At 40.9% G+C, this 144,179-nt stretch overlaps 1 long non-coding RNA gene across 1 annotated transcript; it reads right to left on the reverse strand.

Moving 5' to 3' along the window:
• Positions 1 to 59,661: 59,661 nt before the first annotated feature.
• On the reverse strand, positions 59,662 to 121,443 carry LOC127030400 (uncharacterized). Its single transcript, XR_007768384.1, has 4 exons — positions 121,243 to 121,443; positions 83,218 to 83,321; positions 74,309 to 74,508; positions 59,662 to 61,992 (listed from the first exon to the last, which is right to left on the reverse strand). It is a non-coding gene; the product is annotated as an uncharacterized LOC127030400 (long non-coding RNA).
• Positions 121,444 to 144,179: the final 22,736 nt, after the last annotated feature.

Raw genomic sequence — 144,179 nt, forward strand, 5'->3', positions numbered from 1 at the left:
ATACTTTGGGCTGCTGAATTTTGGACTGCAAACATGTTTTGTTTTATTCCTTTAAAAGTTTTCTGGGAACACAGCTTTTATAACTTCTTTCCTTCAAGGTCTTCTAGACATTTTCACCATATAGAAAGGATTAGAAACCTATATTGATAATAGCTGATGTCTTTCTTCATTATTAACTGCCCAAGCAACAACAAGAAGGCTGGAGAATGTTTGAATAGTGAGAAAAAAAATAAAGTAAAGGGATTTGGAATAGTAAATGACTCAAAAAATAAATGCCAATTCATCTAACAGGTTCACACAGGTTTATTTAGATTGCGGTTTCTTAGAGATGTGGACTTTGCCATTTAATGTATGTGTAAAGTAGCCACCAAGGTGTTAAAGCTGTACGTTAAGGGCCAGATTCTGATGCCCATGTCACAGTTCAAGATTAGTTGTACCTTTATATATCTCGGAAGTGTCCCTGTCTGCACTCATCTCAGGTGATAGGCCCCACGCCTTCACTTCTCTCAGGATGGAATCCTGCAATTCTCCCACCTCTCTCAGACAGGGTCCTGGGGTGCATTACCCTGTGTACTGTCTGTGGTTCCTCGGCCAGCCTGACTGGATTTGAGCCCTATAAGTCTTCCTTTCAGGAGCTGTGACCAGTGTGGGAATACCATAATATTGTTTAATCTCAACAGTAAAAACAGAACAAAGCATCATAAGAGCAGAGGGTTTTTAATACAATAAACAGCCCACGTGTCTGTCAGTCTTACCTAATGCTTAGGTAGGCTTTTCCAGATACCATCACTTCTGGGTTCAGTTTGCTTGCCCACTGTCTCTGTGTCTCTTTTCTGAGCTTCAAGGGCTGCCAATTTATCAGTTCCAAAGCTCTTGTGTCTCTGTATCTCTTGAATCTGGCCAAAATGGTTTATGCAACCCCTCAGGGGAGATTGGGGATAGACTTCCAAGCAGGTAGTTCTCTGCATTAAAATGGGTGACTAGCAGAAGTTTGCCTGCTTTACTGTGTATGTAGAAACTAACCCATGTCTGAATTAACCCTTGTAATGATACAGCAAACAACATAAAAACAATCATGCAAACAGAGGTATATATAATATACACAAAATATTATAGGCATCTTCCAAGTCCTTCACAGCTCGTATTCATGCTGAGTAGTACTTTATTCTGGAAGCAGTTCCATTGAAAACAATAGCTCTGCTAGCAGAGTATTTAGAGCAGAGCAGATTTCCCCACTGTTATCTCTCTTGTTGCTCCTATGATCTTATTGTAATTTTCTGTTTTCCCTCCTCCCCCCCACCCCAACATGTTACAGTCACCTTTTTAATCTGCCTGTGGGCTTTTGTCACCTGCCCTCTTTGAACCTAATTTAAAGCCCGCCTCACTTATGCCTTTTTCTCTGTCATCATCTTCTCTCTCCCACATGAAAAACTAGTTACATCATGGAGGTGAACTCTATTTTACCAATCTTTGCAACCCCAAAACATTACATTTACCTGATGGCAAACTTCCCTAAGCTATCATTTGCTTTGCAAGCGAAAATCCATTATACACAAAGTCAAGGTGGGGAGCAAGAGACTGGAACAAAAGAGGAAGAAGTTATTGATGTGACTTGGTGACATTCAGACTGCTGCTATGCATTTGTCTTTATAACAGGAAATCATTTATCTGAACTGGGAAGCTTATTTTGCACACTGAGTAAGGGTGCCATCAGGACCTGAAAGGTCAGCAGCACACCTGCCTCTGAACCACTTCACATGCAGTCAATAGATAGAAAACCAAAATGCTTAGTTCACTAGCCCTGCAATCCAATATTACACGCCCTAAATGTACTATACCATTCTTCTCCAGTCCGTGAACATTTTAGTCAACTTACATAAGTGTGGTAAATATTGACTACCTTGTATTACAAAATTTTCCATCAAGTTTATCTAAGTCCAGCAGCTTCTGTGTGAGTGATAAGATACCTAAGCTTTGAAACTGGATACTTCTGCCCTAAAGGAGAAAGATTCATTTCTCTCCAGAGAACTGTGACATGGGGGGTTAAGGAAAAGGTGAAATTATCCTGACTGTCCTATCCCTAATATGAGCATGACTGCAGAGTGGGGTAATGTTTTCAAAACACCTAAGTAACTTAGGAACCTTTCAGAACATTTTCAGAAGATATTTAAGCACTTAGGATCCTAAGTTTCACTAAAGTCAACGGGTCTAAGGCAGGCGGGCCTGAGATCTGCATCAGGTTTCATAAATTGTATGGAGGGACAGTAAGGGGAGGGGGTCATGGCCTGGCCCCCACCTCCTATTTGCCCCCCACCGGGACTCCTGCCCCATCCAACTCCCCCTGTTCCCTGACAGCCCCTCTGGGACCCCTGCCCCATGCAACCACCCCTTCTTCCTGTCCTCTGACTGCCCCCGGAACCCTTGCCCCTGACTGCCCCCTGCTGCCCCCTCCAACCACCCCTCCTTCCTGACTGCCCTCCCTGGACCCCTGCCCCCATTGAACCCCCTGTTCCTCCACCAACCACCCAGACCCCTATCCACACCCCTGCCCCTTTGACCACCACCCCAAACTCCCCTGCCCTCTATCCAACCTCCCCCCTACTAACTGCCCCCTTACTGCGCTGCCTCGAGCACCACTGCCGCCACCATGCAGCACAGAGCAGGGCTGGCTCTACTATTTTTGCTGCCCCAAGCAGCACGCCGAATTGCTGCCGTGAACGGCGGGGGCAGTCCGTGAGCTGTTAGGGTGGCACACGCATTTCCGCCGCGGCGGCAATTCGGTGGCAGCTTCTGTCTTCAGCCAGAAGACAGAAGCTGCGCTGCCACAGACAGCTGAACATTGACGCTGCCACTGAATTGCTGCCACTGCAGAAATGTGCATGCCGCCCTAATGGCACACGGACTGCCCCCGCCATCCATGGCAGCAATTCAGTGCGCTGCTTGGGGGCAAAAACACATGGACTGCCACCCCTTGCAGATTGCTGCCCCAAGCACCTGCTTGTGCTGGTGCCTGGAGCTGGCCCTGACACAGAGCACTGGGTCAGGCTGGGCTCTGCAGCTGTGCTGCCCAGGAGCTCACAGCCCCACCACCCAGAGCATTGTGCTGGCGGCGGAGCGAACAAGCTGAGGCTGCGGGGGATAGGGGACAGTGAGGGAGGGGCCGGGGGCTAGCCTCCCAGGCCAGGAGCTCAGGGGGCTGGGCAGGACAGTCCCTCGGGCCATAGTTTGCCCACCTCTGGTTTAATTTCTAGCCTTTATTGCTTCGTGATTCGATAGCAAGACCAAGGCCTACTAAAGTTATAAGGAGGCTTTACACTGAAGAGACGCTGTCTGGTACTTTAGGCTTCAATTAAATATATATATATATATTGCTTAATTATTTTAGAAAATTAACGGACTAGTAAGATGATTATTTGTGTGGATATTGCTGTTTTCGATGAGACACCACCAACATAATGTTCAGCAAGTTTTAAAAAAAGGAGGTAGGAGTAGTTTCCAGAATTGCAGCAACCCTGCAACTCCTACTAGCGTTTATTGTTTTACAATCACACTTTCTTATTTTTTTTAAATAAGAATTTTCAAAGCGCTCAGCACTGGCCTAACTCTGTTCCCATTAAAGCCAATGATAAAACTCCCATTCACTTAAATAGAAGCAGCACTGGACCCTAAGTCAGAATACTGTCATCATTCCATTCCCCTATTTATGAGATACAGCCAGGTTTGTTAAGGCACTTTGAAAGAGAGAATTCTTTGGCCTGACAGAATGTGCAAGCTGAAGTTAAACTCTGAATGTGCGAACTTTACAGAAATAAATAGATAATGGAGAACAATGTGAATTTAACTGTAGAAAACATAGGCTGTATTTGTTACTTGATGACATACTAAATACATAGCTAATTTGGAGGATAGGATTAAAATTCAAAATGATCTGGAGAAACTGGAGAAATGGTCTTTCAGAATATTCTTTCAGAATAGGATGAAATTCAATAATGACAAATGCAAAGTACTCCACTATGAAGGAATCAGTTGCACACATACAAAATGGGTAATGACTGCCCTAGGAAGGATTACTGCGGAAAGGAATCTGGGGGTTATGAGTCAACAGTGTAACACTGTTGCAAAAAAAGCAAACATCATTCTGAGATGTATTAGCAGGATTGTTGTAAGCAAGACACAAGAAGTAATTCTTCCACTCTACTCCACACTGATTAGGCCTCAACTGGAGTAATGTGTCCAGTTCTGGGTACCACGTTTTAGGAAAGATGTGGACAAATTGGAGAAAGTCCAGAGAAAAACAACAAAAATGATTGTAGATCTAGAAAACATGACGTATGAGGGAAGTTTGAAAAAATTGTGTTAGTTTAGTTTAGAGAAGAGAAGACAGAGGGGGGGAAATGATAGCAGTTTTCAAGTCCATAAAAGGTTGTTACATGGAGGAGGGAGAAAAATTATTCTCCCTAACCTTTTGAGGATAGGGCAAAAAGCAGTGTAAATTGCAGCAAGGATAGTTTAGGTTGGACATTAAGAAAAATATCCCGTCAGGGTAGTTAAGCACTGGAATAAGTTGCCTAAGGAAGCTGTGGAATCTCCATCACTGGAGATTTTTAAGAGGAGGTTAGACAAACACCTGTCAGGGATGGTCTAGATAATACTTAGTTATGCCATGAGTTCCAGGGACTGGACTAGATGACCTCTTGAGGTCCCTTCCAGTTCTATGATTCTATGATTCTGTTTTATTATTTTAATTGTTACCTTATGACATACTTCCTACAGTGAAAGAGAGACCGGAGAAAACAAGCCTCTTATCTATCTGGCAGTTGGAGATTGGCTCAGGCATAGAACACTCACAAAAGTTTGATGCTATTTGGAATCTGAACTTGGCTCTAGATCCAGATCTTGCACCTAGTCCCTGTATCTAAAATGGGATGAACCAAAAACAGACTCCAAACAACTCTGAGCTTTGGGGTGTTTAAAATCTGGATCTGAAGTTTAGATCTCCAGTCCAAATCTAGGAGTAATATTTCCAGCCAGTTCACCTATCCATATGGTTTTCCAAGAGCGCAAACCAAGACATATTAAGCAGCCTATCTCATGTTACTTGGAACCAGATAGATGGGCTGCCAAGATAGTATAGGTGAAAATAAAAGATGTTGAATTTTCCATTAGTCAAGTTACTGGAATAGTTAAAAACTTCTTCCCAGGTTATAAGGGGGATTGACCTCTACCAAGCAGTGATGGTGAATGTGACAGTGTTGGGAAGTTTTTGATACAGCTATGTTGGAGTTGCTGGAACTGCTCAGTAAATATTGCTTTAATTGCATGACTTTCCAGAGGGCTATCTGATTATTCAAATACAGGATAATTACTCTTCTCTGTGTATATTTCTTGTATGTGTCTGGCATAATGAATGAGCACTTTCAAGGTGCCAAAAAGGATTTTCTGGTTTTGGTCAAGGGAGGGATAAAAACTGAGTTATAACAGCTGGCGTAACAGGCAGGCTCTGCATTGTGGCCTGTCCTGATGATGTATTTCAGTTGCATGAAAAGGGCTAGAAGTCATAATCCCAATGTCACTTTGACTTACCCTTTGGCCACTGGGCTTGGGTTTTGATTAGTGTTTTCTCTTATCTATCTAGGATTCTCAGCTGTTTTTTCTCCGAGAAAGAGTCCTGCTTCGTATGTCTTCTTTCTCAGTACCTCACTTGCAATAGAAAATGTACTGTAGAGCCATAGCGACATCACCTCTGGAAGATGATTTCTTTGAAGCTGAAGAAGAGAGTATGTGCCTGGGAAGGAGGATTTAGGAAAAGGTGTTTTTTCAGTTTTTCCTGTTTTCCATTTTCATGCTGGCTATGCTAACACCAGGCTTTATTTGCCCATCCCTTTCCCAGTCTCTGCTACCATGGCATCATGCTCTCCCATCCCATCACTGAGACTTCCACACATTCTGATGACACTCTTCTTCTTTTTTTACATACCTGGTACCAGTCCCTGCTGTTAGGTCTGTGGGTGGGGCCCTCCCTTACTGCTGCAGTTGTTGAATGATATATAACAAGCTGTGTGTATATATGTGCATAAATTAACAAAGACACAGAGCTATTTTTTCCTCCCATCAGCAACTGTTTCAGTGGTAAAAAAAAGAAATGAGTTAAACAAAAGTGAAGGAATCAAGGTGATGCTGTTCTGCATACAGGAAGCTCAGCCGTTAGAGCTTCACTCCTCCTTCTCACAAGCTCTTTCCTGGGTAGGTTTGGGAAATAAAGTGAGTCCTGTCCTAAACCAGAAAATGTTCCTGAGCTTTACTAACGCTGAGAAAAAATGCTCATGATGGCCCGATTCAGGATGCATCCCTATTCAGAACAGGGCTTATGCCATTTGATTGTCTAAATAGTTTGTCTAACATGGTCACTAGACAGACAACAGGGTGATTTTTTAAAAATAAATGTTGGTTCATTTTAAATACATTGTCTGGAAGGAGCATCTGTAAATCTCTTCAGAATCCTCCTGGATCAAAGAACTAACATCCTTACTATTTCCCAACAACATTGTACCCTGAAGCCATCATTTTGACTATGAAAGTCCTTCCCCTGCCAGTTACACCAACCCCAAGGCAGCTGTCAAATTGACCCCATCCCCCCGCATAATGTAATTTAAACTACATGGGCATTCCCAAAAGATGAAAACTTGAGTTCTTATTGAGATTTGAATTCAAAGCAAACACAGAGGCAATAATCCCTAAGGCTTGAGGTGGTGCTGTTAAGTACAGTACATAATGCAAAGAATTTCATCTCTTTGCTGCTCCTTCCATTTAGAAGCACCAAAACATTTTGCTCAAAGCAATAAATGCCATTTAAAGAATTATTAGGATTTTAGATGTTCCGTTTGGCAAAGAGGATTAATTCTTCTTCCTGCTCAGTTTCGACTCAGCCAATAAAGCAAGTGACATTAAGCAAGTTTTGCTCTTCACTGTTCAATTTAAAGGGAAGAAAACCTCTCTATTTTAAAAATATGCTACCTAGATGATTCATGTAAAAATAATTTAAAACAATTGTAAATTAAATATTTCATTTGTTATTGTACAATTAAAATGACCCTGTAGTGCCTGGCAATTACCATCTGATAGGTTTTTAGTTTCCCACAATATGCCTCATTTATTTTTTGACTCAATTTACAAAAAGTAAATTCATAAGCTTCTCTGGGGGTATGTATCCTTTATTAAAACCCAGGAGTGCCAATTGAATTCGTGGTTTCATCTGGATTTGCAGCTAATGAACAAGTGTCCTCATCATATAACTCAATATCGTGGTCCTCACCACTACTGACTGTGAGGTCAAGGACCAAATGAGCATGGAGACTGAACTAGTGTCTTACTTATATACATGATCCCCGTGGAGGCTTATTGGAAGGACATGCCTTCAGTCTCCAGCGTTTTGAGGGGCTAATCTAATGCCCACGGCAATCAATGGGAGTCTCCCAGAACTTTACTCTGGCACTTTTCATGACCATTTTCTTAAAAACAAAACAGGATGAAGTTTAAGACTTGCACTGCAACTTTAACTCTATATTTCTTAGCTTTGTGGATTGGATTTAGCAAAGGATGACATTGAAAAGTTTCCTTTTAGTTACCACCCAAAAGTTTGCATACTCTACTGGGCTTCTACTACTACCTGAGTCATGGTACTTTGAAACTACTTCTTCCATTCCCAGGCAGGATAAGGAGAAACATGCAAAAAGGAAAAAGGAAAGGGCCAAAGGAATGGCACAGGAAGGAAGGTATCTCACCTTTCACAAATCTCAAAAATTATTCAGTTTGAGGTCAGTTTAAATTCTGAGACTGTGGTATGTTAACTGTGTAATAGGTTATCCTTTCATTTTTTAAGTATTCTGTCTTTAAAACTCTAAGAATTCTGCTATCTAAAGATATAGGCAGCCATTTTGTGAAACCGAGTTGCTGTACCCTGCACAGAGTAAAACCACACACTGTGCTTTCCCAGGGGGACTTTGTCTTTTCTTGTTGTTTTCCTTAACAAATTTCATTCAGACTGAAAGTATGTGGTTGATCTCTGGGAAGGGAAAACAGAGGTTATAGTAGCTCATCATGCAGTTCATCCACGCCTAGTTAAATTCAGTCCCTCTAAGAGGTTTTGCTAGTTTAATTTGTTTCTTATCCCAACTGGTCTTCAAAATAGCAAAATCCCAACAATATATCTTACTTGAGCCTTTCAAGTGATCACTGTGAACTATTTTCATTTGCAATGTAATGGGAATTAGCAGGTATTATTGTTAAGGACTGCTTCAGTCTTTAGCTGGACACCAAATCAATTCACTGAGTTTGAAGAATAGCATATTGCACTCTACAACGTTTGTTCCTACAGTTCTTGAAATATTTTTTCTCTTCTCTCTTTTTGGTTAGCTAGGAAAATTGACATTGGAAAGGCTCCTTTCGTGAAATAAGTAGTTCCTAAAGTGATGAGAGACAGAGCATGTGTTTTAAGATGAATATTGACAAAATTTTCTGGTGATCCAGACTTGGATAGACTATAATGTAGGTCTATTTGAGCAGCGCTAAAATTGCTGAAATCCCCTCTGATCTTATTGATGGTAGGCTATGCAGACTGTAGTGTAATATCGAAATAGATGTTACATATTTTGCAAAGCAAACACTTAAGTCACTTAACCTCTCTGTGTCTCATTTTCTCCCTCTGAAAATCAGGGAAATTATTAAGTCACTGAACCTCTCCGAGTCTTAATTTCCCCAGTTATAAAAAGGAGATAATGATAGTTGTATTTTTTGGCGGTGTGGCAGGAGATATTAGTAATGGTTTGATTCAGTCGCAGGCTACAGTGGGTCTGCAGTCAATAACCCAGTGTCCCTAGCATTGGAAATAACACACAAAGGAGAACTGTGGCAACAGAAGTTGCCCATAACTTCTCACTACACCATGTCAACCCTACCTGGCCGGCATTGCCATAAAAGTGGGAAGTAATGACCAGAAAGACTATATAGCCAGGCACACAGGTGATACAAGCTGAAGTTGCCCTTTCCTGGCAAGTTCCCCATTAAAATGTATCAATGCAGATACCAGCTGCTGTTCCCCACAAATCATATCGCTTCAGGTGCAGTGGTCCTAGCTGGTGCAGAAGGGTGCGATAAGGAGGGGGTGAATTGAGCCCAACATGTGAAAAGTGCTGTCTGTGGGCAAACTACTGTTATGATATCTCACTGGAAGAACGAAGTCTAGAACTCAGGACCACTATTTATGGTTAGACCCCTTGGCCAATGACGATGTGATGTTATTACCAACCTCTCTTCCTCCTTCAGCAGATTTTTCAAAATTCGGAGGTGCTTCCTCCCTCCTCTCCCCTGCAAAGGTGGTGCGTTGATTTTTTAACAACTGTGTTACTACCTAAAAAAAAGTAGGCCTGAAATTTCATACAGTAATTTAAAAATGTAAAAATGCTCCAAATTCCACTTCACACACCTGAAGCAAACGTATTTTGCTGAAGAAAACTTTCATTATGGAAACTTTGCCCAGCTCTAACACCGCTGTGTATAAGTGCCCATTTGTTCATGATGTCTGTATCTGTGAGTGCCCATTAGTATGTGCAAATGCTGGAGTTTTGTAGTGTAGTAGGTTCCTGTGCACTTTTAGCAGGCATACATGTTGAACCTAGCTTAGAAACTATTTAGACCTCCATTTGTAATGCAAATATTGACTGGGTTTGAGACCAGTGGTAGTAAAATGTAGTGTTAAATTAGTCCTTGAAATTGTGCTTCATTACCCCAAACTAAAAAGATTTAATTAACCCAGACCACCGTGGTCTTCATAAAGCTTTAGCCTTACTCTAATGAGCGTCTGTCTTTTGAGAAGAAGGGTTGCTTTGACTCTCTCTATAAACAAATTTTCCATTATAAAACATTTTTGCAGTCCTGAAGTTTTCAGAATTAAAACAGAAAACTGAAGTTTCAGAGAGCCTTATAGGTGTCTTTAAATGTCCTTTCTCTCTGCCCCAACCTTATGAAGTTGTACAGTCAGTGCTCCTTTATCTACTGCCAGCTGATGAGTCTATTGCACTGGAGTTGGTGTTTACATTCTGCCAGTGATCACATCATCTAATTCCCTTTAACGGTAGCCATCCTTATCTACTGAGTCCACTATACAGCCTGGCTCATTGTTTATACAGCTCCTGATAGATTCAAAATACTTACCCTGACCATCAAGCTTGTGATCTCACACTCATCCTTAAAAGGCTCAACATCAATATTTGCACTGAGTATATGCAATTAAATATTCATTGGACCAGTGGGAGAGAGGATTACTCAAGACCCAGTGGTTAGGACATTTTTCTGGGAGGTGGGATCCATGTTCCATTTCCCCTGCTCCAATGAGTTCCTTAATTATTTATATATGGGGGAACAGCTTTAACACAAAAGATTGAAAGCCATCCCAGAATACCCAATAGCCTGGAAGTTGGGGCATTCTCCTGGGAGGTGAGAGAGTTGGGATCAAGTCCCTGCTCCATATCAGGGAGAGTGGGGACTTGAAACTGCATTTCCCACATCCCAGGTGAGTGCTGTAGCCAATGGGACATTTGGCATAAGGAAAGCGGCACCACCACCACCACCATCACCTGGGGCCCCAAAGCAAGATAGGCAGGGGGAGGTCTAGTTTTTTGTGAATCTTGCTAGGCATGAGTTAGGTACTGAGCTGCTGGGTGGTGTCCAGACACAGGCAGCTGTGCACCTTAGGGACTTTAATGGTGGAAACATAGACATCTAGGTGTCTAAGGTCCCTATGGGGTTCGGCTGCAACTGAGTGGTGATTTTGTGAATGCCAGAGGCAACTAAATGTTGGACTTATGTTTACCTTATAATCTAGCCCAATATCTCTATCCTGTAGACACACTAAATATTCTTTGTGTGTTTTATTACTGCTGTACACTTAGGCATCTCTTTCATAGCCCCATCACTGTAGCAATTGGATGTTTTCTTAAGCAAATCTTGCCCTCGGTTGTAATATTCACTCAGGCTCTCTTCTCTCTTTCCAAAATTCACAATAAGTGATCCTTCTTGTGAAATAAATACATGCTTATCTCTCCTACCTTGCATTCTTCTCAACCTAAGAACAAGCTCTTCTCTTTTGCCCATTCTAATAGCTCAGGCTATCATGAAAGCTTCTGTTCCTTCAAGCTTGATATCATTTGAAGTACCGTGGCTTAATCCCATTCCCCCAAAGATTTAAGGGATTTTTTTTCTTGAATATGAAAACATATTCTTTATTTAGTAATAATTTGGCATTAATACCTTGCTAAAATTTTGCTGTGCTATTTCTCCTCTTTAATGCTGGGGGATAAGAAGAAGCACTCACTCACTGAAAGAAAATAAGTATGCCAGTAGCCAAACATTGCCATTTTGTTAAATGCAATTTAAATTGTTTTGTTAGCATTAAAATCTTAGGAAAACTAGAAGAATTATCTACAGCTAAGCAAATTAGTCATTACAGTGCATCTGATTAGTAACACTGAAGATGTAAGTGGGTAGAGGTTAAAGATAGAAATAAAAAAGCTGTCAAATAATTTAACCAAAAGGTCAAACAGGTTAATTACTAATAGATAATAATGTCAATTAGCCATCCTCATACAATCTACCATACGTCTGCGTTTATAAAACCTTTTCTGGCTCCTTTGCCTGAAAACCAGTCATGCTTTTTAAACATCTCCAGTGCAACTTTCCCCTTGAAGTCTGCACCTGTTTCTTCTATGGCTATTCTTCATTGCACATGGAAATGGCTTTTAAAATGTAATAGGGATGGAATTAAACAGCGTTCTATAAGGATAGTTCTAGAAATCAGTGTAACTTAACAAGAATGCTGTCTTTCCAGAGATATTTTTAAATAGGCTATAAAATTCTATAGCAGGTATATAATTATCTATTCAATTCTACGGAATGGCTCAAAAAGTTTATACACAATTTTCTGTTAAATTCTGTAGGACTTCTGTAAAGTATCCTTTACATTTTACATCTATCTTCCCTTTAATTCCCATTTTAAAAATGGAGTGGGAAAGTGTAACAGCAATGGCCTTTTACTGCTGAAAACTTGTGCAGCACATGACCTTCTGATCACCAATACGGTCTTCCGCCTCCCTACCCGTAACAGGACTTCATGGATGCATCCTCGTTCCAAGCACTGGTATCTGATCGACTATGTCATCATCAAGAGAAGGGACAGACAAGATGTCAGGGTTACAAAAGCTATGTGCGGCGCTGACTGTTGGATGGATCATAGGCTCATAGTATCCAAAATGAAGCTCCATATCATGCCGAAGAGACGACCACAAGGCTGTAAGACTCTCAAAAGGATCAACATGTCGAAGCTGAAGAACAGCCGCATCACTGAAAATCTAGCGGAAGACCTAGAGAATGAGCTTGCTGATCTTCGTATTGAGGATGACGTTGAGAAAGATTGGGAGTGATTCCGCAACACTGTCCATACAGCTGCATCGAGGTATTAGGGCCCTCCACACACAGGCAGCAAGACTGGTTTGACGAAAATGATGCAGAAATCCAGGCCTTACTTGCTGAGAAGCACTGCCTGCATTGTGCATATCAAAACGATCCATCCTCAGTGGCAAAGAAGACCGCCTTTATCAATGCTCGCAGAACAGTACAGAACCGACTGCGCAAAATGAGGGACTTGTGGCTGAGCGCCAAAGCAGATGAAATACAGGTATATGCAGATAGGAACGACTATAAGCAGTTCTATGAAGCCCTCAACACACTCTATGGTCCACAGTCTTCTGGGAGCTTTCCCCTCCTGAACTCTGATGGCATTGTGCTTCTTACAGAGAAGATGCAGATTCTCCAGAGATGGGCTGAACATTTTGAAGCAGTTCTCAACTGCCCCTCAGTCATCAATGATGAGGCCATTGACAAGATGCCTCAGGTTGCAGTCAATGACTCCATGGATGCTTCACCAGAAGAGGACGAAGTGAAGAAAGCCATCAACCAGCTGTCAAGTGGCAGAGCCCCAGGGTCAGATGCCATACCAGCAGAAGTGTACAAAGTCAGTGGACCCGTGCTGCTACGGAAACTCACTGAGCTGTTTCAGTCCTTCTGGAAGCAGGGATCCATTCCATAGGAATTTAGAGACACGTTCATCGTGCACCTCTATAAGAGGAAGGGCAATCGCCAGGTATGCAACAATCACCATGGAATCTCGCTGCTCTCTACAGAGGGGAAAGTTCTTGCATGGGTTCTGTTGAACCAATTGATCACTCACCTGGAGCAGGGCTTACTGCCAGAATCACAGTGCGGCTTTCGCAAGGGACGTGGGACTATTGACATGATCTTCGCTGCGCGTCAGCTACAGGAGAAATGTCAAGAACAGAATCGTGAATTCTACACAACTTTTGTGGACCTCACGAAAGCGTTTGACTCTGTCAGTCGCCAGGGCCTGTCGAGGATCATGTCGAAATTCAGCTGTCCAGACTGATTCATACGAATAGTACGTCAATTTCATCACGGTATGATGGCTCGTGTCCTGGATGACGGTGAAACATCTGAGGCCTTCCCAGTCACCAACGGTGTCAAGCAAGGGTGTGTTTTAGCACCCACTTTGTTCAGCATGATATTCTCTGCCACTCTGACTGATGCCTTTCAAGACTGCACTGAAGGAGTAGGCCTGAAGTACAGAACTGACGGGAAACTATTCAATCTGAGGCGACTGCCTGCCATCACCAAGGTGAAGGAAACTGTACTTCGAGACTTTCTCTTTGCCAATGATTGTGCTCTGAATGCTAGTACAGAGCCAGAAATGCAAGCCTGTATGGACAAGTTTTCATCTGCATGCAACAACTTCGGTCTCACCATTAACATCAAGAAGACTGAGGTCATGCACCAGCCAGCTCCCCACGCTCCGTACTCAGAACTGTCCATCACTGTAAATGGACAGAGACTTCAGGCAGTGGACCACTTTACGTACCTGGGCAGTACCCTTTCCCGACCAGTGTCAATCGATGATGAAGTAAACTGCCGAATTGCTAAAGCCAGCTCTGCATTTGGCCGATTGCACTCCAACGTCTGGGAACGTTGAGGGATCAGCCTACCAACGAAGGTGAAGGTCTACCGAGCAGTGGTGCTTCCAACTCTGCTGTACGCCTGTGAGACATGGACTCTCTATCGGAGTCATGCACGAAGGCTCAATCACTTCCACATTTCCTGTCTGCGAAAGCTTCTAAAAATCAGATAGCAGGACAAAGTGCCCAATACTGAAGTCCTTACCAGAGCCAGTCTGCCATCAGTTAACACACTGCTGATGGGAGCCCAGACCAGATGGGCCTGACATGTCTTGAGAATGTCAGACGAGCGCATTCCAAAACAGCTCTTCTACGGAGAACTCACCCAGGGAAAGTGCTCCCATGGAGGACAAAAGAAGCAGTTCAAGGACACGCTGAAGACCTCTCTGAAGTCCCTCGAGACCAACACCACCACATGGGAAACCCTCGCGCTGAACCGTCCAGCATGGCGCAGCCTCATTCACACAGGCAGTAATATCTCTGAGGCGAGGCGTACTGCTGAGGCTGAAAGAAAGCGTGAGTTATGCAAGTCCAGGGCTGCCCGCACATCATCGACAGTGCCATCACATGTCTGCCCGACGTGTGACAGGACATTCCACGACCGAATCAGACTGATCGGTCATCGTCGGATGCACAGAGCCCGGTCATCGAACGAATGAGTTGTTGAGGTCTTCATCGACAACGATGGACGAACATCAATTTTATATAGAGAATTAGGTTTATATGCTGCTTCCACTTTGGGATTTAACAATAAAATGTTTCACCTATTTTTTGAAATATCATTTAACAAAAAAGAACGCAAAATGCCTCATTTTTAGAGGTGTTGCTGAACATCCATTACACTAGTTACTGTCAGTGAGAACTGAAAGAGCTCAACACCTCTTAATCTGGCCCCAAAAGCTTTGATGCTCTTTGCTAAAAAAAATGGCATTTAGACAGCAGCACAAATAGTATATAGCACAAACCTGTAGACACAACCCAGGGTTCATGAGCAGTTCTACATCAGCAGGCCAGAGGGGAGATGAATCAGTGGATGAAAGTTTGCATGACCGTGATCCTGCAAACACTTAAACATGTTTCATATGAGTAATCCCACTGAAGCCCTAATGGGATTATATATGTTCTTAAACTTACTCAGGTACTTAAGCTTAAAGTTAAAAACATGTTTATGCAGAGACCTGATAAGGAATCAGACTTCACTTTCAAGCTTCCAAGGAATTATAGAGTGAAGATTTTTTTACAATTAAAAAACAAACAAACAAATAAACAAAAGACCTTATTTAAACTAAGCTAACCATTGCTTAGATGATGGATGCTAGGGGAGAATACTGGATAAATACAAATATGATATTTAAATAAAACCCCTCTATTAAAGAAGCAATAAAGTAAATGTTAAAATCTATTTTAAAAACCTAGGAAACTAAGTGAGTTAAAAAACCTAAAATTTTAATGAGATGAAAGAAATACATGTTTTATTTTCACAGACTGAGTTTTGCAGAAGAAATTGCCCTTAATCACTGTGACCTCCAGAGAAAAATTCTAGTAGATTGACTTTGGAAATATAGTAGCAGCTGGTTTTATCTGCTCACAGATAACTAGAATTATTATGAGTTTGTTTTTAAAAAGATTGTTGCTGACCCAATAAGCACCAAAGCCCTTATGAGAAAATATGCTTTACATATATTAAAACATCTGCGACTTTCCACTTCCTTCATTCTTATTTGCCTGTTTACTTGCTAAATATGGTACTGCTATTGATTCAGCCATCATTTTTATGTCTTTTTGGTATCACGAGTGATCCCTGCATTTAAGGCCTTCTGACCCATTGCACACATGGCTCTATTATTTTGTACCAATATTTTGACTGTCAATGAAGCCTTCACCACGCTCCCACTGTATAAATTATTCCTAGTAACCCAATCTGCGGGGCAGTAGTGTACCCTTTACTAGATACCATTACTCTGCTGAGGAAAGCTATTCTACAATTCCTGTTGTGGATGGCCTATGTAGCAGCCTCTCTGGTTATTAGGGGAGCCATAATTAGGGTAGAAAACTTCTGTTCCTTATTCCCGCTCTGCCTGTGAGTTTTCAGGCAAGAATCTGTGTGTGTTGTCATCCAACAGTAGTGTTTACGGTTTATCTGAATTGGGTGCTCATGACAGAAAGCGAACAGCTGATAGCACTCTATTGGAGCTGAGGAGTCCTCTGGCAAGCATTGTTCAAGTTTCCTCTCACAGCTCTGTCAATGCACTTCAGTCATGATCTGCAACACCGTTGCTATTGTGGGATATAATCCTGCAAACTTCTAGTCACACAAGGCCCATTGATTGCAACAGTCTATCACGACGTAATCTTATTTCTCCAGTAAATCAAACACACGTAAACTTTCTTTTTTGGCCTTTGTCCCAAGAGAAAAGATATCCAATATCCTATTTCTGACCAGTTAGACTTACAGCTGATGACTCAGCACCTGGTATGGTACAACCTCTTCCATAAACTCTGTTAGATTCCATTCTTTGTCGCTCATTTTGTCCCCTGGCAGTGTTTCCTAGCATAGGCTGGCTTCACACATAGAAGAAATGCTTTCCTGTTATATACACTTCCATCCCAAAAATATTCATGGGTTTCCCAGGCACCTGCTGTAATATAATCTGTCTTGGCAGCAGCCAGAAGCATCCATGAGCTCAGTGTTATTTAGCACACAATTGCGAACAGGTGTTAAAGTATAAAGAAGCATGTGTTCCATCAATCAGATCACACTTATACAGTCCCCTTCATGTGAATAACTGAGCACTCTAGAAAACATTAAATTAAAATCAAACCACGTTATGGAAAAGTAATGCTGAGCAAAGGAGTGTTGAGACTTGATTTAGCTCAGTTATTGAAACAGATGTAAGTTTTGTAATTAAGGAGGAGAAATAAATAATGTTTGTTCCAAAGTCCTGTTATGAGCAGAAGTCAGCACTCCATCATCTAGAGTGAAGGAGAAGCCACAAGGAATATGAACACAGCAAATTTCACCCATGTGATGGGGTAAGACTGCACAAAACTTTAAAATTGATCCACTACTGTATTGCAAGCAAATTAACTTCTGTCAGTGCAGAATATAAACTGAGATCTTGGTTTCAGTTAACATATTGGCAGCAGAGTTCTGCACAAGCTGCAAATGTCTCTAGAGTAATAGCAGAAAGCTCCCCCCTAGCCCCCAAAAGTATGAAATTAGTTACACAGCTGGGGCCTAATATAGGCTATATGAGCATCTAGATATCCAGGCAAGAGAATGAGTCATAGCTTGGAGATATTCCTAAAATTGTTGTGTGGCAGCTTTCTAGTCTGAGTCCTCCAATCTTCAAAAGATAGTTCAGGGGCAGCTTTGATTCCAAGACAGTGAATTTTCAAAGGAGAAGGGAAAAAAGAGAAAGATACCTTTGCAGGAAACGACAAGTAAAGACAGAAAAGACATCAGAAGGGAAGTCTGTCCCCATTAATGCTTCTCTTTTGTCTACATCCTCAATATCCTGCCCTTAATAATAGAAAAGCAGTCATACGTTTCAGCACAGGGTCTCCAGGGAGAGGCACGTCTCTGTGCTATCTGTGTATGGAGGACAATAAAAATCATAGGAACACATTATATTGGTCAGAGGAGACATACATTTGCAGGATAGAACACTATGGTGATACGCAGTAAATGCAGTCATTGGGAGAGCTACTACAGGACTTTATGAACAAAGATTTATAATATCTAATAAATTGTTCTGTGTTTGTACATCACCTAGTACAATGGGGTCCTGGTCCATGACTGGAGCTCCTAGGCACTACAGTAATACAAATAATAAAACACAGTGCGAAAAAATATTAACATAAGTCATCCAGAGATTTCAAATTAAACCTCACAATTCTTGCAGGGAGCCACCCAATTAGCTTGTGACAACACTGGATTCCACAAGATGTCAGGGTAGATTAGGGTGACTGCAGGAACGTGAGGCCCCAAAGCAATAAACTTTATCTGTTAAGAAAGCTGGACTTTAAACCAAGACAGGCTTCTGCTATAAAATTCAACAGAGGAGTTTAATTGCTGACAGAAAATCTAATAGATATCTGTTTTAAACACCAAAAAGAGCTGCACCTTAGTTTATCGAATGCATTTTATTACAGATCCCCACAATGACAGCCTCAGTGCTCTAGGTTAAACAAAAATCAGACTGCTGCAAGTATCTGTCACAGAAATCATAAGAATATAAGTCTTCTTCAAGAAGAGCTGGAATGACCTGGTTAATAACTTCTGATGGGTAAAGCAATATTGGAGAGAAATCAATGATTAGGAAGACAGTTGTATAAAATCAGGGCCAATTATGCCATCATAAAACAGGCTGCCATCATTAGAGAGAATGAGATACTGATAATGTAACTAATACCAAAGCTTCAAGTGTCCAAATGCACTTCAGAGCTCCCCAACCAATAGCCCCTGATCCTGTAGACACTTTGCATGTGAGTAGTTCTATTGAGCTCAGTGTGACTACTCACAGACATGGAATTACTCACATGTGTAAGTATTTGTGGTTCTTCCGTGAAAGTGATAGGACATGCATATACAACAATGGCTGATAATTAAGGCACACGATGGCATGTGGAACAGGAGTACTTGTGGCACTTTAGAGACTAATAAATTTATTTGAGCATAAGCTTTCATGGGCTACAGCCCACTTCTTCGGATACATAGAACGGAACATATATTGAGGAGATATATATACACATACAGAGAGCATGAAAAGGTGGAAGTTGTCTCACTAACTCTGAGAGGCCAATTAAATAAGAAAAAAAAACTTTTGCAGTGATAATCAAGATAGCCCAGTACAGACAGTTTGATAAGAAGTGTGAGAATACTTACAAGGGGAGATAGATTCAATGTTTGTAATGGCATGTGGAGACTGTTGATCATCTTATCCACAAGCATATCACTCAATTCTGTGGACAAACCACATTAGTTCTCCACTGTTTTTAGGATTTAAATGATAGCCAAGGCAGAATGTTTACTGGCTTCACCACAGTAAATAGGCATTGCATTCTGTAAAACAAATCTGTATCCTTGTCTAAATGTGTTTGAAATTTAGTCATGGATAGGGAAATCATAGAATCATAGACTATTAGGGTTGGAAGGGACCTCAGGAGGTCATCTAGTCCAACCCCCTGCTCCAAGCAGGACCAATCCCCAGATTTTTACCCCAGTTCCCTTAATGGCCCCCTCAGGGATTGAACTCACAACCCTGGGTTTAGTAGGCCAATGCTCAAACCCCTGAGCTATCCCTCCCTTCCAGCCCTCTTCACTTTTCTCTCTCTAAACTGCGCCATGTATTACAGACCTCGTGTACATGCTTCGGTGCTGGCACACAGAAGGAACCTCCTGCAGAGGATATGTCACTTGCAGTGTTTTGCTGTCTGGCCTATAAACACATCATTGCCAGGCACCTGTGCTCTAGGGCAAGAGTCCAAACAACTTGAGAGCAGTCACCATTCCATCCTGACAGATGGGGATGAATGTACTCAGCTAAGAGACCATGTACTGTACATGTATCAAGTATGAGTATTTAAGACAGGATTCCCAGCTGGGATCATCTTAGCTGAGGTCCATACTGAGTTTCTGCTTCTGTGATTAAGGGAATATGTCATCTCTAATCGAGTTCCAAATTGGATTACTTTTAAAGGAAACAAAAGCTTTCAACAAGCATGGGTATGTGGCACGTTTGTAGCCTGAGCTAATAGAATGGAATGGTGTTCAGAGAAATAAATATTATAGCTGGTTCTGTACCCAGGAAGAAAAATTCATCAGCTGATGGAATAAGAACTCAGACCTACAGTTTCTGTCTGGCATTACAGTCCAGAGCAGCTGGGGTTCACTTCCTGGTTGTCAAACACAGCTCTTCAGGGGCAAGCTAAGAACAAAAACACATTTACCCTAATAAATAAATAGGCAGGACATTTGATCAATTGGCAAAAATACTATTTTCATTTTAACCTTAACACACACAAGATTTCACCCATTTCACCCATTCCATAAATGTCTGTTTACAGTCTAAGCCGCCTCCTCCATCCTAGTAAGTGTGGCCTATTGGGGCGTAGCGGTGGAGAATCCCATCTGCCCATGGGCCTTAGCAGTATGAGATGGTTCATTGTAAGGCAAAACTAGAATTGTAAGAGCAAATATTCTAGGTAGTGCACTTAATACACTAGTCATCATATTAAAAGCTATGCTTGGGCATTACATCCATTAACAGTTAATGATATTGGTACCTTCCAAGACACTGTGACAACTGCGCAGTATCGCAAAGCAGATCATTTACTTAAAGTCTTATGTAAAGTGTAAACAACATAGCTAAACACTGTACAACTCAGATTTTGTTCCCTTTTGTTCATGATAGCTAGAGGAGCTTTATACATAAACCAGACTTTCAGAGATAACATTTCTAGACACCATTAATGACTGCTTCTTGGATGAGCTAGTCCTGGAACCCACACAGAGAGAAGTTATTCTTGATTTAGTCCTCAGTGGAGCACAGGATTTTGTCCAGGAGCTAATTATAGCTGAATTGCTTGGTAATAGCAACCACAGTGTAATTACATTTAAAATCCCTATTGGAGAAAATGCCAAAGATATCCACCAAATTAGCATTTAACCGCAAAAAGGAGAAGTACACAAAAGTGAAGAGGCTAGTTAAACAGAAATTAAAAGGGGCAGTCACAAGTTGAAATGCCTACAGACTGCTTGGAAATTTTAAAAAACACCATAACACTGGCTCAAACTAAATTAATACCCTCACATTTATTTTTTTTTAAAAGTAAGAAGACCAAAAAAGTGCCACCGTGGCTAAACAGCAAAGTCAAAGAAGCAATTAGAGGCAGAAAGACATCCTTTAAAAATTGGAAGTCAAATTCTACTGAGGAAAATAGAACAGAGCATTAATTCTGGCAAGTCAAGTATAAAAGTATAAAAAGACAGGCCAAGAAAGACTTTGAAGAGCAAGTAGCTAAATACACAAAAGCTAACAGAAAAAAAAATTGAGTACATCAGAAGCAAGAAGCCTGACGAATAGTCAGTGGGGCCACTGGACACTTAAAGTGCTAAAGGAGCACTCAAAGAAGACAAGGCCTTAGCAGAGAAGTTAAATGAATTCTTTACATAAGTCTTCACTGCAGCCAATATGGGGGAGATCCTCACACGCAAGTCATTCTTTTAAGATGACAGATCTGAGGAATTGTCCCAAACTGAGTTATTAATAGAGGTGGTTTTGGAACAATTTGATAAATTAAACAATAAATCACAAGACCAGACAGTATTCATCCAAGATTTCTGAAGGGATTCATATATGAAATTTCACAACTGTTAACTGTTGTATGTAACATATCACTTAAGTCAGCCCCTGGAGGGTAGCTAAGGCAATGTCAATTTTTAAAAAAGGCTCAAGAAGTGCTCCTGGCAGTTATAAGCCAGTAAGCCTAACTTCAGTTTTAGGGAAATTGGTTGAAACTGTACTAAAGAATTATCAGATACATAGATAAATACTATAGGTTGGGGAAAAGTCAGCACCACTTTTGTAAAGGGCAATTATGCGTCACCAATTATGCCTCACCAGTATTTTTGAAGGCGTCAACAAGCATATGAACAAGGATGATCCAATGGATATAGTATACTTACACTTTCAGACAGCTTCGGACAAAGTCCCTTAGCAAAGGCTCTTAAGCAAAGTAAGTTGTCATGGAATAAGTGGGAATGTCCTCTCATGGATCAGTAACTGGTTAAAAGATGGGAAACAAAGAGTAGGAATAAATGATCAGTTTTCACAATGGAAAGAGAAAAATAGCAGAGTCCCCCACGAATCTGTACTGGGACCAGTACTGTTCAACAAATTCATAAATGATCTGGAAAAGGGGGTAAACAGTGTGGTGGCAAAATTTGCAGACAATACAAAATCACTCAAGATAATTAAGTCCAAAGCTGATGGAGGAGAATTACAAAGGGATCTCACTAAATTGGGTGATTGGATAACAAAATCGTGGATGACATTCAATGCTGATAAATGCAAAGTAAGGCACATTGTGGAGAAAAAACTCAACATACAAAATGATGGGATCTAAATGAGCTGTTAGCCAATCAAGAAAGAGATCTTGGAGTCATTGTGGATGGTTCTTTGAAAACATCTGCTCAATGTGCAGCATCAATCAAAAAGGCTAACAATGTTGGGAATCACTAGGAAAGGGATACAAAAATGATTGGGGTATGAAATAGCTTTGATATAAGGAGAGATTAAAAAGATTGGGACTGTTCATCTTAGGAAAGGGATGAATACAGGAAGATATGATCGAGGTCTATAAAATCATGAATGGTGTGTAGAAAGTGAATCGAGAAGTGTGATTTACCCCTTCACATAACATAGGAATTAGGGATCACCTAATGAAATTAATAGGCAGCAGGTTTACAACCAACAAAAGGAAATACTTCTTCACACAATGCACTGTCAGCTTGTGGAACTCATTATCATGGTATGTTGTGAAGGCCAAAATTATAACTGGGTTCAAAAAAGTATTAGAGACGTTCCTGGAGGATAAGTCCATCAATGGCTATTATCCTAGTGCAGGCCTGCACAACTCGCAAAGTGGCGAGGGCCACATTACTCCAAAGAAAACAGCTGAGGGCCGAAACCCCCCGGCCCCACGGAAACACACACCCCCAGCACCTCCTGGCCCCACGAAAACACCCCGCCCCAGCACCGCTCAACCCTGCAGAAACAAACAAACCCTCCTTTTCCAGCGCCACCCCACCAAAACAGCTGTGGGCCAAAAAGGAAGGTTGGGGGTGGGGAGGTGATACTTGATTTTAAATCAACCAGGTGCTCCCAGCTGAAGAAGTGGCTGGGAGCCCTCAGGGTCAAATTAAAGGGCCCGGGGCTCCGGCAGCTGGGGGAACTCGGAACTTTGTGGGGCTGGGGCAGGGATTTAAAGGGTCGAGAGCTCCTGCTGCTGAGGGGAGCTGGAGCCCTTGAAATCCCAGCCCCAGCCCATCCACTGGAGCCGCAGCCGGGATTCAAAGGGCTCTGGGCTGCCTGCAGCCGTAGGGAGCCCTGAGCCCTTTAAATCTCAGCTGCCCCCGGGATTCAAAGGGCTCTGGGCTGCCCTCAGCGGCGAGGAACCCAGAGCCCTTTTAATCCCAGCCATGGCCGGGAATCTCTGCGGGCAGCCCAGAGCCCTTTGAATCCGGGACACGGCTGGGATTTAAAGGGCTCTGGGCTCCCTGCCGCTGCCAGCAGCCCAGATTCCTATGAATCCCGGCCGCGGCTGAGATTCAAAGAGCTCTGAGCTCCCCGCCGCTACGGGCAGCCCAGAGGCTCTTGAACCCCGGCCGCGGCTGGGATTTAAAGAGCTCTGGGCTCCCTGCGGCTGCAGGCAGCGCAAAGCCTTTGGAATCCCAGCCGCGGCTAAGATTTAAAGAGCTCTCAGCTCCCTGCCGCTGCGGGCAGCCCAGAGCCCTATGAATCCCGGCCGCGGCTGAGATTTAAACAGCTCTGTGCTCCCCATGGCTGCCAGCAGTCCGGAGCCCTATGTAACCCAGCCGTGGCTGAGATTTAAAGAGCTCTCAGCTCCTCGCTGCTGCGGGCAGCCCAAAGCCCTATGAATCCCGGCCGCGGCTGAGATTTAAACAGCTCTGGGCTCCCCGCGGCTGCGGGCAGCTCAGAGCCTTTTGAATCCCGGCCGCGGGCCGCACAGTGAGCCTTCGTGGGCTACATGCAGCCCGTGAGCTGTAGGTTGTGCAGGCCTGTCCTAGAGGGTCAAGGATGCAACCCCATGCTCCAGGTTTCCCTAGGACTCCAGAAGCCAGGACTGGAAGACAGGGGATGGATCACTCAAAATTGCCCTGTTCTGTTCACTCCCTCAGAAGCATCTGGCCCTCGCCACTCTTAGAACACCTAATACTGGGCTAGATGGTTGGTTTGGTTTGGCCTACTAGAGCTATTTTTATGTTCTTATGCTGTTTTGTAGAAAGAGAAAATGAGAGAGTTAATATATTTCTCTACCTCAGTTATCATGTTGTACACATGACATCTGTAAGATGATGTGTATTATGTACGTACCATAGAGTTATGATTTAAAACCTTATCTGTCCCATGAACAATGATGAGAGTTGGCATCAATAGCAGCAGGATCAAGTCTTTAAATATCTTAAATACTTGCAATGATTCATTGTTAAGATTTTGCAGGTCAGGTAGCTTTTTAAAGAGACCTTTTTGTATGGTATGCAGATCTTCTATTTACAGTATAGTGACACATTTTAAAGATCTGATTGTCATATCTGGCACATGTATATAAAAAGAGGACCTCTTGTGTAATTCCTCCTCCTGCTAGCGGTTCTCTGTTATGAGGGAGAAGGCAGCATATACACCTCCCTCCATCCCAGGGTGTATCCCAGTTGGAGAGGGAAGCAGTACGCAACCCTACAATATAGGGCTTCTGGTCCCAGACTCTTAAAGAGACAGTTGTTTGTGTAACCCAGTGGTTTGCAACCCGCAGCCCCCAGCCCAATCAGCACACAGCTGTGACATTCTCAGGGCCATACAGGTGTATATGTATTGTGTGGATGTAGCCCACATAACACACACAAATCTGCAAATGCGCCCCACAATGGTAAATAGGCTGAGAACCACTGGTCTAACCACTAATTTCCCAGGACCACTTCTCTTCCTGCTCCAGCATTAGCCATTACCTAGGCCTTCATTCATTCCAGTGTTCCTGGAACGGGGTCTTCTGGCCCTCGCTGGGCTTAAAGGTCCCAGTATACCCTGTTACATGCCACATATCTTAGGTGCCTAAGATATGTCTACACAGTAGCCGGACACCCACGGCTGGTCCCTACCTGCCAACTCGGTCTCACAGGACGTGGGCTGTGGGCTCAGACTAGAGATTGGCCTCTAGGTCTCTGTGGGGTGGGAGCATCCCAGAGATCAGACTACAGCCTGAGCTCAGAAGTCTACACAGCAGTGAAACAGCCCCACAGCCCAGCCCTGTGAGCCTGACTCAGTTGGCACAGACCAGCCCCAGGCTTTTCTTTGCTGTGTAGACATACCCTAAGTCTCATTAACTTTGATTGGCTTATGCAATCGGCAGTTTTCAAAGGAAAAAATATAAAATGTTTAATCATCATTATTTGAAAACAATCACTGAGAAAAGAGAAAACTGACTGAGAAAAGAGAAGGCATAAAAATATAGGTCATGATTTTTGGTGCTTTGATTTTAGAATGTCCCGACTGAGTTACCTTAAAGGGGCCTGATTTTAGGAGAGTGGATGCTCAGCACTTTCTGTATATTAGGAATCTAGAAGGTGTCCCAGTAATTGAGGCAGCTAAAAATTCAGGTCACTCTTTTAAATCTTGGCCATATCCTTCAATGACCCCTGTCGCAAGCAAAGCAAAATGCTGGTGTTGTGTATAGCTTTTCCAGGGTACTCGTATTGACAAGTGCTTTCCACAGCCCTTACAAACACACTGAGTAGAGCTGGTCAAAAATTTTTGAGGGAACGCTTAACTGTTGGAAAAGGCTGATTAGTCAAAGGTGAAATGGTCCATGTGAATGTGTTGATTTCTAATAATTTTTCGATGAAAACCAGACAAGTGCTGGATGGAAACCTATCAGCTTTCTTGCCAGCTTGTCCACCTCTCCGGTTCCCAGGCTCCTTGCCATTCCCCATGATGGGCCTCCAGAGAGCCAGGGCTCCCAAGCTCCCTGGCAGCCCACCAAGTGGATTGTCATAGAGCTGGGGCTCTCAAGGCTTCCAGATTACTGGCTTCTCTGCAGATTGCCAGGTGGTCTGCCAGGGAAACAGGATCCTTTGAGCCTTGGGAGCCCCAGCTTCCTAGCTCCCTAATTTCCCTGCAGCTCACCTGGTAGGCTGCTATTGAGCTGGGAGTCCCCAGGCTTCCAGACTTTCTGGCTCCTTGAGAGCCCAGGGAGCATATTTTGTGTCAGAAATATCAAGACTTTCCCACAGTACACAACTCCAGAACTAGCATATTTTTCCCCCCAAAGCTTTGACATTTTTTTGTGAAAGTGAAATACAGTTTCCCAGTCAGCTCTAATACTGGATGATGTATTGCTTGTAGACAGAGCAGTTTCCCTCACAGATTAATTCACGATAATTACACAGTTGCTAAGAAAATATGGAGATTTTTAGCTTTGCCTGCACTGTGCACTTCTGTACCCCGTTCCATTTATTTAAAAATTTAAAATGTTCAAACCTGGAAAAAACCCAAAGCAAAAATTTGTTTAAGAAAATGTGTTAAGTTTGCTAAGTGACACCGAATATTTACCTAATTCATCATGTACAGAACCCAGTCACTTAAAGGAAGAAAAAAAAGTTAAAGACATAAATCTTGTACTCCCTTACACATATTGTTTTTATCAAGCATAAATAAATATATATTTCATAACAATACAATAGCCTTAACTCTGACTCTAACTCGCACGCAAAATAAATACTATTCTTTCACCAGTAATCTCAAAATAAAAACACAATACGAAACCTTTTGGAAAAAGAAATATAGGACTGGAAGGGACCTTGAGAGGTCCTCTAGTCCAGCCCCCTGCAGTGAGGTAGGACCAAGTAGACCACCCTAACAAATATTTGTCTAACATGTTCTTAAAAACCTCCTATGATGGGGATGCCACAACCTCCCTTTGGAAGCCTATTCCAGTTCTTAACTATCCTTATAGTTAGAAAGCTTTTCTTAAAATTTAATCTAAATCTCTATGGCTGCAGATTAAGCCCATTACTTCTTCTCCAGCTTCAGTAAACATGAAGAATAATTGATTACCATCCTCTTTATAACAGCCCTTGACGTATTTGAAGACATTTATCAGGGCCCTCCTCAGTCTTCTTTTCTCTATTCTAAACATTATCCATTTTTTTTATCCTTTCCTCATAGGTCAGGTTTTCTAAACCTTTTATTTTTGTTGTTGCTGTCCTCTCCAATTTGTCCACATCTTTCTTAAAGTTTGGCACCCAGTACACCAGCAGAAACTGCACCAATGCTAATTAGAGCGGGAAAATTAACGATCATATCTTACATACGACACTCTTGTTAATACACCCTAAAATTTTGTAAGCCTTTTTGCAACTGCATCACATTGTTGACTCACTGTCAATTTACAATCAAGAATAATCCCCAAATCTTTTTCAGCTGTCCTACTGCCTAGCCAGTTATGTCCATTTGTAGTTATGCATTTGCTTTTTCCTTCCTCAGTATAGTACTTTGCCCTTTTCTTTACTGAATTTCATCCTGTTGAATTCAGACCAATTCTCCAATGTGTCAAAGTCATTTTGAATTCTAATCCTGTCTTCCAAAGAGCTTGCAACTCTTCCCAGGCCAGTTTCATCCACAAATTTTATAAGCATACTCTCCACTCCATTATCCAAGTCATTAATGAAAATATTGAAAAGTTCTGGACCCAGATCTGGGGTCAGCAGGACCCCATTAGATACATCCTCCCAGTTTAACAGCACACCATTGTTAACTACTCTTTAAGTACAGTCTTTCAAACAGTTTTGCACCCACTTTATGGTAATTTACTCTAGACCACATTTCCCTGATTTGCCTATAAGAATGTCATGTGGAACTGCATCAAAAACTTTACTAAAATCAAAATATACCTCTACCCCAATATAACGCTGTTCTCAGGAGCCAAAAAATCTTACCGTGTTATAGGTGAAACCATGTTATATTGAACTTGCTTTGATCTGCCGGAGCACTGCTTTACCGCGATATATCCGAATTCGTGTTATCTCGGGTCGCGTTATATCGGAATAGAGGTGTATATCAATTCTACTGTTTCTCCCCCTATATACTAGGCCAGTAATCCTGTCAAAGAAGGAAATGAGGTTGATTTGGCATGATTTGTTCTTGACAAATCCATTTTGGCTATTACTTATAAACCTATTATCCTTTACATGCTTACGAACTGATTATTTAATGATTTGTAAGCACCTAGAGTTATTGTATACACAGATGGATGATGCTGACCTGCAAATCTGGGTATGTACTTAATTTTGACATAAATTGATATTATGTATTTTCTTAATCAACTAGTCATACAACATCATTCCTAAGAAATAAGAATATGGGCCCCTGACTATTAATTAGCAGAGTCATTTGGATGTACAACATAAAGTGGTGGCAACTAGGAAATCAACTACATTTTTATGTTCTTCTAAATACAGGAAAAGTATCTGTCTCTCAGATACTTACAACCCAGTAACTCTTGCTAAATATTTCCTTTTCAGTGGTAACCACTGTCTGTCAGAAGAAATAGGAGTTTGTACATCATGCTTAAAATAGTGCGTAAAACAGGAGACAACTAAATAGGGTACTTCTCTGGATAATTAAATTACCTGTTCTGTAGGATATCTTTGCCATTGGAAGAACTGACCATATTCAGAATATGATGGCATCACCCCACAAAATTAAGAGCCTAGTTTATGCCCTCTTCCCTATTATAAATGCACAGTTTTAAAGCCTGTCCATTATGTCTGCAATGCCTTTGAATGGTAGCAAAGGCGAACCATTATTGCATTTTATAAAGTGGACTTAGTGCCAGTTTGAAGACATCCTTACAGACTTAAGTTTTCTCCCCACAGAGTAGATAGATACTGCTTGAGCCAAGGCAGTGCTAGGTTCCTGACACTGCTCTGCCAATGTTTCTTAAACCTCAACTCAAGAACTGCTTTTAGGGATGCCTGTGTATTTCTATCATCATGCTCTTTTCAGCCTTACTAAGTAGGATGCCAATTAGCACCAAGTGTGATGGATTTTTTTAATATAGACACATGTCCACTGGGACCACATAATTCGAATGAGATCACCGTCAGGTTTCAGATAGGTTGCTGATCAGCCATTAACAGGCAATGACTTTTGGTCACTGCCAACTTGGCCTGAATCTTAGCCAGTAAGCTACAGTCCTGTCTCCCCCAACCCAGGGCCAGTGCAAGGAAGTTTAGTGCCCTAGGTGAAACTTCCACCTTGCACCTCCCACCCAGCTAACCCCGCCCCTCCCATGGCAGCTAACTCAGCCCCGCACCTGGGAGCTCCCCTGCAGCAGCTACCCCCTCCCACCGCGACAGCTAATCCCTCTCCCCCCCGTCTCCCCACGGCAACTAACCCTGCCCAGGGAGACTCCCCCTGTCCCCCCACGGTAGTTAACCCTACCTGGGGAGACTTCCCCCCTCTTCCCTCCCTGCCACGGCAGCTAACCCTGCCTGGGGAGACCTCCCCCTGTGGAAGCTAACCCTGCCTGGGTAGACCACCCCAGCTCACCTTGGTTCCGCCTCCTCCACTGAGCACGCCGGCACTGCTCTAATTCTCCTCCCCGCCCAGGCTTGTGGCGCTGATTGGAGGAGACTTAGAGCAGAGGCTGTGTGCTTAGCAAAGGAGGCAGAGTGGAGGTAAGCTGGGGCGGGGAGCTGTTCCCCTGTGCACTCCCCCGTTACTGCGGGCAGCCCTCCCCACGCGCCCCCCCACCCAGCTCACTTCCACTCCATCTCCTCGCCTGAGGGGATTTTAGGCACCCCCAACCACTAGATGCCCTAGGCGGCCGCCTAGTTTGCCTAAATGGTTGCACCGGTCCTGCCCCAACCCGAGCTATCCAGTCCTCTGATACATTCTATGAAAATAGTCATCGTCATCCAGTGGTTTGTAACAGCCCTTTTTCAACAGGTATTCTAATTATGGTGGTTAACTGCTGTGCATTATTTATAACTTCTGTGGTGCACAGCTTCATTAGAGAGACATGCTAACAAACATCAGTGGACAGTACGTTTAGAATTCATTGGAGTTCTTTAGAGATGGAAAACTTTTTATCATTTTATTTTATTAAAACTTATTCAGTAGGACAAATACAAATGTTGCCATTCTCAAGTTTAAATACAAATGAAAATATTTCCGTTATCAGTACAAAGATGGTTTATTTAACAGAATCTACATATGTAGCAGTGGACTTAGCCTGGAAAGTCTAGAAAATCAATCTGAATAAGAATCCAGACTATTCAGATTCATACCCAAAGGTTTTTGCACATAGAAACCAGGCTAAAAATCCGTCAAGACCACGTATTTGTGAGAGCTGTCTTGTTTCAACTGGATAGAAATAAAGCAGGAACAGCTTTTCTGACAATACTTCTGTACAGCTGTTCCCAGCCAAAATCAGAAAGTTAAAAGATGCATAGAAATGGAAACAAAAAGTACAAACTCAAAACTGTTAATTGAACTTTTCTCACAGCAAAACATTCAGTAACTACTTAGGTGGTTGAGTAAAGATGATAGATGCAAATATTTATTGCGCTGTCTAGGGCAGCAGAACCAGTATTGCTCTCCCTGGAACTGGCCTTTGTGGAAGGCTCAGATTTGCTCTGATTTTATCAAAATCAGTTCACCCCTTTATCATAGAATTAAGAGACTTGTTTTACATAGAGTATTTGGGGAATTAGCTTTGTTCTCAGAGGACAGTTTTGAAAAACACAACCAAGAGGCTTGGCAGTGTTAGGTCACTGCGAAGAATTCCATATTTTATGTTCTGTTTGTATAGGCCCCAGACCTGCAAGTGACTCCTCATGGGAAAGACCCTGCACCCAGTGGAGCCATGACCTCAGCAGAGCTCTGTGCAGGTGCAAGGAGGGTTATGCCTAGACAGACTCACTCGCAGAATAGGGCCCTTAGTTTGCAATACAGTAATGCATATTTTGCATCCTATTGGTGCAGGTGATCTGAAACTTATTTTGTAAGGAACTCAGTGGAACATCATGGAATTTAGAGAGCATGATGGTGAGTATGGTATAATTACCTAAATAGACGGATGACAAACCAACACCTGGTAGTGCTCATATCTGTCTCCAGTCAGGAAATCTGATGTGAGATCTTGTGCGCGCATTCCAGAGACATCTTGAGGAATCTATGAGAACCTCTTAAACTATATATGTTTATTCCACTCTATTCTCCTCAATGATGGGTGCATTTCAATGCCAAATTGAGAAATGTTAAATGCTAACATTATCAGTCTTCAGTTAATTTGTTTTTTCTTTCCCTCTTAAGAAAAAAGAAGGGAAATTAAGTGCTATAAACTGTTAAGGAAACATTGAAGTTGCAAAATAGAAATTAAAAAGTTAGGAAGGGCACACAGTAAAGTTCCAAAGCAATTATTCCGTAACCACATATTAAAAATTCTGCATATTATGTATACATTTAACATAAATAGAATACTGTGACCAAATGCACCCCTGTATTCATAGCCTATGCACCATTGTAATAATCTTTGTACAAAATATGCCTTGTGAGGTATCATTTGAAAACTAATAACTTGCTGGTCAATAATATCATAGTAAAATGTGTGTAGCCACACTGTATGTAAAATTATGAATTCCCACGAGTGATGTTGGTGGCACATGTTCAAACCCAAACCTCTGATTAAGCAGGACTGGTCAAGCAGGACTTAAACAAAGGAATGTGTGTTTACCTCAATTTACATATTAGTTGTAAACAGGATCCTCAGACAACAAGGTGGGGGAGACAGGAGACCAGGAAAATCTTCATTTCAGTGAACAGAGGCAAGAAGAAACAGCATGCATCCTCCTTCACCACCAGACACCATGTTGCCTTCTCTACTGTTTGAATGAGCTTTAACTAGGGGTAACCCTAAGGAAAATCAGCAAAGAATCCTGTGGCACCTTATAGACTAACAGATGTTTTGGAGCATGAGCTTTCGCGGGTGAATACCCACTTCCACGAAAGCTCATGCTCCAAAACGTCTGTTAGTCTATAAGGTGCCACAGGATTCTTTGCTGCTTTTACAGATCCAGACTAACACGGCTACCCCTCTGATACCTAAGGAAAATGCATTTCAAAAAGATAACTGAACTATACAAGTGAGGAGCAAAAACACTCCAGGTTATTTCTTCCTATACATTTCTTGTCACCTAAGAAGACAACAAAACAGCCATTAGACTTGAAGCAGATCCTGATCTGAGAATTTGGTCAGCAATATAACTGGAAACCTACGGTAAGAACTTCACCTTAAACCAAGTCTAGTTTGTTAAGTTTAAAAAGAATTTTATCCTGTAACCATTTCTGACTTTAATGGCTCATTAGTTGTGTTCACTTAAGAAGGATCTCTTTGTAGTTAAAGAAACTTATGTTTTTTAAATGAAACTACTCCGGCATTGTGAATTGTTTGGATAACTTCAATGAAGGTAGCAGACTGTTGTATGTGGATTCCCCTAGAAGGGCAATGAACCTAATATATCTGGACTGTCCAGGAGAGGGCTGGACAGTGCAAAACACACATTTTTGTGGGAAAATCCAGAACTGGGAGTGTGTTGGGTTCACCCTTCATGTAGTAACCAAGACTGCCGGAAACCAGAATGTGGCTGGTGTTTGCTAACAGGTTGCTGGGCTCAGAGTTGTTGGACCAGGGCTGTGGCTTTACACAGACACTTATGGTGTGACCTGCTTGCTGTTTGTGAGGAGCCCGGCTTGGAAGCTACAACAGCAAAGCATTTCGAGTAACCCAGGTTGCAGGGCAAGGGTGACACAGCCCCTCACTGGTCTGGATTGCACCCCGGAATGTCATAAATAGTAAGATAGATATTTAACAAAACATAAATAGAAAATTATACTTTATGTGCAACCTGCCCAAGTTAAAGTTGCTAAAGGAAACTTAACATTACAATGTATTAAGTCTTAAAAAACATCACTTTAAGCTGAACGTTGAGTTAGTAGAGTCTTGCATTTCATTTTAAAGACTCAATATTTCTATGAAAAAAAATCTATGTATATATGAAAGCATCTCTGTCCTGTTTAGAATACAAAGTGTCCTTGAAATGCTCCTGACACAAATTTTGCTGATTCAGTAAGTTCTGTGCTGTATCTCCCTAATTGGAATGAGGTCTCATTATCAGTACTTTCCACTTAATTACACAGATTCCTACTCTGGACACAGTGTTGTGCTGCTGCTGCTAAATGAAATCACTAATAGGAGGCAGCAGCCATTAAGAGAAATAACAAACTGCCGAAGATACTAGCTAGTGGCCCCTTCTTTGAAATACGCATGTTAGAGTTGTTTTGACTAAGGAAAGTCTATGAACTGGTGGATTTTAAATCTCATTTCACTAGCCCTGAAAAAACAATTTTGCTAAAACAAAAATGTTGTTTGCATGAAAAATATTCAGCTTCAATTTCTGAGCAGCACATACAGGGACCTCACTTTGTACCCTTGGAAGAAAAAATATCTCAAAAACAGGTATGGCTTCAACTCACTTATTTCCAAGTCAGATCAGTGATTTCTGTACCTTTGCAAATGGTGACAAATAGCTGCAGGAACCAAACTACACTGAACCTATTGAGATGTATATTGAAGGAGTCCTGCCAACAACAGGAAGAAAGTCAGGTCAAACCTGAAATAAAAACAAAAACCTCTGTTCGATAATAAAGAGGGCTCTTACTTAATATTTCCCAGGGAAAACTTTCATATTTGAAAATACATATCAAGTGCCTTGTGTTGTTGCCAGGTCTTTTTTTCAGATCATGGAAAATTCAGATTTTAACAGGAAATGAAACATGTATTAAACAAAATGAAACAAATATTAGGTGGCATCTAAATCAGCCCCATGGCACTGCTTCTACTTTTTTATCCAGTGTCCATCAAAATTACACTTTAGAAATAACAGCCGTCAATACTGGCTGTGGCTACCAAAGTGAAAAACAATCATTTCATTCAGCAGCATCAGCGGGGTGAGCAGATGTCTTCATCTTCATCCTTTGCTACTGAACAAGATGTTTACAAGGGATGTCAGGATATGTCAAAAGTCATTTTAGTGAGAGAACTAGCATCAACATACAGTGTGTTATCAGTCTTCATGAGCCAGATCGTCAGCTGATATAAATAGGAACAGCCCCATTTTCACCAGCTGAGGATCTAGTCCCACACCTCTCTTGCTGTCAACTGTTCTTTTATATTTTTAATCTAACTCAAATCATCACAACATGACTAACTTTTCACAGGGCATGAACCAAATCCTACTGAAGTCAATGGGAGTCTTTCCAATGACTTCAGTTGGGCTTTGGATGAGACCCATAGACTAGATATTTTTGACTAATTGAATTCTGTTGGCGCCACATTCTGCCCTTATTTTCACCTCACAGAATGTAACTCAGGACACAATTTAGTCAATACTTTAGGGAAGTATTAGGATATAATTAAAAACACTTCATATTTAACACATGCTGTAAGCACACTGGTCAAAATGCATGCAAGCATCATGTTCCTCAGAAGGCAGTGTAATTTATATGTCACTCCATATTTGTGTAAACTGGAATATGATCTGCTTCCCTGTGAACTTTATACATTGCCTGAAGTGTGGAGCATTTCTGGCATTTATGAACATCTGACCTGAAACAAGGTCAGTGCCAAAGGAATTCTAAAATTCTACCTGCAAATTATTAACAGCCAGATTCTGATGTTCTTGCTGAGTAGCACCTTGCTCTTCAAACAGCTCCAGTGAAATCAGCGAGACTACTTTTAGAGTGAGGGCTAGTCTATACTGGCAGTGCTGCCGTGGTAACGCTGTAACATGGCTTGTGTAGTCATGACAGAGCTCTAAAAAACCCACCTACACGAGCTACCAGCACTGTAAATTGCCAATGTAGACAAGCCCTGAGATACTACATAGTGTAGGAATATCAGAATCTGGTCCTAAACTGGTAAGAAATTCTCAAATTGCTGCAGTACTTCCTCCATTACATCATATTGGAATTTCATTAATAGTACCATAGTTAGATACATTTTTAAAATAAATTCAGTTACAAATCAAGATGGTTTTAGTTCATACTTGGACTATGCACCTAGAATGATCTATTTTACTTCTGGTTGTAGCAATTTTTCCTTTTTGCTCCTTTCACACTAGCATGGTGCTACAGAATTTGGATTTCCCAAACTTCTGGAGACTGTTTAAAACCCAGACTAAACAGGTGTTCAATGATCTTTTTTTATTGAGGAAAGTATTTCTATTCACATTAGGTTTACTTAACCTCTTCTTTGTTTTCGTTTATAAAACAGACATTTGTGGCAAATTGATTGAAAATTTTGAAGAGATGCTTGTCAGGCATGAGCATTGTGTCTGATGAATCAAATGTTTTCCTTCAGATTTTCTGTGTCTTGGTTCAACAGTATATTGTAAATTGCCTCCAATCCTCTTAGATAACCTCAACTTTATGAAAACTGTCGTGACAGGGTTCACTCAAAGAAATGTCAGACAGATTGACTGAAGTGCAGGGGGAATCACAAAAGAGAAGCTACTGACACTCTTACAAGTCCCAGTCTTTCTGGTTCTGCAGCTACTTGTGGTTTATCAGCTAAAGGGACATGATATTGCTTTTCCAACTGGGGGCTGTACAGAAATTAGGTGACACATTCTGTGGTGCTTCTTAAGACCCATAATCATCTCATAAAACTTCGTAACACTGAAACAAACATGCAAAATTAAGGACCCCCTTTAACCCACCAAACTCATTAGATACTTTCTGGACAGCCCCCTGGCATTGCTTCTACTTTTCTATCCAGTGTCCATCAAAATTACACTTTAGAAATAACAGCCGTCAATACTGGCTGTGGCTACCAAAGTGAAAAGCAATCATTTCATTCAGCAGCATCAGCAGAGTGAGCAGATGTCTTCATTTTCATTTTCATTCTTTGCTACTGAACAAGATGTTTACAAAAGAAGTCAGGATATGCCAAAAGTCATTTTAGTGAGAGAACTAGCGTCAATATACAGTGTGTTATGCTATAGCGTGAACAGCAGGAGCTCAGCTGAAAATCTAAGATCAAGCTGTAAATCTCCAAAATATATTCCCAGTTCTGTCTCAGCAAAGTTAATATAATGTTATAGCAAGAATATGTTGCTGGTGCTACAAGAAAATGGGGAAGATAATGTTTTTATGATAATGTACAGCTGGTGATAAACCAGAATCAAAATATGCTTCTAGTTCATTTTAAAAAGTACTTGAACCTTGTTTATGTTTTACCTAACCAGTCTCTGTTTTTGGAATAAAACAAGAACAAATGTAGAACTTTGCTCAGCCCTAATGTAGATACTTTGTCCACTCCAATATGCTCCTGCACTTAGTTTTTGAAAGCGAACATAGATTGCTGGCAGCCGTAGTAGCTACTGGGAGGTATCGTTCATTGGAGTTGCATTTTGGGCACATTGTCAGCCAGCAGGATGCCCTGGATAGGCTGCTTGCCTTTTCCAGGAGTGAAGGGGTAAGAGACAGTAAGATCAGAGGTGCTGAATACTGAAGAATCGTTATTTTCTGTCTCGGGTTGCCTTAGAGATCTGATCGGCTTGGGATCTATACCACCAGCAAGTCCTATAGTGTTCCTCCACAAAGAAGAGTAGTATTGTGATTTCTTTATTTAATCTCTTTGACCACAAAAAGAGGCAAAATATTATAATAATAAGGCTTTTTTGACCAAGGAAATTGTGAGAAATTCAGCGGAGGAATATGAGATACTTCTTCTGACGTCACTCTCTTTTTTTCTCCACAGCTCAGTTAAGTTTGTTTTCTCACTGACCTTTCCTCTCCTTTCTATTTTTTGCTCTCCTTTGTGCTATTGGTAATGATTCTGAATGTTCCAGGCAGTCACGCTTAAGGAAGTGTCTTCAATTTCCAAACACTTGATCTGAAAATGTAGGTCACTGGCTGTTTGATTTTTCACCCACTAGCCTTCAGGTATTTGAGTGGCATTTGCTCCAAAGGAGATGGTATAATTGAGTACTTGACCAAATGTAGGAACAGTTCAGAACTGACAGTTCTGACATGTGAGATAGGACACTTCAGGCAGCGTGTACTCCAGGGAGAGGACAGAAAAATTCTTGGTAGCCAATTCAAAACTGATTGGCTGCAATTATCAGATGAGGGGGCCTTCACACCAACCCTACTGATTTTCAGATGAGCATGTTGACTTACACAGTCCCTCAATAACATTGTATGAGAGAGTTCACACAAACAGGGACGGTGTTTTGCTCAAAGACAGAGCTGGAAAAAGGCTTTCAAGGAAAAAAATCTTAATTAGATTATGTGCGATAAACATTTTGTTAAGACTTCCTTCTCCTACATTTGAAGATAAAATGTTAAGACTTCCTTCTCCTACATTTTGTTCAGTAAAAATAATCAAAAATGCATGAAAAGTAAATTATATAGGCCTACTTTTAGAGCGGCTATTTTCTACTGTGATAGACCACAAGCATTCACCATTTCCATCTAAAATGTCTAGATTCTTGTTTTCAAGAGTTATAAATAGGCTGTAAAAGTGTCTTTCATTGCAAAGCTGAAATAGTCTCATGATAGAATCAGCAGAGGGGAGTTTTAGTTTTGTTATTTTAATGATCAAAAATTACAAGTCAGATTAGATTCTAAAATATATGAGTAGTTTTGATGCTGTTATTGTACTTCCATAAATTGAGAATACATTTATTTTTACATGAAGGTTTTCTGGCAAACCATCTCATGTGCACTAACTGCTATTTTTAATTTCTTCAAGAGAACATATGATACTGTACATTCAGAGTTTTCTCATCTGAAATTTCCCATAAACTTTTAGTACTCAATCTTATTGCTCTGTCTGGCAGTAGCATTGACCTAACAGATTGTAACGGTCTTGATGAAGCCTCTTCCAATGCATTGGGTCAATGATCCATAAACTTGAAAGATTGCAAGTATGTCATAAAATGACAATGCATTGCCATCAATCACAAACAGAATCTGCATCAAAACTCCTCCATAATTGTTCATGTATTTAATTTGGGTCAGTCAGTATCACTCATTTGTAATTGTGTGTTTACCGAACCATCCAGGACCGCCCAGAGGGTTCAGGGGGCATGGGGTCTTCAGCGGCAGGGGGCCCCCGCCGCCGAATTTGCCACTGAAGACCTGGCACTTTGGTGGCGGGTCCCGGGGTGGAAGGACCCTCCGCCGCAGGTCTTCGGGGCACTTCGGTGGGGGGTCCCAGAATGGAAGGATCCCCTGCCACCGAATTGCACCGAAGACCCGGAATGGAAGAAGCTCCGGGGGCCCAGGCCCCACAAGAGTTTTCCAGGGCCCCTAGAGTGAGTGAAGGACCCCACTCCAGGGGCCCTGAAAAACTCTTGTGGGGGCCCCTGCGGGGCTCGGGGCCTGGGGAAAATTGCCCCACTTGCCCACGCCCCCAGGGTGACCCTGTAACCATCTAAAATTCCAGAAGCATTTTTAACACCAGAATCCTAAACCACTATGGGTAATGAAACTACATAATGAAAAAATTCTCAGCATACATTTGAAAATACACTCATAAAAACACACAACCCGCCCACACCCCTGAAAATAAAGGTACTACATTTAAGTGCCACATTGATTTAAACCCACAGCATTTCTAATCACTTGGCTTAATTTGCTCTGTTGTGCCAAGACACTAGCAAATAAGATTAGATATCAGTATACACAAACAAGCTGGGATTTTCAAAATTGCCTACAGGAGTGAGATGCCCAAATCCCTTAGGCTCCTTTGACAATCCCACCCAGGATCTCAGAGATTGGTGATACTTGTAAATGTCAACAGATGATACCATTTATCATGAGATATTACTGCAAATTATTTCCAGTCTTCCTTTTTTTCTCTTTACCTTCTGTTCAAAATCGCCTGGGCCGAAATGCCACTGACTTCAATGTGTGCAGAATTACAATATTTGATTGTCTTGAGTTGTTGGGGAAAGTATTGCACCTTCATACACATACATGTTCAGTAAAGTGCTCCAACCACTACTGTGGACCAAGTCTATTAAATAAAGTGTCAGTCACATGTTCAGATTTTATGGGATTTCTTTGTTTCTCTGAGTATGTATGTGTATGATTGAGTGTGTTAAAAAGGACTTTGGCAATGTTCATAGAATTATTAAATACATATAAAATATTGATAACACTAATTATTGCTTAAGGGATTTATTACCCAAATTAGTTACTCTGCTTGGGCATTCTGAATCTGAAAGTTCAGACTGGTTAAGAGCTGACAAATCTTGCTTGCACATAAACCTCAAGGGTTATGAAATCTTATTAAACAGGAAAATGTTAAACACAGTTAAGCCATGAACTTAACTAAGATGTTTCTAGTAAGACTCTTGGAAGACAGGTCTGTGCATATCAACCAGCCTGGAAACCTTAAATATTGAGTCATATTCTGAGTGATTAACATTTTATTTGTGTTGCTGGGCCTCTTCAATCAACAAACACAAGTGCAATGAGATCCTGGAACAAATGCATTTATCAAGATCATGAGCAGACCTATAATTTTCCAAATCACATTCAGTTCAAGACACATATACTGGAAAAGCTATACCATATGTCAAGACTCAAGACATCTACCAGGCTTCTTAGCACCGTGACAGCTTGGCTTTAGAGGTGTTCATAAATTCAAGTGAACACCTGTCAGCTTGCAGGTGTGATAGTCTGCTATTTTGTAACATGAACTATGATTCCCAGGTATAGCAGTGCTAGCAGCACTATCATCATTTAAGTATAATCATGTGCATTTCTCTGTTTCATGACTAATGAAATCTATGTGATCACACTGAAAATCTTCACATCTTGGCAGGTCTGCTACTGGCATTCATCACATTGGGATTATTTTAGATTGGCTAGCATAAGTATGTTATTTTCCATTTGTTAAATCATGGGGAGTCATATCACAACTGAGAAAAATACATTCATTTATATGTTGATTATTCTTGTGGTCTCAGTCATAATTTCAAAGCACCATTTCCTCTCTTTCCCTTACCTTTCCACATACCTAAAATCAGAAACAATTTCAGCACTAATTATACTGTGTTTTCCTAAGCAGCAGGAAGGACAACTCAATAGACTTTTCAACTACAGTACATTCCAGATGTGATAGTCTATTTCCCTTCAACAAAACAGAAAGACAGCATCATGACAGCAAAGCACACTTTAAAAAAAAATTCTACTTTGGTCAGTGTAGCAGAGCAGTCACCCTGCTCCAGTTAGGAAGGGGTTAAAAGCAGCCAGGGGAGGCTGGTTGGGTAAACAGCCATAGGTGTGGCCACACCCAGTTAGGGTCCAGCTGGCCCTGATAAAAGGGCAGACTGAGGGAGTGAGAGAAGGCCCTTACTCCCGCTGAGAAGACCAGGCTGCCTGGGAGAGAAAGTAGGGGACCTGAGGTGGAGTGGAAGAGCTCTTGCCTGGTGAGTCCCCAGTCTGAGGCCTTGCTAAAGGCTAGGGGAGGTACTAGGGCTGCAGGGAGGCAGCTGGGGCTGGAAAGACAGCAGGTCCAAACCCCCTTGCCAATGATGCAGACTTCAGACTGCAGTTTGTCTCTGAGGGAAAGGGCTAGATGAGGACTGGCGGTGGGTCACTGAGGCAAAGTGGGCTTAGGGGATTGGAGTTCTCTGGAGAGGGGAGACCCAGAGTGTGGGGGCACTGCTGTGGAGCAGCACCCCAAGATAAGGGGCATTGGGTTCCAGGAGGGATGCAGAACCTGCTATAAGAAGTGGAGATCAGGAGAAAGCAGGCACCAATAGGAAGACACCGGCCAGCAGGAGGTGCTCTGAGGCTGGAACTAAGCTAATTCACGGATGACCAGCAGGTGGTGCCATGGCAGTGAGTGTCCGCCATGCTACAGTCAGACACTGAAGTATTTCAGTACTAGTTTAGGCTCAGATACTTTTGTCAAAGGATTGTACCTCAGGCCATGTCTACACTACCACTTTTGTCAATATCACTTGTGTCGCTCAGGGATGTAAAAAGAAAAACCACCCTGAGCAACATAAGTTACACTGACAGAAGCTCCAGTGTGGACAATGTTATGTCAGTGGGAGACCTTCTCCTGCAGACATATCTACCTCTGCTCATGGAGGTGATTTTATTACATTGCTGGGAGAGCTCTCTCCCATGGGCATAGACCGGCTATACGAGTGAACTTACAGCAGCACAGCTGCATCGGTAGAGCTGTGCCGCTTTAAGCTCTCTAGTGTAGACATGGCCTATCTAACTGTTGGGGCTGACCACAAGTTACCTTGGCCTGTCGTTACAGAATGGTTCAGCGGGAGCTAGTAGTGAACTGGCTTTGACCGGCTGGGGTGGCTTGCAGCCACTCAACTAAATAAACAAGTAAAAAAAATAAAAAGGGCCTAAAAGTATTAAATGTAAAAATAAAAAGCAGTGATGTTTCCTGCCAGAGCCTACTTGTGAATATATTCGCCCTCCCTTAAAAAAGAATAATAATAAAAACCGATTATAAAAATTGCTTTAGATAAACAGTCTCACCTGCAGACCTAGGCCTCGTGGGTGCCCAGGAATTCCCCACGCTGAAGCATCACATCCTACAAGCCCTTAAGGACAAGGCTGGAGGGTCTGGAACTGTCTGTAGCAGAAGAGGTGTGAGCATTAAATCTTGCTTGTTTGGTTGCTGGAAATCACATATTTAGTAACACGTAAAGGCTGGAAAGCTTATTATACTTTGGCAATAAAACCGGTTATACTTATGCACCTGGTGTAGCTTCATTGAGTGTATCCGAGCCCCCCTTTGGCTTGACACTAACCCATAATTAGGTCAGCAGGAGTGTTGTGCTACATCAAGCTCTTCTGGATACATGTTGCCAAGTGGACTACACACTTGAAAACAAGCACTATAGCAGTTTCAGACTGTAGACCGTGTATGTCCTAAATCTGAGTCCTGGTGGGTTTCTATAAAAGTGACACATGTCTAACAATAAATAGTGTACTAGATCTAGCAGAATGACATTAAAATTAGATGACAACCCTATACCTAGTAGACCACATCCTCCAGTAATGTAAATCAAAATAGCTCCATTGATTGCATATCCCAATCATTCCTAACTTGATGTCCCAAAAGGTAGTCCAACAGTAGGGTCCAGAATAAACTTTCTCTAAAGAGCTAAGGTTTAACGTTTGAGATGTTGTTTCAGTTTATTAATTCAGATGTGAACCTTGCAGCCATTACCCAGACCTTTGTCACCTTGTGGTTAGAGTACTGCACTGTGCTCTTCATGGAGCTACACTTTACATTTAAACCTGAATTTCAGCTGTTGCAAAAATCCGACTGCCAATCATCTTGCCTGCACAAAGCAATGGTGCCAGTTAGTATACAGGTGGAGTTTAAAGGCCTATTTTGACCACATGCTCAGGGCTTAGCTGATCGCCATATTTGGGGTCAGGAAGGAATTTTCCTCTAGGACAGATTGGCAGAGGCCCTGGGGGGGTTTTGCTTTTCTCTGTAGCGTGGGGCACAGGTCACTTGCTGGAGGATTCTCTGCACCTTTAAGTCTTTAAACCATGATTTGAGGACTTCAGTGGTTCAGACATAGGTTAGGGCAGGCCTGCACAACATACGGTCCCACGGAGGCTCACTGTGCAGCTCACGGGGGGATTCTAAATCCCGCGAGCCCTTTAAATCCCTTCCCCAGCCCTGCAAAGCTCCGTGTGCCACCAGAGTCCCGGGCCCTTTAATTTGCCCCTGAGGGCTCCCAGCCACCTCTTCAGCTGGGAGCCCCTAGTTGATTTAAAATCAAGTATCACCTCCCACCCCCAACCTTCGTTTTTGGCCCACAGCTGTTTTGTTGGGGTGGCGCTGGGGAAGGAGGGCTTGTTTCTGCAGGGCTGGGCGGTGCTGGGGCAGGGTGTTTCCATGGAGCTGGGAGGTGCTGGGGGGGGTGTTTCCGTGGGGTCAGGGGGGTTCAGCACTCAGCTGTTTTCTTTGGAGTAATGTGGCCCTCCCCACTCTACAAGTTGTGCAGGCCTGGATTAGGGGTTTGTTACAGGAGTGGGTGGGTGAGATTCTGCAGCCTGCGTTGTGCAGGAGGTGATCATATTGGTCCCTTCTGACCTTAAAGTCTATGACTCTATGACCTACTAAGCCCTAAACAGCTGGGGCTCTGGTTCCATTAAAAAAATGCCTCTCTTTTTCCTTGTGGTATCATGGCACTCATAATCAACAGAAGCACTTGAACTAGTGCTCCTTTCATATCAGAAGATGGGCTGATGCCCAGGCATTCACTAATAGGGGGTCCCAAACCCTGGAATTTATTGACCTTCATGCCATGCTGCATTGTTCATTTTCTTTCATTGACTCCAAGGTCACGGATGGATGAGGGTTCTGTGACAGCTGACTGGAGGCATCATTTCTTAGACATTTGTGTGGCTGAAATTTATTTTTTTTCCTTCAGTACCTAAGGTACTTGGAAGACAAGAAAGTCTTGTATCATATAGATCTTGTTCTGCTAGAATCCCTCATTGCTGTTTCCTAGCTGGCTTAGTCTTACATTTCTCTGGGCTCATTCAGAACAGTCATTTCAGCAGCTCTGATTGGCTCCTGTTCTGGGAGTAGTGTGAATTTCCTTTTGGCTTAGGGGTGTGATTTTTTTTTTGTCAGCGTTGTGGTAGCTTTACTTGCCATCAGCAGCTAATGTGCACTTCTTAGCTCCTAGTGGGGGACCAAGACCTCCAGACAAATAACTGTCAGTGCTTGAGATGGGAGCTCACAAGCTTTGGTAGGCTTGTTCTTCCATTGACTTACAGCTGGAAACACTCTCGAGCAGTTGATTGCAACTCAAATTTTTAGTTCCTCCTGTCATTACACCACTATGTGAAAGGAATATCCATTTCTTCCCTAGCCTAGGGATGTGTGAGTATACTGATAAAAACAAGAGAAGTGCGACATTCTGTTCAAAGGTTGTGCTTATTAGCCCCTGATGGGAAAACCACTAGTGCATACAGTGTATGAGGATCTATGTGGCCCGTGTGGTCAAACACCTGCCCAATACAAATGTATGTACAGTTGGCAACTTGTGTAACCTTGAAGTAGAAAGAGATTTTATTTTAACCAACACAGCAAGATCTGTGCCAGGCAAAGATTGAAAGCAGACACCGAACCTATAAATAGGACACTGCAGCAGTGTTCAATGGTTGGGTAGCTTAAGCAGAAAGTAAATAGCCCAGCCAATGGAATTCAGCTGCTTCACATATCTGGTATTCTGTTTCTGTGAGATTGTCCTGACTGCTCCGGTCATGTTTTTGCTGCTGCTTGCTTGCTTCCCCTTGAAGTCCTGAATTTTGTTGCGTGCATGTTGAATTTCACGTTATATCTTGATATTTTACAGCTTGCAAGTTAAAATGATCCCATCTTCATTTAATTCTGCTGTTTGTAGCTTGCACAAACAAATTTAGCCATGTGCTGGTTGCAGATCAAATAAAATCAAATCCTTCACTTAAGATGTTATCATCAATATTGATGTACATAATCTTTAATACTGATTCATGCATAATTCTAAATAAATAAGTAAAAGTTGTTGTAGCTTGTATTTGATCTACAGAAATACATTGGTGGCTTATTTAAATATAAGAGCTCAGGTTCTTGTAGAGCTATAATGTGGAAAGAGAAGCACTAGAAACCCTTCATTACACTAATGCATTTTATAAATATGCATTTTAACCTGTTACAAAATTAACTCATAGAGGCAGTAGATAATGGCCTTTGGTTATGTTAATACACGGTGATCAGGAGAAGCCACACTATTCACTTATGTTAGAAAAAATATATCAGATCTGTTAGAATATGAAATTGCTTGTATTGAATTATGTCTGTCACTCAGCTGCTACTTTACATTTTGATATACACAAAAGAAAATACGAGCGACTGTAACTGTGGCTACAAACACAAGACAGAGCATAGATCTTAATGAACGTCACCAATTACTACAGTTTAAATAAAGATCTAATGAAATCTAGGAAGTTATATGTTATTTGAATCACAATCTGCTTAAAAATAACATTGTGATGGGTTGTAGCAGGATTGACCTGGAGAAAGTATAAAGCATAACTGAGGCTCAACCCCCAATGGGGAGGAGCTGGGTCTTCATCAGTGCAGAAGCACAGGGCAGTGAGAGGTTAAGGCCAAGATGAGAAGTAGCTGGATGTTTCCTCTCTTGAGCTAAAGGCAGAGAGAAGCCTGGGAGGTCTGGCATCAGAAGGGGAGGGTCCTGAGCCAGCAGGAAGCCTGGGCTGCAGATGGATGGAGATGGAGAGTGAAGTCTGGGGCCAGAGGCAGGTAGTCCTGAGCCAGGAGAAATATGGAGGCAGTAGCAGAGCTAATAGGGAGGCAGAGGGCAGTGACTCTTCCCCTATCCCCAGCAGACTTTAGGTATATGTGTGCCACCTTAACAATTTTCACACAGGTTGGAGAGTATGTCCCTACCACACTCACCTGGATGGGCCCAGCTACCCACTCTGGGTGTTGCCACATGGCACATGAGGTAATGTGGTACTGCACACTTGTGCTCCGTTCACTCAGATTTGGCCCATCTGATGGAGCTGTGGCCAGACCAAACCTGAATGGTGCTGCGATCCTGCACACCAGGTTGCAACTCATGGAATGGAGAGCCCAGGCTCAGTCCAATGGGATGGGAGCCGCTACTGCTGGGTGAGAAGGAAGAACTCTACAGTCTCACTCTAAGTACTAGAAAGTGAAGATAGTAACCAGATGTCCCAATTTTATAGGAACGGTCCCAATATTTGGGGCTTTTTCTCAAAAGGCACCTATTACCCCCCACTCCCATCCTGATTTTTCACACTTTCTGGTCACTCTAAGTGAAGATGATCACAATGCTCCCTTCTGGTCTGGAAATCTATCACAAGAGGCAGGCCACTATAGGACTAGAACAACTGTCAACAGATGGGACTAGACAGGAAATAACTGCTATGCCATATCCAGCCAAAAGGAGGCACACCAACTGTGCATCCTCCCTGCTACAAACCTACAATCAAAGTTTATACTGAAATGTTTGTGTAGCATGAACTGAAGTCAAATAATTAGCATAGTACCACAAGAATATTACTCATCACAACACTCACTAATCCCATGACAAAAATGGAGATATTACCTGTCTTCCTTGGCAAGTGCTACAAAGATCATGTTTGCAATACCCTTTAAAAATTTATATTAACCCAGTACGTAAGTGATAAGTAATATTATTATTCATAGAATTTACATTAACCTTTATTTTAAAATATGCACTTTCTGCCCTTTAGACTTTAATCACCAAGAATTTCATAAATTCCCCTTCTCCAAATGCCTTTACATTTTCAGATTGTATCAGTAATCTGGTTTATCACATCAAATTTGAGACTGTTCCCAGGAACAAAGATTTAAGGGATGAGACCACTATGTGTCATGTGCTTCAATCTAATATCACCTAGGAGGAGGTGTGACAAGTTATAACAAATGTGTCCAATTTTAATCTTACCAGCTGTGCTGGTTTTTATGATTCATGTGTTATCAAATAGACTCTTACCCAGAAATTTTGCTATACAAGCAAGCTGAAAGTGTGAGCTTTTTATTTAAATTGTAATGGATTTTTAGCAATACAAAAAGACAATTAACCAAAATTTATGCAAGATACTTTGTTAGCCCTAGTGGTCAGGGTGTACTGACTGAAAGGCATCAGCTATTGATATAAACTAGAGAATGAACTATTAGAAAGGATGTATCATAATCATATGTTACTGTGGCTCTATCAGGAAAGAGAAGTTTGTACTTGGGTATTGTCTCTGACTTCAAAGGACAGGAAGACTTAACCACTCGTATGGATTATAAATTTGTGACCAATTTACATCAGAAGCAAAGATCTCTATGCACTCAAATAGTTTGCTAGGCACATTTCACATTCTTGCTGTATGTCACACTCACAGCTCCAACAGGGAAAGACAGAGACAGCTTTGGGCTGTGGGAGAGCTAAGGCTTTTCTGTCATGTCACAGATAGGATAAAAATCTAAACGTACTCTGTAACTTGAAGGCAGAGATATTTAGAAGAGTGTTCCCTTGTCTGCCTTTCAGGCGTTTGCTATATAATATTTTGTTTCCTGTCTTCCTGCCCTTCTGCAAACTACCAGTAAAGACGTTTGTTTAATCTGAACTGAACTGGGTTTTGAGTTTTGTATTTGAGGACATTACTAACTAGAGAGAATCTCTAGTCTGTCCAGGAAGACACAGCAAAGCAAATGCGAGAGTCTGTGTGAATCAAAGGCAAGGAGAACATTGTGGATGTCTCTATAGAGCAGTGCAGCACTAGTGTGTATCCAAAAGTGCTAAATGGCGTAGGGGTGCCAGGCTCCATCCAAAGTAGCTACTTAAAAAGTCACCTTAAAATCACATCATTTAACTGATAACTGGTGGAATAATTCCAGGTATGATGTAATACATGCAAACTGTTTTTCCTCCAGTATCCTTACAACAGGACTTTACTCTTGCCTGTTATTTGGAAAACTTCATTAAAAAAACAGGCATTATTATGTTACAATAGACAAAATTAGCAACAATAAAGCTATAAATAACTATTTATCAGATCAAAATGCAATAAAAGGAACAAAATGCAGCTATGTGCCTTAAAATATACTGGAGGACATTTTCCAGAGGGATTATATGCTTTTCCAAGGACAAAGCATGACCTCCAGACTCCCTACCCAAGAGACTCAGCAATTTGATTTCCATCAAAGGGAATCGCAGACATATCTAATGGCTTTAAACAATATTTGGATGCAAGAAGCAATATCTCAGTTTTTCTGAATTAAGTTTGTGTGTATTGACTGACATTCAAGATTTGATGGCCGACAAGTTGACAGCACTGAAACTGCACTCTGCATGCCAGCTGAAATGGAAACACAGATTTGAGTAACATACTAATAACAGTGATACCTTAAAAAAAGAGATGCTTAATAATGTTACCCACTGCCAACACACTAATGCTAAAATAGAATAGGTTCAGAGACCAAGCCCTGGCTCACAGCCCATTGTACAGATGTTTGGTTAGAGGTGATAATGCCTGCAGTTGTAAAATGAGCTCCTTGAGAAACATAAGATGTAAATCAGTGAAGTATCTCTCACTTTGGTGGTTGTGTTTCCAAAGAGTCTAGTGATGGCTCTCGCAAGCAATAGAATGAAAGGCTAAGAGCTGATCCAGTATTAAGAAGGTGGCAGGGTCCTTAGAATCATTATGATCTAAGTCACTACCATAATCCACACCTTTGTCACCCCTATATTGGACTACTACAGTGTATTCTGCATGGGGCTACATCTTAAATCCATTCAGAAGCTGCAGTTAGTGTAGAGCAAAGTGGCCCACTTGTGAATTAGAGTACCTAGCTATGAACTCATGAATTGGATTGGCTGCCTTTTGGCTTCAGGACAGACTTGAAGGTGTCAATTTTGATTTATAAAGTCTAAATGGATTTGGACCTGCTATTGGAGAGAAGGCCTCTCTCTTTGAGAGATGCGGCCACACATGTGCTCAACAAAAGCACTTGAGCTGGAGGTCCCTCTGTGTATGAGAAGGCTCTGCTAGCAGAGGGTTGTCCATCAGGATCCTTTCTAAATGGAAAAGCACCAGGCTTAGGATGGATTCCAGTATCATGTGACATGTTCACATATCCTGTGAGACTTCATTACCCACTGGCTGGCACACACATATACAGGAAGGCTTACAAGTAAACAGAACCATTTACTACCAATTGGTTCTACCTAATGGGAGCCATCAAGATTCCAAGCCACCATTAATGGCCCACACTTTGCATAATTACAATAGGACTTCAGAGTAATACTTCATATTTCTAGCTTCAGCTGCAAGAATGATACATTCATACGAATTATAAGCTTTGTAATGATACCTTACAAGAGACCTTTTGCCTAAAGCATATTCTAGTTACATTATATTTACACTCCTAAGCATATTTCCATTAACATATGGAGTGCAATGTTAAGCTGTCGGTTAGATTATATATTTCAAATGCAAAGAAATCAATCATCACAATGAACTTTGCCTTTAACATCTTGGACCGAAACTGATCAAGCCTAGAGTTAGGCTCCTAAATAAAACAGGCTTGATGTACGGAGTTGCTGAAAAACTAGACATCCTATTGACTTCAGTTGGTGTTTCAGGTACTCAGGACCTCTGTAAAAGGAGCCTGATTTTCAGGAGCTTAACTTGAGACTACCAGGTTTGAAAATGTTGATCTAAATGTCCTGAGCACATCTAAATAGCAAAGGAGATTTGTCAAAAAGAAGCTTATCAGTCCTTTCATTGAGTAGGAGCAACTTGTTTTCCAAAGTACGCTTGACAAATTTTGGATATGTAGTAAAACATTTTATATACTTACAACTACTGAATAAGTTGCATATTCTATTTCTCTCTCTAGTAGAAGCCAATGAAAATCAATATTTGCCAACCATTCCCACATAATTACCCTAGATATTCCTTATTTTAACAGTGAGGTGACTGTTGACAAATGTTTGACTCTCTAATAGTGACTACTAGAGTAACTCATAAAGTGCTAGTCACAGTAGAAATTAAACACTAGGGGTATGACTCCATTCACTGTATTTCCCAGTCTCTCAGTTCTACAGTAGGAAACACAGTGGGTCTCGTATGGGTTGTGTACTGCACACAGGCTCTGAACAGGTTAATGTGGGCCTGAGAGGCCACTAGGGGTACTGGTCTGCACCTGGAAAGTGAGCCAGACCTAACTAGAGATGAAGCCCAGCTGGGGAGGAGCTGGGTGGTGACTATATAAAGGCAGGAAGTCTGAAGCAGAAGGGGACTGCAGGGAGGAGAGAAAGGAAATCTGCAATCACTCTCTGAGATTAGACAAATGAGAAACTAAGAGGATTAAAGAGGAAGCCTAGCGGGAGAATAAGCCCTGTGATCCTTGCCTGAGTAGAGAAGGCTGGTAAGTGAACGAGGGAGAAACAAAGCAACCACTGAGGTGGAGCAAGGTCTGGTGGTGCACTCTCAAAGAAGGCAGGAGCTGGAGTTCCAGGGAGAGTGCCTTGGGAGATATTCAGCTGAGGAACAGAGCAAAAAGGAGGAATGAAATGTCATGCCTAAGGAGGGCAGATGTTGGTACTCTTAGCTTGTTGGGGTATTTCTGGGGAGAGCCCTGTTAGTCCAGACCCTAAATGAAGGGTGAACATAGAGAGATTGTGAGGAGACGACCTGAGAAAGAAGCTAAGGTTAGTGGAAGGCCAGGGAGGTTGCAGAGATGAGTTTGAACAGACAGACCTTGCCTGCTCACTACAGGATCCCTAGGCTGGAATCCAGTGTAGAGGGCAGGCCTGGGTTCCCCAGCAGCCACCAGAAGGGCTTCACAGCACCTTTTGATATAAGGTAATAAGGACAATGGAGGTCCCCAAAAGAAGTGTCTGAGGACCACAGGGTCTGGAGTTGGGGCTGAAGACCTTTTTCTAAGGACACTTGGACATTTATTTGTTGTCCTTGTTAACCAGGAAGGGTTGGAAATAAACTGTGGCCTGGCAAGAATCACCTGAGAAGGTGGACTATCACAGGACCATAGCAACCATCAGCAGGGAGCGCTAGACAAGAGAGAGCAACTACACCATGTCCAGCCACAAGGAGGCACTCCAGTGATGAGTCCACTCTGCACAGGGAACCTTTAAACACAAAAATACTTTCCTTTGCTTTTTTGCCTTATCCCCTTTCTTCCCTTCGTAGCAAATAGAAATTGGTGATTGGCCCCTGGTCTTTGCTTATTTGCACCTGCAAAAGAATATAAATGGCAATTTAAATGCTTTTGTGTATTGAAATCTTCTCCAACCATATTTATTTAGGACATTCAACATCTAATATTAAATCTGTTCTTTTACTAAAAGAAATTCTGAAGATTATCTGTAAAACATATGGGAAGCCTTAAGTCTTTGTGGCATTGCATCAAAGGTGTAAGTGAAATCATAAGGAATGTAAGTGGTCACAAAGAAAAATCATAAATTCAAAGGAAAGATAGCTATTGAAAAAAGGTGTCTCTAAAAGAAATGCAGATCACAGGGAGAAACTGGAGTACAGCAAGGTCACGAAAAATCTTCCAGATTATGTCATAGAATTGAAAACAAGATAGTGGAAGCAGAGAATGCAGCTAGTTTAGTAGTTACCAGAATGAAACTAATAGAAACAAGTTACGTAAAAGCACTAGCAAAGTCAGTATAAACTAAAATTTCCATCAGACAATGAGTTGTTTATACTGCTCTATATACAGTAACTCCTCACTTAAAGTCATCCCCGTTAATGTTGTTTTGTTGCTGATCAATTAGGGAACATGCTTGTTTAAAGTTGTGTAATGCTCCCTTCTAACGTCGTTTGGCAGCCGCCTGCTTTGTCCACTGCTTGCAGGAAGAGCAGCCCATTGCAGCTAGCTGGTGGGGGCTTGTGACCAGTGTGGACCGGCAGCCCCCCTATCAGATCCCCTAAATTCCCTATGCTGCAGCTGCCCAGCAGGCTATCAATTGCCAACAGTTCAGCTGTCCCTCCCCTGCTCCTGCCCTCTGCCTTGGAGCTGCTTCCAGAGACTCCTGCTTGCTGTGCGGAGGGGGCTAATGTCAGGGTGTCCCCCTCCCCCCTGCTCCTGCACCCCGCTTACCCCTTCCCATATAGAGCAGGGAGGGGACACCGACGGAGATAGGCATAGAGAGCTTGATTTTCAAATCTCCACTTCACAAAGGAAATTTACTGTCTGCTGCTTTACATAATACTTCAGGGTATGTCCCAGTGGCATGAGTGATTAATTACATGTATGGAAGTTTCATAATAGCCAATAATATCCAAGGTTGGGAATAAACCATTGAGCTCTCCTAAAGCAAATATTGCTAGTGAAACGAGAAATCTTTGTACCCTAGCAGACATCTGGTTCATGAAAGATGTTCAGGAAATCTGAGGTAGTGCTGAAAGCAAGATGCACTGTAGCCTATAATGTAAAGGTATTGGACTGAGTGAGATATGAGGTAGGAAGTAGGCACATACTCATACTCTATTTGCTAAGCATTTTATGTAGAAATCTTAGTTTATTTTTAAAGTGTTTCTCTAAGATCAATAACCATGGTGGGGAGAAATGCCCTTTAATATGTTGTGGCATTTTTGTGATATCTTTCTGCAAAGCATATCTGCTCAACGTGGTGGTGGGGAGGGGAGGGACCGGGGGCGGGGAGAGAAAGTGGTCATGCATTATTTTGTTTGGGGTCATATTCAGGGGAGAGGGAAGGGTTTTCTCCGACTCCCCACTCTCCACTGAAGAACGTAAATTGAAGGAACAGGAGCTATAATGCTTTATTTTTTAACAAAATGTCATCTCAGCCTGGAAGAGAATGAGAACTTCTGCTCTTGAACATTCTGAATATTCCATCTGGCAGAACAAAAATTTGTGGCAAGTCATGCAGGAGATTCAATTGCAAAAGAGAACCCAAGAGACCACAAGCAAGCAACCTTGCAGTGAAAACTGATTTTTTAGGAAGTCTAGTCCAAGCTATTCTCTGTACAGAACAATTCTTTCAAATGTCTTAAGCTCTCATAAATTAACCTTTTGTGTAGCAGAGAATCTCAATTGAGAAGTCCTTTTGTTTACAAAGAGCTCACAAAGAAACACTTTCCTGAAGGATGCACCACAAATGGTAAGGGAACCACATATTCCAACAAAAATAAAACACGGGAAATCCGCTCATTTCTGATGAGTTGGAGCCAGCGAGAAGATTAAACTGTGTATTGTGGGTATGAATGTAATGTTCCTGAAAATACTGACGAGTGGAATCCTCTGGATATCCATGGAGAAGATGCTGCCTGTACTGCATCTTTTGTTGCAGTGCAAGCTTTCCTCAAGGTGCCACTGTCTTGTTCTGGAGGGACCACTCCAATCCAGAGGGTCATCAAAGGCCATCAGTTTAAACACTGAAGCTTCACTTGTGAACTAAAAATGTGCTTGCATTTTATATTAGCACAAGTAGTTAGTGCTGTTACACACATTTGGTATTTGCACACACAAATGTTTTTTTCTGACAAAATATATAAGTTGCAATAACTGCATGTGCAAATATAGACTCGCAGTGGCATGCACTTTTTTGTGTTTATCTTGCCTCCAGTCTCCCTGCCCATTTGGACCTTGAACTTGCTTCAGAAGCAAGCTGGTTATCTTCTGTGGTGGTGGTTGCAGTTTTGGTTATGTGGACATGTCTCATCTGAGACCATTAAGAACTACCAGCTGGTAACAACTTTTGAATGCTACAAACCTGGGTTAGATCTTCTGAACCGGCCAGCTGTAAGCACAATTTTCCATATTCTATTAACCGTCTCTTCAGAATCCAGCCCTTGAAATGATACTCTTATATGTATGTACATTTTATAATTGTTTTCTGTAAAACAATGTGTAAAGAAACAGCACTTTACTTTAGAATCTTGATTTTTCTCTTATTTCCACACAACTGTTCTCAATATATTACATTTCAGAAGGAAGCATGTCAAGGCATCTCCGGCATTTGTGACTGTATGTCTACAGCTCCTTACAATGACAAAGAATTCTGCTGTCATTTGGTACGATACAGACCTTGCTTATCGACCCATTGACATCATATTTTATTCAGTGACAATGGGAAACAATATGGCCAGACTTGAACATGTCAGTGATTTTCACAAGACAGTGTTATTCTTTTTTAAAGACTATTATGGTGTCAGTATTTAGAAGGTGAATTTGTATATAAATATTAAAGCCAGACTTGACATGAATGACTAGCTAAATATTGCCAACTTCTGCTTAGGGACTGAAGTGTAGAATTGCAACACATCCATGTACACAAATAGAAATGTCTCTCAGGAATCTTACTAGAGAGCTTACTAGAGAGCTGTAATGCATGTTTTAAATAGTGATTTTTATCACTGCCTTATCTTATATTTGTATGCTTCTGACACAGCTCTACTGGACATCTTCAATGAGACCCTAGTGTCCATTCAGGTTCCCATCTGCAACCCTTTGGACAATGGTAATTTGTAAATATTGAGCACACTCTCCCAGGATAGAACATTGAGATTGTAAAGTTTGGGTCCCTTGAATGCCCAGAACTATAGTTGTTACATAGAAACATTACTTTTAATGAGGAGTTGTGAGGTATTGGCTAGCCCAGTATTTTTTTCATATTGTGGCTCACTTATGACAGAGATTATCTCATAGATTCCTTACGATCAGCCCTGCTCACAAACCTTTTCTGTTCTATCTACAGTGCTTGGATACATGAAGAAGTAATCTTCAGGTGGTTCTAGGAGGACAAGGTGGAAAAAAAGCCTGTTTTAAAATTCTGGGTGCAGTTGCCCAGTAATGTATCCTTCTGCATCTCTTTGTTTCTTCTCCCTGGGTGTAGGGCTGCCTACAGCACCCACTGTTCTAATCTCTTCAAGTCACTTTACATTTTAGTTTTGTCCACTGGTGTTTACCACCTTTTCTGCTGTGGTGTATGCTATACTTTCCAGAATGGCAGTGAAAGTCCATGATGCTGTAATAGCAAGCAGAATAAAACTGCAGATAAACTCTGGATTTTCCCGCATCCACTACTTTCCAAAACATGGCCAAGAAAAAAATGTTTTGAGCTGTTTCCAGTTCTGATGTCTGCCCCATGTCCTCCAAGTCTAAACTCCTTTAATGTTTGCCTGCTTGTCCCCAGATTGTTCATTTATAAAGTTTGCCTTTAACTTGCCAGTGCTACTATATGGAGTTTTATAGATGACCAGTAAACAAAATTTTATTCAGAGAATAGAAAGATAGTTTAGGGTAGAATTAAAGAGGAAGACATTTTAATTAAATGTACTGTAAAATATACCATGCTGAATACCACTTTATGTGGTATGTTTTATTGAACAGCACTTTGGAACAACTCAACCTTTGTGATTGCCTGATAGTTTAATATCTCTCTTTGTCAAGAAAACACCTGTACTGTATGCTGTACACTTTGAGATTTTATAAGTAGAAATATTGGGAAATGAAACTGAATGAATGAAATCTCAGAACCGCTCAGAGTGATCATATCTCTCTGTAAACCCCAGAGGATACAAGTAAACCCCAGAGAATAAATTCTCATCTGTCTATATGATAACATCATGTGGTTTTGGAGCAGAAGATTCCAAGTACTAACCCTGTTTACAGCTGCAAAGTCCATGCAGTCCCAGGGCACCAAGTATTGGAGCCAAGTCACTGAAAAGCTACATCGTGATAAGAAACAAGATATCTTTAGAGGCTCCCATGAGTATCTGGCATAAGGAATTGATTTACCATGAAGTAAATTTATGTAATTCTTGTTTGTATGACCAAGAACAGATTCATTCCTAATCCTTCCCTTGAATGTTATTAACTTCTTGAGAACCACTGAATGTACAGTGTGGATGAGTAAATTAGATATCCCACTGCAACATTGTGTATTATCCAAATACACGTAATGGGGTGTGCTAGCCCTTCAAAGCAGGCTACAAGCCTGAACAGTCCTGTTAACTAATTCAAGAATGTTTCCTTTTTGAGATGGAGCATGGGTATTGTAGGCCTGGTCCCAAGCCATGCTGGGAAAGGGAACAGGACTAAAAGTAACCTTCCTTTTCCCACTGTGAGAGAAACCAGGGAGAAAAGAAGAGCTGTTGTGGTTCTCACTGCTGAGATATCCCTGGAAAGGTACAGGCTGCACTAGAGGATGAGGAAGCTCTTCGGAAGAAGTAGGCTGTTGGCCCCTTTCTGGAGGGGAAGCACTGGGAAAGGTAAAGAACTCTGGGTATCTCCATTGTCGCTTGAGAGAAAACCTAAGAGAGGCAAAAGGAATAGAGGGGAGAGCTTGTAAGAAAAAAAAGAAGGCTTAAGCAGAGGTCTCATGATGTTAAAAGCTCAAAGGAAGAAGTGTAGAAGACTGGCAACCGAAAGGCATCCTGGAGTGTCTGAGGAGAGGTAGATCTTAGTAAGTGACTGGGGAGAAGAGAAGTGGGAAAGTTTAAGGATGGATCAGAGGGCAGCTTCACCATTAGGGTCACAGAGCTGGACCTCCACCGAAGAGGAAGGGTATTAGTCCCTTTGAGGTTTAGGAGAACTGTCAAGTGAGGTGTTGCTGTCATGCCCTGGAAGAAGAAAGAATACCAAGAGCCTCAAACGAGGGCAGAGCCCCTAACAGTAGCTGGGCAAAGGTGAACAAAACCTTTCATTCCTCTGCACCTAGGAGGGAAGACCTCACAAACTGAACATGAAGGAGGGGGGAAGGATTGATACAGACCTTCAGAGAGGTCCAGTGGCCCAGACATGGAGAGGAGCAGGATGAAGAATAGTTATTGCAACTACCTGTTTTAGATTTTCATTACCCCAAAAAGGGTTGAAACTACTGTACCAGAGTGAAAACCTCAGGTAGCAGCCGCATCTGAAGGCAACAGGTAAGCAAACTTCCTCACACTCTGTAATATCCCCATGCTCTGAAATAGACAATAAGAATGTGCCATAGAATCATTTCCTAGTGAAATCTTTTTCTTTTCTTTTCTTCCAGAGAATTTCAGTATCAGCAGAGATTCCCTATAGGCTGACTTTGAATTCAGACTTCAATTCATTGAAACAATTTGGGATTTTTAAGCTACTTAAACAGCTATTTATTACATATCCTCAATCACTGTTATATCTGAAAGCCTTCCAAAAGTTTTCCAAGCACTTAAAATTTGAAATAACAATTTATGTCCTCCTCTCCAGATAAGACAAATAGATTGCATCATTTGTAGGTTTTGTTACCCTGTTCTTGTTTGCTCACATCTTATGTATATGTTTTGTGATGAATGTGTTTGAAGAAATTATCGAGGGAAAGCGAAGCCGAAAGAATAGGTTTTGTATTTAGCTCTGAAAGTGAGATCAGGTGGTTGTTTACATCTCTTTTGGGCTCTATAGTTTAAGCCCACCTGCTGTCTCCAGCAGAGCTAGGCAGAGAACAGTAATTCTGTTTCCTGGAGGATTTCAAGATTTTTTGTTCTGATATGGGATAAAAGGTTGGGGATCCTTGGGGATCACTGACTCTGGGGAAGCCCGCCAGACTAACTGCCTCAGAATCAGAGCTCTCCAAAGCCTGGGGTCCCCTGCAGCCCACAAAGCTGGCTGCTGAGCAGCCAGGTAGGTGAACTGGCACATTCCCAGTCAAAGCCTGGCTTCAGCTGGAAGTTTGCTGAAATCTCATCTGCTCTGTGAAACACTTTGATTCTCATAAATCAGCTAATTTTGATGGAAAACATTTTGCCCAAAGTCTTCTGACCAGCTGTAGTGTCCAGAACTCATGGACCTCCAATTTTTTCCTGCGGAACGTGGCTGTCATGAGAAATCATGGTAGTGGAAGGATCTAGGATCCCAATCCTGTGGACAGCTTTGTGTGTTGGGACAGTGTTAGATCTTGAACTGGACTCTGCGTTCAGTGGGGAGCCAGTGGAGAGAGCAGAACACCAGAGTGAAGAGATCATTGCAACCTGCGTCGCTTAGCAGAGAACCTTCAGCATGGAATACCGTCTAGGGCTTTTTCAGTGTCTGCGGCTTCATACTTAAATACCAGGCACCATGGCAGTGTCCAGAGTTAGAAGCGGGTGGGTAGGTTGGTTGGTTGGTTTTGCTGCAGTGACTACCAACAGAGTATCACTGTATCTGAACTCAGTAATAAAAATGTTCCACTATATGTCCTAATTGTGCAAAAAGCATTGGTCACTGGGATGCTTCATAGGAAGTTTCTCCTGTTTCTATTTGAAAAGGCTCAGAGTACTGGTTTTTGATGTGACACCTTCCCTGTCCCTTCCAGAACTTAAAGGTGTGTGGATGGGGTGGGGGAATAGCCTTACCTTTCATAGTGTGTGGAACTGTAGTTCCAGATCATGGAATCTGTTACATAGAAGACAAATTCTTTAATATACTTTCTGTATGTGCAAGGAAAAAAACACATGAAAGTTATTTTTGGCATGTAACGTGCTATGCTGTACAGTGTGTTGTGATAATACACTGACTGGCAAATCAAAATGCTTAACATGATTAGAGACCATTTAGTGCAGTTCCAGGGCTCCTAGTGGAGTTCTGCTGATTGACAGCAGCTGAGGATCTGGCCCAAGGTTACCTGTTGTTGAAAAGTAGTATTCATGAAGTTAAAAGGTGATTGAGATTTAGCAGAGTTAGGTTACCTGGCTCCTGTAAATCCTGAATTGTGGCCTTAAGCTCAGTCAGCTGGCTTCTTAGAAAGAAGATTGAGAATGAGTCTGAGCAAAGGGTAAAATTCCCTCTGACCTTTTGAAATACCCAAGAGAGATGGAAAGAATTGACTGCCAGGGGTAGGATTTAAGTTGACATGACAATTTTAAGGCTAATCAGCTGCCTGCTGACATTTTTGGCGAGTATTATACTGCATCATCTCCAGTTCATTTTTCTGTATTAAGTCCCTCAGTTCTATTGCTTGATAACACAACATTCAATTTACCTACATGCAATACTTCATATGTATGAAAAAAGGGAGAGGTTTTTTTGACATTCCTGTTTGTTTTTCTTGAGGATTAGTTAAATTTCTGTCTCTTACAAATAGGACTATGAAAGCAAGTGAGATAAAGTGCCAAGGTTTTGTGAATTTGCTCTGGTGTGTAATACCCCAATAATAAATACAGTAAGGAATGAAAATTACAGTACTGATGCAATGCTACATACTAGGTTACTTTTAAAAAGGGTGTGAGATAAAGCTAACTTGACCCAGTCACTTGCACGTACCATTACACTTTATATGCAATATTTAATAACCTGCTATGATGTGAGTTTTCTCCAGGCTGTTCTTATGTTTTTCTTGTAAACACTTAATGCTTAAATTATTCACTTGTCCCCATCCTAGAGGCTTGGAAGGGGGACATATAGCACTGTAGCACCTTTCCATCACACTTTCCCATGGAGTTGGAGATCCACACATGGAAAACATCAGGCAAGGGAAATACCTAGGGGACAATGCATGTCCCCCCAATCAATTGTAAAAGGATTTCACAACAAAGTGAAAACTGGCACAGGCTCTTAAGATCAGTGGGACTACTTGTGCTTAAATTTAGGCAGTTGTTCACGTACCTTGCTTGATCAGAGCCCCCTGATCCTACCCTTCTAACTGTGGATCTCAATAAGGGTTTAGCAATGCAAGTCTGTGCAAATTAATTGTGTGTGCGCAGAGTATTACTCTGGTCAGGTCCTGCTTTGGACAAGCAAACCATGTGCATCCTAGCATTCAAAGGCATTTCTCCTCACTGAGGGTTGATTTCCAGTCCAGATTTCAGCTTTCCATTCCCAGCTGCTTCAGTACTAGAGCTGTTTGGTGTGAGTTTGGGGGTTTTTTGTTTGGGAGTGGAAGCAGGGTGAGTCAGAAGAACTTCTTTTTAATGGTGAAAGAGTTTATTTCCACTCTGTTGTATTTCAAAATGGCTAAAATTCTGTTTGGTCAAATAGTTTAGAACAAATTGTCACTGTACTAAGCAATGTGATAGATGAAGTCAATATAGAATAATTAGAAAGAAAACCCAAATTATACCTGTAGACTAGAAAACAACTATAGAAAAGAGGCACTTGCAAACAGGATGAAGTAGTAAATTATTTATACTTAGTATTAATACAGTACTGTAGGTATGCATGATGCTTTACAGATAAAGTGGAGTGCAATTCAGAATTTCCATCCATTGGAAAGTTCCAACAGTTCAACATTTGTTTTTGTCCCAAATTGGAATAAAAAAATGAGATTTTTTTCATAATACAGAATATCTGCAGAGTTTCAATTTCAGAAATGTCTAAATGTTTTTCTTCACCATTTTTGACTGAAATGTTTTGACATTCCTGAAATCAGTACATTTCATTTTGGTTTGAGTACGCTCAACATTAAACTATATTTTTCTATTGCCTCACAGAAGTTGTAGTTTTGCAGTCTGATGCCCTTCTTTCTCCACTATGGTCCAGGCTTCCTGGCTGGACTAAACATCCCATGATGCACACAGAATCACATGACCTCCATAATGCACCACACAGAGCTTGGTCAGAGGAAATCTGCATAGTATTATGTAAGATATAGTCCTGCAGAGAGTTCGTCTCATAGGAGAGAATGGGAGCCTACACTCTAACTCCCATACGGTAATGCATTGATTGGGAAATAAAGTGTAGTGTTTTATTGAACTAATTCAAATGAAATGTTTCATGTTAGTTCAACAAGATGCAATATTCTGACATACATTAAACATCTCAATTCAAGATTCCCCAATGAAAAATGTCAAACACATCGCAAATATTGAGGTTCTCTCCATGGAAAATTTCAATGTTGCAGAAACTGCTTTTTCAGTCAGAAAATCATTTCCAGTGAAAGATTCCCAATCAGCTCTATTTACAGATAATTAAAGAGGGGCAGATCCTGCCCTGACAAGCTTTCAGTCTAAATTGACTTTACACAGCAAGGAGGGAGAAGTCCAAAAGATGTGAAAAGGCGGCGTAAAAAGATGGGGCTACAAAGGGAAAGCTGATGAGACAAGCACTGTAGGTTGAGAAGGTCTTGACGTTAGTGTGGGTCAGTTCTTAGCTTATAACAAGTTTCTACACTAACCTGTACTGTTTTTACATGATGAGCCATGCTGAATAGCCAAGTGAAAACTAAGGAAGCCCTGTTTTATAAGCAGTGGCACCACCATGTTCACTCACATAGGCCAGTGCTGCCCTACTTAGAGCTGGGAGGGAAACGGTTTTCCCATCCCACAAGTATCTGAGAGTTAAATTCTCTTTCCTCCCTTCCCCCACTGTCTCCCCAATTGGGATGAAAATATATACAAACCAAAAAACTGTTGTTTTTAGGTCGAGTAAAACATTTTGTTTCAATTTTGACCTTTTCTCCTTACTTTTTTCAGTCTAATTAGCTTACTTTTTGAAATGAAAAGTCGTTTAGAATCTCAAACCTGGAACTTTTCATTTAGAAAGAGTTAACATGTTTGTTTTTTTGTTCAATTGTAAACATTTTTTCTCAACATTTTTTTTTGCAGCATGAAATTCACTGAACCCAACCCTGTTTCATAGACAGTTTCAGTTTTGAGGAATTAGCATTTTTAAATGGGGAGGAAAAAAAATATTAGTCAAAAGATTCCCAACTAGCTCTAGTCCTTTTTTCCTGTCTGAGGACTTTCACCCATTGGCTTCTATCCCGTGTTTCTCTCAGATGTGTGCAGCTCAGTGTGCACATTTCAGAGAGACACATGAAAATCAAAGAAACTGCACCCATTTACACCAGCAGATTTACTGGCCCTCAATTTCCAGTGAGCAAACTTTCTGAGACTCTGGAGAAGTCTCAACTAAGGCCCACCCCCCCCTTCATGGGACCTCCCAAGTTCTAGAATTATATAAGTTATTTCGCAGTGGTTATTTGCTTGGATTCTTTGAGCTAATAAGCACAAGATGAATTAAATTCATAAATTCCAAGGCCAGAAGGTACCATTGTGCTCATATAATCTGAACTTCTGTATAACACAGGCCATAGAACTTCCCCAAAATAATTTCTAGAACACGGCTTTCAGGAAAACATCCAATCTTGATTTTAAAATGGTCAGTGATGGAGAATCCGCCATGATCGTTGGTAAATTGTTGCAGTGGTTAATTACTCTCACTGTTAAAAATGTGCATCTTATTTCCAGTCTGAATTTGTCTAGCTTCTACTTCCAGCCATTGGATCATGTTCTACCTTTCTCTGCTAGACTAAAGAGCCTATTATCAAATATTCGATCCCTGTGTGGATCCTTACAGACTGTAATCAAGTCACCTTTAAAGCTTCTCTTCGTTAAGCTAAATAGATTGAGCTCCGTGAGTTTGTCACTATAAGGCAAGTTTTTAATCCTTTAATCATTCTCGTGCTTCTTCTCTGAACCCTCTCCAGTTTCTCAGCACTCCTCTTGAATTGTGGACACCAGAACTGAATACAGAATTCCAGCAGCGGTTGCACCTGTACCAAACACAAAGTAAAATAACCTCTCTAATTAAAATAATTTCTTTGGTTGCACAGATATGAAGATAAAACCCCACAGTCACGGTGTAATAATGACTTGTTATTATCTTTTAGAGGCAATGGGAAAAAATTTCTGGAGTAAGGAGCCTGAGTTCCATTTTCTAAAGTGACATAAGTATTGAACCATTGACTCTCAATGAGATTTATGCTCATCAGTTCCTAATTCACTTTAGAAAACATCTTAGGTACCTAAGTCACTTAGGTGCTTTTGAAAACTTTTCAAATGCCTCTAGTAACATGAGCATCAAAATGAGAGCCAGAAACTCCCAAGTTTTAATCCCTGACATCCACTTACTGTGTATAATTATATATTACATTAGAGCTGTAAAGTAAAAAAGCCAGAAATTGATGGCTGTAATAGACAGGATATAATTGTCTGCCCGCATCTCAGCACACATTTCAGGTATGAAAACCTTATATTTTAGGTTTTGTTACATTATCAATCACTTTGTCCCTTGCTGTCATGGCTACCTCGTTCTCACTTTGACTCAGTGTGCCTACGAGTTGTGGTTTCTCCCTTATGTAATATACTCTATAGCATGTTTGAAACTTGGTACGCTGCAGATAGTTTTCCTATGCAACAGTGCCAAAAAGACAGGATATTTGACAAGTCAATTGTGTTTACCAACTACATACCTTTCTCCTTAACTCTGATCAAAATATCATGTTCGGATACTTTACACTTTAATTGCTTTTTAACTAATAGATTTTTATTTTTAAACAAACCTTTAATACATTTCTAAACATACTAAAAGCAATTCATGCAGCCTTATATCCTTTGAGCGACCAAACTTAAAATCAAGGGGCCTTTGGAGTCAATGCAATTACCCCAGGAATGAATTTGACCCATACATTTTACAGAAACACAGAGTCTAGGAAATAAAACTACTTTTTTATATATATACATACTGGTAGCTGTCATAGTTTGGGAGCCACAGTTGTTTAAAATTGCAGGTTTTCAATGGCAAGCCTCAGCCATCACTATAATTATTATTATTTTATCAAACACAGTCCCAGGGAGTATTTTAGGCTGACAAAAGACGTCTAACTCTTTGTTTATTCATTGCTCCCTGTATAGTGCCCTCGGCACCTGCTGAGTTAAAGTACTGTTCCTCCCCTCTTTAATACCTACTACACCAGGAAGCAAAGGTCTTTGATAGAGACACACTAGTGTCTGGATGAAGAAAACAGCAGATCTTTTGATCTAAATATAAATGAAGCAACATGAGGAACTTTAAACAATAGACTTCTGGCAAAAATACCCAGACCTCAAAATATGGAGCACTTAAATATTAGCTTTGCAGAAATAACACCATAATAATCCAGGAAAATATAGTCCTATCTCTATCTATAGAATACCTATAGCAAGGGCAGCTGCAGTGCAAAGCAATGTGTCTTATCCTTGTGCTGGTGGGACCTGTTCAAAGTGAAGGCAGCTATTTGAGTCTCCCTGACACTATTTGAGTCTCTCTGAAGTATTCATTCACTGGCCTCTTTCCTAGTAGTCTCAGCTGCCAGTGCTGCCAATTGCAGTGATGATTTTTTGTGAGAGGGACACTTCACCAGGCATTTGAAATAGGGAACCAAATTATCATCAGATGGTCAAATTTTTGCCACTAACAACCTAGGCAAGAGTCAAGACAGTGAGTGACTTCATATTTCATTATCAGCTTGCACCTCTATCCACTGCACTGCACATTTGAAACGGATTTCAAATAACTTCAAAACTGCACATCTCTGGGGAAAGATCCATACCTGAAGTAAGGTAATAGGCCTGATTTGTAGCTCCTGTATTACTGATAGAATGTACACATGTAACTAGGCACATGTAACTACTCTGCCTAGTCAGCTGGTGCAATTAGGTACTATACTTTGTTCTATAAATATCACTATGTGCCAGCCTCAACTTCAATTCCAATTGTACGTGGATGCAAAATTATGCCCAACATTGGAGGCTGAGCTGATGATGCCCTTTGCAAAAATCATTCCCTTTGGTGTAGAAGTTTGTTTAAACTTAGTGGTTTCATTATTAAATAATGACCAAAAAAGAGGTAGACTGAATTTTGACTGTTGTCTATGGCTTTTCTATTCTGTTTTTCAGATGTCTAAAATTAAGCAATAATTGTATATATGTAAAGAGCCATTGTTTAGCTCAGGGGTTCTCAAACTGGGGGTCGTGACCCCTCAGGGGGTCACAAGATTATTACCTGAGGGGTAGCAAGCTGTTAGCCTCCACCCAAAACCCCGCTTCACCTCCAGCATTTATAATAGTGTTTAAATATTTTTAAAGTGTTTTTAATTTATAAGGGGGGGGGGTCACCCTCCAAGGCTTGCTGTGTGAAAGGGGTCACCACTAGAAAAGTTTGAGAACCACTGGTTTAGCTGATACTATCATTAGTTACTAGGGACGGGCAGTTAAAAATGAAGGTGAAACGTAGTACACAAAGTAAAATATAGTAATGTTTCTTTAGCTGTTATGCTGAAGTTGGAATTATGTAACATACATCTGGCTCACAAATTAGCAAATTGGCCTGTTTATAATATAGTTGGGATGAAAAAAAATCAGTGATTGGTTAACAATTCCATTAATATGGATTGTTGAAATGGTGAAATATGTCATTAGCAGCCTCTTTTAAAACAAATGTGGCTCATTAATTTATTAGCTTATTGATCCCAACAGTTTTAGCACGTTCCAAATATACTCTGCAGAGATATGTTAGCTTGGGCTAGATAAATATATCCTACTCAATTGCTACATCACAAAATACCAGGCCTGCTTTGAAAAGACATACAGTGGTCAGAAAAGGGCTTTTTTTCCCTACATTACTTTAAATTATAGCAGCTGAGAAATGTGAAAGCTCTTTCTCATGTTAGGTCATCTTGTCATTTCTTCTGCCAGTACAGGACTGTGGATTTCTCTAAAAAGTGTTACCGGTATCTATTGCTTGTGTAGCTATGTTGTAGTTGAAGGAATTTTGTATAAATATAATAGAATGATGTTATCTGTGTGTACAGATTCATTTTTTAAAATAAAAATATTGACAACTGCAAAGGATAATATCAGCACTTGTAATATGTGATAAAATGACACATGGTACTCTAGGCTGATTGTGCAGATTATGATCTGACACATTTTCAATTTATTGTAATGAACTGGCTTGTGTTTATGTATACTACTGCCACCTACTGTACATAATCTGAAGAAAAACTGTATGCCATAGGCCCTAACAGTTGATGCAGTTTTGACTTAACATCTCCTTTAGGTCAAGAGATAAGAGCCTAGAATATTTTAGAGAATGAAATTCTGACTAGTTCCCCAGTACCACGCAGAACTTCTGAATGGCCATTGTACAGAATGGCAACAATTATGAAATCCTAGGTGGGTACTGATGTGTAGCAAAACATTCAGGTGCTCCAAAAATATGGAAGGTTGCAGTTATGGAAAAATAACACACCATTTATGTACCAAGCAAAATAGACAGGACAGATACTTAGGCATTTGGTTACTTATTATTCAGTACTCAAAGTATATTCACCCACAAAAAAACACAGAACACCTGTCCAACTTTTTAAAAATATTTACATTTGATAGACATACCTGGTCTGTATATATAGAGATTTCACTCAATTGAATAAAATCACTAGAAACAACATAGGTGGTGCAATGAGGCTCACTCTGTAATATAGTAACACCCTGTTAAATAGAAAGATCTAATGACTGTATTAGTGTCTAATGTCTCTTCAAACAAAAAACCTAACTGTTGGATGTTTGTTTTGTTTGATATTTACATGTCAAGGATTTGTCAACTTATTAAAACTTCCTAAATAGTTTTTAAAAATGAAAAGCAATGTTTGTTCTTAATTCCTGCAAGGATCTTCTCTTTCAGCCTCTCCTTTAATAACCTTAACAGCTATTTTTAAGTTATAATTTGTATTTCTATTTTTGCCAGGTAATTTTCTAAATGTGAGTATCAGTCTGACTCACTTGGTAGTCTCAAAGCATTTCTCCACTAAATGAAAAGCTGTTTCTCCTGCTTCCAGAGTTCTAATGGAATTAATTAATCTGTATGTGGATTTATTAAACTTGTAATTAGTTTCTTACAGGTACTGTGGTTCACTTACATTTCTGATGATGACACTTTCTTGTGTCTTTTGAACTTTTGTGATTCCTTAATTGTTTGGCTAAACAGGTAGGGCCAACAGCCCAGTCATGCCTTTATTATACATCGAAAACTCTCATTGACTTCATTAAGAGATCTGAGAGCACAAGGAATGCAGGATTAGGCTTCAAATAAAGAAGCTTTCTTCCAAATATTTGAAGGGTGACTACTCCAGGAAGGAAAGGAATTGGTCTCCGGTGCTCCAGTTATAATACTCACTTTTGTACAATATTTTCTAAAAGAAAATAGGCTGAATATTGGGGGTGGGGGAGAAGTCCAAGCAGTGAAGTCTTCCAAGGGAAGTCGAACAGGGCCAGAATAGAACCCAGGAGTCCTGGCTCCCAATCACCTGGTCTAACTATTAGAACACACTTCTAAACTTGAGACTGCAAACGTTAAAGGTTTATCAAAAACAAATATATCCGGTTGATAAAGTGTTTAGTTGGAGTTGTTAATGTGTAGCATATAGCTGTTAAATGCCAAATTCTTCATGTAAATGTTACAAGAGAAATTAATGTTGTACTACAGTAAGTGATATTAAAGATCCAATTTATCTGAAAATTGTTTGTGCTAGATTTCCATATGCTTTCATGTGAAATCTTTGTTGTCATACATACATGCTTCTGTGGCTTCAAACGGAAGAAAAAAATACACAAATTCAAAACAAACAAGCATTCTTTTCCTGTGGATCCATTCACCTCTCGAGAGAGATGTTCTCTCCGTGGTTGCAGTGAGGATCTTGATTATACCACTTAGAGTCGTGTGACATCTATTTGGTCTAGGCTGCTCTGTTTTGTGAAAATTCAACTACGTCTCTCTTGCGTATCTATTTTTTGTATTCCTTTTCCATTAAACTAGATTCCTTTAGTATTTCTGCAGATATTGATTTCAGATGAATATCTAAATAAATTCAACTGGTGGGTGTTCCTTTTTTGACTTGGACAGTCAATATGTTTTCTTACTGGTTTGTTTACAGTATCTCATATAGGATTCATGACCTTGTATGTTTCCACAGTGCCTTTCCATTTTAGAGCAAATTCCTTCCCCACGCTTCTGAACAGTTTAGGATTTTTTTTGAAGTGCAACCATTTCTCTTCCAGTTATGGCTATTCAGAGGAAACAGTCATCTTAGTAATTATGTGGCTGCTGTAATTAGTAAAATGATAGTATCACAAATAACTTTGCCTTAGAGCCATTAGGAGTACAGAAAATAATCAGAAAAGTATTTAATGTGTTTGTGCACTCAGTGTAATTTGCTATTTCATAATATATTATACATGGAAATTTCACTTCGGGGATGGCTATTATGGAACAATAACTGGGCTGCAACAACTAGAGCACTTGCAGCTCTGCATGCTCCTAACATCTGTTCCAGCTGGTCCTAAGGCATGGCTCTAGCTCAGGACTACGACTTGTTCCAATGGCTGAGACTGTTAATGCAACACCCATTTCTGCAACAAGCGGTAGAGGGCATGAGATGTAGTGGAGGGCATTTTTGGAGTGATTAGTCACTTTGAGAAGGCAGCAGTGTGCCTGGGTGAAGAGATCATGCAGGCATGGTGAAGTGGAGACAGTTGATGCAGGTTTTGATAGCTGTGGATTCTCCCTGTATGCTGACCAGTATTTCTGGAGCAGGCACAGGCACAGAGTAGGGGCACTACATCATGCAGACCTGGGATGACCAGCAGTAGGTCTTCCACCTTAGCAAGCAAACCTACATGGAGGTGTGTAAGGAGCTTGCCCTGACTCTCCAGCACGAGGACATGCAGAGGGAGGCCAGATCAGTCCAGAAGTGGATTGCTATTGCCATCTGGAACATGGCTATCCCAGACTGCTACAGGTCCATAGCTAACCAGTTTAGTGATGGCAAGTCAAGTGTTGCTGTGGTGGTAGAGGTCTGTGAGGTAAGTACTGCTGTGACTTACTCACAGGTGGTGAACATTGCTAATGTCCCCAAAATAATAGCGGGTTTTGAGAGAATGGAATTGCCAAACATACGTGGCCATTGTCTGTCCTCACACATGCTGACATATTCACGTGCACCCAGAGAGGATACTACTCATTATGATTAACCACAGAGGCAGGTTCATTAATCCTGGGATTCTCCAGCAGCATGCATGATGCCGGGGCATTCTGGAGATCTGGTTTGTTTGTTTATTTGGACAAGAAGGGACTTGGTTCCTTCCCAATAATATGGATATCAACAGGTGTCTGTGCCCACTGTTAATTTAAAGGACCTGCCTATCCTCGACTGCCCTGGATCATGAAGTTGTACCCTGATTTAAGAGCACCTGGCAGAAGAAGGTTTAATTAAACACTGAGCAGTTGTAGAATGGTGGTGGAATGTGCATTTATCAGATTGAAGGCAAGATGACACTACCTAAAAATGCATTTGGATGCCTGTGTGCTCAACGCCCTTGGTGTTGTTAGGGGGTGCTGCACAGTGCACAACATATGCAAAGGTAAGGGGGAGAGCTTTTGTCAGACGGCTGAATACAGTGCTGCTTTACAGGCTCAATACAGGCAATCAGAAAGTGTGCCTCTAACGAGAGCTTGTCCAGGAGAGTAAGGGAGGTAAGGGACGCCCTGTGTGTCCACATCTTTGCTTTGCACAGGAAAATGTGATTTTCCTGTACTATACATGTCTGTCTATTTGTTACTTCTATTGTGAGTTCTTTGAGGTTGGGATCATCTTTTTGTTATGATTGTACAGCACCTAACACAATGGGGTCCCAGTCTGTGACTAGGGCTTTTAGGTGCTATGGTGGTACTATTACTAATATGAGAGTCTAATAAAAGCTTTAGTTTAAACTTCCTGCCTCACTCTTGTTGCACTGGGGTAGAGTGAACAAGGTACAACTGCCCATGCACACGTCCTTTCCAGAAATACAGCAGTTGGCTCATTCCCCACCCTACTCTGGAACTGTCCATTGGCTCCACAACATGGTAGCAGGGAGGAGAGCCAATTGTTGATAACTGGACCAAGGCAATCCATGCTGGAGGCTGGCCATCAGGCTTAACAGCTACTTGAACAGTTCCCTTTGTTACTGTTGGTCCTGCTCTCTCTTCACCCTGTTGTGCTCAAAGTACTCAGACACCATTCTGTTCCTGGTCTGCTACAGCATTTCCATCTGCACTTCTAGGTGCTGGTCTGACCTGTGGCCAAAGTCCTTCTGCATGTCCCTGACCTTCTTAATTCAAGATCATCTCCTCAAGAGGCCTGGGTGGTTATCTTGGTCCAGCAGAGGTCATAGCCCTGCAAAGACAATGAAAGAACATATCTTTTTGTCCAAACTTTTTGTCACAACAAGGCCACAAGTTGCAGCTGTCTTCTTGGTTTGCCTTTTAATACATCTCTCCATTTGACTGCTCAGAAGCAGCTGCATCCCAGGTCACCAGTTCACCAAGACAATGGTAAATACTCCATATTTTATTTTAAAAAATTCAAAAAAGTTGGATGGGGGAGGGGTAGCGGGCACAGACTAGGGACCGCTGACCAGCCCTTCCCCTAACAGGCCAGTCAGCTCCAAGCAAAGGATGTCCTCCAGTCCCCCTGCCTGTGTGGTCTGCTCCAGTGCTGGGTTCTGTTCCAGTTGCTCTAGTCTCTCTGTTTGCAGGGTCTGTTCCAGCTCTGCAGTTCCTCTGCCCCATTTCAAGAATAACTCCATTTGTGTGGACGGCAGAGGAGGGAAGGGGAGGTTTGGGATAAAACTCAGAAAAGAGCCCGAGTTAACTCTGCAGTGAAAGCATACCCTGCATGTGCAATTTTATGTCACTTCTAAAAGCAATACATATACTTTACATTTGTCTTCAGAGGATTATTGGTCTAGCGCTTGATGGTAATTGAACAGCTTGTATCTGAATTTTAGAAGTATGTACAGGAACACTAATTAGATCAGATAAGTTGTTTCCTTTCTGCAGTATTGGCTACAACAGCTCAGGTCAATCATTTATTATCCAACCTCTTTAATGCTTAGTTTTGGAGTGATACTCTTAATATTTAAATAGAGAGATGCCATGCCCTTGACTAGTTATATTTGTGTTTCAGTCATTGAATTTTTTTCTTTGTAGAATAGTATTGATCTGGTCTAAGTTAGTCTCTCTATTACCTCCAATTATGTAGGCAATGGTTAAGGGTCTGACTTTTATGCGAGTTTTCTGGTTCAATATTAATATACATTGTGTTCTAAATCTCTTTTTAAATGGATGGATATCGAGCTGCCTCCACCAAACCTCCTCGGTCAAATTTGGTTTTGACATAATGCACCTAAACATCATAACATGTATTTAAAAAAAAAAAGATTGGTAACCATCTTTGTGTTCTGTTAAGCATCTTAAAAATTTGATTAAACAAGACCTGATAAACTAAGCAAGACAGACACAGCATAGCATGCCAGTAACTCAGCAAGACCATTAGGTCATTTGTAGACATCAAGACTTCAATTTATATGAGTGGAGGTATTAGTAAAAACTTGTATGCCCTTGAATACTAATAATGCTGACTAATAATAAGTATATTAAAATAAAATCAAAGTATATGTTTACAAAGTAAGCAGCCATAACCAGTGTTGTGTACACTGGTGGTCATTATTAGATTTTCATTTTTATGGATTCCTTATTATAACAGTGTCTATGGGCTTGCCTACACTGCCACGCTAAATTGGCATCGCATTGAGGTAGGGACTATATAAAGTCATACTAAGAGTTGAAATTCCAAATAATTCTGCAGATTACATTATTTCTGATATACTTTTATCACTAAGACAGGTAAATTAGTACAAATTAGATTTCTTTAACTCTAGTTTGTTTTAAGACTCTGTATAGTCTTGCTGTGAATACAGGAGTCCGTGAACTAAAAATGAAGTGATCATTTTTTCTCTGCAAACAGATATGGTATTACATCGCTGTCACTTTTTCTGCCTTTCTGTGTATTTGTCAGAACTAGCAGCACTGCAAATAGTAAGTGTCTTCCATTATCAGATATGTATTGCTCCTAAGGACATGTTGATATCTGATTAGAACTCAAATTCTGCAGTTGACATGAGCTTTAGTATATAATCATTATTAACCTACAGAATCCTGTAATATTGTGGGGTCACTGAGCTAAAGACATTTTACTTGTCAAGACCTTAGTTCAGAGCACCATGTTTATCCTGAAACAGGCGATGCTACATCACTTACACCTAAAACATAGCAGGCAGCTATGTGCATTACATTTAACTGTCTAACAATTTTAAACTTGTACACACGCTGCTTCCTCAAACCTTGTCTGCAGTGTATAAAACCATAATTTCCCAAGATGGGCCTGTTATTGCACACTATATGATGTCGATTATGTAATGTGTAGTTTCATTGGACATATGTAGCAGTGCAGTGATAAAGGCCTGATGCTACCCCAAGCAAGCTAAGGGTCCAATCTTGCAAGCCTTAGTGATGAGAGAGAAGCATCTGATTGCAGATTCTGGCCTTAAAACTATATATCAAATGTGTCTGCCAGCACTTGTATTTGCATAGCTTAGTTTATTCTGGTTTAAGTCCCCCAGAGCCTATGCCAGGCTATAGGCACTTCACATTACTTAAAAGAGTTCACTAGAAAGTCTAAAAAATATCAATGCTTAATGGGCCCCCATTTCCAAGCGAGAAATCTATACCAAAATTCCACCATACCCTCAACCACTTTCACCTCAAATGTCTATGAAAATTGTGTAGGCTTTAATGGATTCTGGAAGACCAATGAGGTTAACAGATTCAAGGTCTTGGAAAAGGGCCTGCCAGGTGCCCTATCTCTATGTCCTTGCCTGTAGCTTCTATCTTCTGGATACCCAGGATCCAACAAACTCCACGATGACAAACCTGTGCTGCCAGCTAGCCATTGTCCACTCCAAAATGTCATATAGACATTGAATAACTCATGCAACTTCACCAGCCAAGTCAGATTTCATAGAGTTGTAGAGTTGGAGATACTGGATGAGATTAGATTTAGCAGGGGAAACACAAAACTCTGACCAAGCTTTCTGTCAAGCAGAGAGAAATCAGTTTCCAGCTATTTTTTGCTTTGAAATACGTGCATTTGTTATATTTAAGTCCCCTTACACATGGGGATGAACAAACTGGCCAGATAACAACTGAACTGAAATCAAGCCCTATTTGCAATTCAAATAACTCAATTAATTTTTCCCCCTTCGTATTTTTCTTTCTTTTTATTTTGCCTTGCTGCTAGCTTCAGCCAGGACCTGAAGACAAACTGATGAAGTCTCTTCAGAACCTTTCAGCTCATCTTCTGCTGCAATATCTCCATCAGAGCAAGTGAGATTTTTGTCTCTCCACCCACTGTTTTGAGTAGAAGGATTGGTTGATGCAAAACAAGACTGATACCCTCCCTGACCCCTGTGCAAGCACAAGAATTACACTTGAGTCTCCAACATGACAACACAAACAATTACCATTAGGCTCGGAGGCTGACTCCATTTGTCTCTTTTCTGTAAGATTTCTGTATGACAGCAGCTTGTTTTTTACTTGGCATCTGTTTTCTACTATTGATAGAAATGTGCTATGTTATCAGCAAAATCACCAAGCAAGTGGCATTTTCTGTACTTCTACATTTGTTGTTTAACTGCACTTGTCAGATCACACTTGTGCTGCTAGGCTAATCCTTTGCTAAAGACAAGAAGGGAGAAAATACTTCTCTCTGCCTGCCTCCCTCTTCTCTCATCTCAATGGCCTAACTCTTTGTCTTCTGAAAGGAAATCTATTGCCGGCAATAGCTCCACTATAAGGCAGGTAAGCTTTTCTGAGATGCCTAACGTGCACCTGATGTCAGAGAAGCTGCTTGTGACTGTAATCAAATGAAGTGCTGATCATTTTTAAAGTTCAGAGTAACTTGTATGTGTCCCTGCATTGCTTGGTGCAAGAGAAAATTGAGGAAGGTGTGTATTTTAAAATACTGTATTTCTCTTGGTAAACATAAAATATCGTTTGAGCAACCAAAGTGGGTATTATTGGAAAAACAACTATATTTGCCATTTGCAGCCTTGTGTCTTATCAGGCATCATGTGATGAGGTCTTTAGAGTGCATGGTACTGTTGCAATCATTAGGAAATCATGTTCTAAATCTAATTTTTAAAACAAGATTTTTATTCTTCTTTGCTTAGCAATGTATGCAGATCTTTATGTAACATCTTGAACCTACTAATGTAGGGGTCTTTTACACCAGTCATTGTCTTAATAAACCCCAGACAGTTGAGTTCAAATAACTTTACAGTCTCACTTAAACCTTCAGTTTTGAGTTAACCTGTTTATGACTTGCAAATATTCCAGAGTGAAGGCACCTGTTATGCTGCTGGACATAACAACTTCACTGCTTCCAATGGAGTAGTAATGGGCAACACCAGCACAGCAGGTATAGTGGAGGACTGGCAGTGAGGGAGCCCTTAACCCTTGAAATACTGACATTGTCTAGATTTCCAGACTAATTAATCACTTAGGAGAATTAAACCTTTGGAGACTGTACTCTTCTGTGCCCAGGTATTGAACACGAGTTTTATAAAATCAGCTGCTGGGTAAAGACTGATATCTAAATACCCCCAGATAAAATAATAATGGATTTCCTGCTTGGAATCCGATTTTATTTGCTTTCATAGTTTGGTCAGACTCATAAGATACACTTTTAAATGCCGTATGTAAGAATTTCACTGATTGATGCCCACTGAAGCCTGTGCAAACTACAGAGCTACCGCCTGGGCTGTGGAACAGATTCAGGCAAATTATATAATTGCCTTCATTTTTCAAAGATAGTGTTAGAAGTAAAACAGCAAAATGTTTTTCGTTTGCTAATTTAATCCCTAAACTACCAGTGTGGTCTCCGATTGGTGACCAGATGTAGTCTTTCTTTCAGCCTTCCATTTAAACAGTTCATGTCCCTGGCTGCCAAAGGAGGTGTTTGTGTTTCAGTTTGAAATTCTGCTAATTCTGAGTGACACACTTATGGTCACTTTCAGGCAGTGCCGATCTATTTTCTTCTCTGCAAGGGATGTCCCTTTTTAATAAGGTTTCAAGCAAGGAGTAATCACAATAAAAGTTCATAAGGTTCTCACCTCAGAGCCCTGGTTCAGAGGTCTCAACTTGAAGTCCACTCGGCAAAGCCTCTGGTTAGGCTGGTCTCCTAGAGCTTGAGCAGAAAAACTACCAACACCTACTGTAGCCTTCATGGTTTTTACTTCCTTTTCTCTTGCTCAAAAGGGACAGTTCTGGTTAAACTTTTTCTGGAAGACTTCTCGTGTCCAGGGTGGAATTTCTGCAGTGAGAGAGAGAAGAGAGTATGTGCTTCTGTTGGAGCCGTTCCACTTCATATCAGTAATTTAATATTCATTGTGCCAGAAGGAGCAGTGCTGACTTTATAGCCCTGCATCCTAGGCACCCACCTAGGATGCAGGAGACTCAGGTTTGAGTACCTGCTTTGAATCAGGCGGATCAGGGACTTGAACCTGGTGCTGCAATGTCTCCTACATCCCAGGTGAGTGCCTGGGCTACTGGTTATTCGGTAGTGGGTGGCACTCTTTGTTTATCATGAAAAATATTGACAGCTTTCAGGTTCATCCCAAAGCAAAACGGGGCACTTTTTAAAATCTCAGAATTGTGTTTCTCACCCAGCTCTGAGCACTAGCTTCTCCTTTTCAATCTGGGTGTAGTTTTATTTCTGACTTTTTCTTTAGGAAGCTTAAAGCAAATGCAGTTAGCAGCTTTTCCTGAATAACAGTAAGGAAGTACATGTTCCTTTGTAAAATATATCTGTCTGTAATACAACTGACTGGCTAAATCCTAAAATTTTAAAACTAGTTGCTTGGTGACCCCTGTGTTTTACCTGCTCAAAAACTGTTCTTCCCAAGGCCAGGGAATGTTCTTTTCTGTCAATTACCTTAAGGGCTTATTGGCTGTTAAGCTTTTTGGCAAAATTCATCCCAAATCTATCTCCATAAATCACTGTCCACTTGCTACACATTGTAGAGGTGCATTTAATATATTTCCTATCTTATCTGTCTCTGTACTCTATATAGACACTCTGTTAGTCTCACTCTAGACATCTTAAAATTCAGCTCTCTGCAAAACCTAGAATGTCCTTCACTGTGTTCAGGGTCCCTAACCCAAATATAAACATCAAGCATTATAACTGCATCAGTTTTGAACCCATCAAAGAGCAATGCCATGTAACAATAAATATTGATATTAGGATAGCGCTTAGTTTGCAACCAGGTCATGGCCCTGTCGTACTAGGAACTGCACAGAAAGATAGTCCCCACCCCAAAAAGCTGACAATCTTAGTTTAACACCAGATGCAATGAAGGGTGAAGCAAACAGGGACGGGGGAGAGAAGATGGCGCACTTAGCTTTATATAGTGCTTTTGAAGTAAGGCAAGGATCATTATCGCTAGCTTTCAGATGGAGAAGCTAGGACACAGGGTAGGGCCATGAGTTGCTTAAGGTCACACAACAGACTGCCACTTATCTGACCACGCTGATCTGCTAAAGGAGTGTATAGAACCCATTTTTCTTGATGCCCCAGTGTGAACACTATCCATTACACCAGGCTGCCTATCTCACCACATATAAGGTCTTTGAAATACCTCAAGAGCAGAAGAGCAAATGGCAGTCAAATTGTATATCCAATTGCATTCACTTCAATTTATAACATCTAAATGGTATATTAAAAGTCACTAGCTTGGAGCTTGACTCATCTAATTTTACATGCTAAAATGCATGTCCTACATCTAGTGGTGAGAACACTTTTGCTTCTGAGAGCTTAACTGCCACTTCTTCAACAATTTTTTTATTGGATAATATTCACATTTTATGGCTTTAGTTAAATCATGTGGATAAATACATATACCTGCTTCATCTGTTTGTTCAATTACAACCATAGAATTTAAACAGTCTATAGATTGTTCTACTGATACAGTCAATCCCATTTTTTCTTTGATAAAATTTTGGGGGCATGGGCTGTGGCTACATTTGTGTTTTGTATAGTGACTAGCAAAATGGAGACCCAGTCTTGATGGGGACTTCTGGAAACTACTGAAATATAAATATTAAATGATAATGGCAATTTTTATATGGTAACATCCAGATTTGAAAGTGTTTTTAGGATAAAGGGAATTTTTCTTGATGGATAGTCAAGTGGAATTACTGATATGTCTATCCAATGTGCTACTTTCCTTCCAGACAGCCTAGCCTGGAGAGGTTATCTGAGAGTTCTCATGTAAGGCCTGGGGCCTTAGAGAATAAAGAGCTCTGTGTTGTCATCATTTGTTGATGAAATGAGACGAGCAGCCAAGAGGTGCTTAAGAATTGCAGATTCTGAATTTGGGTGCAATAAAATGCTATTAACCTTATTGGGGAAAAACAAGGACATCAACTATGCATAAGGTCACCTGGACTGTGACTGCTGTCAGGCACAGTTGGGTGAGGGAGCTTCAGACAGCACTGAGGGCAAGTGGGGAAAGAATCCTTTCTTCTGGAGACTGGAGTTGTTTTGTAGCATCAGTGAAGATATGAAGGGCAGAGTTGATCACTGAGTCCCAATTGCCGTAGTGATGACTGGAACCCAATGCTGCCATACTGTGTTTGGTAGATGCAATAAATAGGACATTGGTAGATGTCCATAAGGTTGCAGTGCTAGTGTCCCATGAGTTGCTGGCAAGCCTGCAGAGGAGGACAACTCTTGACTGGATTTTAGCATGTCTTCTCAATGTGGTGTTGAAAGGAGAGAGTGGTCAAGTTTTATCCCCAAAGAAGTACGGTATGGTTCAAGAACAACTGGCTCACTGTTCAGAAGGATCTACAGCTGTCAATGAGCTAACTGGTTGGCAATATGGAAAAAGATGACACTGTCATCAGTGCATTTAGTTTAAGTCACCACTCTGTAAAGTATTTGGTCGAGGTGTCAAGGTCAGATGACAAAGACCACAGTTCCTTCTGGTTATTGCTAAGCAGATGTCATGAGTGTACATGAGCTTAGTGGCTGAGGTGGGCAGCAGGTCAGGTGTGTGTGTGTGTGTGTGTGTGTGTGTTAAAGAGCGCAGGTGATACATCTGCGTTCTCTATTGGGTAAAGTTATTAAATGATGCTAGCTTTTAAGACAAGTTTCTTGCTCTTGGATTGTGTTATGTCCTTATTATAAAACTGTTTTTGCCATAGGTTTCCATGCAGTTTCCTTAATTACAACTTTGCATGTGTTCTGGTATCCAGGTCAAGCAACACATCTTTGCCATGAATGTTCAGTAATATTTATCAATTTGAAGCAGTTTGCGCTATAGTCCCTGCACCTTCAAAAAGCTCTGATTCATTGTTTGCTCTTCTCCAAAAATGTGGACATGCTTAGCTTTTAACTATGAAACATGTCTATGAAAATGTCAATAAATGCAATGTAAAAAGGACAAGTGATGAAGGATACATAATGTGTTACAAGCTTGCAAATAAGAATGCTAATACAACCCACTGGTCAGTGCATGTGTGTCCCCCTCTGCATCTGATCCACAGAGGATGTGGTTCTGCTACGCTCAGCTCCAGAACCTAACCATTTCTCCGAGGCTGTAGAATTTCATGAATTCGGCTTCAGAAGTCCCCAGTTCAATCCACAGTGTTTATCAAGATGGTGGCTAATAGCTGTATAAGTTTCTAGGCATGCTCATTTTCAGATAGGGTCTAAATTTGCAGAAGCAACATAGGCCCAGATCCTCTAACACTCACTGTAGAAAAGAACTTGCTTCTCCTCAGCAGACTCAGTCCTTTTCAGCCTTCGAGATACCGGCTTAGGCAAAGCAAATCCTTCCAGGTAGCACAGGGTCTGGCTGCTCCTTTTTTCAGCTGAACTTAATTTCCCCATGGCTATCTCTCCTCAGTGGATAGGGAGAGGCCTTTTAACTCCTGGGACTATTTACTACCCCTCCCTTTGTAGCCATTTGTCCTGGCCACACCACTGAAAGGAAATACCTAAATACCTTTGAGGATCTGGGCCTTAGTGATTTTGGGTGACCATATGAAGCACCTTGAAGAGTCCTGACTTTTGGAAAGTGCTGAGTATCTACCTTCTCTGAATCAGATCTCTGGAAGTTGGGCACTCAGAAATGGAGGTATCCAAAAATACTAGTGACTTTAGGCCTAGAAAATTCCAGAACCCTGTACAGTCTTCTCTCCAAACAACCTGCCTCTTATCTGCTGCCTAGCCATCACAGCTATTGCCTTAAAACCTGGTGCAAGGTACAAACTTGAAGCCAGTTTTTATGTTTTAGATACAAACTCCTGAAAATAAGTGGTTAAAGTGTAATGTTAAAGTAGTCCTTTAAGTATAGTAACACACATTCTACTGAGAGCTTCAGTGAACTCTCCTAACTAGCAGGAATAGAATCATAAATCTTAAGAACACTGTGCTTCACGTCAGCAATTTCTCTACAGTGAGGTAGTGTAAGATTCCTATGTGGATTTGAAGTGTGGCTTGACACATATTTCAAAACTCCTAACTAGTTCTTGTAACACACCCACTTGACATGGATGATAAAATTGATGGTAAAATCAAACTTTTAAAAGGTTATCATTTTACACCTTTTAAGAACTGGAAGAAATGAAACTGGTCTTTTCTTTTCACTATCACCTGTATTTTTGCTCTAACGTTAGTTTTGTAGCAAGAAAAAAACCAATTCAGATAAAAAGGCAAGACTATCTATGAAAAATCTTGACATAGCTGTGATACTAATTGACGAAGTCATAATAAAGATTGATGTAGACTGGCACTGCAGGGTTGAAGAAGTGTGAACTAGTTTGAGACTAGAATCAATCTACCATAAGCTTTAAAATGCTATTAATGAAAATAACTTGATGTGTAAACTAGCCATACAGGTTTAACAGTTTCTCATTACCATGTGTTACCCACTCCTCTTTCACACATTATATGAAAAGACCTACTACTGTAGCACTTTTATTACTGAAGTGTTTGACAGCTATTAACTAAAACCAACAATGATATATGTAGTATTATTATCCCCATTTTACAGACTGAAACCTCTGTATATGAGTTTCAAATGACTTGTACAAGTTGCACCAAGTAAGTACCAATGTTGGAGCTAGAACTCTAGCCCCTATTCCCATTCTCTGTCTAATACAGGGATTGGTAGCTTTTGGCACGCAGTCCATCAGGAAAAGCCCCTGGTGGGCTGAGACGGTTTGTTTACATGCAGTGTTCATGGGTTTGGCCATTCACAGCTCCCACTGGCTGTGGATCACAGCTCCAGGCCAATAGGGGCTGCAGGAAGCAGCGGCCAGCACATCCCTCGGACCATGCTGCTTCCCGCTGCCCCCTTTGGCCTGGAACGGCAAACCATGGCCAGTGGGAGCTGCGATTAGCCGAACCTGCGGATGCAGAGTGTGTCCTATTGATTTCACTGGGTAGCCCCTAGTTCATGTATTATGTGAAGAGGCAAATAACACTTCCTTATTCAATTTTCTCCATACCATTCATGATTTTATAGATCTCTATCATATCCCCCCAGTAATCACCTCTTTTCCAAGCTGCACAGTCTTTCTAAGCTCTCCTCATATGGAAATTATTCCATACGCCTAATGATTTTGGTTGTCTTTCTGTGTACTTTTTTCCAGGTCTAATATATGTATTTGAGATAGGGTGACCAGAAGCTTTCCAAACCCTCTAAAAGAAAACCTCTATTCCACCCTTTTAACATTATCTGTGTGCATTGTTTTGTTCAGATTATGACTCAATCCTACAAATCTGGCAAAGTTAGGTTAGTTCTCATGCTGTTAGTGTAGTGCCTACTTAATGCGTTATATGCCTCCCTAATGTTTTGTCCTGAGCCAAACCTGGCATATTATAGGGTTGGATGGCTGTGTGGAATAGGAGTCTATTGATGCCATCCAGCTATTGTGTTTTAGGTCTCCCAGGGAGCTAGAGGTCTTTTCCATCCTGCTTGCATTGATAAAGATAATTCTCAGAGGACAGCTGGTAGGCATTCAGAGCAGATGACCGTACCAACTTAGAGGTATTGGGCAACCGTTTGAGGGAGCAGGACCTGTTTAGTTAGAAAACTGATCTCTTCTTTTGACATGAATTCATAACATTTGATTTTATCATTTGGAGATGTTCCATCTGAAAGGTGTCCAACTTCTTTTCACTCTTGACAAGTACAGGCAGTGTTTCAGTCCCATAGAATACTGACCACCAAATCATTATATCTCCTCAGCTTCATTAGGATGTTCAGTTTGCAAAAGATGTTCTTCATAAGGTGTCCCTTAACTAATGATGCTTTTGCAGTGTGGGCTTTAACTTCTTTTCTAGATGCCACCCTTGTTTTCGACAACAGAGCAGAGGTAAGTTAAATCACCAACAAACTTGACAATGTTTAAATCAAGAGTGGATTTTTTTTCTGGTTAGAACTTCCCTGAAATAATTTCTGGTTTATGGCCTGTATTATGCTGGAGATGAGACTAGATGATCACAATGAACCTTTCTGGCCTTAGAATCTAGGAAACCTTCATGACAGTTCCATTAATTTCAGTTTGCAGGATCAAGCCCCTATAGATTTAAAGCTACTGGCGAGTAGGGCTAGTATCACTATTTTGTTCTGTATAGGTCTCAGTGAACTGTCTGTGCTCAGCAACTGAAATTATCATAATAGCAACACTTCATTTTCCCCATTCAATTCTAATGAGAAAACTAGCAAATTCTACTTTTGCCTCAAGGCATATAGAAAACGATGTTTAACACATCTAGTACAAAGGTTAAGTAAAACCATAATAATTAGGTGGTCATTCACGTATTAACAAGTTTAGGGGGTATATTCTCCTCTCATTCCACGTGTGATTACTTCTGTTGACATTAATGGGAATTCTGTGCATGGAATGAAGAAAGAATATGACCATTAGTAGTAATGCAGACTGAAACAAATGCCCAAAACACAGCTTTTAAAGAAAGGGCCATTCACGCAGCTCTTTGCTCTAGTGTCTGAGTATCACATGCAATTAGTGACAAACGGATGCTTCTTCATTATAATTATACGGTATCTAAATGAAGAAGCTGGATAAATATTAACTAAAAAATGCCATTAGAAATGTAGCAAAAACTTGAAAGCAGATATAAAATACATTGAACTTGGCTACAAAGTAGTAGCCCATGAGCAGGGCTGGCTCCAGACACCAGCTTAGCAAGCAGGTGCTTGGGGCGGTCACTTCGGAGAGGGGCGGCAGGTCCAGCTATTCGGCAGCAATTCAGCGGAGGGTCCCTCACTCCCGGTCGGAGTGAAGGACCTCCCGCTGGATTGCCGCAGATTGCGATCATGGCTTTTTTTTTTTTTTTTTTTGGCTGCTTGGGGCGGCAAAACCCCTGGAGCTGGCCCTGCCCATGAGCACAAGCTGGGAAGAAAAAAACTTCTGTGTAATTTGGAAAACACTCTCACAAACATGTAGAATGATTGAAAAATTGATTTAAATGTTGTTGGTTAGTGACTGACAGATACATGATGGTATGTTGCGGTGGAGACAAATTATGAGTACATATGAGGTATGAATGTTCCCTTAAAAAGGAGAAATAAATCCCTCACTGCTATGTCATCACAGTAAAGCTGGATGTGCAGTAGCAAATAAAATGTGTAAAACACTGTGTGGATTCTTAAATATGGCTCAACTCTTCTTCATTCAGCTGACCTCTCAATGCATTTCATTCCCCACACACCTCACACTCCCTTACTACACCCAATCAGGTGTAAGCGTCCCCTTTCATTTCTTCCTACCACATATACCCTACTCCTGGAACCCACTCTCTTTTTTCATTGATACACTCCTTCACATCACTTCTTTAATACTCACCTCTTTCATATGGCTATAAACTCCAAAATTTGCCCTTCATAAAATGATGAGACAATGGAGAAGAAGGCACAATCCACTGATAGCCCCCATGAAACAAGACAGACAGTGAACATGGCTTTCATTGCTATCCTTCAACCCCCTTGTTATCTCTTTAGACAATAAGATTTATTCTGTACGTAATCTCACAAATTGCAGTCCACATACACTTAGACATTGGCAAATAGTCTACTAAACTTTCTTCCACACCAAATGAGAGATTAGGCCTTGTCTAGATTAGAGTTTCTGGTCCTGTTGTAACTGGAATTAACTGACGGGGGAAATTCAAATCAATGACTTCAACACAAGAACATACTGATGCATGAGGCATGCCAGTCAACTAGGATTATGAACTGGTATCCAAACTCCCCACAAACCATAATCACAAAGGAAAGATACTCATTTCATACCAGCATTTAAATGGCAAGGTGACATCAAATCAGGATGATGCTGGAGCAGTAGAGGATACAAAGGTAGCCAGCAAAGCAGTGTGGGATACAGAGTGAGGACTTGGCAAATGTTGTGCATCTGCCATGGAACAGGGGTTCATCCACACCTATTATTTAGTGAAAACTGCAATGACTGAGTATAATTTAGGGTGATAGTTTGTCATGGTAAAATGTCAAAATACTTGTTGCTTTATTATAACAAAAATGCAAAAGTCATATTTTTTAAAAAAAATTAAAATACAGATACCCACAGGGTGAAATCTTGGCCCAGTAGAAGTAAACAAACAGCACGATTACATTTAGTAGTATGCCAAGCCCCACAGTAGGACTTTCACTGCACTGTAGCAGTATCCACACGGGATGTTACTGTGCAACAAGCTGAAGCTCTGAAGAGTTACACCCTGGCTCGCCAAACAGTAATTTGCTGTGTAGACAAAACCTGAGTCCCACTGAAATAATTTAAGTAAATGTTTGCAAGATAAAGGCCTGGGGTTTAAATATGTATTTACTAAGGGTGAAATTTTGCAATTCTGACTCATGTTGACTATTTGTAAAGTATTGCTCAACAGAAGTGAGGGGTGCCAGAATTGGGCCCTAATAAAAAAATATAGTTCTCTATATATGTGAATATTTAAAATCATTTTAGGAAATACCTGTTTTTGTTTCAGTATCTTCAGTGAATGAAGTTAATGTCTCTTTCAAAAAGGGCTCCCATCTTAGGTCTTGATTCTGCAAATCTTCACTGCCTCATCAAAAGCTGAATGATAAACATACACATCTTGTCAGTGGAAACTGACACTGAACCAGTGTTAACAGGTACTATTATGAACCTGACCAATTCATCATTCATTCCTTCAGTTTAATACTCTGGAGTTGATTCTGTTTATTAACATTTAAAACTGAATCTTAATTTACTTACAAAAAAGTATAACTAAAATGTAAGAAACAGGAAATAGAAATATGGCAAATTCCCAAATCAGAAAACTTAGTTTAAAAAATTATAACTCATCATTTCCCTCTTTTAGTGCTCAGATTTTGAGAATGATGTGATAGATACATATGTGGTTTGCAGCCTTAACTGTTTTTTGAGCAATGTTTTTTGTTTTTACATATTATAAATGCTGCCAGACAACACTAGACGTCGTGCTTGCCCATAACACATTCAAAATGTCACTTTCTTGGCAGTAAAAAACCTGTGCCTAGAGAAGCTAGTTTGAATATGACCATTCATAAGGTGTAGTGTTCTCTATAGTTGTAATCATACTAAAACAAAATCTTAAACCCACCAGGAATATATAGAATTTTGACTATGAAATGTCATCCTAGCCTCCAGAAATGACAAAGTACTTCAAACTGACAAAATACTTTTAAAAAGTAAAGGGTTCTAGCTGGAATTCAAAATCCTGGTTTATTTCCTCCAGCAATAGTCTGTTTTGATCACCGCAATTACTGTTTACTTTAACAGCTTCCCCTGTGCTTTAAGTTTAATGGCATTGATGCAATATTGTGTATTACCCTTTTACCTGGCAATAAAGGAACAGGAAAGTTCATATAAGTAAGGCTTTAAAAATGTGACTAACAAATTTTTTCTTAAGTTACTTTTTTTGCACTTATGGAGTACACTGGTGTTAAGGTTTTATAGGCTTTTGAGAGAAATTCAGCTGTGTCTGAATTCCCCAAGCTTAAACCAAATTCTTGCTGTGTGCTTCTGCAAGAAGACTCTGGTGTGTGTTCTGAGCATATTTGTCTTCCTTCATTGCTATTTGTATAGCTTCTTCTGAACTTTTTTTTAAGGATGACAGTGTTTACATTTGGCCTTCTTTGGCTATTAGATTCTTATTATGCCCCATGATTGACTCTTTCCCATGATGCCATGTAGGAGGCCTTAAGTCTGTTAGATGTGTTATTTAAATATTTGATTTCTTCCATTAGTTCGTCTTCATCCCATTTCTCCTCTTTGGGAGCTTACAGCAGTAACTTGAAATATCTTAAAGACCTACCACCTTTTAGATATCGAATGGGACTGACATGGCTACAACTACACTGCATGGAACCAACAAGTAGTATATAAGGAAAAGCTAAGTGAGACATGTTACAGGTCTCAGTCAGCCATAATGGGGTTAAGGTAAAAGCAGAAGCCTGGAAAGGGTCAGAAGATCACAAGATTGGATAAGGTACACAGGGGAGAGGAAACTAGGGGTTGGTCCTTTCCCCAGGAGTGGTTGAGGCAGGGAGGCCTTTGAGGATTATGACCAGTGTTTTTGGTTGAGGAGTGTTTTTGTTCTATTATTGCTGTGAACTATATACAACACCCTTCTCTCATTTAAATCCCTTCTGAAAGTTCGTTCCTCCATACTCACAGGATGTGAATCACTAAGATCAGAACAGATTGTGAATCCCAGCTGCACCATGAACCCACTTCCAGAATGCTAATTCCTTCAGTTGTCCACTCACTGACCTGCCCCAAACTACCCCCTCAATAGTCCCACCACTAGCTCGCAGTGCAATCGCACACCCAATTTACAGGTGTACACCTTGGTGGTTCAGTGAAAAGTTCTGCTTTGTTGAAGTAATAAAAGTAAAATGGTGACTAGGACTGAAAATGGAAATCTTCAACAGACTTTCTCATGGCATTTAATGTTCGGGGAAGTTCTATGGTATGTGTAATACAGGAGGTCAGACTAGATGATCACAATGGTCCCTTCTGGCCTTGGAATCTACAAATCTATAAATATAATAGGTGTAATAGAGTTTGAGCTTTGTTAGTTAAACTAGGGTGCCATTTGTTCAAAAAATTCTGATGTGCCCAACTGCTCTCACTAAGGGGAGAAGCCTGACTGGAGCTTGGAACTGAGTAAGACTGTGGCTGGTCAGAGCCTTCCAGGAGGGAAGGCAGGCCTGACACCAGAGTGGTTGGGTTTCTCAGGCATCTGCCACTGGTGGTTGAGTCAGCCATGGCCGAGAGTGCAGCAGGGGAAGGGGTGGGTCTGACAGCTGAACCTAGAGGCAGAGGGACAATAACCTCAGAGGGCCTGAGACTTTGGATCCGGCTACCTCAAAGGAGGAGATTGAACATTCTTAATGACCTAGCCAAATGACTAATCCAGAAGTCACCAGAGCTGATTGGAAACTCTGTTGGGGAAAGTAAGGTAGTGCAGCTTAGCACAGTGCCCTGCCATGAGGAAGCGCCCAGGAGGCAGTGTCCTGATGACACCAAGTTACAAAATTTGGATGCATATTTAGCACCAACAGACCCCAGTCATCGGTGGGCAGGATCAAACCTGGGCCCTGTGGAGCTAAATGCATAAGCCTCTACTGCATGAGCTAAAAGCCACATGGCCTTTAGCTAAGACTGTAGCAGACTCATTAATCTCTAAGTGGTCTCAGTGCCACTAGAAGAGACAGAGCACCATACCCAGAAGGTGTGTGGGTTACACAAATACAAAATCTCCCAGAGTTTAGTGTTGCTTGGATTCCCTACTTACATATTTCTGAATTGCAAGCAGGCCACTCCATATATTTGGTGTGCGTTTTTTTGTTTTGTTTTCGTTTTTAATTTAAATAGCTGCAGAGATCCTCTTATGTAATGCTGAATGATAGACACTGAGTCAAAGTATGTTGTCTAGCAAAACTTAAAAGATGTATATGGCTGGATGGTGAAATTTTATTTTCATGTGACTAGACAATTGAACATGAGTAGTGTAGCTAGAAATCAAAATAGAATATTTTCCCCAAATGATTAAGCATAAATTCTTCACATTGCTAAAACATTTCTGAGTTCATTCAGGCATGATAATCTGATTGGATTGCAGCCAGAAACTAGCTCAACAGGCGTGGGTGTGTTAGCAATGAACAAATTATTGCTGGAATGTGAAATTTAAAAAAAAAACAGTCTTTGATTTTTTTTTTTAAACACGAATGATTGAAATCCCATTAAAAAGGAAACTCACAGGGCAACATTCAAGAACGAAAGAAAGGTGCAACCATGAATACCCAGAATTTCTGCATGTACTAGTGTCTGCAGTATAAATGTTTGTGTAATGTGCTCAAGTATGCCTTTATAGACAAGAAAATAACCAAAATATTCCATCTAATAGAAACCAGGGAAAATCTACCTTTCCTGTCATCTAAAATGGCCTTCATGTTCACAGCTGAGTTTGACAAATCTAGCCTGAAACATACTGTACTATCCAGGGCTCTATGTTTTCTATCATCTGCAGGTGCAACATACAGAATCATGCTTCAAAATCCAAGCTTTTATTTTTTTTTTAATTATGACTGAAGAAAGCCTTAGAAAACATGAACAGAATGGAAACTGATACAATGTTGTCTTACTAAGACTACAGTTAGGTCTGAGGTGTGTGTCACATTCATTTCAAAGTCTGAAACAAAAAGATGACAATGTAAGTCGTCAACTTTATTCACTGCTGATTATTTTAGAAGAAACATCCAGCTAACAAGCCTGTCCCCCAATGCCAGACTGCCTCCCACAATCATAATTTCATCTGCAGAGCTCCAGGAGCCAAACCCCTATCTGCCCAATGTCCAACAGTCAAAACCTTTAATTTCCCTCCAACCAAAATTTGACATAGTTATGTTAACATGAAAATTTTGATCTAATATTGGCATGTTGCTATTGCTGATTCTCTTCCTTATTTCTTCTCTCTGCCAAATTGAATTAAAGTAAATTAAAAGTACCAGACACTAATATCTTCCTAAAATTACTTTTCAAAATAAGCAATAGCTGTAGTTGCCATAGAGATGTTTTACAATCACAACAGGGGACAGGTGTTCCACTTTGTCTCATGGCTCAAATGCCCTCCCAGTAAAGATAATCTCTAATAACATTTCAGCTTTGCCAGTAAAACATTTTGAACCCCTGGGCTGGACAGTTTCACTTCTACTGATGAGCTGTGTTTTCTGAGTTGCTGGGTTATCCTACGATTCAGCTGTTGAGTTCTCAGGCTGTGGTACCCCTTTGAGGTTCAGTATCTTGCTTTCAGTCTTACACTGTCGTCTGTGTATGGTATTTTCCTCAACATTTTCAGAGTCCATTCACTGTCCTGGTTAACGTGATTTTTTTCATCATTTCAGCAGAGTTATTTTTTAATACAGGCCAAGTTACACTATGATCAGACTCTAGTGGTTAGCGATTTTTCCTCACTCTTCATGTACTGGATTTTTCATCTCACAAACAGCAGTTTTTATTTTATAACACATACATTCTGCAGATAATAAGGAAGCTAGTTTCAAGGTGTTATCACGCTTGCCGGGCTTGTACAAGGAGCCTCTTTTTGCCTTTTAGCCATTTAGTCAATGGAGGTGAGCACTGGGAATTTAGAACTCCTAAAAGATGTTTGTTATACATCATTTGATCTACTTCCCCAAGCTTCAGTATTAATTTTTCTCCCTTTGCTCTGCTAGTTTCCTTTGCTTTCATTTCCTAATGGTAATGCTGAGTTTTGATTGACATTTTCAGTTTAGGTCAAGAAACTTCTGTTAGAAGTAGCATTTATGGACTCTAAAAAAAATCTGAGCAGCTGGGCAAACAAATTCACAGCAAATTCCTGATTCTTTTTAAAGACTGGATTTGTATGTCCCACCATAGTTCTATTGGGCTTTTTTAGAAGTATTTCTTCTGAATTTTTACTTCTTAAACAAACCTGATTCATTATGTGTAAGCATCTAACATGCATAAGACACTGACCATCACCACAGAGCTATTAGCCAAGATCAAACACTTTAAATTAAATAGACTGAACTTTGCCTCAGTCCCCCAAGGACAGTATTGTACTATAAGCAATAGCTGTAGTTGCCATAGAGATGTTATACAATCACAGTGGGGGACAGGTTTATATTATATTTTATATTATAAAATCTATGCAATATAATCTGCTATAATTTGTTACTGTAAGTATAAAGGAAGAAGAGAAACAGCTTTAGTTTAACACTATATTAATAGATTTAATTCTCTAGGATGGTCCTTTTGTTCACTACAGCATTTGGAATGGCAATAAGATTTTTACACATCTGGCTGGAACTACCTCTGGATATAAAGCAGTGGAGGACTTTGTTATTGACTCAAGGTACTGTGCACTCAGGACCCAATTGAGCAAAACATATGAGCAGACCTGGATTGTTGCCAAAGTGCACAATGCCTTGCGAGATTGAGTCCTAAATTCCCAAGCAAAATAATCACTCAAGACAATGAATCAAATGTTTGTGTAGTACAGATCGGGCCATAAAAAAACAGAACAAGAAAAGGTTACTCAGCCCAACAAGCCTGTTCCCCTTAAGTTTACCACCTCATTGCTTTGCAGTTGTATCCTTCTTTCTCTATAACAGCCAGTTGACTCAAAGATAGAATACAGTAATACTAATTGCTAGAACAGGTCTACTTCTCCAACCTAGTCCATAAGTGTCACTGCTTGAATGAAATAGCTGTGCTTGAATTCCAAACTGGTCCTCAATTTCAATTATGTGGGCCCTGTCCTCAATCAGTGACTTGGATGGGAGCAGGAGTGGGCCATTACATTATATCCTGCATTCTGATCCCCTTTCTAGCATGAACGGTTGTTTCATTCCTCTTTATCATACTTTTTGAATGCTTCCCCTTAGGAAACCCTGTTACTTTCTCTAAAGATTGGCTCTGCCTCATTAGGGTTTCTTCATAAGAAATACATACTTTTATCCTGGAAGCATATTGGTTACCCTACATTATGCTGACTCCGGGGCAATATTTCCTATAGAAGAGTGATCAAAGCAAAAACTGAACAAAATATGCACAGAGTCTTAGATAAGTAACAATTATTCCTAATTATTAGAATTCTTAGGGCTGGATGACTGGTATAAAACCTCAGAACTGCTGTTTGCTGGGATATTATGCCATATAGTCTGTCCTAAAACCTCTTCTGTTCATTAAAGCATGAAATCCACCGCATGCAGAAGGCCAGTACAAGAATTATGCACCACTTGAGTCTCACTTAATCGGGTGGTCTGATGCATAGTCTCTGTTCTGACCCTCTGTACAAGGGTGAATTTCACCCTATTGTACATAGAGTAAAATAGAATTTATATATCAAAAGCTTTTCATCTAGGCTACAGCTGCACATTGGTCAATGTATTCAGCGGTTACCATTAATGTCTCAAAATTGTCCAAGTATCTGCATTGATTGTCGTCTCAACCCAGTGCTGCACATTTTGCATAGCTTTTATTTTGATACTTTGAGGGAAATGGGCTTATGAGCACTGCAGATTTGGAGGGTCCCTAGACTTCTGAATTTGAAGACAGGAAATTAATGTTATCATATAAGCTCAAAGCTTAAATATTCAAGATGTTTGCTAAGCAGAGGCTCAAACTGTGGGCCAGATGCTCAACTCTTCTAAAGGTTACTTAGTACTATCACAATGTGTAAAAATGACCTGAAAGTTGCCCTAATGGAGCCGCTGAACTGTCCCTTTCAATGGCAGCTTTCATGGTAAACAGATGTTAAAGCCCAAGTGTAAAATGCATTTGCTGTCACTGTTACAGTGAGTTTTAATCTTCTCTGTAAGACCCTCTAGGACTGAGATGGCCCTTTCTGAGAAGTTAATACTTCTATGAAAATAATAAACTAGGGGCTAGGTTGTGAATGTGCCCATGCAAGAAAATAAGAATTCCTTTGCACCTCTGTTCTGTAAATATGTGTAAATAGAGAGAGAACATCTAAACAATGGAATCTTATAATTCACTTGCTTATGTGCATGTTAACAGAAACCTGATGATAACACTAGTTTATACACCTAGTTGATTCTGATCTCGGTTATACCAGTGTAACTCCTGGTTTACTAAAGGAAATAAATGATGAACCCGCTTTGTGCCAGTTTGATATGTTCTGGTGTTGACAAAGCAATATTTTAACTAGTAATATATCCTTTGGAGAGAGGATATGGCTCCACTAAGGTCTGGAGCTGTCATCGCAAGGATTTCTAATACAGGAGTGTCACATTTGAATGATAACAGAAACCTACTACTTAGTCCTCCAAATAGGATATGAATTCCCCAGATAGTTCTTGTCAGTATTAAGAGACCCTCACCTTATGTCAGTATTGCACTGGCTCCCATTGATTTTAAATGGAAAAGGCCTTTTATGCTTTTGGTTTTTCTAGTGCTCAGGAATCTTCATCTGTTATTATTAGAAATGGGGACAGGCCAGCTAATCCGGCTTCCTCCACTTATTTTTCTATTTTCTTACTTAGAACTGAAGACCAGAAATCATAATCATTTAAAAAATGGCTACCATAAAGCCTTCTCTTACAAATACAGAGGGAGACATTACTTGAAATAATGACCACTAACTAAATAATATTATTTGCCTTACTGTTTTTCCACATAAAAATGATTTCTCTGTTACAATAGAAATCTGCATACCATGATGTTGTTGTGAAATTATATACACTTATCAGATTTAACTGCCTGAAATCTGTAAGATGTTCTGTGAAGAAGAAGCCAGTAAGGATACATTTTTAAAAATGCTTTTGTAAACAAGAAAAATACTGTGTGGGGAAAAAGAAAGTCTTTCTTTTTTCTCTTTGGGTTGTTGGTGTTTGATGGGTTTTTTTTAAGTTGATCATCAGCAAATTTGGTAATTATTCCTTGCTGTGTATTACTGATGCTTTCACAAATGATAAAAGGAAAACCTCCAGAACAAAATGATTTTTGCTGCAAAATATATCAATGAAAAGTAATTATTTGGAAACCAGAACCATCTTTAGCATCATTGGGATTTCAAATGTGAAATATCAGGGAATTTGTATGCTATTTAATTAGGCCTCTGGAGCCAGACCCTTCTCAACTTTTGAGTAAATTGTTGTAGCTCAATCAAAGTCCATGGAGCTATGACAATTTATGTGACTCTTGGTGAGCTAACTCCACTTGCTGATCTGAATAACTGACAAGCTACAGAACTGAACCTAAAATCACTTCAGTAATAAATGGAACTATTTACATAAACCACCTTGAACTAAAAAGCTGTATTCTTCAGGTTTTGTTGAGACAGTAGAAATTGGATTTAGAGAGCCATAAAGAATGACAAGCTTACAAAATGTTGTAAAGTTGACATTTACTGAAGGAAAAAAACAACAAACAACTGTGGCATCCATACTGCATTTACAACAATTCCTGTGGCTGAAAATATAGTCAGCTAATATCAGACCAAGAGAGCAAACTATGAGAGGCTATAGAGTCATGTCATTGGTTCTGTGCAATGTAAAAGGGCCAAGATCGCTTTACAATTTGTGATATCGTTTTAGAGACACTTCAGTTGCACACTCTGTTCTGCTAACTCTCCTGTTGGGTTTTATCCTGCTTTTATCAAAAAAAAAACCAAACTGCAATATGCTACAGTGGCAACTGCAGATTATACCGTTTGCTGTAGTGAAGTGCTATGTTTGGCTCTATTGCAGCACAATAGTCATATCGTTAAAAGGTCTAGGACCATTCAGGTGGATGCTACCCAATAAGGTGAATTATATTAAAAGTATGGCTTTGATTGAATAAATTTAAATGCCTACTTAGAACTGGTTGGAAAACGGATTTTCCGCTCAGAAAATTTTGGAGGTTTGGGGACCAAAAAATGCATCCTCAAACTGAAAACTTGTTAAGTGTTCTGATGGAAAAATTAAACATTTCTGAGGAAAACTGACATTTCCAAGAAAAACGTGTCTAATCGAAAACCTATCAATTGGGGTTGTTTTGTTTTTTTAAAAGAAGTTTTGATGGAAAGTTTTGATTAGTCTTAGGCCCATTTCCTCAATCTGTGTGGCAGAAAGCATTTATTGATATACAGCCTACATCATAATGTTTTGAAGTCAGCAACCTTTTTTCGTGCTTTATACTAATGCTATCATTTCAGTGTGTTCTGAAAAGTAGCGTTAATTTAGGCAATGTCCTTCTTGGGTGAAGAATTGAACTTCTAGGGCTTAGGGGTTGGCAGTAGATAATAGCATCTATATATTACAAGTTCAACAGATTGTAAGCTTTCCCAAAAGAGCCTATACAGTAGCATTGTCATTAGACCTGACCCTACTGAGGGAATGTAAGATTTTTGTCTTTGGTATACTAGTATTTTGGATATGAGCCCTTCTTGAACAAATGTTAGAATTTTTTTTTCATCTGTACACTGGGCCTTAAGCACCAAGGGTGAAATCCTGATTTCATTTAAGTCAGTAGGAGTTTTGCCATTGACTTCAATGAGACCAAGCTATAACTCCAATTTTTTTCACCTGTAGTAAGATTATATGCTGGACACAACCAAGTTCTCTGAAATGAAGGCTGTACTAGTATATCTTCTTAATGGTCAGTCTGTGATTTGCTGCACACTACTGAATAATACAAAGAACTGTGAAACTTCAATTAATATGAAAAGATTTTATTTTGCCTTTTAGCAACAAGAGGGCCAGTGCATTATCAGAAACACAATAAACATCTTCCCCAAGGTGTAATGTGCTTGTACTTTTCTGAATTTGAGATTATATTTTAGATCTTATATAATTTAGTCCAGAGCTCTGGACAGTTACATATGTCTTATGAAACTCCATTTCAAAGCTCCTGTATGCTCCTACACAAACATTTTAAAATACACAGTTCCAATGCTGACTTCCTGTTCAGATATAATCTTCTAGTGCCCAGCCAGGGTGTGTTAGGACTGGCAGTGCAACTGCTCTGAGACAGATCCAATACGTTTAGGTGTCTTCTATTGGCTTAATAGGTGTTGGATCAGATCTTGTGGCCTCAGTCCAGCAAAGCGTTTAAACATGTGGTTAACCTTAAGCATGTGAGTAGCCCATTGGCTTTCAAAAAGTAAGCATGAGTGCTGCGCTGGATCAGGGTCTATATAACCACTCTTGAGTGAGTAGAGAGTTGCCTCCTCATAATATGCCTATGCCTCTATGGATTCACAGCCGCGTGAGGTCATGTAGCTGTGTAAGATGCCAACATTTTAGAGGCACAAGGACCCAGTATTGGACATAGAGTATCCATTTCAATGAAAGAATAGAAATGTTGTGGTGGCTATGACTGTGTAGCCAACCATGCTGCACATGCAGCTCCCACTGAAATCAATGGAATTGTCACAAGCAATCTCCGCCAATTAATAAAGAAGATATTTTTATTTCTGATTAGATCCCTCATTTTTTTTCTTTTCTTTTCTGGGAGTTATATTGTTTGGCTAGGGTGCAACAAGGGAAGAGTCAATCAAAAAATTAATTAAATTTTTAATGACTGAAAAGACGTTACGCTTCATAGTGGAAGTCCATTCTAGGAGTGGACTGCCACTGGCAAAAAAGTTTAAATGCCATTTGACTAGTTGGCCAGAGAGCGTCAAAAGACGAGGTGTAGCCTGGCTGGCCCTTGGGGACAGAATGTAAAGCAAGTTTGTCCAGGACGGGCAGAAAATCAATAGTAAAAGTATGTATGGGAGTTGCTGTTCACCTGCAGAGAGAGGAAGGGAAAGCCCACTGTGGGAGAGCTGGGAGGATGTCTGAGACCCTGAAACATTAAGTGAGGGAATTTTGATGGATCCATGTCCAGATTCCGACTCAGGAATAGATGGATCTGATTCATACTCGGAGAAACTCTTTTCTGAAAACTTTCAAAGTCACTTCTATTTTCCTCTACTTCAAAAGGTGTCTAATTCAGACAATGGACTAGCTCCTCAGCCAAGTTCCAGCAGCCTTCTAATATTGCAGCTTAACTGGGGAGTCTTCCACAATTATTCACCATTGGCAGCACACTATTTTGAACAGATAAGAGCATTTTTACTTTATTGGCTAAGTCTGTGTGTGCCTGAATATTTTTCTGAATAAAGTACAGTACAATGTTCCCAATGGCACATGATGTGCACATTTTATCAATGTGAAAACAAATGTTCTATAGATTTTATGTAAGACTTTTGTGATCTCATATGTTATATGCTCACCTATGATCTTCATAAAGAGGGATAGGCTAGTTTCCTTGCTTACCTACTGGCAGAAACTCCCCTGGGAAAAAATAAAGACCTAATATAATAGGAGCTGACTGTGGAAAAAATCAATATGTTGAAGATTGGTGGTAAGCTTAGTCATATATGTAATATGACTCTTGCCCTGTGCTCAGGCAGTTTGGGGGTACAAGACAGTACATTAACAAGTACTGCTGTAACCCTGACATCTGCTATACAGCAGTACACAGACAATCCAGGAAGTTTTTTGGAGAGTGTTGAGGACAACTTCCTGGTGCAAGTGCTGGAGGAACCAACTAAGGGTCATGCTCCTCTTGACCTGCTCTCAAAAAGGGAAGAATTGGAAGGAGAAGTAGAAGTGAGTAGCAACCTGGGCAGCTGTGACCATGAGATAGTCGAGTTCAGGATACTGACAAAAAAAAGAAAGGAGCACAGCACAATACGGACCCTGAACTTCAGAAAAGCAGACTTTGATTCCCTCAGGTAACTGATGGGCAGGGTCCCCTGGGAGGCTAATATGAGGGGGAAAGGAATCCAGGAGAGCTGGCTGTATTTTAAAGAAGTTTTATTGAGGTCACAGGAACAAACCATCCCAAGGTGCAGAAAGAATAGCAAATATGGCAGGCAACCAGCTTGGCTTAACAGAGAAATCTTCAGTGAGCTTAATCACAAAAAGGAAGCTTACAAAAAGCGGAAACTTGGACAGATGACTAGGGAGGAGTATAAAAATATTGCTCGAGCATGCAGGGCTGTAACCAGGAAGGCCAAAGTACAATTGGAGTTGCAGCTAGCAAGGGACGTGAAGGGTAACAAGAATTGTTGCTAACATACCTGTAGAAACCAGAAGGTGGTCAAGGAAAGTGTGGGACCTTGACTGAATGGGAGAGCAACCTAGTGACAGATGATGTGGAAAAAGCTGAAGTACTCAATGCCTTTTTTTTCCCCTCGGTCTTCACAGACAAGGTCAGCTCCCAGACTGCTGCACTGGGCAGCACAGTATGGGGAGGAGGTGAGCAGCCCTATGTGGTGAAAGAACAGGTTAAGAACTATTTAGAAAAGCTGGACATGCACAAGTCCCTGGGTCCAGATCTAATGCATCAGAGGGTGCCGAGGAGCTGGCTGATGTCATTTCAGAGCCATTGGACATTATCTTTGAAAACTTGTGGTGATCGGGGAGGTCCGGGACAATTGGAAAAAGGCAAATATAGTGCCCATCTTTTAAAAAGGGAAGAAGGAGAATCCGGGGAACTACAGACCTGTCAGTCTCACCTCAGTCCCTGGAAAAATCATGGAGCAGATCGTCAATGAATCCATTCTGAAGCACTTGGAGGAGAGGAAGGTAATAAGAAACAGTCAACATGGATTCGCCAAGAGTAAGTCATGCCTGACCAACCTGATTGCCCTCTGTGATGAGATAACTGGCTCTGTGCATATGGAGAAAGTGGTGGACGTGATATATCTTGACTTTAGCAAAGCTTTTGATATGGTTTCTCACAGTATTCTCGCCAGCAAGTTAAAAACATATGGATTGGATGAATGGACTATAAGGTGCATAGAAAGCTGGCTAAATTGTCAGGCTCAAAGGGTAGCGATCAATGTTCGATGTCTAGTTGGCAGCTGAAATTAAGCAGAGTGCCCCAGGGGTTGGTCCTGGGGCTGGTTTTGTTCGACATCTTCATTAATGATCTGGATGATGGGATGGATTACAGCCTCAGCAAGTTTGCAGATGACACTAAGATGGGGGGAGAGGTAGGTACACCGGAGGGTACGGATAGGGTCCAAAGTGACCTGAACAAATTGGAGGATTGGGCCAAAAGAAATCTGATGAGGTTTAACAGGACAAATGCAGAGTCCTGCACTTAGAAAGGAAGAATCCCATGGATTGCTACAGTCTGGGGACAACTGGCTAAGCAGCAGTTCTGCAGAAAAGGACCTGGGGATTACAGCGAATGAGAAACTAGATAAGAGTCAACAGTGTGCCCTTGTGGCCAAGAAGGTTAATGGCATATTGGGCTGCATTAGTAAGAGCATTGCCAGCAGATCGAGGGAAGAGATTATTCCCCTCTATTCGGCACTGGTGATGCCACATCTGGAGTATTGTGTCCAGTTTTAGGCCCCTCACTACAGAAGGATGTGGAGAAATTGGAGAGAGTCCAGCAGAGGGCAATGAAAATGATGAGGGGGCTAGGGCACATTACTTACGAAGGAAAGCTGAAGGAACTAGGCTTATTTCATCTGCAGAAGAGAAGAATGAGGAGGGGATTTGATAGCAACTTTCAACTACCTAAAGAGGGGTTCCAAAGAGGATGAAGCTAGGCTGTTCTCAGTGGTGGCAGATGACAGAACAAGAAGCGATGGTCTCAAGTTGCAGTGTGGGAGGTCTAGGTTGGATATTAGGAAAAACTATTTCACTAGGAGGGTGGTGAAGCACTGGAATGGGTTACCAAGGGAGGTGGTGAAATCTCCATCCTTAGAGGTTTTTAAGGCTCATCTTGACAAAGCCCTGGCTGGGATGATTTAGTTGGGGTTGGTCCTGCTTTGAGCAGAAGGTTGGACTAGATGGCCTCCTGAAGTCTCTTCCAACCCTAATCTTCTATGATTCTAACTGACAGTTTCATATGCTTTTGCTAGTGATTTATAAAGTTTGCTGGCTGATTTAGTAGAGTGCTAGAAAGCATTGGTGTTAGACCAAGTAAAGGAATCATAAAATGATAATATATGTTATGAAACTTCATGAATATTTCATCTGGGGTCTTTCTCTGCTTCCTCTTAGTTTTTGTGAGATCTGGAAGCATACAGCATATAAATCTGACTGAGAGTGGAACTACTTGAACTTTAAAGAGACGGAAGGCCACAGAGATGTTTGGTAAAAGTAGGGTGCATTTGAACAACAACCTCTAGTTAAGTACTAGGTCCCAGTTAAGCACTGTCAGTGCATAATTTGTTCCCGGGCTGAGCCCTGGCACCTTTAGACTTGGCAGTTCATAGCCTTGGCACCTCTTTCATTACAAATTAAGCATTCAGTACTATGCCTGGGGAGCAAGGAAATATCAAGTAGCAATGGGTAATTGTAGATTCCATACACAGCAGTAAACATCTCATTTTTTCCCACTATTTAGCAGTACCTGACACAAAAAATTCCTTCATGTTTATATTTTGAAACCTTGCTTGTTTTATCTATAATTTCTTAACATTCTGGGTTTTTTGTAAGCCCGGAGATAGACTGCCTTTGAAAGGGCCATGCTGAGCTACAAAAGTCTCATCATATTCCATCAAGTATTTCATGTGCTGGCCAGAATGATGCAAATTCAAATGAAACAGATATTACCTGGTAAATTTTAAAACAAAAGCTATAAGAATGTTTTCATCTTCAGCACTCTTACAGTGATAGTATATATGTATTTTATTTCCACACTATGCTATAATACATATGTATTAACGGTCCAATTAATGTTGCATTCTGTTGCTAAATTTCTAATAATTATCAAATATTTCAGATTTTGAGAGTCCAAAGGTAAATGCAGAAAACTAAATAAATAAAACAATCTGAGGAGATAAAATCTTTTATTTAAACAATTTTCACTGTACTTGCTCAAACTCTGCTTCTTGATCTCTGATAGTAATATAGGTGTGCTATTCAGGAGCATTTTTTATCTCATCTTGGCTTTGGCTTTTATTCCTTTTGGTGTCTGTCTGTTTGTTTTTTTTTAAAGCTAAATTGCTGGGATTAAGTCTCAAGGGTTTGATACTTCATGAAAAATAAAAGGGCAAAGAAGGCATATTATTTATTTTCTTATTTGTATTTTCATAGCATGTGGGAGCCCCAGTGATGGACCAAGACCTCATTGTGCTAGGTACTGTACAAACATAGAACAGATGCTCCCTATCCCGGAGTTTTCAATCTAAGCATAAGATAAGAGATAGTCTTGGGGAATTCTGCACCACTGTGCAATGCATAATTTGCGCAGAATTAATGTTCTATGCAGAATTGGTGCTGCACAGCTGCTGGCTGCCACTAGAGGCTGCTGGACTGAGCAGAGCATGGCTCTCCAGCTTGCAAATACAGAATGCTGCTGAGGGGGAGCGGCAGGGAATGGGAAGAGCTGAGGGTTCGGGCCAATTGCAGTTCCCAGCACGTCCTGAAGGAAGAAGGTGGTATGCAGGAAATGTTGTACAATGATGGGACCCATCATCAGGCTGTTTCTCCCTCTGGATCCCTGAGCTCTGGGGGCTAGAAAGTGTAAGTGGGGGAAGGAGGGGAAGTGCCCTGTGGCTGAGTTCTGGTGGGGAGGGGTTCTGGGGGTCTGAGATCCGAGGAACAGAGTTTTCCTCCAAGATGCGCCCAGCTGGCATGTGTGACACATCCAGACTGAGGCACCCAACAAAAGCATAACTGAGAACCAAGAACTGGGTTGTTATAGGGGTTTCTTTAACTATGAGGGGGTAAAAGGAAACAATGAGATAATATTCATCAGCACTATAGGCTGTGGTCTCAACTCCCTAGCAACCTAGACATTGTCAAGTTTTTTGTAGGCTTGGTGATGCTGAAGCAGTGAAACATCAAATGTGAGATAGCAACTACCACTGTCAGTAATATCATAGTGTCAAAAACTGAAATTCTGCACAGTTTGCTACACAGAGTAGATGTCACTTACAATTTGGAACAGCAGCAAACAAACACTTAAGATGGAAGATAAGGGGACTGTAAAGCAAACGGCCAAGAAATCCTCCACAAACACTTCTCCCACTTAGTTGCTGTGCACGGGATAAAACTGAGCTCCATTGCTACAGTTCGATGCCTGTGTGAGTGAGACTCCCTGAAAAGTTCTCTTTTATTTAGCTTACATGGCTTTTTTAGTGTAAACCTGGGGGATCTCAAATCTGGTTTGTTTTTTATGCTAGCCAGGATGGGCCTGTATGATAAGATCAAAAGTCACTATTTCCACTATGTTGGCATGAATCCACCAAAGGCAGATTCTCTGCTGGTGTAAAATGGTACAACTTTGTACCAATTTACATCACCAGTCTGACTCAGAAATGTTTTGTGTTAAAATGACTTTTTATGAAACTGTAGAGCTTTGCATAATTGTCACATTGATTGAGTTGGAAGCTATCGTTTGTGAAGGGAGGCAATTCAGTAAGTATTAAAATCTCTGTCATACATAATTTAGGACAAAATTCTCCTTTCTGATCCACATGGAGAATCACTGATGCCCTATGGGAGTTCCAAGCACATAGCAAAAAAAAGAATGTAAGCATTAGTGCTAGGAAAGTAATGCCAAACAAACAAATAAACAAAACAGAAAATTCTGCAACTATTTCTTAGAATTTAAATCTGAATGTGCTTTAGCCATATTTGCACCCACTTTTGTTCATTTTCCTGTTTACATCAATATTTACTACCACTAATGCTGAGTTTGCATGCTCCGCTATGCATGGAAAGCAAATATTATATTTGTTTTCTGTGATCATTTACACTAGAAACCTGAATAAGGCCCTGTGGTGGACATCTGAGTACGCAGGACTGTGAATCACATTCCTGCCCACTGCCTCCAGAGGGAAAGAAGGAGTCTTGCTTGTGTTAACTGGTTGCTAGCTACCTACCTCAACCAGCCTTTCAGCCACTGAAGCACCTTTCTCCAGGCTATGTAAGCCATGTCTTTGCCTTTCAAGTTAATAAGAGGCGCAGCTCAGCATCCTAATCCCCTTTAATCTTCCCCCTGTGATATCCAGCCCCTGATGCTAATTACTCTGAGGAATCCCAGATCCTCTGACTCCAAAGGACCAGTTTACCAACTTTGCCTTAAACCACCACTCCTGTGTAACACACTGCATGTATAAAGAAACAGGAGTTTATTTAAGAGAGAATAGAGATTCTACTAGAAACAAGTGAGAATGATGGAAACAAATGGTTACAATACAAAACAAAATCATAAAAGGTGAACTAGGGCCTACATTTATTAAGTTACTTTTCTTATCTAATAAAGTAGATAGGACAGTTCACTCCGTTGCAGAGCTGGCTGACTTCACAGAAACCAGGATCCGCTGAAGAAACAAACAATAGCATGTGACTTATGTCACCAATCACAATTAAGGGTATGTCTATACTGCAGTCAGTGGCATGACTGCATCACACACAGATATACCTAAGCTAGCTTTGATCTAGATAGCTCAAATAGCAATAGCAATGAATCCACATCAGCAGAGACTGTACAAGCCCTCCCAGGAGACTGGATATGTATGTAAGAGGCTAGCCCTGGATATGTATGTAAGAGGCTGGATATGTATGTAAGATGCTGTTGTGTGTTCAATGAAATTGTTATTTGAACTGGCTATATCAAAGGTAGCTTGGGTATCTATGTATGCTGCAGTCACAGCTCTGAATGTAGTGTAGATGTATCCAGAGGCCTGTTCTATACACATAGTTTTATATTGATTTTTAACTATTTTGGTTAGGGCACATAACTTATGGGAATAAACTATGCCTGTATGCATTTTTATACCAGTATTACTGCGTCTACACTAGAGGGGGCTGTGCCATTTTAATTATAATCAATATAGTTGAAGTGGTACAATTTTTGTGTAGTCAAACCCTAATCGACACAGTTCATTTTTGAATATCGAGCATTAAATAGCAGTGCACAGAGTAAATTAAATTTGTGCTAATTTTCAGTGAATAGGTTTGAAGAAATAGATTTGAGGCAATTGTGAGCTCACTTCAAAAATGGATATAGATGCAAATAGAGTATTTGTTATGAATTGTTTGCTCCGTTCTAGTTTGGCATCAAGATCTGCTGTACATATTGGAGAGCGAGAGAGAGAGAGATGCTGTCCTGGTGGATTTGACTTATGTTTACAGTAATTTATTTGGCCCTTGATTATTAAATAATTAATACTTATTACATTAATTCAGACTGTGGTATGTACAACACAGTGACCACGTGACATCAATTTATGTGCTGAATAATTTAAGCTATTTCCCTCACATAACTTAAGTGAAATATCTACTTTTAGGCTGTCCTAAAATTCTAGCTATACTCATGTTATTTCACTTGTTAACTTCTTGTCATGAACGTGTTTTTCAAATATGAAAATCTTGTTCAAATATATCTAGATGACAGAATCCTGAATTTAATTTATAATGTGTCATAAGTATAAGAGTATATAATAAAGCAAGTAATTTTTTTCTAACCTATGCTAGCCTGTATGGCTAAGGACCCTTGCAGGGAAAAAAAATTAGTGTGGATGTACTATATATATTTCTATCATTTCGCTTGACTGCCAAGAATAATCTTGCTGATAATACAGATGCAGCAAAAGCAGAACCATTAAATTGACAGTGTGATTTATCCCACTTCACACTGCTTTATAAGCAAAATGTATCACTTGTGTGAGATTTCTTCTGCTTAAAGAATTTTAAGAAATATATCTCTTACCATTACTTTTATTGATAAAACACACATACTATCTTAATTCATTCTTCACTCAGAGTATTTTGTCATAGCATGCTTGTGATTGAGATTCTGATCACCCAATATAAAACTGTGAGATTGAGAGGCTTTAGCTACTCATCTGTTATTCCTCATGAAGTAATGCCCTAGCTTATCATCTGTTTTGTTACTGAATCTTGCATGTAATAGCAAAGAGCTGGTCACCAGAGATTCAAACACTGGCAAACAAGGCCGGCACGTCTCGCCTGGAGATACTCAAGCATTTATTCCCATTTGCCTGTTAGGTTTGAAATGAAATTCAGCTTGCAAGCTGCTATTCTCTACTATATTTTAATGTACTGTATATATCCAGTTCAGTAGTGGTGGTTGTTCTACTGGTTTTTGTTAAACAATATTAATCAAAGCAAAGACTTCAGGAGCCATATGTAAGCTAAGCAGCACATCTAAGAGCTTTGGTATTTTTTTCTCCTGCATTGATTTTAAATGTTACTCAAACTAAGGCCCTGTCTACTATGCTTGTTATCTTCTACCTTTGTAAGCAGTTAGGGATGTAGTTGGCTCCCACCACAAGTTTGTTGTCATATACGATATGGTTAATGCCTGGTTAGTGGCAGCTAATTGAGTCTGACCTTCGCCAACAGCTTAGACTGGTACATAGTTGTCTTTTAACTGGGTCATAACACCTGAGTTCTCTTGCTGTGCAGATGGAACTCCTTAACTATGTCAGCCAATCATATGTTCCAGAGATTTTGGTGCTGGTCTGTGCGACTGTACTCTGGAACAGTATGGATAGCTGTGTGGTGGAAAAGCTGCTGTAGGGACATGGTCATGGCTGTCGTAACTAAGGTGTAAAATGAACATATCACCATCTGGTTACAAAATGAGTTTGTACAGTAGACAGGTCTTCCAGGCTTTTATGCATTTCCCTGCAGCTTTTTAGCAAGATCTCATCAGTATAATCACAAATGCAGATGTAAAGTCTGTGCCTGATTCTGCCCCCAGATAAATAGTAATAATAATGCAGACAATCAAACTCCCTTGAAGTGAATTGGAGTTATGTGTTTGCATCCAAGGGGAACCATTGGTTCTTAATCATGATATCTGACAGATTCACACTCACTTGTATGGGAATATTCACTGGCAGCTGAAAACTAATATTTTTTATTTTCTTTCTTGGTCTATTAAATGGCTAATGTACTAAGGCTAATAGGTTACAAATGGAAATTTAAGTTGGCCTTATTGTATTGTTATTGTTTTATTTACTTGCTTCTACAAGCGCTACATACTGATCTCATTGAAGTCAATGACAAAATTCCCATTAATGTCAATGAGACCAGGACTCAGCCTGAAAGTAGGAGCTAGCATTCTAAAATAATCAGTTATGTTAAAAAAGCTGATCTTGGTTATGTCAGTTCCTAAAAGGGGCTTCATTCTCCAGATCAACTCAGCCCTGGCCTATGCTGGAGAAGAAACTGGATAGTTGTGACAGGACAGATCTATTGGTTTTTCTGTAATATTGACTGTTATCCACCTAAATCCAGAATAGTTTTAAAGCAACTCATCAAGTTAATCCACACTTATGATGGGATGTATATCCTCCATCCACAGGTTGGCTGGATAGGACTAGCTAGAGGAATGACTTCAGTTACCTGCCATAGGTGCAAGGATTTGGAGGTCAAGGCCATCTTTGGGAGATTACTTTACTCCCCAGCACATGCTCTGAGAGATGTTCTGGGGGAAGTTGGGTGCTGAGTCTAACAGTGAGAGTCAGTAGAGAAGAGCCTATAGGAAGGCTGTTGGAGCCAACAAAAGAACTGGGGCTGATGCTGTGGAGTAATGAGGAACACTTCGTAGCTGGAGAGAGAGGATGGGAGCACTTTCATAATCCTGTATTAACTGGAGGGCAAGGAAGAAAGGCACCAGCAAAACCCTCACCCAAGCCCTCCCCTGAACTACTCAGCAGGAAAGAAGGCAGCAGTATCTTCAGAGGTAAAGGCCAGGGAGCAAAGGAACCTTTCTGAGGGTCTGACTGAGAAGAAATAACCCTTCCTACAAACAGAGCACCAGGCTCTGCTGTTTCCTGTCCACACCCTCCTGGTTCTGCTGGAGTGATGGCTTATCAGAAAATATTAGTGGGATCAGTGGTATTAAATAGAAATCTTTACCGGCAAGTGTATTGTCAGTTAATAGCTTAACAAATGTATTTTAAATTTTTAAAATATGTTTTCCACCATATGAGAATAGGAGTAGGAAGTGAGAAGAAATTCTTGTTGCTATATTTTAGATTTCTGTGAGTACAGTAAATCAAAAATGTATGTCTTGACTCTGTCACATGAATAATTATCGATTACACAAGGGTTGACTTAGCTTGGTGGTAGTAGTGTTTTGTTTGCTTTCTTTGGAGTGTAATGATCCAGAGGTCCAGAACCCCAGGCTGTGTAGGTGACTAATGACACCACTGGAGAACCAGATGAAGCAGCACCCAATAATTACTGGAGGGTTAGGCACAACAGGAAGTTCTGCCTAAAAGAGGTCAGAGCAACAGAACTCTGCAGCCAACTGATTGGTCCACATCAATTATTTAAACAAAGAAGTTAGCCCAGGGAGCTGTCTAAGCAGCAATGTAGACTCTGGCTTCTCACTGCTGCGGAATTTATCTTTTGCCTTATCTTATGCCTGACTCCATGTCTTCAACCCTGGCTTGTCTTGACCTTGATACTTGTTTCCTCAGTTGCCTTGGTAATTAGTCCTGACTCTTGCCTTTGACCCTAGCGAACTATGCCCTGACCATTATGCAAGGGGGTGAGGGTGTTAGTTTGTTCTTAATTTGCAGAAGTGCACAAGTCACAAAGCTCAGTTCCAGACCAGGCTTCTGATTACTGAAAGGATGAGGAGAGAGGAAATGAAAAGCGTTTAATTTAAATGAAGAGAAGAAGCATTCTGAACATTTGATAGTTCTGGGAGATATTCAGATGTGGGGTTTTGGTTCTGGTGAATATCCAGCATTCCTTACAATATCCAACTGCTGTCTTCCATTGTGCCATCAATTTACAAAGTAAGCCTACTCCCTTTATCTGCCCACAGAAGTTCCTTAGCCTTCCTATGTGATGGCATTGGAGCTTTGTAACCTACAATGTTTTATAATAGTCTATGGTAACCTCCAAAGAGCACTAAAAAGTAGCTTTTCTAGACTTCTTTCTCTGTTCTCTAGCATCTGATTTGTGCTATTCTGTAACCTCGCAGCAGTGCTAGTGATCCTGGAGTTCTGCAAACTCCCTTAAGAGGTAGGCCAGTTTCCTAAGTCTTATTTCAGTAGATGGGCTGCTTGATTTCTAAGGACACTTAGATACCGTCAAAATGGAATCAACCTGACACTTCTACAGCGAATTTCATTTTCCTGTTAGAAGTAGTATGTCTAAAGAAACAACTCCCTATTTCTCACTTATCAGTTTCCAGATTAAATTTTTACTTGGCAACACAACGATGACGTTAGATTGTAACAAGGTTTGGGCTCCGTTTGAGCAAACATTTGTGTTTTGTATGAAAACTGGCTATTTTTTCCATGTGCTTATAGTGACTCATAGAACAAAGCTGGAGAGGGTCGGCAAGACCTGAATACAAGGCTGATTAATAGGCTATGCTAGGAGTAGCAAGGAAGTTTTTTTCCCTCTTTGTTTCTGCAAGTGACAGCTTCATAATATATGCACAGTAGGGCAATTAATCTTTTTTTAATATTCAGCAGTAGGATAAAATTCTTTAAACACTTGTAGGCCTTTCAAACAGGGCCGGCTCTAGCCATTTCGCCACCCCAAGCACGGCGGCACACCGCGGGGGGCGCTCTGCTGCTCACTGGTTCCGTGGTTCCGGTGGACCTCTCGCAGGCGTCCCTGCGGAGGGTCCGCTGGTCCTGCGGCTCCGGTGGAGCATCCGCAAGCACGCCTGCGGGAGGTCCACCGGAACCGCAGGACCAGTGGACCCTCCGCAGGGACTCCTGCGGGAGGTCCACCGGAGCCGCCTGCCGCTCTCCTGGCAACCGGCAGAGCACCCCCTGCGGCATGCCGCCCCAAGCACGCGCTTGGCATGCTGGGGCCTGGAGCCGGCCCTGCTTTCAAACTTCAATTTCAGTTATCTTGCACTCTAAAATGGTTTTTGTGATGGGGCATCCCAATGATGCCACATGGCTATCTAATGCCACATTATTATTAATTCATAGAGCCATAACTATGCACGATACTTGACAAAACAAGCCGAATACAAGGAGTTTGCAGTCTAACTCTGACATATACACTACATCATTCAAATTCAGGAGGCATGGGAATGTTGTTGGTAATAGTGCAATAAGGTTTTGCAGACTTCATACCCAGATCTGACCTTCCCTGATGTTCAGGTATTGGGATTCTATTTTGGCCCAACTCTAGTCTTAAGAGAAGCAGAGAGGCTCTAGTGGCTTTAGAAGTATGAAGGTGGCCCTGCTAAATGTAAGATGGTGGTGGGTAAAACTTTCAAAAAAAGCTTAAGTGACTTAATGAACCTAGAGTTCATAGCCTTTTATCTCAGTAGCAGAACTCTTGAGACAAAATTTTCAGGAGACCACTGATTGTTGTGTAACATGCCACAATAATTAGGGGCTCAATTTAAGGTGCCTTGGGCTTGATTTACAGAGATGCTGAGCATCTACAGCTTCAGCTGAAGTCAGTTGGAATTTGAGGTGCTCAGCAACTCTAAAAATTGGGCCCAAAATATCTCAGATTGGCCACCCAAAATCAGTAGCCTCTTTTGGAAATATAAATTTTAGGGAACAGGTGTTTAGAATCCAGTTATAAGCACTCTATAAATATTTAGGTAGAATAGAGCCCAGTGATTTTTAGAAACAAAATTTTTAAAAATATCTTCTAAACTTTAAGTTCCAAGTTCAGATTCACTGTTACTGTGAACATCAATGGAATTACAACTGCTTATGCCATAAATGCCTTTGACCCCTAATCTCCATGCAGCCATAGTTTCCTTTCTTGGCATGCTCAACTGAACTTCATCTTGCTAAGGTAGATAAATCTGGTACTTTGTAGATGCTAAACCAATGTCCTGTTTGTTCTTGGGACAGTGAAGATCCCATGGCACTTCTCAGAAGAGTGAGGGTTTGCTCTGTCGTGCTTCCTTTATGGAAAAGTCCTATAGAATTTAATAGGGATGGGAACCAATAAGGCTCTATAACATTTAATAAGCTTCTATATCTAAAAGCCAATATAATTGAACACAGTTGTATCTCTGCTGCAGAATTATGTAAGAATTTAAGAAAAAATTATGGAAAGGATATCATTCTCTGTTCAAATTTTATGCACTTTTTGAACCAGATTATAGAATTCTATGGCAGGGATAAAATTCCCTGTTAATTATATAGAATAGCTCTTTTAAAACCCTATCATAAGGATACCATTTTCTATTAAACTTTATAGGACTGTTTCACAAGATTTGGACAATACTTTCACATCACCACTGATAGGCAGCATGCTGCTTAATTGTTACCCTTCACCCCAGATCTGGACAGATTCAGTCAATCTCTCTGTGTATAGTGGTGGAATATTCTGAGAGCCTTCAGGCTGAAATAGGCTATATAAATGTAAGATTACCATCTGGTTCTTTGCTATATTATTCATTGATTTTAAATTGTCATTTTTCAGTTATCAAAGCTGTTGGTTTGTGATAGGCAGCAATATATAGTACCTAACCTGATATAACATGCCTCAAATAGTAAGGGAAAATCAATTAAAGGGAATACTTGCTGCCTTCAATTTTGATAGCAAAACTCATGTGTGACCTAAAAGTGCTGGTCAGACTCAGCTGCCTGAGCTGCCAATGGACATGTGATCTGTGAAATGCAGCTAGTGACTTTCTACCGGTTTTTTAGGGTAGAGGTAAAGAGCTCCATAGTAAGGGCTGATATTTCATAGTGAGTCCCAGTAAGACTAATCTCATAATTGGTTACTCAAAAGTATGGTAACTGAAAAAAAAGGTGGAGTAGAACCTCAGAAGTAGAAAGGGAAGGATTGTCCAGTGGTCAGGGTACAAGCCTGTTACTTCGGAGACCCACATTCAATTCCCACTTCACCACAGACTCCCTGTGCAATGCTGGGTGGTTCACTTGGTCTCTCTTTTCCCCCTCTGTAAAACTGAGGTAACAGCAGTTCCCTACCTTACAAGGATGTAGTGTGGCTAAATATATTAGAGACTGTGAGGTATTTAAACAATAGCAATGAGAGCCATAGTAATATGGCTGGGGGAAAGCCAACAGGTGTGGAGGACCAATAAGAGGCAAAAAGACATCCTTTAAAAAGTGGAAGTTAAATCCTAGTGAGGAAAATACAAAGGAGCATAAACTCTGGCAAATGAAGTGTAAAAAATATAATTAGGAAGGCCAAAAAGGAATTTGAAGAACAGCTGGCCAAAGACTCAAAAAGTAATAGCAAAAAATTTTTTTAAGTGTATCAGAAGTAGGAAGCCTACTAAACAACCAGTGGTGCCTCTGGACGATTGAGATGCTAAAGGAGCATTCGAGGACAATAAGGCCATTGCAGAGAAACTAAATGAATTCTTTGCATCAGTTTTCATGGTTGAAGATGTGAGGGAGATTCCCAAACCTGAGCCATTCTTTTTAGGTGACAAATCTGAGGAACTGTCCCAGATGAAGGTGTCATTAGAGAAGGTTTTGGAACAAATTAATAAATTAAACAGTAATAAGTCACCGGACCAGATGGTATTCACCCAAGATTCTGAATGATACTGCAAAGTGTGACACTGAGCAGATCAAGAGTGACTACAGGGCTTTGGGAGTACGGATGAAGGAGTTTGGAGCGCAGGTGGTATTCTCTTCGATTCTTCCTTTCAAAGGTAGGGGCCCGGGCAGAGACAGATGCATCATGGAGGTGAACACAAAGGGGAAATGTGTGATTATGGGGGACTTCAACTTCCCGGATATAGACTGGAGGACGAGTACTTGCAAGAATAATAGGGGTCAGATTTTTCTGGATGTGATAGCGGATGGATTTCTTCATCAAATAGTTGAAGCACCTACAAGAGGGGATGCCATTTTAGATTTGGTGTTGGTGAGCAGTGAGGACCTCATAGAAGAAATGGTGGTAGGGGACAACCTTGGTTCGAGTGATCATGAGCTGATTCAATTCAAACTAGATGGAAGGATAAACAAATGTAGATCTGGGATTAGGGTTTTTGACTTCTCGAGGGCTAATTTTAAAGAGTTAAGGAAATTAGTTAGGGAAGTGGATTGGATGGAGGAATTAGTGGATTTAAATGTGGAGGAGGCCTGGAATTACTTTAAGTCACAGCTGCGGAGACTGTCGGAAGCCTGCATCCCGAGAAAGGGGAAAAAAACCATGGGCAGGAGTTGTAGGCCAAACTGGATGAGCAAGCAACTCAGAGAGGGGATTAGACAAAAGCAGAAAGCTTACAGGGAGTGGAAGGAAGGCAGGATCAGTAAGGAAAGCTACCTTGCTGAGGTCAGAACATGTAGGGACAAAGTGAGGAAGGCTAAAAGCCACATTGAACTGGAACTTGCAAAGGGAATCAAAACCAATAGTAAAAAGTTCTACAGCCACATAAATAAGAAGAAAACAAAGAAAGAAGAAGTGGGGCCGCTATACACTGAGGATGGAATGGAGGTTAAGGATAACCTAGGCATGGCCCAACATCTAAACAAGTACTTTGCCTCAGTTTTTAATAAGACTAGTGAGGAACCTTGCGATGATGGAGGGATGATAAACGGGAATGTGGATATGGAAGTGGATATTACCGCAACTGAGGTAGAGGCCGTACTTGAACAGCTCGATGGGACGAAGTCGGAGGGCCCGGACAATCTTCATCCGAGGATATTAAAGGAACTGGCGCGTGAAATTGCGAGCCCACTAGCGAGAATTTTTAAGCAATCGATAAACTCGGGGGTTGTGCCATATGACTGGAGGATTGCTAATGTAGTTCCTATTTTTAAGAAAGGGAATAAGAGTGATCCGGGTAATCATAGGCCTGTTAGCTTGACATCTGTAGTATGTAAGGTCTTGGAAAAAATTTTAAGGGAGAAAGTAGTTAAGGACATAGAGGTCAATGGTAATTGTGACGAATTGCAACACGGATTTACTAAAGGTAGATCGTGCCAAACCAATCTGATCTCCTTCTTTGAGAAGGTGACAGATTACTTAAATAAAGGAAATGCGGTAGATATAATTTATCTAGATTTCAGTAAGGCGTTCGACACGGTTCCGCACAGGGAGCTGTTAGTTAAATTGGAAAAGATGGGAGTGAATATGAAAGTTGTAAGGTGGATAAGGAACTGGTTAAAGGGGAGACTCCAGAGGGTCGTATTGAAAGGTGAACTGTCGGGCTGGAAGGAAGTCACCAGTGGAGTCCCTCAAGGATCGGTTTTGGGACCGATCTTATTTAACCTTTTTATTACTGACCTTGGCACAAAGAGCGGGAATGTGCTAATAAAGTTTGCGGATGACACAAAGCTGGGGGGTATTGCTAATACGGAGAAGGACAGGGATACTATTCAGGAAGATCTGAACCACCTTGTAAGCTGGAGTAATAGAAATAGGATGAAATACAATAGTGAAAAGTGCAAGGTCATGCATTTAGGAATTAATAATAAGAATTTTGGATATACGTTGGGGGCGCATCAGTTGGAAGCGACGGAGGAGGAGAGGGACCTTGGGGTACTGGTTGATAGCAGGATGACTATGAGTCGCCAATGTGATACGGCTGTTAAGAAAGCAAATGCGATTTTGGGATGCATTAGGCGGGGTATTACCTGCAAGGATAAGGATGTGTTAGTACCGTTATATAAGGCGTTGGTGAGACCCCATCTGGAATACTGTGTGCAGTTCTGGTGTCCCATGTTCAAAAAGGATGAATTCAAACTGGAACAGGTTCAGAGACGGGCTACAAGGATGATCCGAGGAATGGAAAAACTGCCTTATGAAAGGAGACTCAAAGAGCTTGGCTTGTTTAGCCTGGCCAAAAGAAGGCTGAGGGGGGACATGCTCGCTCTATATAAATATATCAAGGGGGTTAACGTTAGGGAGGGAGAGGAATTATTTAAGTTTAGTACTAATGTAGACACGAGGACGAATGGGTATAAACTGGATATTAGGAAGTTTAGACCTGAAATTAGACGAAGGTTTCTGACCATTAGGGGAGTGAAGTTCTGGAATAGCCTTCCGAGGGAAGTAGTAGGGGCAAAAGACTTTCCTGGCTTTAAGACAAAGCTTGATAAGTATATGGAGAGGATGTTATGATAGGATCGTTAATTTGGGCAATTGATCTTGAATTACCACCAGACAGGTCTGCTCAATGGTCTGCGGGGAGATGTTGGATGCGATGGGTACTGAGTTGCTGCGGAGAATTCCTTCTTGGGTGCTAGCTGGTGACTCTTGCCCACATGCTCAGGGTTAGCTGATCGCCATATTTGGGGTCTGGAAGGAATTTTCCTCCAGGGCGGATTGGCAGGTGCCCTGGAGTTTTTTCGCCTTCCCCTGCAGCGTGGGGCACGGGTCGCTTGCTGGTGGTTTCTCTGCAGCTTGAGGTCTTCAAACCATTTTTGAGGATTTCAATAACTCGGTCCTGGGATACGGGTTGTTATAAAATTGGATGGGTGGGGTTCTGTGGCCTGCCTTGTGCAGGAGGTCAGACTAGATGATCAGATTGGTCCCTTCTGACCTATGAGTCTATGAGTCTATGAATGCCTGGCTGTGAAGATGGTGTCACCAGAAGGGCTTTTGGCTTCCTCGACCACGGGATGCTATTCAAGGAAGGACTGCTCTGTTTATTCCCTCTGAGGCACAGGAAGACAGGATACTGGTCTAGATGGACCTTTGGTCTGACCCAGTATGGCCATTCTTATGTTTTTATGTTCTAATACAGAAGAAGATAGCTGGGACTGAAAGAAAACTTTTGGCTCTGAACAGCCCCAACTTTGAGGAGATATTTGAAATCCAAAGTTTGTGGTGTTCAGTATCTGGGTCGTAATTTTGCATCTTGGGTCATCTATTCTAAAAGTAAAACAAGAACAGAGCAAAACAATAGAAATATATGCAGACAATAGAAAATGTAATAACACAAGGACTCAAAAAAACAAATTCAGATTATATAAAAATGTACTGAAATCTATTGCATGTTAAGAAATCTGGACTTTGTTGGAACTATTCAAAAATGTACTGGCACTATAAATATATTTGCTTTTGTATGCACAGCTGTCTTGGTTATCCTGTGTAATTAGGGCATAGTGCATTTAAGCTGTCTTGGCTAATATTAGAATACGTTGTAGAGAAACAGTAAGGTGCAAAGACAATTTTTCCTGGTTGCAATTTAATTTTCTCTGGTGATGACAAATCGGTACCTCTTAACATCTGGCTTCCCTCATGAAATGTGTGTGGGAGGGATGGGAGAGTTAAAGAGAATAAGGCAGTAGGTATATTCTCAACTTTACTGCTTTTTATTTAATACCTTGAATTATTAAAAAGACAGGTGCTGTTTGGTATATAGCTTCTATTGTTCTACGAACCATCAACTAGCAAAAAGAGCAATGTGTTGACAGATACCTTGGCCATGAATTACAATTACCAGAGTAGGACTGTGAAGATAGAATGAGTGAATTGCATGATATTTATAGCTAGAGTGAGCAGAAAACTACAGATACATGACAGCAATATAAACTGCCATTAATTATTTTAGAATGAATTCCTTTTAAAAAAAAATAGGTGTCCCAGATCACAATTTAAAGGGAAACTCTTCATTCTAATACAGTGCATATATAGAGGCTAGGTCTACATGAGGGGGGAGGTGTCAATAGCGAATAGTGTAGCTGAGGTTGGCATATCTTAGGTCAATTTACCTGACCGTGAGAATGGCAGCGAGTCAACCACTGCCACTCCCCCACCAACTCCGCTTCTGCCTCTCACTGCGGTGGAGTTCTGGACTCGACGGCAGAGCAATCGGGGATCAATTTTATCGCATCTACACTAGACATGACAAATCAATCCCTGATAGATCAATCACTACCCACCAATCCGGTGGGTAGTGTAGACATACCCCAGTGTCTCAAGGGAGGGTTAGTGGGTTATGAAGCCTTTAGCCAAGTCACAGGTCACTGGTTTAAATCTGTCCCAGAACATGGAAATAACTACAGCTGGGCATGGGCCAAAAAACTCTGATCCAGAGATTTGTTTCAAAAACTAGCAAGACTAGGTAATCCCTTAAAACTCGAACCTTGAAACCATCTTGCTCTTCTGTATTTTTTATTGGACCAAAAAGAGTTATCCACCAGGGTAGTACTACACAGTGTTAGCTGCCCATACGTAGTCTGTTTCTGCTACAAAATGGAAGTTCTAATTCACACAGAAGGTTACAATCATAAACGCTAATCATAAAACAAAAAGGAATCCATAAATTGTTGTATTCCCCAACCTGTCAGTTATTATAGTCAATAAATGTTTTGCCACTAATTGGCTAACCTGCATGGCATTTTTACCTCACAGTAGTTTTTATATTTTGAATAACATTTTATTACATTTTGAGTATAAGCAGATAATAGAATTAACTACACCAAGGGTCGGCAACCTTTCAGAAGTGGTGTGCTGAGTCTTCATTTATTCACTCTGATTTAAGGTTTTGCGTGCTGGTAATACATTTTAATGTTCTTAGAAGGTCTTTTTCTATGAGTCTATAATATATAACTAAACTATTGTTGTATGTAAAGTAAATAAGGTTTTTAAAATATTTAAGAAGCTTCATTTAAAATTAAATTAAAATGCAGACCCCTAGACCAGTGGCCAGGACCCAGGCAGTGTGAGTGCCACTGAAAATCAGCTCGTGTGCTGCCTTTGGCACACATGCCATAGGTTGCCTACCTCTGAACTACCCTGTGTAACACTGAAGCATCACAGTTACTGATATGACTCAGTTAAAATAGTGAATGATGAGGAGAGGGGAAATGAGTTTAATTGAAATGAAGAGAAAGAATGTGGAAAGAGTGACAGTAAGGATACGTCTACACTACCCGCCGGATTGGCGGGTATCGATCAATCTATTGGGGATCGATTTATCGCATGTAGTGTAGACGCGATAAATCAATCCCCAATCGCTCTCTCGTCGACTGCTGAACTTCAGCTCAGTGAGAGGCAGAAGCAAAGTCAACAGGGGAGCTGCGAAGCCCCATGAGGATGCGAAGTAAGTAATTTTAATTCTATCTAAGATACATCGACTTCAGCTATGCTATTCTCATAGCTGAAGTTGCATATCTTAGATCGATTCCCACCCCCCCCCAGTGTAGACCAGGCCCAAGACTACAGTTGTCAGACTAATGTATCAATCTGTTTGCATTTCTAATGTACCTGTCACCCTGGTATGTAGGTGATATGTACACTACACAAAAAAATCACATCTGATTCTGTCTCCCAAATGACCTAAACTAACTTTCTGCCTCTTCTTTGTTATAATCACTTAGCTTCTTCTCTGGAGGACGTCTGGGCCATTTTGCTTTACAGCTGATCAGCAATATCTGACACTGAGTCTATCATGCAAATAGATGTAGAAGGGCTTTCCTTACCTTCATATACTGATTTGACCTTATTGGAATCCAAGCTAGCCTAATCACAAGTTCCCTGGGAAGAATGTTTGCAAATCCAAGTTGTTAGATAGAAATGGTACATGATCTATAACTAGTGCCATGCAAAGCTGTCATAAACAGATAGCTAAGGGTTAATGTCTCTTTCACCTGAAGCACCTGACCAGAGGACCAATCAGGAAACCGGATTTTTTCAACTTTGAGTGGAGGGAATTGAGTGTCTAAGGTCTTTGTTTTCTGGCTGCCTGCCTTCTCTGAGCTTTGGAGAAGTAGCTCTACTTTCTAGTCTTCTGTTTCTAAGTGTAAGGACAAAGAGATCAGATAGTAAGTTCTATGGTTTTCTTTTCTTTGGTATTTGCATGAATATAAGTGCTGGAGTGCTTTGATTTGTATTCTTTTTGAATAAGGCTGTTTATTCAATATTCTTTTAAGCAATTGACCCTGTGTTGTATCATCTAATACAGAGAGAATATTTGTACTTATTTTTCTTTCTTTTTTTATAAAGCTTTCTTTTAAGACCTGTTGGAGTTTTTCTTTACTTCAGGGAAATTGAGTCTGTACTCACCAGGGAATTGGTGGGAGGAAGAAATCAAGGGGAGATTTGTGTGTTGGATTGCTAGCCTGACTTTGCATTCCCTCTGGGGGAATAGGAAAGTACTTTTTGTTTCCAGGATTGGGAACAGAGAGGGAGATTCACTCTGTTTGGATTCACAGAGCTTGTGTCTGTGTATCTCTCCAGGAGTACCTGGAGGGGGGAAGGGAAAAAGGATTATTTCCCTTTGTTGTGAGACTCAAGGGATTTGGGTCTTGGGGTCCCCAGGGAAGGTTTTTCAGAGGGACCAGAGTGCCCCAAAACACTCTAATTTTTTGGGTGGTGGCAGCAGGTACCAGGTCCAAGCTGGTAGCTAAGCTTGGAGGTTTTCATGCTAACCCCCATATTTTGGACGCTAAGGTCCAAATCTGGGACTAAGGTTATTACATGGTGTGCAGCTGGTGGGAGATAGACAGAACCCAGAAGCCAGTAGAAATATTATATTTTTCTTTTCTCTGCTAAGGGCTTTTTAGCAGAGAGAAACAGTTTGGTTTTAAAAGGGAACCAGAGAGAAATTTTTTTTTTTGCTCTCTCTGGCAGTTTGTGGCTTGCATGTTAAGCAGAAGTCGTTAAGGACTATTAACAGTCTTTTGTCACACAATAGCACTCCCATTGAGAGTCGTACCAGCACTTATAGGCATGCAAATAAAGTGGTTTTTCTGGTTTCCCTTCATTGAACATTAGCTAGAGAGAGAAAAAGAAAAAAGCACTGTTGCTAGGCAGACTTCAGGAGGCAACAGAACCTGCAGTTCAGAAGATAAACACCGGAGGGCACCCCAACACAAGAAAACAGGAACCATGACTTCTAAGGCAAAAATTAAGGCCGAAGAGCAATTCAAAGAAGCTGAACACAGGCGACAAATGGAGATGAAAGAAAGAGAAGAACAAATCAAAGAGGCAGCACACAAAAGAAAAATAGAAGAAGAAGAGGTGGCCCATAGAAGGAAGCAAGCAGAAGAAGAGGCAGCCCACAGGAGACAGATAGAACTCCAAAGGGAAGCCCACCAACAGGCCATGGAATTAGAAAAGGCTAAGCAACAGACTCCAGCCAACCCTAACAACCCGGCGCCCATTATTGCTCCACAGCACAGGAAATTTCCCACCTACAAGGCAGGTGATGACACCGAGGCCTTCTTGGAAAATTTTGAAAGAGCTTGTCTTGGGTACAAGATTCCCGAAGACCAGTACATGGTAGAATTGAGGTCACAGCTCAGTGGACCTTTAGCAGAGGTGGCAGCTGAAATGCCTAAGCACCAAATGAATGACTATAAACTTTTTCTAACCAAGGCCAGATACAGGATGGGGATAACCCCAGATCATGCCCGTCGGCGTTTCAGAAACCAAAAGTGGAAACCAGAGGAGTCATTTCCCAAACACGCCTACTACATTGCAAAAAACTATGAGGCCTGGCTAACAGGAAACAACATTCAAACCTTGGAAGAACTGAACCTCCTCATACAAATGGAGCAGTTCTTGGATGGTGTTCCTGAAGACATCACACGGTACATACAAGATGGAAATCCCAAAGATATCGCTGAGGCGGGGGAGATTGGAGCCAAATGGATGGAACTGGCAGAAAGCAAGAAAGCTACTGTCAAGGGGAACGATTACCCCCGGGGGCACACAGACCATAAACCCTACAACCGAGGACAGCCAAAGACCCCACATACCACCCAAGTAAAGCCACAGATACCCTACCCTTCAACCTCACCAGTCTCCAGTAACTCACCTCGGCCCAGTGACCCATCAGATGGAAGATGCTTTAAGTGTAATGAACTGGGACATATCAAGGCCAAGTGTCCCAAGAACACCATGCGAGTGCAATTCATTACACCACCATCACACCAAAGATCCCCAGGCCCGGATGCCTCTCAAATACCCTTGGAGCGAAGGGAAAATTTGAGAGTGGGCGGAAAGAAGGTTACTGCGTGGAGAGACACGGGGGCACAAGTGTCAGCTATCCACCAATCCTTCGTTGACCCCAAATTCATCAACCCAAAGGCCAAAGTTACAATTTACCCCTTCATGTCACAAGCTGTAGACTTGCCTACAGCTCAACTGCCTGTCCAGTACAAAGGCTGGTCAGGAATGTGGACTTTTGCAGTCTATGACAATTATCCTATCCCCATGCTACTGGGGGAAGACTTGGCCAACCAGGTGAGGCGGGCCAAGAGAGTGGGAATGGTTACACGTAGCCAAACCAGGCAAGCTTCCAGACCCATTCCTGTTCCTGAGCCGTCCACAGAGGCCCCAAAATCAAATGTTATAAAGAAACATCTGAATCCAAATGTAAAGGTCTTAAGCTACATCTTGTGATTTACATAGAAATAAGATAAGCGAGGTGTGTCTGTATATACCATCTTAAATGAGTTACTAGTGTCTTAATTCAAATTTATCCTGTTCCATACCTTCCACTGTTTTGTGAACTGTAATAAGTACACTCTCCTATTGCAGAGCCTATAAAACTCTATTTTCAAAGGTAGTGTGATGGGTGGGGCAGAGAGTTGGGTTGGCAAGCCATACAGTAGATTGCCATTGTTTGTACTGCACAACGCTCCACACATCTGTGTATTTTACTTGACTGAATGGTAACTGCAGGGTTCTAATTTATGTTGCCTCATATATTTCCAGTTGAGTATCCAATATTACTTTGTGTCACTTTCAAGATAATTAAAGCCTAACTAAGGCATGAAATCTTTTTGTTTAATTTTTCATATCATTACTCTGTTTAATAGCTATATTGGGTCAAATCCTGTCCTTTGTATGGAAGGAATAGGGTTAAAATGACCTACTCAGCATACGTATCACCAGTGTATGATCCCAGCCAGGTAATGTGCAATTTTAAAGTGAAGGAACACACCCATGCAAATACAGCCAAAAGAAGATGTACACACTGTTATCTGAAGTATTGACTCTTATGACTGTACAGGTTAAATCCTGCTCCTCCTGAACCAAGTCTGAGGAAAAGCTTTGCAAAGGGAACTGTGTGACTGGTCGGAGGTGGAGAAAAGAATTCTCTCCCTTCCCCACTCATCCACCAGATCCCCAGATTTAAGAAGTAGAGCACATACATAGACTGGCCACAGGTACCACTATAGTGCATGGCCTGTAAGAATGTTCCCTATCCCTTGTGGGGTCATGGTCTATTGGTTCTAGGCAGTTTGACACTGCCATTCCCTCAACTCATTCTCAAATATTGCACTGCTGCAGAGACAGCATGAGGGTTGCTGTAACCTGCCATGTATCTTTTCTGCTTCCTCTTCCCCTCCCCCAGGGAAGATATGGCATTTCTGCTCCATTTTCAGCTTTCCACAGTCATGCAGGGATGTTATAAGGATTAGCTCAAAGGGAAAGTAAAGGCAGTTATGGTAATCTACAGCGGCATGTGTATTTGTGCATGATGTGCACGTACTACAAGCCTAGTGACTTACTAGGATTAAATTCTAATCAGTAGGAAGAAGTAGGAAAATTGATCATAGTAATGAGAAGATGTGTAGAGTAGGGAAGGAAGTGATACACTCAGTACATATTATAAAAGAATCCTATTGTTTATATGCTATACTAAATAAGTAATACTGCAAAAAATTGGATACTGTAGCTTCACCTTTACAGGTAAGCCTCTAATGCACCATTTTATTTTTCCTAGTATTGGGAACAAAGTACAGTATTCAAAAATAATTTGGTCACAAATCAGAATTACAAATGGAGAGACGACTCTGTAGCCCAGAAGCAAGTCCAGTACCATGTAATGCAGCATTGGTAAAGATTATGATAAAGCCATTTTCATGGCTGGGTTCAAAACTGTGCACTGTCATAGTTCTGTTTTCAGTAGTAGTCAACCTGACAATGCAATAAGATGGGAAAGACTCCCATTTCTCTCAAACTGGAAGGCATCTCCCTAGAAGGGACAGCTTGCAACATAGGCATGAAATAAAGAGAATCACAGGGTGTTAAACTCCTAAAATGTAGATGCTCATTACTTAAGAGTTAAGCAAGTATAGAACGTTAAGTTCAAGCAGAGGGTCTAGAGGAATTACCAGGGAGAATAACTGGAAGAATCCTAACGAGCTGAATTAAGATGGTGAAAACTATGAAGACTAGAATAAAAATAGGTCAATAAGAGAGTAGAAAAGGCAATGTAACCTTGAGATTACACGTGTGTTTTCTTGTCTTTGTGACAGCCTTACACTACATAGAGAGATTTTAGTCACTAGAATGCAGGCAGTGTAAAGGACACAGAATAAATGGAAAAAGTGAAAATTATGGACACTTTCTGAATGGAAAAGTGTTCATCAGACAATGCCCTTTTTTCAAAATCAAAATTTTTGTGAAACTACTTTGTTTTTCTACATTTTTGTCTACTAGCATATTGGTTTGGTTTTTTCATTGTTTGATTGGCCGATTTAGTTATGTGATGGGAATATTTTTAACAAAACTGAAGATCTGTTTTTAAACTATGATTTTAAAATGAGGAAGGAAAAAATGTTAAAGAAATCCATGGAAGGTTTCCGAACTCACTCTTAATGTGTGAAAATATTCATGAATCACTTTTATTCTCCCAATTTCTAGTAAACATAAACCACATTTTGTCTCAAGCAAATCTAGCACCTGTTTGATATCTGATATGTCCTGTCTGAAGGCCTTGTTTTACACTGGAAGAGAGATAGAATCAGTGATGTAATAGGTCTTTATATCTAACTTCTCTTATTTGCCTGCTCAGTATAAAAGGACCCCTTGCCTGTACCCAACAAATAGGTAAAAGGATCAAAGGTAATTCAGCCGTATCTCTCTGTTAATCCTAACTACCGCCCACCGCCATTAGTTAAAGGATTTATTTCACTATTTTAGGTTTGCTGGTTACTTAGAAGGAGAGGTTTTAATGTAGATGAGACTTTTTGAAGGTTCATGATATGCAAAATGGAGGGGGGATAGTGTGGCATCATAAATCACATAGGGGCCTTCTGTATCATTTCCAGGGAAAGAAATAGTAGTTGATACTGCTTTAGAAATTAGGATTAACTTGACAGTCTCTTAGCTGCCAACCAGTCAAGTGGGCAGTAAAATGATGAAATGTGAGAAGACAGCCTTATCTTAGCAGAGTATATCTCAGTGTCATATAGGCTCCTCAACTGAAATCTATTAAAATGACTGATTAATTTCTTAATTCAATAAGAGATGGGGTTTTTGCTACAAAACATGCCATCCTGAATATTACATAATCTTGGCCTGCTGATGTCATTACATTGACTAGCTTTGTTTGGAGTAAAGTAACCTTTAAATAGTAGCAAGGGTGATTTGACCTTGCTAAATGTTATGCTGAATGGTTTCATTCAGTGAAATTATAGCAACCTGATCAATGTACACTCTCTTTAGAGAGGATTACAGATTAACATAGGTAGATTTGATGGATGTTAATCATGAACAATCCAAACAAAATAAGATTTGTTTAGTCATCAGAAATCTCTGTTGTTTGTGCTTCTAGTGTATTTATTCCAGACTAGAAGTTAAATTTGCTGTATTGCTTTAATGGAGCTAATTTTCTACCTAGTTTGAGTTTGCCACATACTGGGCTCCCAGTCATTACTTTTAATAATTATTCCATTTTTTGTTGCTTTCCATGTGTGGTTTTAAATCAGTATTACCATGCTTTATCCTCTATCAACAAGTTGGCATGTTAATAACAAATTTACCACTTCTGGTTAAATTCCAGTTAAGATTTTTAACTTCTGAATCATTAATTCTTTTTATAATGCTTCAGTTATTCCCACTATAATTTTGTTGCTTAAATGTATCTCATGCTAATATCTGAATTCTTAGGCTTTCATCCTGCAAAGAGAGCCATGCAGGTGGACCAAGTGGAGCCCCATTGAATGTCTCCCTATGCAGTTCTCTTTGCTGCGGCCTTAGATGGGAAGAGTCAGGTTTTTGCATTTCACCATGAATCTAATTCGGGTTTTGTTTTCCTTTTCAATGGATACTTTGATAATATACTTTTGTGAAGGTATTTTTAACTGAATAAGATTTCTTACCTCTGTTTGTATATTGGCCCATGCCTTTAATATTTGACTCCCCCAGAGCAAAGTTGAGGAGCACGAGTATAGACGCCGCATCATGTCTGCATTTGAACCACTGTGGTGTTTGGCATACTTCAGGATGGACAAGATAATGGTTCAGACATCTGTATCCAGTCTCCATTAATGCCCCAAAAGTTGGCTGCACCAGTAATGGCAATGGTGGGAAACTTTAGGAAAAAAAGGTAATGTGGACATGTGACAGGCATCATGGATATGTAGTAGAGAGGCTGGCTCCTCAATGAAAATACCTTGATCCATTTAAACTCCAGAGCACTAATGGCTCAAATTCCTCAGTGGACCACTGAAGAGGTATCTACACTGGACATTTTGGGAAAATCTCCTACCTTTGCATTAGTACTCATGCAGCTGCAACCATGAGACCTGTCATGTAGACTGGCCTCAGGGGTTTTTACCACCATATCATCTAAGTCTGTCTGCTCTGGCACAAGGTATATCTACACTGCAATTGGAGATGTGATTGTAGCACATTTAGGCCTATCCATGCTAGCTTTAATCAAGCTAGTTTGCTAAAACAGCAGTGAAGCCATGACAGCACAGGCAGTGGCATGGGGCTAGATGGCTGAGGACAAGCCCCTGCTCTCCCTAGGTCCCTGGGTACATACTTGGGCAACTAGCCCATGCCACCATCTGTAAAAAAATGCCTGAGTCTGTCTACACCAATGTGCCACCAGTGCTAGAGCAACAGTGGGAAACTTCTTGAAAATTGCTAACATAGAAAAAGCCGGGAGGAGAGGCTGTTGCTAAGATGGAAGGACCCAAACTATTAAGGGCTTTGTAGCTTGAAACCAACTTCTTGAACTTACTTCAGAAATCAGCTGAAAGGTTTTGTTCACTACAGTGCACAGGTGTCATGTACTCCCTGTGTAAACCACTGAATAAGCAGTCGCAATCTGCTGTAGCTGAAAGGTATCCGTGTGAGAGGTAACCACGGATGGGATATTGAGGAGGAGGTGTTAGGTGCTCAGATCTCATTCACTTCCAATGGAATCTAGGTCTCTACCTGCCCTTAGGTTCTTTCATAATCCCATTGTATGCTACATGAAGATCTAACTCCTTACGGGGAGAACGACCAGACCTGTTGGGAGATTCACCCATTCCTTCAAGGAAGTATCCCTGCCCAGAGACACCATTTTCAACTGCGTACAAGAAGAGAAATACAAGATCCCATGAATCACTCTTCTGGGATCCCCTGCCCTTCCCATAGAGACTGCTGGGGGCCCTTTTTCTTCCATACAAAAACAAAGAAATGGTCCCAACCTAGGACCCATTTTCCCATGAGGACTTGGGGTATGGAAGAGGATAGGGTCCTTGGTTAGGAGGGGTCTCTTCCCTTCTCTCCCACCCCTTCACTTATGACTGACAATGGGGTATGTGGGCAATGAACTTTCCTCTCCTCTCATGAATGACAAGGGGCTCCTCAGCAGGTCCCTGCTTCTCTTGCCTGCTGTTTCCCATCTACACCTTCCCTCAGAACACAGTTTGAAGTGGGCCTTCTTAGTCTTTGTCTGTAGCGTAATCACACCACACTGTCATAAACAGAACCATGGTTCTTAAGTATTTCCTAAAACCATTGTTGCTAGCTTAGATGTTGGCTTTGGTGTAGAAAGGGCCTTTGTGCAGCCTTCTCTCCTTCTGTGATGGGGTGTTCACCCTACACAAGACCGAAAGGAGTTAAGGTGGCCAGGTGGGCCTTTTAACTCCACACACTACACCTGGAGGAAGAGCCAAGGAACAGGAATTGATTACAAGCAGGCTCAGCTGGGAAGAAAGAGGTGGGCCTATAAAGCCAGGAAACTGGCAACAGACTGGGGAAGCAGTCATTCCTTAGGAAGAGGGAGAAGGGTTTGGAGCTGGCACCCCCAGAGAAGGGCGGGGGGTGGTGGCAGCAAGCAAGCAAGCAGTGAGGACAGAGAGAGGCAAGCCAGGAACTGCTGGATTGAGGGTCCCTGGAGTGGAACTCGGAGTAGCGAGTAGGCCTGGGTTCTCCTATCAGCCATGGAAGGAGTGGCACCTGAGGCAGTGAATGGGAAGCCTGCCTAGGATTGCCAAAGGAAAGACTTTGATATACCCCAGAAGGGGAGAATGCTGAGTGATCTGGCTGGAGGCCCAAGACATGAAGAGGACACTGTGGTTCCTGGAGCAAAGGAGGGGCTTCAGACCACAGAGAGAGATAGAGTGACAGAGTGCAATTGCGGGAAGAGGTGTTAACTTGATGAGCTAATCTCCAGAGCAGCCAGGAGGAGACGCCAGACTAGTGGTAAGTAGAGCACCCCATCACACTTTCATTCTCTTCCTCTTTCCTTTCCTGTTTCCAAAGTACAAACTCTCAACTTTCTCAGCAATTTTTAGCTTGAAGGGCTGTTGGTTCCTTTTCTATCACACAAATCATGCTTCTGAAGACAGGGAAGGATAGTTTTCAGATCCTATGCTGGGGGTTGGTGTCATACAGAGATTGATACAAAATAATAGATATATCTTCTTCTAGCTCAAACAAATTGTCCCTTATCATTCACCTTTAGACTGGACCCTGGAAAGTGCTGCCTGGTTGGAAGACCTTGCAAAGAGCACTGTCTCAGATTTGTCTCCTCTGTACTGACTGCCAAATATTGTCCTTGTTGCTCAGCTGCCTGTGTAAAATCCCAAGGTAAATAAGCCCCCAAAACTGCACGGCTCTGTACAAGTTCAGCGTGAGTAGCTGGCTCAGCTTCTATCAGAGAAGATTGCTAACCAGTGGCTCTTGGTCGCAAGAAAGTAGAAGAGATTCTTCCCTTCCTAACCCCTTGATTGACCCTATGGAATCGCCAATGACCATTTCTTTTAAAGGCTCATTCTTCTTAAACCTTGTTTAATTCAGCATCAAAGTTCACATCCAGCTGTGCTAACTCTAGGTTTTTTTCTCTTCAGATCCAAGTCTGTTGCTAAATGCATTTTTCAACTTTTTCATGTTCTTGGTTCTTTTGAAGTGTCGTTGCTTCTATATTGCCACAGATGGTTCCCTAACCTGCTCTCTGCTGTTATCTAGGACTGAGAGATCCTTTATCCTAAATCCTCAAGGGAGTAATGCATTTCTTTCTTTATCCTTTTTCGAAACTATTCTGTCCTTTGAACACTCCTTAATTTACTCTTAATAGTCCACATGATTCTACAGGCATTTCTTAATTGTATTGGTGCATCTCTGGTGGCTTGAATTGTTTTTGGTTTTTGTTATCCCTTCAGCATTTCAACTTCCTGTTTTTAAGGTGCTTTTTACGTTTCTACATTCACCTATAGAAGACAGATAGACGAACAGCTAGTCCTGCAGAAGGAGGGGAGGAGTCAATGGAGGCAACACCAAGTATGAGCCCTAGGAGGGCGAATACAAATCGAGAGGAATTGCGGCCAGCTGGTGTGGGGGATAGACCGGTGAATCACACTGTCGCCAGGAAAAGGTAAGTCTACGTGATTGGAGACTCTATACTGAGAAGAATAGACAGGCCTGTAACTAGACCTGATCGGGAGAACAGAAGGGTGTGCTGTCTGCCAGGGGCTAAGATACAGGATGTGGACCTAAGGCTGAATAGGATCCTAGCGGGAGCGGGAAAGAATCCGTTGATTGTCCTTCATGTGGGAACGAATGATACGGCTAGTTACTCGCTGGACTGTATCAAGGAGGACTATGCCAGACTGGGGAAGACGCTCAAAGAAATCGAGGCTCAGGTGATCTTCAGTGGGATTCTGCCGGTTCCTAGAGCAGGGCGACGAAGGAGTGACAAGATTATGGCGATCAACAGATGGCTCAGGCATTGGTGTTATAAGGAGGGCTTTGGGATGTACGGTCATTGGAAAGCGTTTACGGATAGACGACTGTTCGCTCAGGATGGACTTCATCTAAGTAAGGAGGGAAATAGAATTCTAGAATGGAGGCTCACCGACCTCATCAAGAGAGCTTTAAACTAGGAAGTTGGGGGAGATGGTTGGGAGATGTTCAGGAGATCTCCACGCCGGAATGTAACCTGGAGAGGGAAGTAAACAAAGTGAGAGGGGATACCCTTGCGGACCAAAGAATTGATCCAAGGAGGAATAGTGGAGTAGAAACCAGAGTAACAGGTGATGCTGGTGGTAGAAGGTCTGTGCACGACGGGGGAAAGAATGTCACTGACGCCAAACGCCAAAAATTAAAATGTCTGTACACTAATGCGAGGAGCCTAGGTAACAAGATGGAGGAACTGGAGCTACTGGTGCAGGAAATGAAACTGGATATTATACGGATAACAGAAACCTGGTGGAATAGTACTCATGACTGGAGTACAGGTATTGAAGGCTATGTGCTGTTTAGAAAAGACAGGAAGAAAGGCAAAGGTGGTGGAGTAGCCTTGTATATCAATGATGAGATTAACTGTAATGAAATAAGAAGCGATGGAATGGATAAGACAGAGTCTGTCTGGGCAAAAATCACACAGGGTAAAAAAGCAACTAGAGCTTCCCCTGAGATAGTGCTTGGGGTGTGCTATAGACCGCCGGGATCTGATTGGGATATCGATAGAGACCTCTTTAATGAAGTAAACACAAAGGGGAAATGTGTGATTATGGGAGACTTCAACTTCCTGGATATAGACTGGAGGACGAGTGCTTGCAAGAATAATAGGGGTCAGATTTTTCTGGATGTGATAGCGGATGGGTTTCTTCATCAAGTAGTTGAAGTACCTACGAGAGGGGATGCCATTTTAGATTTGGTTTTGGTGAGCAGTGAGGACCTCGTAGAAGAAATGGTGGTAGGGGATAACCTTGGTTCGAGTGATCATGAGCTGATTCAGTTCAAACTAGATGGAAGGATAAACAAATGTAGATCTGGGATTAGGGTTTTCGACTTCTCAAGGGCTAACTTTAAAGAGTTAAGGAAATTAGTTAGAGAAGTGAATTGGAAGGAGGAACTTGTGGATTTAAATGCGAAGGAGGCCTGGAATTACTTTAAGTCGCAGCTGCGGAAATTGTCGGAAGCCTGCATCCCAAGAAAGAGGAAAAAAACCATGGGCGGGAGTTGTAGGCCAAGCTGGATGAGCAAGCAACTCAGAGAGGGGATTAGAAAAAAGCAGAAAGCTTACAGCGAGTGGAAGAAAGGCAGGATTAGCAAGGGAAGCTACCTTGTTGAGGTCAGAACATGTAGGGATAAAGTGAGGAAGGCTAAAAGCCACATTGAACTGGACCTTGCAAAGGGAATCAAAACCAATAGTAAAAGGTTCTACAGCCACATAAATAAGAAGAAAACAAAGAAAGAAGAAGTGGGGCCGCTATACACTGAGGATGGAATGGAGGTTAAGGATAACCTAGGCATGGCCCAATATCTAAATAAGTACTTTGCCTCAGTTTTTAATAAGACTAGTGAGGAGTTTAGCGATGATGGAGGGATGATAAATGGGAATGTGGATATGGAGGTGGATATTACCACAACTGAAGTAGAGGCCAAACTTGAACAGCTTAATGGGACAAAATCGGAGGGCCCGGACAATCTCCATCTGAGGATATTAAAGGAACTGGCGCGTGAAATTGCGAGCCCGTTAGTGAGAATTTTTAAGCAATCGATAAACTCGGGGGTTGTGCCGTACGACTGGAGGATTGCTAACGTAGTTCCTATTCTTAAGAAAGGGAATAAAAGTGATCCGGGTAATTATAGGCCTGTTAGCTTGACGTCTGTAGTATGTAAGGTCTTGGAAAAAATTTTAAGGGAGGAAGTAGTTAAGGACATAGAGGTCAATGGTAATTGGGACGAATTGCAACATGGATTTACTAAAGGTAGATCGTGCCAAACCAATCTGATCTCCTTCTTTGAGAAGGTGACGGATTACTTAGATAAAGGAAATGCGGTAGATGTAATTTACCTAGATTTCAGTAAGGCGTTTGACACGGTTCCACATGGGGAACTGTTAGTTAAATTGGAAAAGATGGGGATGAATATGAAAGTTGTAAGGTGGATAAGGAACTGGTTAAAGGGGAGACTCCAGCGGGTCATATTGAAGGGTGAACTGTCAGGCTGGAAGGAGGTCACCAGTGGAGTCCCTCAAGGATCGGTTTTGGGACCGATCTTATTTAACCTTTTTATTACTGACCTTGGCACAAAGAGCGGGAATGTGCTAATAAAGTTTGCGGATGACACAAAGCTGGGGGGTATTGCTAACACGGAGAAGGACAGGGATACTATTCAGGAAGATCTGGACCACCTTGTAAACTGGAGTAATAGTAATAGGATGAAATACAATAGTGAAAAGTGCAAGGTCATGCACTTAGGGACTAATAATAAGAATTTTAGATATATGTTGGGGACGCATCAGTTGGAAGCGACAGAGGAGGAGAAGGACCTTGGGGTATTGGTTGATAACAGGATGACTATGAGCCGCCAATGTGATATGACTGTTAAAAAAGCAAATGCGATTTTAGGATGCATTAGGCGAGGTATTTCCAGCAACGATAAGGAGGTGTTAGTACCATTATATAAGGCACTGGTGAGACCCCATCTGGAATATTGTGTGCAGTTCTGGTGTCCCATGTTCAAGAAGGATGAATTCAAACTGGAACAGGTCCAGAGACGGGCTACTAGGATGATCCGAGGAATGGAAAACCTGCCTTATGAAAGGAGACTCAAAGAGCTTGGCTTGTTTAGCCTGGCCAAAAGAAGGCTGCGGGGGGATATGCTTGCTCTATATAAATATATCAGGGGGGTTAACGTTAGGGAGGGAGAGGAATTATTTAAGTTTAGTACTAATGTAGGCACGAGGACGAATGCATACAAACTGGGTATAAGGAAGTTTAGACTTGAAATTAGACGAAGGTTTCTAACCATTAGGGAAGTGAAGTTCTGGAACAGCCTTCCGAGGGAAGTAGTGGGGGCAAAAGACTTTTCTGGCTTTAAGACTAAGCTTGATAAGTATATGGAGGGGATGTTATGATAGGATAGTTTAATTTGGGCAATTGATCTTGGATTATCACCAGATAAGTCTGCTCAATGGTCTGCGCGGAGATGTTGGATGGGATGGGAACTGAGTTACTGCAGAGAATTCCTTCTTGGGTGCTGGCTGGTGAGTCTTGCCCACATGCTCAGGGTTTAGCTGATCGCCATATTTGGGATCGGGAAGGAATTTTCCTCCAGGGCGGATTGGCAAGGGCCCTGGAGGTTTTTCGCCTTCCCCTGCAGCGTGGGACATGGGTCGCTTGCTGGTGGATTCTCTGCAGCTTGAGGTCTTCAAACCAATTTTGAGGATTTCAATAACTCAGTCCTGGGTTAGGGGTTGTTGTAAAAGTGGATGGGTAGGGTTCTGTGGCCTGCCTTGTGCAGGAGGTCAGACTAGATGATCATACTGACTTATGAGTCTATGAGTCTTTATGTCCTAGTTTGTCCATCTATAAAATGGATATAAAAGATGTAAGTGACTTCTTGTAAATCTTGTAAATCCACTAACATACCTGAAAAAAGAGCTCAGGATTTTCCCACCTGGAATCCTGATTTTTCCACTCTAATCTTGAGCCACACACAGTAAAATTCTGAAAGTCTGAGTTCTGTTCCATGTAAATGTGTCTCTGGAGACTGTTTTTATATGTCTGCATGTGGACTCACAAAGACAAGATGAACAAGTTTTCCAGAGTCCTACAGGCTGCCTAAATATTTCTCTTTAATCAGTATCCCCAATCTGAGGAGCAGGATAGGTTGAGCTCTCTGTCACTGTCAGTCCTGGTTTACTAAAATATGCAAGCAATGTAAATATATATTCTTTATTTCTGGTTCTTGTAATATTAGGTTATGATCCCACAACTAATCATATTCAGTATCCAAAGATAGTCAAGCATTTGAATAATGCATCCAAGTTTCAAAGAATATTTGATACACTGATGTACTTCTGCACATGGTTCTGAAAGCACTGTTCCTACTGCATGCTTCATGAAGTACCACAGCACCTCTTTCAGGCTACTTGGGCCACGTGCAGCTGTTGTGAATATTAATCACTCCAGGGTGACTAGAAAGGCTGGACTATCTGCTTTGAGGAGTGGGAGAGGCAGAGACTTTAGGAGGTTCATGTCAGAGTTTCCGAGCTATATTCCTCATAGCTGAAGAGGTTTGGTGGCTTATAGGGTACTGTGTCCTCCTTGCAAATACCCATGCCACCTAACACATACCATAATACCATGCTAACAGGCCACCTCACCTGCTGATGTTTTCTTATCTTACTAGAAATAGCTCATTCAGGCCTGACTTTTAAAAGAACATTGATAACTAACTGAACAGAGCCAACCCCACCACAATGACAACTAGTGCTGTCATTTGCCAGGGACTGGATGAGTACAGATACTGAACTAATCTCTGCTCCAAATTGCTTGTCTCAAATTAAAGCTGAGACCTATATGAGAGGCACTGACGGGAAACTTGCACTGCTGCTGTCCATGCTGTACTTGGGCTTTAGTCTCCAGGTCTGACAGCTGAGCATGGAGCACCTTTTGCAGGCACTAAATGCAGAAAGAGGTAGACTTAAATTAAGCTACATCCACAAAGACTCCAGGAATATATTTGACTGGAAAGATTTTTCCACACAAGCTACTGCCATCTTGTGGAGAATAGTCCTCATGGCCAGTAATTCCTTCATTTGTGAGAAATGACAGTATACATTGATTCCTGCAAAGTACCTTGTGTTTGTCTTGTAGGTTTTGCCATTACCAATAATGGTTTATGAGCATGTTGTAGCATATCTTCAGTGAGAAGGAGAATGGGGAAAGGTGGGACATTCAAGATAATTCTGCAGGCAGATAGCGCAGAGTGTTTTGTTTGCTGTTATCCTTTCTATTAATGTGGGTAGTGCTGAGATGCCACAGTGATGAAGGCCATAGAAGCACCTAGGTTAAAGCAGATAGAAATCTAAGGTTCTTTCAAATAACAGGCAGTCATTTCAGACTTGTGACTCACCTAACTACCCACAGCCTGCACGCTCTGCAGCCTTCTGCTGGACCAACCACCATGTTTACAATTAAGTTTTGGGAAGTGTTCTCCTGGAATGAGAGATGGGCACAAAAATTGCACTTTGCAGGTTTGGGGGAAAACACCATCCAATTTGCATGTTTGCCTCTTGTTGTTCGCTCTCCTATGCAGCCCAAGGCCATTGTTTTCAGCCAAACATAGATGTGCCACACTGATGCAGGTCACGAATTAAATCTTTATCTTTCCTCAGAAGACTGGTATCTGGTACGTCAGAGGAAGATTAGTCTCCATAGGTCCCAATCCTGCAAACATTTACACACAAGTAACTTTAGTCTTGCAAGTAGAGTCCACTACTCATGACTAAAGTTGCTCATGTCTGCAGGATTGGACTTTTAAAACATTAAGCCAATTGTGCAGTGCTGCACATTGGGGGTGTGGGTGGGTGTGTAATGGGTGGGGGAGAAATGAGAAGGGAAATGTTCTTTCCTGATCACTTTGCAATAAAAACCCATTTTTGCACACTGACAATAACTTCAGGGAAATTTGTCAAAATCTTTCACTTTGTCTCCAGGCATAATTCCACCATGGAAACTCTTAATTGAAAGTAAAGACAAAGTTTCACCTTTGACCAAATTCATGAATTTTCCAAAACCTCACAGACACCTTAATTTTTATATGCAAAAATTCATAGGCCACCACCCAATTTTGTTCACGCTCTTGATAAAGTTGTTGCTTTCCAAATGCTGGCAATAAAGGAAATAATGTGTTTTGAATGCACATTACAGCTCAATGTAAATTCTCCTCTGGTCAAACTAGTTTTGTCCAAAATATGGAAGTCTTCTAGGAAACAAAACAATACCTCTAAATTCCCATGACTTTTCATCCTCACATAGAAGTAAGTTTTCTGTTCCAAGGGCCCAAATCTGCAAGGAATTGTAGAGCACTCTGTGTTATCTATACTTGCATGGTGCAGACTTAAGAAAATATTTTCTGTTAAGGACTAATTTCAAACAGTACTTTCTCAAGAGTACCCCTGAGTGCAATAAAAATTAAAATCTTCTTCTAACATCACAGAACAAATTTACACTGATCCTGCAAAGATCAGTGTGGGACTGGTCCCAGACCATGAAGTTAAACATGTGCACACATCTTCGCAGGACTGGGGTCTCAGGTATGTCCTATGCATAATGAGTAATTTATAAGTGAATATTTCATTAAATTCATATTTTCTTTGGGAAATGATATGTTAGCAGCATACTTATTGCTCAGAGTTGATGCTGATGCATTGTTGCTTATTATAATAATTATATCTTAATTGTTCATATAGTTATGTATGGTTGCCTCATTTTCTCTTATCCTAGGATTCCCTTACAACTGAGATGCCACATCCCAATATGATTTTCCTAGTAAACTAGTATAAAACCAAAATACAATAATGGTTTCTGAAATAAAATATGCTACTGATATGTACATTTTCTCAAGGTTATAACTATTTTTAGTTTGTCACCTCTGCTCATTCAGCAGCAGTGAGATGCTTTGCATTCCCTTCCTTTTCATACAATCCATTATCCACCTAGTAGCCATTCTTTTAATAGGCCTGGATCTAAAGTCTATGGGACTTTGAGGGTTCTGACTCTTCTTGTCTTTAGAGGGAGTTAAGGATACTCTTTACCTTGTAGGATTAGGCTTTTTATCAGCTATTTAACCTTCAAATTAGTAGAATCTAACTAATACATATGGCTTAAACAGCGTGAGAACTTCCATTTATTCCAGACAGCATTTCCAGACTCTGCTTTTGTACTGACAGTGGAGAAGCAAGTAATAATTGTACTGTGGAAACTTGCAATTCTAGATTGCTACTGGTCAATGCAAAATAATTTTGGAGTTGGCAAATCCAGTGTGGGGGCTGTTGTCATGCAACCATGCAGGGCCATTAATCGTCTCCTGCTACACAGGATTGTGACTCGTGGCAACGTGTAGGACATAATGGATGGATTTGCTGCAGTGGCATTCCCAAACTGCAGTGGAGTGATAGGAATATGCGTGCAGTCTAATTTGCCACCAGCCGTCTGTGCCCCCGAGTATATCAACAAAAAGGCTACTTTTTCTATTATGATGCAAGTTGGTGGATCATCAGGGACACTTCACCAACATCAGTGTTGCCTCATTTGTGAAGGTGCATGAGGCAGTTATCTTTAAGAACACCAGGATTGTTCAGAAAGCTGCAAGGTGCATGAGGCAGTTATCTTTAAGAACACCAGGATTGTTCAGAAAGCTGCAAGCAGAGACTTTCCTGACTGGCAGATTACCACTAGTGATGTTGAAATACCAGTAGTTACCCAGGAGTATCCAGCCTGCCCCTTGCTATTCTGGCTTGAATAGGGACTGGGAGTGGTTGGCTCACTACAAAAGCAATTTTCCTTCTCTTGGTATTGACTCCTCCTCATCAATTATTGGGAGTGGACCACATCCACCCTGACAGAATTGGCCTTGTCAACACTGGTTTTCCACTTGTAAGGTAACTCCCTTCTCTTCATGTGCCAGTATATTTGTGCCTGTATCTGTAATTTCCCCTTAATACATCTGAAGAAGTGGGGCGGGGGTTACCCATGAAAGCTTATGCCCAAATAAATCTGCTAGTCTTTAAGGTGCCAGCAGACTCCTCCTTAGTCTGTATCCACAACAATGCACAGCTCTGATATCTAAGTAATGAACTTCCTGCTACACCAAAGGCAACAAAAGAGTGTCAGGAATCATTCCTTAAATGTATTGTTGGTTTTTTTAACATATGACAGAACTAGTATGTACATTACACAGAGAAGATAGTGCTGAAAATAAGTTGTGGTGGGGGAAATGACATCTCGGCACAGAAAAGGAACATCGTTGTAAATACACAGTATGCCTCTCTAATGGCAGAACTGGTAAAAGTCATTTCAGTATGCAAGATGAGGTCAATCAAAATGGAAAGCATAAAAGGTAATGAGAGACTGAGGTTATGCATCAATATAAGTAAATAGACTTTCATTTATTAATGAGAATAAGAAACCAGTTAGTTTACTAAATAGATTTCCTGTATCTGTAATGGCCTATATGGAAAATCAATATGTGAATGATTGATTAAAAGAACATTATTCAGTGCTCTGACAGAGCAGGGTGATCAAGTCTGCTCCCATCAAACATGCTACGCCATCATTACCTGATGAAATTCCTTTATTAGAATGAGACAAGTGCAAGGGTGAACTACACTAACAGTCTGGGACAATGAAAATAAAAGCAGCTATTAAAATGTTACAAGCATCAGTCTTTTAATTTACTACATTGTACAAACCTTACCGTTTAATTTACTACATTGTACAACCAAACTTGTTGCTGTCAAGTTCCCAATTCTGTAAACAGAAGGTGCCCTCAAATTAGAAAGTTAATACTATTGATTTTTTTCTTTGCCTATTTTGCTCTTTTCTAAACATTAACAATTAATATTTCAATTATGTTGATCAACATACTATTTTACTGAGGAAACCTTAGCAGTGGCTACATTTAAGGCTATATGAGCCTTTTCTTAACCCTGTTTTCATTTGCTTGTAATGATCACTTTTGCAATTGAATTCTTAGTGATTGGGCTGAAATTGCAGCAAGGTTGGTTTAGGTTGGACATTAGGAAAAACTTCCTAACTGTCAAGGTGGTTAAGCACTGGAATAAATTGCCTAGGAAGGTTGTGGAATCTCCATCATTGGAGATTTTTAAGAGCAGGTTAGACAAACACCTCTCAGGGACGGTCTAGATAATATTTACTCCTGCCATGAGTGCAGGGGACTAGACTAGATGACCTCTCAAGGTCCCTTCCAGTCCTATGATTTTATTTTAAATCTGAGCAAAAACAATTGAGCCTTCTTTCTATGAGAAGAGGTTTAAAAAAATTCTCATTTAAAATGAATAACATGAAAATTCTAGAGCTGTGGGTAGAAACTAGAAATTTGGCAGGGAAATAATTCTCAATGAAGAGAACTGCTCTTGGGTATTTGTTCTGGTAGGGCCAAATTATGAAAACCTGACAATTGCACACCATCCACAGGAAATACTCCGGGCACAATTTTGTAGCATACAATTTTGTCTTACATCTGTCGTAAAGCAACAGTGTGTATTTAAAGATCTTTATAAATGTACTGTGATAATAACTTCTATAGAGTATTCTACAATGCGTGTGTAACTATAAATAGATGTGGGAGGACACGGTGAGAGTGATTTTATTTTCATATAAAAATAGTGTGCATGGATGGATGTAAGTTACTAATCCCACTGTAGTGCAACACTGCAGTTACTGGCACTTAGCAGCAACACAGTTGTGCAACAGTTTGGGGCAAGTAGTGGATATTGTATTAACTGAAACTGCAGAGGATGTAATTTTGCCCAGTTAGAATTTGGCCAGAGTGCTGGCGCTAAGATATTTGAGTACAAAAAGTGCCATGTATCTTTAATTACAAGGGGTCAGGATATCAGTTTCACAGTTCTTCCAAAACAGGGGTGGGCAAACTATGGCCCGTGGGCCACTTCTGGCCTGTCAGATGTTTTTATCTGGCCTTCAAGCTCCCACCGGGGAGCACGGTCAGGTGCTTGCCCCACTCTGCCCACCCAGTGCTCCCCAGCCCCTGACTCATAATTCCCTTAATGAGCACCATCTTCCGACACGCAGAGCCACACTGCGCAGGCATGATTGCACCACACTGTTTCTGGGATCAGAACCCTGCCCCTACGCGCCATACAGTTTCCATACCCAGATGTGGCCCTTAGGCCAAAGAGTTTGCCCACCCCTGTTCCAAAAGCAACTTCCCATCACACCACCCAAACTGAATGATCACTGCTTAGCTTGTGAGAACAGACATAATCTGATCAGATGTACCTGCTGGCACACTGTAAGAATTATCAAACCTTTCCTATACACTTGAACTGGTAATTTTTGCAAATTTTAAAGAATAACAGCAAATAAGGGTTTGGTATGAGAAATGTTTCTATACTTAGAGCACCATCTAGTGAAAATTCTGAACAATGAGTGTACACTTCTTATTTCCAGAAACAACAAAATAATGTAGAAATTAGTATTTTGGGGTTGGCAGGAGGAATGGGAGCAGTTTACCAGTGATTCACCCATCTAGAAGGCTTGGGATGCGATTATTCTATGCATACATCAAACATGAGAAATGAAACAATATCCTATGTGTTCAAGAGATGATTGTGAAATTTACATAGACTTATTTAGTAAATAAAATAAGGATTTGCATAATTTGATATTTATATATAAAAATAAGGTTGTTGCATATATCCTATAAATAAGAATTCCATATAATATACTTTTAAATACTGGAATGTTTATATGGTATTAAGGTAGAGACACTACCAGTGCTGTAACATTCCAAGTTAAGGATAATACTGTGTGACTGATTCTCATATTCCAAAATAACAATCCCAAAAGTATGAATTAAGAAAAGGTTTAGGTTTGCCTAAATGTTTTCTTAAAGATTTAGAGCTAGAATGTGACTTGTGGGAGGGAAATGTTTTGTTACTCATTCCTCTTCTTGAAAATGAGCTCAGCCCCAAATCTGAAGATGGCAAAACTAAGTGAGCATGTAATAAATGTCATTTGAAAAATACCTGAAATTCTCAGATACTGATAAGCAGGTTCTATGCTAGTCATTTTAACTTCTGCTTCCTCTTCTTTTTCCCACTTTTCTCTCTCTCTCTCTCTCTCTCTGTTTTTTTTTAGGTTCCTATCCTGCCATTCTTATTCAGGCAAAGCTCTGTGAAATTAAAGTGTTTTAACTCTCTAAAGATTACAGTCTATCTTTTCCTTTTAGGATTGTTTTGGGAGTTATGTTTAAGCATAGTTATGGAATGTTGTAATTTATATTGTGTTTAGATTTGAATGTCAAATAAGTAGTCTAATAGTATAAGACTGAATAAATACAGGCAATTTGGAAGCGTGATGGAGTAACCTAAGGCACCTAATTTTATATCCAAAATGGCAAATCAAAGCAGCCTGTTTCTTAGGGGGACTTCATGATTTGTTTTGTTTTTTTCCTCAGAAGTGCTGAAAACTTATATTCCCCCTTTGAAATTCAGACCAGTTTTAGGTGCCTACATGTGAATTTACCTACCGGCTTGAAAATTATGGTCTTTGATCATTTTTGTTCATATAATTTGGAAAAGGAGATCCGAGTTAAACTCTTCTTAAACTTCAGACGTTAAGAGTAATATTTGGCAAAATGTTGCTTCTGTATCCTGAAATGTAGTTAGTTCATAGATTCCAAGGCCAGAAGGGACCACTGTGATAATCTAGTCTGACCTCCTGTATAACACAGGCCAGAGAACTTCCAGAAAATAATTCCTTGAGCAGATCTTTTAGAAAAACATCCAATCTTGAGTTAACCATTGTCAGCGATGGAAAATCCACCACGGCCCTTGGTAAATTGTTCCAATGGTTAATTACTTTACCTTTAAAAAATTAAAGCCTTATTTCCAGTCCAAATTTGACTAGCTTCAGCTTCCAGCCTTTGGATCATGCTATACCTTTCTCTGCTAGACTGAAGAGCCCATTGTAGTTAGTACACTACAGGCTGCCACTGTGTGAAGCAGCAACATAGAAATTATGCCAGCTGTTAGCTATCTGAGCCCTGCCCACATTGTCAGATCCTGCTATGTTTGAAATTCGTCGTCAGACTCTGGTGCCGTCATTCTCTTCTCATCTGATGTTTGTAAATGGATATCCTCTGATGTGGACAGATGAAACAGCATCTAGCAGAGAGTGAGTGTCTACAGTTTGAGCTAAAGATCCCAGCCCTGAGGTTGGAATCTGTAAGATTCGCATGCTCAGTAGATCAGGCAAAGAGGTCACCACATAACACACTGACTAGTGGTTTGCACTAGAGCATGGAAACAGAGTATCAGTGAGGATGATTGTAATAAGGGGGAGAAGAAGACCCAGTTAGATGACCTGATCCAAAGCCCTTTGAAATCAATGGAAACATTCCCTTTGTCTTCAATGGATTTTAGATCAGGCCCAGAATGAGGAAGAAGTGTTGCAAAGTATTATGTAGTGGTGACAGTTGTTCTGCCTTTATTTAGGGCTTGAGCCCATGCCTAGTGAAGTCAGTGAAAATACTCTCCTTGATTTCAATGGGCTTTGGAGCAGGCTCTTCGAGTCCTGCTGATTCTAAGTAGGAAATGGGGTAACGGAGCAGACAGACTGCTTTCCTTAGGATTCCTTGTGAATTGGTGTATTATGCTTTGACTTTGTTGGCCCCACTCCAAAGATTTCAGATAGGTAGAGAAGACCAGCCAACTGCCTCTGTGCCCTTCTTCCAACATTTTCATTTGCAAGTCACTGGGATCTCCACAGAAGTCAGAAAAGGTAAGGGGTTCACACTGTATCTTGGGGGAAGGGGAAGAAGTGTCCAATAAAAAGAAAATATAATCTTGGCTCGTGATTTTTTTATTTGTTTGGGGGGGGGGGTTGGGTTCAAAACCAGAAAAACACATTGCTTGCATGAGTTTTGTTTTGATTCTTATGAAAATTCTTATGGAATTTAATTGGAGTGAAACCAATGGGCTTTTACAAAAAGATTGTGATAGAATTTACTAGTGAAGTGTATCAGTTTTGTAACCATTGTATTAAAATCTGCAGTAAAAACTTCTATTAAATTAGCTGAAACTTTTCCATGAGGGGATGACACTGAGGTCCTTGGCAAACAGCCCCCAGCCATCCCAGAATTGGGGGACTAGACTGGTATTTTACAACCATCATTCTCCACCTCCTGTGTAAACTCTGTGGCCCACTAGGTTTTCTTTTCCATCTCAAATATGTTGTTAGAGAAGAAGCAAATGTCTCATGGGCTTCTTGGTGCCCTGGAAAACCAGACAGAAATGCTTTGCAGGGTAAGAGTTCAAGGCAAATGAGGAGCACAGCTCACGTTATGCAGGATATTGAATAGCACCCTCCCTTCTGTGCACCCTTGAGTTTTGGCTAGAAGTCATTGAAACACAATATTCAGTGATACTTTATCTCATTTTCCATTCAAGTCAAAGTTTAAATTATTCCAAAAGCAACTTTTAAATCGTCCTGCTGAGGATCATTGGGGACAGCATCGAGCTTTTGTAACCAGACTTTCCTTTTCATCTGACTGTTATGTAACATATCCAGTAACCATTTACCAGGTCACCTAACGGGGTGAATAGCACTTATGAGAAGAAATGGCTACATTCAGCTTCCATATTAGGCACAGGAAAGTAGGGAAGTACAGTCATATGCCAGTGTCCCACATTAATTTCTCCATATTTAATAACCCTTTGTATAATCTTTTTGACTCTGGATAATGTTCATCAGGAACAAACTCTCATGACAGGAATATGGCTTACTTTGAGAATTTTGAATGACCTTGTGTTATAGATTTGGAGCTGCTCTGTAATAACTTAATATATTTTCTGTCTGACTGTGGAGTTTATTGTATGAATACAGGGAGTTAAATCAAAAAGAGGTTGGCTGCGTATACAAAGGAAAGAGGAAAATGGCTTCAGAGAGCCACCCACCTCCCCACATTTCCGGGACAATACCAAAGTCATTTGCTTTGAAGTGCCATTTCCAACATCCTGCTGAGTTCACTGGACCAGTCTGGCAAAGGTGTCCCAAACTTGTAACCAGTGTGGCAGGAGTCAGGGATCCAAGCCGAGGAAAATTGAAACAAAGAACTTTGCCCAGATTCAAGATGGGCTCTCAAGGACAGAAAGAAACTGTTGGGGACACAGACATCTGTTTGATGTTCTGAAAAAGTTAGGCCTTCCTAAGCTTCCAGGGCGATGGTAAACTTGAGGTAAGATAGACATACTTGTAGCTCTTGCATTGTTTTGAAGTCCTATTTATCATGCTTTGCTTTGTTCCTACATTTTTGAGTTAAACAATACTTTGTTTTTAAAAGCCTGTTTGGGATTACTGTTTTTACTACTAGTCACAAACTCCTGAAGGGAAGAGCTGATGGTACCTGAACCCAATTGGAGCTGCTGGGTAAGAAATGTTGGTCAACAGGGTACTGTAGTGTGAGAGACAGTCTAACAGTGGGAGACTCATGTGATTCCACCCTAGAGAGATAAAGGCATGATACCTCATACCTGAGCGGAGAGGCACACTAAGAGAGGACAGAGAAGGGGTCAGAGGTGCAGCTAGTCCTTCTGTGACCCCTTCTCTAAATAAACCCAACTTGATTTGTACAATGTCTCTTTGATCCTGTCATGGTGTTTGAGGGAGGTCATGTTAGGCCACTTCTCTTCCTCAACTTATCTTTGTTTTTCCTTTATAATTACAATAAATGACATACACAAGGTAAGGGAATACTAATGAACTTTCACCAGTGTGTAGCTTCAGAGATATCAGGCAAACATCCTCCATGTTCTGCATTCCTAAATAATAGGGGCTGGTTCAGTTACACCTCTGCAGCCCCATTTATATACATACATACGTAGATCATACTGTTGTTTTAGACTTAAGAATAAACTTGCCTTGCCTTTTGCCAGCTCTTGTCTGCTACATGTAATTGTAAGACTTTGAATAGCTAGAAACATAGTCTCATAATATCAATGGATCAGGGAGACAATGCTTAGCCTTGAGCACTGTGTATTCCAGTTAAATCAGAGACTGATTTGCAACTTCCAGTTCTTGAGACCTCATGTGGATTTCTGATACTGGCAGTACAACTTTGGATCGAGAAACCAAAGATTTCTGTATGTGGAGGGCCATAAAAAGGGACAACTTTCTCATTGGTAGCTAATAATAAACAGTGTGGGAAGACATCAGCAAGGGAAATGTTAGCAGGAGATACAAGGAGACAAAGGAAAAGCCTGATAAATAGAAAATGTCAAAAAAATGAAAAGACATAGTAGGAAAGAAAAAAGGGATTTAACACCATGGGAGAAAACAAGGGTCTGAGAAGTTCAAAGAAAACACTAGCTTAACCTCAGTGACCCATTTCACAGAAGAAGGGCAAAGAATCTCATTTAACATTTCTTAGGCTTCAGAATTTATTGTACTTTGAAGGAACAGTTGATAAATTATTTAGACAGTTTCAACTGAGACTGGAGAAATCCCAGCCTGCCATAAGCTAGATTAAAACACCTTGGTACTACATAAATAATTTACCTCTTGAGGAAGAAAAAATATTCAAATGCTAGTGTCTAAAGCAGAGAGGTACCAAACCTGCTGCAACTAGCTAAACACACACTGAATACAAGTCAGCACTACAAACACAGTGCTGCCATTTAAAATCGGGGAGCTATGCTAAAGCTATTCTTCTCAAATGAGGTCAGTATTAAAGATCACACAAGAACTCTTTATTGTTAGCCCCTGCATACAGTCATCTTTTTAACATTGCAAACACATCTCCATTTAAAACAAAAAAAAAAAAGCCAAAATTCTCTTCTCATTTATTCCTCATGGCAACTGAATTAAAGCAAACATATCAAAGTTTTTTTTTTAATAGCACTGGTTTTAATTCTATAAAACAGGCATCCTCCAACTTTGTCATAATATGTACCACATCCTAATAGACACTTCTCTGATTCATGATCACTTAATATCCCTATGGCAACTGAAGAAGTTTCTTGCATGGAAACATGATGACAATTATTAATCATTGTTTATTATGATCCAGAAAGAATGCAGCCCCATTATGCTAGGCACACTGGTCTAGATTTTTAGAGAGACTTAAGTGTTGCAATGCCTAAGTAATTTAGGAGCCTAAATCCCCTTTTCAAAAGGGATTTAGGCACTCCCATGCCAAAATCACATTGCCAGTGGATGCATTTTGGTGCCTAAGTGCTTAAATCCCTTTTGAAAATGATATTTAGACTCCTAAATTAGTTAGGCATTGCAACACTGAGCAGAGCAACATCTACATCTCTTTAAAAACCTGAGCTAATATGTAGGAAGGAGATACCCCCTTCCCCAAAGCTTACCATCTAAATAGGAAAAATAACAATAGGGAAATATTTTATATATTTTGTCAGATCTTGTATTTAAGGAAGTGCATCCAAGGGTGAAACTTGGGACACGACAATAGGTGAAATTCTATTCTGACATAACCGTGTAAACATGAAATAATTTGATTAACTTCACTGAAGTTATTTCAGATTTATAATGGTTATTGACTCAACAATTGATGCAACAGTTTTAGAACTTAAGTTCACTGGCTGGCATAGAACAATGTGAGTCTTTAAGGGTTCCATTCTGTGAAGGGTTTTGCTCCATTATTTCTTGTTAGTTCAGCAGAATACCTTGTGGAAGATCAGGCCCTAAATAAGTTATTGATGTGGTGGCTTCTGGCCAGTAAGTGATAACTTCTGATAAATAACTAATCTGCCAGTCATTGAGTGATTAACGTCTAGGATGAAGCTGGCAAGTTCCTATGTGGGGAATCCAGAGCATGAGTAGTGGTTTTTCTTTAACTCATGCTTAATGTCCTTACCTGAAAGAGATGATGGATAATGTTTATAGGAGTTTGATTCATGGATATGTTTTTCAGATTAATCTAGTATACATGGCTAGCATGGAAAAATTTAATGCTGCACATCTAGCAGTTCCCTAAGTGGACTGCAGTTCAGTGGCATGGGTGTTTACATTGGGTCCTGGTATTAGAAAAAGATCCAATATACCCACTTACAAAATTGCCCCTATATCTCTGATCTGTCTCCTAGACAGCCCTATGTGCTTAATAGGCCTGCATGAGTGTTATTTTGGAGATTGTGTTCAGTGTTTTCAGATAAATAATTGCCTGTTGTTTATATCCACTTGTATCTAGTGTCACCATATGAAATAAAATTCTTATCTGTTTGTTTTGTGTGCCCTCACTGTGATGTTTGCTAACTCATTTTATTTCATTCGATAAGGCTGCAGTATGCATGTGAACTGAGGTAGAAAAGGACAAAGGGGAAAAGATGGGATGAGAAGGAAGGAGTGTTAAAGATAGGGAGAGATGGGAAGGTTGGGAGCATGGAGGAGCTTCCCTTTGACCTCATTGTTCCACCAATCTGTGAATTTTAAAAGGACAGTGTTAATGATCTTCCCTAACAGGTTCATGGCTTGTAGCTCAGCCTAAACTACTAATCTCCTACCCTTCCTGTAGCAGAGTGATTGCCTGCTTCTGCCCTGCAGGGCTTGAAACAGCCCAGGAGAGGGCTGTGGCTGGGGCAAGAAGCCTGGACTGATTGGGGAAGGTAGGCTCAGCTGTGGCCAAGCCCCAGTCAGGCCGAGCTGGCCCCTATAAAAGGCTGTGAGCCAGATGCCCAGGCAGTCTTCCTCTGTCTGTAGAGAGAGAAGGGCCTGGCTGCAGGGTGCCAAGAAGGGAACCTAGAGTGGAGCAGGGCTGGGGAAAGACTTAGGGAGCCGGGGAGCTCCAGCCTAGGAAAGCCCCAGGCTGAAGGCCTGGTAAGGCCCATCAGGTATTGAATTGCAGGGGGTAGCCCATGGGTAGGCAGAGGCAGCAGGTCTGAACCCCCTTTGCCTATGATGAGTGGCTTACACTGCTGTCTGCCCCAGTGAGCTGGGGGCTAGACAGGGACTGGCAGCAGCTGAAAACTGAGGAGAAGTGGGGATAATGGGTGAGGGTTCCCCTGGGAGGGGGAGACCCTGAGGCTGAGAGGGGTTACTGCCAGAGGGGCAGCACCCCAGGTAAACACAGCACTGGCGCTCTGGAGGCTGGAGAGTAAATTCCCAGAAGTCACCAGCAGGAGGCGCCATGGCACTGAGTCCAGAGGCTTACACTTCCCCAACTAACCTTTGTGAAGGAAAACTGTTTTCCTGACTGACTGATTTCAAATACAAATATAGCAGATCCATGGAACGGTGATGGAACCTACTGAATTAACACCGTGTTCCATACTATTGTATCATGGTTAGTAATTGCATCAGGAAGCTGCAAACCCCTGTTTGTAACTTAAAACAGCTTAAAATTGGAAGTGTGGCCCAAACTTGAGCTACTTCTCCTTAACGGTGTCTCCTTACTGAGTCTCAGATAATTTGGGCTGGAATAAGACCAGCGTATGTTAGCACCTGTCAGCATTTCTGTGATTCTTGTTGGCTCTATGGCCTGCATTCAGCAAGGTACTGAAGCATGTGCATAACTTTAAGCAAAGCACTTAAGTATGTGATTGAGCAGGGCCTAAAACATCAGATGAGACATAGTCTTTAGTTTGGCACCTTTCTACCTCACTCTGGAAGGGCTTGCTGATTAATAGAAAGTGGAAGGGATGGGAGTAACTATGGCCAGATTTCTGCTTAGAACTTTAAATTTTTTTTTATTTAAGCACTAACAAACATGCACAAGCAATATATGTTAATATTATTGATTAAGCCTGTGCTAAGGATTGGAGATATGATTATGCCCAGCTACTAGCAACCTGTGGAAAGATCTGTAAGATGTGCAGTCCAAGTAACTGTTTGTAATAAGTTTTATGTGGTTTCTAGCAGGACTAGACAATTCTCAAAAGGGTTTTAAATGTTCTGAGGAGAGCAAAAAGAATTGGGAATTTTCTCTGATTTGTTGGATTTTTCAAACCTCGTGGTACAGAAAAGGTTGTTGACCTCAACAATGGGCTAAATTCTTCTTTGGTGTAATTTCATTGGCTTCGAGGAACGAATCTGACTCAATTTTGTTAAATAATTGACTTAATAATTTTGTTTCATTTTAAATGAACAAACACCAAATGTTCTTTGGTATTTATTTTTTATGCCCAAAATCAGGTTTTACCCTAAATTTGTTATAGATTAAGACTTTTTTCAGGTAATTTATTAATTTTTTTAAAATTAACCAATATGTAGATTAGCAAACATGGCAAAATGAGTAAGCATAAAAATAAATAGAAAGCACTAAAGAATAGAAATAAAAACTGAGTCAGAACAAT

Source organism: Gopherus flavomarginatus, chromosome 10, assembly GCF_025201925.1.
Source record: "Gopherus flavomarginatus isolate rGopFla2 chromosome 10, rGopFla2.mat.asm, whole genome shotgun sequence".
In the NCBI taxonomy this organism is placed as follows: domain Eukaryota; kingdom Metazoa; phylum Chordata; order Testudines; family Testudinidae; genus Gopherus; species Gopherus flavomarginatus.